We start from the raw sequence: 144,179 nt of genomic DNA on the forward strand, positions 1-144,179 counted from the left end.
CTTTGTCGGACCCCCCGAATCGGGGATCGGGACAGGACCGGGTAAGTAAATGTGCCCCAATGTCCTATCAGCAGGCAGCATGGTATAGAGCAGAGAGGCTGAATATATTGTACATAGTGTCCTATCTGTGCAACCCGGACAGAACTGGTTCAGTCCAAACTCATATGTGGTTTAACAATCCAGACAGAATGTGTGAATGCAGCCTTATAGAGCAGGAGGAGCAGATTGTACAAAATGTCCTATCTGCAAGAAACATGTTATAGAGCAGCAGGAGCTGAGCACATTGTACATAGTGTCCTATCTGCAGGCAGCATGTTATAGAGCAGGAGGGGCGGAGCAGATTGTACATGGTGTCCTATCTGAAAGAAACATGTTGTAGAGAAGGAGGAGCTGAGCAGATTGTGCATAGTGTCCTATCTGCAGTCAGTATGTTATAGAGCAGGAGGAGCTGAGCAGATTGTACATAGTGTCCTATCTGCAGGCAGCATTTTATAGAGCAGGAGGAGCTGAGCTGTACATAGTGTCCTATCTGTAGGCAGCATGTTATAGAGGAGGAGGAGCTGAGCAGATTGTACATAGTGTCCTATCTGCAGGCAGTATGTTATAGAGCAGGAGGAGCTGAGCAGATTGTACATAGTGTCCTATCTGCAGGCAGCATGTTATAGAGCAGGAGGAGCTGAGCAGATTGTACATAGTGTCCTATCTGCAGGCAGCATTTTATAGAGCAGGAGGAGCTGAGCTGTACATAGTGTCCTATCTGTAGGCAGCATGTTATAGAGGAGGAGGAGCTGAGCAGATTGTACATAGTGTCCTATCTTCAGGCAGCATGTTATAGAGCAGGAGGAGCTGAGCAGATTGTACATAGTGTCCTATCTGCAGGCAGCATGTTATAGAGCAGGAGGAGCTGAGCAGATTGTACATAGTGTCCTATCTGCAGGCAGCATGTTATAGAGCAGGAGGAGCTGAGCTGTACATAGTGTCCTATCTGTAGGCAGCATGTTATAGAGGAGGAGGAGCTGAGCAGATTATACATAGTGTCCTATCTGCAGGCAGCATGTTATAGAGCAGGAGGAGCTGAGCAGATTATACATAGCGTCCTATCTGCAGGCACTATGACATGTAGTATTCGTAGCTATAGCTTCTAGCCTTCTCGTATACCGACAGCTTCAATTTTTAGGTCACTTTCAGGAAACATTGGGGGTCATTTATTAAGGGCCCGATTCGCGTTTTCCCGACGTGTTACCCGAATATTTCCGTTTTGCGCCGCTTGTACTTAAATTGCCCCGGGATTTTGGCGCACGCGATCGGATTGTGGCGCATCGGCGCTGGCATGCGCGCGACGGAAATCGGGGGGGCGTGGCCGAGCGAAAACCCGACGTATTCGGAAAAACCGCCGCATTTAAAAACCGAAAATGTGTCGCATAAGGACCGCTTACCTTCACCTGGTCCAGCTCGGTGCATTCCGGCGCGATGAGTTTACTTTCAGCGCAGCAGCGCCACCTGGTGGACGGCGGAAGAACTACCTTATTAAATCCCGGCCGGACCCGAATCCAGAGCGGAGAAGCCGCCGCTGGAACGCGAATGGACCGGGTAAGTAAATTTGCCCCATTGGGGCAAATTTACTTACCCGGTCCATTCGCGTTCCAGCGGCGGCTTCTCCGCTCTGGATTCGGGTCCGGCCGGGATTTAATAAGGTAGTTCTTCCGCCGTCCACCAGGTGGCGCTGCTGCGCTGAAAGTAAACTCATCGCGCCGGAATGCACCGAGCTGGACCAGGTGAAGGTAAGCGGTCCTTATGCGACACATTTTCGGTTTTTAAATGCGGCGGTTTTTCCGAATACGTCGGGTTTTCGTTCGGCCACGCCCCCCGATTTCCGTCGCGCGCATGCCAGCGCCGATGCGCCACAATCCGATCGCGTGCGCCAAAATCCCGGGGCAATTTAAGTACAAGCGGCGCAAAACGGAAATATTCGGGTAACACGTCGGGAAAACGCGAATCGGGCCCTTAATAAATGACCCCCATTGTATCCCTTCCCGTAAACAGACAATCAATTAAATGCATTGACCTACAAGTAAATTGGGTTATTATCGCTTTTCTTCCTATTACGATGACTCCAGCCCTGCGTACGTGTCTTCCATCCCTGGTCACATGTCTACCCCATCCCCCCCCCACCCAAAAGGCTTCGCTTTTTTCATGTTGCGTCACCGTGTCCATGATGGTAAATTCAATAAAGCCATTGAAGATGTGAATATGGGCAAAGTGAGAATGTCATAGGCCCTGGGGCGGCGGGTCTGTTCATCCAGTCTCCAAGGAGCAGGTGCCGTTCTCCTGTGCATAATCCAATTATCTGATAGGCAGGAAAGCTGAAGAGACAGCGCCAGATCGATGAGACTGCTAGTGTATCTCTTCCCCCGAAAACTGCTAGAATCACGGAAGAGACGGGTACTAGCAATAGCCTGAGGGCACAACCCTACGCACCACCAGCAGGGCGCTGCGCCTGCAATGATACGCCGTGTTAGATGTGATATGCCCAGACACATGACTCTCATGATGAGCATTGCTAAGAGGAAGATTCTTAAAGGGCATGTCCTCCTGTTACATATGTACATATACACCTTCAACATATAGGTGACTTACTTGATCAATTGCGGTGAATCGACCCAGAAAGCAGCGCTGGAGGAGTGAAGTAGTTAGGATGAGTAACTGCAGCTCAAGTGAAGTGAATGGGAATTGCGCTGCAGTAACAAAGCTCAGCCACTACACAGAGAATGGCGCTGTTCTGCTGCCATTATTTTGAGCTTATTGGTAGGGGTCCTGATTATAGATCCCCCTACCCATCAAATATAACTGGAGAACTCATTTAAATATAATAATTAAAATTGTTGCAGAACTACAACTCCCAGCATTGCCTGATTCCCCGTTCCCTTTGCAGACTTTGCCTTGATTTGCATCTGAATTTGTCAACATCCAATATGCTCGAAACCCTTTGATTGTCCTCTATCCAATCTGCCAGGCGGCTTAAGCAAGCGGGATAAATGCTATGCAAATATCGCAGTGATGCCAGGGTAATGCAGATATCGTGTACCGAGCGCTTACCCAGCTTTGCTTGTTAGTGTCTACGTGTAGTAGGATGTACAGAGGTTTTATAGAGGATCTATTCCAGGGGTATTATATATGTACAGGAGAAAGCTGGAGGGTTAGTGTCATGGGGAGAAGAGGTTAGAGGACAATCCCTTTAAGCTTCGCACCTCCATTCTAATGATTAGGATCAGCTGCACTCCCCAGCACAACCTGCTGGGGCGCTGTGGTGCCAAACAGATATTGGTAACATGAGAGGTTCCCTTTAACAGAGACATTAGCCTTTTGATTAGTACTTACAGATTTGTTGGGTGTTTTTTTTTCCCCTCTAGAAATTGGCAGGTTGGGTTTTTAGGACAAATAGTTACTTGTGTTTGGATCACAGGAAACAGCTTGGAGCGTATGCTATACACAGAAGTCAATGGAAAGGCAGAACCCACAGTCCTTCTGTTCCGTTCACATAGGGTAACGCCAAGACATCTCACACATCTAATCCTAGATAAATAAAATGGGGTTTTCTGATTAACCGAGTCTTGACGAGTTGTTCCAGTATTGGATCCTCCCAACTGGATACTAAATGGACTGGGAAAGGTTAATAATTACATAATAAAGAGAAATTTGATAGGTATTGATTGCTGTCTTATGATTAAGCAGAGATGTTAGAGGATCGGGCATGTTGGATTTCATCAGCCCATTCCTGATAGTTATAGAATTTGGGACTATACTGTTACGATTCTGGCCATGAAGCGTGAAATCAGGGGTACATGACCTACGAGACTGATGGGGTGGACAGACATTGTGAAGATGGGCAGCGACTACAAAGACTACTACTTTTTTTCTTTGGAGGCTTCAGCGGATCATGTGTAATTTCTAATATCGCCAGAGGTGGCGCTGCAGGAACACCCGATCGGTGGTGATCCCATACCCTTATAAAGTTGGCACCCCCTGTCATATCTTGCAGTGTAGTGTTTATTCCATTTAAAGGGGCACCAAGGGCTGACGTGCCAGGGCTGGACATCAGATTTGGCAGCGCTTGTCATTCGGAGACGTAGCAGGTATTGAAAGTCTGTTAATAGCTGCATGGACAAGTCCAATTAGGGCCCATTAGTCTGTGGCAGCCAATGAGGACCACATGACCCCAGGGCACTCAGCTCAATGAGATTTGCAAGCCACTAAATGTGATTATAGACCTTTGCTGACCCAACCTGCGGAGGAGAGACGAGGTATAAAAGTCCCCATCCATGCGGCCGCCTCCTGCTCCTCACACACTGACATGGCTGCCCGGAGACCCTGCACCTTCTCCCACCTGAAGATCGCAACCGTGGTGCCCATCTACTTCACCATGATCGGCTTGGTACTGGTCTTGTCTATGGTGGCTCAACACGACACCACCCCGGTAGCCACCTTCTTCCCATACACCGTCCCCCTGGACCCCGAGGGTTCCCTCCAGCTCTCCTGGAACGTTAGCTACTCCGAAAAAGTGGTGAATTTCCAGATTCTGATCAAAAACCTAAAATTTGGAATGATATTTGGCATGTCAGATCGGGGAGAGTTCGAGGGCGCCGACATGGCTGTCCTGTGGAGCGATGGCATGAGCTCTTATTTTGGAGTAAGTAATTATGTCCCCTAAACCCGAGATGTAGGATTTTAGGATTAGTAATTAGTGGGAGATAAAGTTAAAAACTTATCTCTAGTCTACAGATGTCGCAGCAAACCTATGACAAACTCAACTCTGCTAAACGTCTGTGCGCTGTGTGACCTGCGCTTACTCCATTTTCAGGATGCCTGGAGCGACGAGAACGGACGTCTACACATTGATTCCCACCAGGACTACCAGCTACTGTCAGCACAGCAGACGCCTGAGGGGCTCTATCTTGTCTTCCGGAGGCCGTTCACTACCTGCGATCCCAATGACTACCTGATAGAGGTGCCGTACACCTGATACAAGAGCATCTGTAGTATACATGCCAGACATGTGGCTACTATGGGGTCCTAGGAGAGAGGGGGGCCACTCCTCGGTCACGTCCCCTATCTTATAACGCAGGTGATGGGAAGCTGGGTTTACGGAAGGGTTATGGAAGTGCTGTAACCTCTGTGCCCCCTGTCCTGTTTGGCTTAGGGCTACTCTTACCGACATAAGTGACCCCATTGGTTTTCACCCTTTAACCCCGGTACAAGGTTCTGGACCAGGGCACTACCTCTCAGAGTAGTCCTGGAGTAGGTAATTGCTGGGCTTAGGGTATCTCCCTGTGGCGGAAGGTTTCCTTTATAAATAGGTGTTGCCAGGGATGACATCAGGTTGCCCTTTAAATTGCGCATGTTCCATAAGGGATGATATTGAAGGAGGAAAGGACATGCACCTGACAGATGGCCAGAAACAGTAAGTAACCCAAGGTCATGTTCCGGATGGAGTCCTTGCTGCAGAGCACCTTTCTCTTATTTATACCATATACATATATGAAATCCATTATTTGGGTATGCCCTGTCATTAGGGGGCACCAGTCAGCAAGGTAATAATCTATAGGTGTAACATCCATGCTCATCCCTTCTCCCTCCAGGATGGGACAGTGCACCTGGTCTATGCTCTGCTGGAGAAGCCATTCCAGTCCTTGTCTGCTATCAATATCTCCTCCCTCCACCGAGGACTCCAGCGGGTGCAACTCCTGAAACCAGAGGTCCTCACATCCCCCCACCTCCCCAAGGATGTGATTACCATGGATGTCCGAGCCCCAGATGTTGTTATTCCGGATCAAGAGACGACTTATTGGTGTTATATCACCGAGCTGCCGGAGGACTTCCCTAAGCATCACATAGTCATGGTAAGACAAGCTTTACTATATAGTCATAGAAGATCGCTCCTGCTCTATAACATACTGTCTGCAGTAAGGACACTATAAACAATCTGCTCAGCTCCTCCTGCTCTATAACATGCTGGCTGCAGGTCGGACACTATGTACAATGTGCTCAGCTCCTCCTGCTCTATAACATGCTGCCTGTTCATAGGACTCTATACACAATCTGCTTAGCTCCTCCTGCTCTATAGCATACTGCCTGCAGATAGGACACTATGTACAATGTGATGAGCCTCTCCTGCTCTATAACATACTGCCTGCAGTTAGGACACTATGTACAATGTGCTCAGCTCCTCCTGCTCTATAACATGCTGCCGGCAGATAGGACTCTATGTACAATGTGATGAGCCCCTCCTGCTCTATAACATACTGCCTGCAGATAGGACACTATGTACAATGTGCCCAGATCCTCCTGCTCTACAACATGCTGCCTGCAGATAGGACACTATGTACAATGTGCTCAGCTCCCCCTGCTCTATAACATGCTGCCTGCAGTTAGGACACTATGTACAATCTGCTTAGCTCCTCCTGCTCTATAGCATACTGCCTGCAGATAGGACACTATGTACAATGTGATGAGCCCCTCCTGCTCTATAACATGCTGCCGGGAGATAGGACTCTATGTACAATGTGATGAGCCCCTCCTGCTCTATAACATGCTGCCGGCAGATAGGACTCTATGTACAATGTGATGAGCCCCTCCTGCTCTATAACATACTGCCTGCAGATAGGACACTATGTACAATGTGCCCAGCCCCTCCTGCTCTATAACATGCTGCCTGCAGATAGGACACTATGTACAATGTGCTCAGCGTCTCCTGCTCTATAACCTGCTGCCTGCAGATAGGACACTAAGTACAATCTCCTCAGCCCCTCCTGCTCTATAACATGCAGCTTACACGTTCAGGTTCCCTATAGTACTTAGGTAACAGCTGGGAGGGGGTAGATAATTTTTCTTTCTGCTTTTATGAAAGGGGTTTACGTTCCTGCATCCTGGAAATGCAGATGAGTTGTCGCCACCTTGTATAATCATTGCCCGTGCTGCGCCTCTAGAAATCTGCGCCTCCAATGTTATATAAAATTAGGCTTTGCCACAGGATAAATGTGACAGGCGCCGGAGCCGGAGCCCAGTCCTCTCCCAGTTCTCGCAGTTGACACTGAATTGTAATTACTCTGGTAATTATCAGGCAGAATGGGAGATGTCATCCTCCTGATTCCTGTCAAGCAGGAGCCCCATCCCGGCAGAGGAGCCCACGCCATGATGAAAGGATAGGGAAGAAAATTCCCCTCTCAGAGAATAGACACATCCTTAGGCATTTCCAGATTAGAAAATTGCACCCTGCTGGGTGACAGCCGCTTCTGTGTATTCTGCACAATGTGCAAGTATGAAAAATACCAACAGAGTCCCCCGCACCAGGGAGATACAGCATCTACCTAGTGGCACGAGACCCCCCAACAACATAAAGCCCCCTTAGATACCACATGCTAAATGGTGCAATGAGCTGCACTCCCTATTCTGCTGCTGGTGCAGTCACTGGGGCTCATTTACTAAGGGTCCGAACGCTGCACTTTCGTTGGGTTTCCCGAATATTTCCGTTTTGCGCCGAATTGCCCCGGGATTTTGGCGCACACGATCGGATTGTGGCGTATCGGCGCCGGCTTTCACACGACAGAAATCGGGGGGGCGTGGACGTCGGAGAACCCGACGGATTCGGCCAAACCACAGAATTTAAAAAAGGATTTGTGTCGCAAGATCAAGCACTTACATGCACCAGGAAGAAGAAGGTGAACTCCGGCGGACCTCAGCGCAGCAGCGACACCTGCAGGAACTTGGATGCACAATCTTAGTGAATTCTCGTCGGACAACGCGTCGCATTGACATTACATGGCATTACTTATCCTGTAGTGATCCTGAGTTACATCCTGCATTACACTCCAGAGCTGCACTCACTATTCTGCTGCTGGTGCAGTCACTGTGTACATACATGGCATTACTTATCCTGTAGTGATCCTGAGTTACATCCTGCATTACACTCCAGAGCTGCACTCACTATACTGCTGCTGGTGCAGTCACTGTGTACATACATGACATTACTTATCCTGTACTGATCCTGAGTTACATCCTGCATTACACTCCAGAGCTGCACTCACTATTCTGCTGGTGCAGTCACTGTGTACATACATGACATTACTCATCCTGCACTGATCCTGAGTTACATCCTGTATTATACTCCAGAGCTGCACTCACTATTCTGCTGCTGGTGCAGTCACTGTGTACATACATGACATTACTTATCCTGTACTGATCCTGAGTTACATCCTGTATTATACCCCAGAGCTGCACTCACTATTCTGCTGCTGGTGCAGTCACTGTGTACATACATGACATTACTTATCCTGTAGTGATCCTGAGTTACATCCTGCATTACACTCCAGAGCTGCACTCACTATACTGCTGCTGGTGCAGTTACTGTGTACATACATGACATTACTTATCCTGTACTGATCCTGAGTTACATCCTGCATTACACTCCAGAGCTGCACTCACTATTCTGCTGGTGCAGTCACTGTGTACATACATGACATTACTCATCCTGCACTGATCCTGAGTTACATCCTGTATTATACTCCAGAGCTGCACTCACTATTCTGCTGCTGGTGCAGTCACTGTGTACATACATGACATTACTTATCCTGTACTGATCCTGAGTTACATCCTGTATTATACTCCAGAGCTGCACTCACTATTCTGCTGCTGGTGCAGTCACTGTGTACATACATGACATTACTTATCCTGTACTGACCCTGAGTTACATCCTGTATTATACTCCAGAGCTGCACTCACTATTCTGCTGCTGGTGCAGTCACTGTGTACATACATGACATTACTTATCCTGTACTGACCCTGAGTTACATCCTGTATTATACCCCAGAGCTGCACTCACTATTCTGCTGCTGGTGCAGTCACTGTGTACATACATGACAATACTTATCCTGTACTGATCCTGAGTTACATCCTGTATTATACTCCAGAGCTGCACTCACTATTCTGCTGCTGGTGCAGTCACTGTGTACATACATGACATTACTCATCCTGTACTGATCCTGAGTTACATCCTGTATTATACTCCAGAGCTGCACTCACTATTCTGATGTGTAGCCCTTCTTCCCTATCTGTAGTATGAGCCGGTCATTACGAGGGGACATGAAGCTATCGTCCATCACATTGAGGTCTTCCAGTGCTCGGAGGACTATGACACCTTCCCTCATTATAGTGGTCCTTGTGACTCGAAGATGAAACCACAGAGGCTGAACTACTGCAGACACGTCCTGGCCGCCTGGGCAATGGGGGCAAAGGTGGGTATGAGAGTTTGTTATATATGTGGTGTGACTTACCTTGTGCCATAGCTAAGCTCTTCTTCTCTAGTGAGACACAAAGCTTAGGGCACAATTCTGCACATTAGTACTTCAGAGCTGCGCTCATTCCCCTGTACCATGGCTCTCTATTCCAGGCATTTTACTATCCGGATGAGGTCGGCCTCGCCTTTGGGGGTCCCAGGTCTTCTCGCTTCCTGCGACTAGAGGTTCATTACCACAATCCTCTGGAGCTAAAAGGTATTTCTATGTGTGTGAATGAAGACCTATCTCCTACTAGTCTGCAGACCATCACTTCTCTAGTCTCATATATAGTCTGCAGATCATGAAATCTCTTCTTGTCCAGGTTTGTAAAACCTGCAGACAGGGCCGGCGCAACACTGGGCATACCTGGGCAAGTGCTGGGGCCCAGAGCTGCTGGGGGGGGGGGGGCACATAAGGCTGTATATAAGGAATCCATGGAGGTGAGGGGGGCTGTATCTAATAAATTGATAGGGTGTGTGTGGGGGGGGGGGGGCTGTTTGGGATGATAAACTATGGAATATTTTAGGGAACAGGATAGAGTTTTAGTTTCTGAATTTTTAATGCTGCCACATGAGTTCACTGCAAAGGGGCCCACTGAGGCGCTGTCCCCCAGGGGCCTACTGAAACCTGGAGCCGACCCTACCTGCAGACCATTGCATCTCTGACCCCAAAGTCTCACTAATCTTATACAGATCATTTCATGTCTCATCAGTTTTTTTGAATGACAACTAATCTGCAGATCATTTTTTATATTTATCCCTCCAATCTCACATATAGCCAGAAGTATACATGATCTCTACCCCTCCACATGGCTGCAGATCATCTCATCTCTAACTTTCCAGTCTCATCACTGTGCAGATCATCTCATTTCTTTTTTTTTTTTTTTCATCACTCCCATCACCCCGAAACTTTGCAGGCCTGACATTAGGACAATAACATAGGCATAAGTTTATGAGTCCAAGGTAAGGCAATCCCCATAAATAAGTGCACACATTTATAGTAACTGATCCCCAACATAATATTTCATATTCAATAGTCAAGGGCCCAAGGTAGACAGTCGGTAGCTTAGCCTCCCTCGCAGATTACATAATTTCTCAAACTTCTTTGGACACTTCCGTTTCAAGTACAACTCCCCACTCAGGCCTAATGATGTTATGGACCTTATGGGGGGGGGCTTTGGATTCACTTACCAGCGATAGCTTTGCGAGACAGATATAGAAACTTTTGAATACACTGTTTGGTTACACTATCTACATCATCTGTTTCTATAAAACCCAACAAACATAACCTTAGGGTCCGGCTCAAGGTCAAGGGACAGGATTGTTCTGATCACCTGTAACACTTCCTTCCAAAAACTGCCCAGGCATCTACACTCCCACATCATATGTAGCAGTTTGGGATTGAGCACCGAGGGCAATTAGAAAACAGACGAATACCTGTCTTATAAAGTGATAAACTCTATGTAAAAAATTAATCTGAGGGTGAGAGTAAAGGGACAGTCTCCAAGACTTCCTCCCACTGCTCATCATATATAGCGCCCAAATCTTCCTCCCACCATCCCTTAATAGATAGCGGACGACCCTTTAAATATTCTTCTATATAGATGACTGAGATTAGATTACTCAGAGCTGCACAAAGCATGGCAAATTGGTCCATGTCCCCATGGGGCTCACAATCTAAACGACCTATCACTATGTTTTTGGAGTGTGTGAGGAAACCGGAGGACCCGGAGGAAACCCACACCAACACGGAGAGAACATACAAACTCTTTGCAGATGTTGACCTGGATGGGATTAGAACCCAGGACCCCAGCACTGCAAGGCTGTAGTGCTAACCCCCAGCCACCATGCCACCCTGATGACACCCATATTTGTGCCGTCTGCCACCACAAACTTCAGTAGATGATGTGTGGTGATGGGAGTCTTCCTCATCATTTTGTGTGATTTCAGGCCCTCTCCATCTAGTACTTGTGACAGGAACCATATCCCTTTCCTGTCCCAGGGAGAAAACCCCTCCAGCTTAAACACATCTGGGAGGTTTGGGTTACACCATAAGGGGACATAATCACTACAACCATCTATACCAAGAAGGCCTTTCATTTTAGAGCAGATCCTGGACATTAGAGTTAGTATTGGACATCGCACCCCTCCAGTTAGTCCCACGACTCCCAACTCAATTGCCGCTATATCATATCTGTCATAACAGACACAAGTTCAGGTCAGATTAGGTCCCGCTTGAATTTAGGATTTTGGCCCATTTCACCTTTACCCTCAGGTCTCCCATTATCCTGCAGATAATCTTATCTGTTAGCTGCCAGCCTCTGCAGATCATCTCATCTCTCATCCCCCCATGTGACATATAACATGCAGATCATTCTCTTACTTTCCCTCTGCAGATCATCTCATCTCTCCCCCCTTCCCAATCTCACTTATACTTTGCAGTTCGTTTCTCATCTAACCCCTAATCGCACATACCTCCTGCAGATCATCTCATCTCTCACCCCCCCACATCTGACATGTAACATGCAGATCATTCTCTTACTTTCCCTCTGCAGATCATCTCATCTCTCCCCCCCTTCCCAATCTCACTTATACTTTGCAGTTCGTTTCTCATCTGACCCCTAATTGCACGTACCTCCTGCAGATCATCTCACCTTCCTGTCATAGACACCAGGATGCTCTAAACCATTGTCAGCGCTGTTGCTTTTTTCTTTAGAATGAATGAAAATAACCAATTTTACTAATAAATACACATTGTACCCCAAAACCTCAATGAAGTGTTAGATAAGATCCTTGTGATATGATAGGATATAAATAGCTGTGCGGAGATCCCTAGCAACACTGTGCACCCCACCACACAGCGACACAGGGGGCTCCACAGTCACTCCTGCTTAGGCAGCAGGTGAGGGGTTAATGCGAGAGGGTCTCGTACCTCCCATCACTATACAATGACTGCCAACCTAATGCTAATTATCATTGCCCCCGGGCAGAACCTCATTATCAGATTGATATGGAAGGCGTCAGTGCGGTGTGTGCCATGTATGTGCCCGGCTGTCTCACTGACACATGGCGGATAATACCCAGCACATCGCTGCCCACTGCCCACTCCACACAATCTGCTCCTGGCACCGCTGCCCCCCGCGCTGTATTTATAGACCATGGTTACAGGAAAGTTCAACTTTATAGAACAAAGGCAAAGGAGCGGACTGCTGGTATCTGTCCTGTGTGCCGTACAATGCCAGGACTGGTGCCCACAGCCTGAGCAGAAGGGGCACAGATCAGCGCCAACCTGCCCCAATTACTGAACGCTAGTAATGGGTTCAGTTCTGGAGGCTCAGCGCCTGCCAATGGCTTCAGGGCATCTACAGGAGATGTATGTGGGGCATACACAGACACCTGGGGGGCAGGAAAAGGACTTTCTAACAGGGAATTTACACTTGGGGTACAGCACAATAACATTTGGTACATGGGGCAGTGACACTGGGTGTACAAGCCCAGGTGACAATTGGAGTATGGGCCAGTAATATTTGGGGTACATTACAATGATTAACATTTAGGGTACAGGGCATTGTCACGTGGTGTACGGGGCAGTAACACTCGGGGTACAGGGGATTGATATTTGTTATAGAGTGTCACTTGGGGTACAGAGCAGGGACCCTTAGGGTGCAGGGCAGTAATAATCAGGGTACAAGGCAGTAATACTTGTTGTACGGCAATATCACAGTTGGGGTACAGGGATGCAACAGTCAGGGTACAGGACATTGATACTTGGGGTACAGAGCAGTGATCCTTGTTGTACAGTAATATGACAGTTGGGGTACAGGACAGTGATAAACAGTGTATAGAACAGTGACACTAGGGGTATTGAACAGTGACACTTGGTGTACAGGGCAGTAACATTTGGTGTACAGTACAATACTTGACTTGGGGTACAGGGTAGTTATACTTGGGGTACAGGGCAGTGATACTTGGGGCACAGGGCAGTAAAACTTGGGGTACAGGGTAGTGATACTTGGGGTACAGGGTAGTGATACTTGGGGCACAGGGCAGTATAACTTGGGGTACAGGGTAGTGATACTTGGGGTACAGGGTAGTGATACTTGGGGTACAGAGCTTTAACACTCAGTGTTCAGGGTAGTGATACTTGGGGTACAGGGCAGTAACACTTGCGGTACAGAGCATTAACACTCAGTGTTCAGGGCAGTGATACTTGGGGCACAGGGCTTATGATACTTGGGGTCCAGGGATACTGATACTTGGGGTACAGTAGTATAAACCTCTTCTCTGGCTTGTCCCCAGGTCTCCGGGACTCTTCCGGTATCCGCCTCCATTACACGCCATCACTGCGGAGATATGACGCAGGGATCATGGAGCTTGGTCTGGTGTACACCCCAGTAATGGCCATCCCCCCTCATCAGAGAGAATTCACACTCAGCGGATATTGTACAGAGAAGTGCACAGACATGGTGAGTATCCTGTGGGGGAAGACAGAGGGCGCTATAGCTGGGATCACCCGGAATAAACTGGAGGTTGTGTTATATCAAGTCTGCTCCATCAATGAGGAGGCTGCACCCCACTAGGAACCCAATTATAGTTCATCTGTTTTGCACAGTACTACCCTACAGGGTACGCACAGTACTACTTCCGGTGTATGCACAGTACTACTTCTAGTGTATGCACAGTGCTACTTCCGGTGTATTCACAGTGCTACTTCCGGTGTATGCACAGTACTACTTCCGGTGTATGCACAGTACTACTTCCGGTGTATGCACAGTACTACTTCTAGTGTATGCACAGTACTACTTCCGGTGTATTCACAGTGCTACTTCCAGTGTATGCACAGTACTACTTCCAGTGTATGCACAGTACTACTTCCGGTGTATTCACAGTGTTACTTCCAGTGTATGCACAGTACTACTTCTGGTGTATTCACAGTGCTACTTCTAGTGTATGCACATTACTACTTCCGGTGTATGCACAGTACTACTTCCGGTGTATTCACAGTACTACTTCTAGTGTATGCACAGTGCTACTTCCAGTGTATGCACAGTACTACTTACGGTGTATTCACAGTGCTACTTCCAGTGTATGCACAGTACTACTTCCGGTGTATTCACAGTGCTACTTCCAGTGTATGCACAGTACTACTTCCGGTGTATTCACAGTACTACTTCTGGTGTATGCACAGTACTACTTCTAGTGTATGCACAGTACTACTTCTGGTGTATGCACAGTACTACTTCTGGTGTATGCACAGTACTACCTCTGGTGTATGCACAGTACTACTTCTAGTGTACGCACAGTACTACTTCCAGTGTATATTGTGCATACAGAGGGTTAACGGCGCCCCCTCCGCTCGCCTGGAAGTGTGGGATTGCAGGCTGTCAGGGAAGACTCGGAGGATGGCGGCTGCTCTCTTCTTGCTTCTGCTTCGCTGAGACGAAGCTTTGATCCGCACTTAATCCGGCGTCTGCTATTTGTTACTTCTGTGATAGAATTTACAGAACAGGAAAAAAATCCCTGTAACAATTAATAATGGAGACAGACAGGATATGATGCTCCACACACACCACAAGCTGCTGTCATACATACCCCCATGCTCCACACACCCCACAAGCTGCTACCATACAGGCAGTGCATTCTGAGCATCTTAGTCCCCTGCCCCCCAATTGTAGGATGAGTCTGATGAAATAATAAGATAATATTTGGGGCTCTTCCTGACGCATTGCTAAGTGTTATAGAGGACCAAGCACATCCAGGGTTAATGGAAAATGTGTAATACCCTACTTCACCTGCGGGAGTGCCATAGAGAAAAGAGCAGAGATTCCAGGCGATCACTAGAGATTAGAGATGAGCGAGCACTAAAATGCTCGGGTGCTCGTTACTCGAGCCGAACATTTCCAGATGCTCGAGTGCTCGTTTCGAGTAACGAGCCCCATTGAAGTCAATGGGAGACCCGAGCATTTTTCAAAGGGACCATGGTTCAGGAATAAAATGTGTTATTTAATTGAAAAATAATGTCTTCTGATAATTTGCAAACATCTGCGATCTATTCTTCACTGTTCCGCGCGTATATTATCTCCCGACAAGTTAGCAGATGTAAAGAACAGTGAAGAATAGAATAAAAACAGTGAACACAGTGAACACAGTGAACACAGGATCATTTAAGATAAAAACACAGTGCAGAACACAGTGCAGAATAGATTACAGATGTTCGGCACATCTGCTTACTTGTCGGGAGATACGAGCGGAACGGCGCGAACAAAATAGCATGTGAAGAACAATATATATGTGTGTGAAGAACACATTGCAGATGTTTAAATACATCTGCAATGTGTTCTTCACACATATATATTGTTCTTCACATGCTATTTTGTTCGCGCCGTTCCGCGCGTATCTCCCGACAAGTAAGCAGATGTGCCGAACATCTGTAATCTATTCTGCACTGTGTTCTGCACTGTGTTTTTATCTTAAATGATCCTGTGTTCACTGTTTTTATTCTATTCTTCATTGTTCTTCACTGTGTTTTTTTTAATTAAATGCTCGATCTCGAGCAGGGGAAATACTCGTCCGAGCAACGAGCCGTCTCGAGTACCCTAATGCTCGACCGAGCATCAAGCTCGGACGAGCATGTTCGCTCATCTCTACTAGAGATCTATCCCAGTGACAGGACACCCGGCTCTGCTGCCTGGCCCCACAGGACAATCCATCCACCGGGGACCATGATGTCTCATCTCTAGGCTGGAGGACCTGAACTTGTTGTCCTTACAGACTCTTTACAGACAATTATGTCATCCAGACATTAACTCAACACATTCCTTCAAGGTAGACTGGAGGTGTCTATGAATTATTCACATGTCATGTATCGCGGAGGGTCAGGAGGCGGACGCACTGACTCGTCACTAATGTCCTGCCAGGACCACACCTGGGGACCACCACTCATCCCGGCTACAATGGCTTCTAACTCCGGGGGCCAAGACATGGATATTGTGGCCTGCGGAGCACTGTATATACCACACTGTATACTATATATATACTGTGACACTAAAAATAACAATCTAAGACCATCCACAAGTATCCGAAGACACAACATATAAAGAAAGAAGGAAAACTGTCATTAGAAGGTTCTAAGGTAGAAAAGATTGTAGATAGATAGATATGAGATAGATAGATAGATAGATATGAGATAGATAGATAGATAGATAGATAGGAGATAGATAGATAGATATAGATATGAGATAGATAGATAGATAGATAGATATGAGATAGATAGATAGATAGATATGAGATAGATAGATAGATAGATAGATAGGAGATAGATAGATAGATATAGATATGAGATAGATAGATAGATAGATAGATAGATAGATAGATATGAGATAGATAGATAGATAGATATAGATATGAGATAGATAGATATAGATATGAGATAGATAGATAGATATAGATATGAGATAGATAGATATGACATAGATAGATGATAGATAGATAGATAGATATGAGATAGATAGATAGATAGATAGATAGATAGAAATAGATAGATAGATAGATAGATAGATAGATAGATATGAGATAGATAGATGATTTTCTGGAAGGAGAGCTCCCGTATCTTCCTTGGCCTCCCGTCCTCTCATGCAGAACAGACATTTACATGAAGCCGGGATGGATAAATTATTAAGGAGCTGCGAGAAAACAACAATTTCAAAGATAATTTTTCTTTGAATTAATGTATTATATGCAGGTGTATAGAGCCGTCATGGGGGAGGGGGAGGGGTTATGGGGTGCAGCGGTTATCAAGGGGCCCCTCAAGTTCGTGAGGAGGCCCTCTGTCTGTCCATAACTCCAAATATCTAATGATATCAGACATTGATGGGCAACTTGTCCTTGTACACTAATCCACCCCATGACCTGAATGGTCACACCTTGATGGCGATTACTTTACAGAGTTTAGTATGTATCCCGCTCTGTACTCCCTCTCCAAGGACATATCTATCAGATATATGATACCTCACTGATAACAGCTACTCCTCCCATGCCTTCCAATACTGACTTCTGTGGTACCCCACTGGTAGCTGTGACCCTGCCGCTACTGACCCAGGTATTAACCCACTGGTAACAGTAATAAATACTGACCCCTGTAGTTCCATATTGGTAACTGTCACCCATCCAATACTGGTCAAGTATTTAACCAACTGGTAACTGTGACTCCTGTGGTTCCCCATAGGTAACAGTCACTGCTCCAGTACCAACTCCTGTTTTCCGACTGGTAACTGTAACCTTTTTAAGGGCTGTTCCCTATGGTACCCCTCTGATTACTGTAACCCTCACAATACTGACCCTTGTGGTACCCCTCTGATTACTGTAACCCTTACAATACTGACCCTTGTGGTACCCCTCTGATTACTGTAACCCTCACAATACTGACCCTTGTGGTACCCCTCTGATTACTGTAACCCTTACAATACTGACCCTTGTGGTACCCCTCTGATTACTGTAACCCTTACCATACTGACCCTTGTGGTACCCCTCTGATTACTGTCACCCTCACAATACTGACCCTTGTGGTACCCCTCTGATTACTGTAACCCTTACAATACTGACCCTTGTGGTACCCCTCTGATAACTGTCACCCTTCCAATACTGACCCTTGTGGTACCCCTCTGATTACTGTAACCCTTACAATACTGACCCTTGTGGTACCCCTCTGATAACTGTCACCCTTCCAATACTGACCCTTGTGGTACCCCTCTGATTACTGTAACCCTCACAATACTGACCCTTGTGGTACCCCTCTGATTACTGTAACCCTTACAATACTGACCCTTGTGGTACCCCTCTGATTACTGTAACCCTCACAATACTGACCCTTGTGGTACCCCTCTGATTACTGTAACCCTTACAATACTGACCCTTGTGGTACCCCTCTGATTACTGTAACCCTTACCATACTGACCCTTGTGGTACCCCTCTGATTACTGTCACCCTCACAATACTGACCCTTGTGGTACCCCTCTGATTACTGTAACCCTTACAATACTGACCCTTGTGGTACCCCTCTGATAACTGTCACCCTTCCAATACTGACCCTTGTGGTACCCCTCTGATTACTGTAACCCTTACAATACTGACCCTTGTGGTACCCCTCTGATAACTGTCACCCTTCCAATACTGACCCTTGTGGTACCCCTCTGATTACTGTAACCCTCACAATACTGACCCTTGTGGTACCCCTCTGATTACTGTAACCCTTACAATACTGACCCTTGTGGTACCCCTCTGATTACTGTAACCCTCACAATACTGACCCTTGTGGTACCCCTCTGATTACTGTAACCCTTACAATACTGACCCTTGTGGTACCCCTCTGATTACTGTAACCCTCACAATACTGACCCTTGTGGTACCCCTCTGATTACTGTAACCCTTACAATACTGACCCTTGTGGTACCCCTCTGATTACTGTAACCCTTACCATACTGACCCTTGTGGTACCCCTCTGATTACTGTCACCCTCACAATACTGACCCTTGTGGTACCCCTCTGATTACTGTAACCCTTACAATACTGACCCTTGTGGTACCCCTCTGATAACTGTCACCCTTACAATACTGACCCTTGTGGTACCCCTCTGATTACTGTAACCCTTACAATACTGACCCTTGTGGTACCCCTCTGATAACTGTCACCCTTCCAATACTGACCCTTGTGGTACCCCTCTGATTACTGTAACCCTTACAATACTGACCCTTGTGGTACCCCTCTGATAACTGTCATCCTTCCAACACTGACCCTTGTGGTACCCCTCTGATTACTGTAACCCTTACAATACTGACCCTTGTGGTACCCCTCTCATAACTGTCACCCTTCCAATACTGACCCTTGTTGTAGCCCACAGGTAACTGTAACCCTTCCAACACTGACCCTTGTGGTACCCCTCTCATAACTGTCACCCTTCCAATACTGACCATTGTTGTAGCCCACAGGTACCTGTAACCCTTCCAATACTGACCCTTGTGGTAGCCCACTGAAAACTATGACCCTTCCAATACTGACCCCTGTGGTATCCCATTGGTAGCTGTGACCCCCGACAATACTTACCCCTGTGGTATCCCATTAGAATCTCCAAGAAACTCTTTGGATTTGAGGCCAGTAGTTTCCAGGTCACTTTTTGACCCCTGTTTTGGATACTGGCCCCACATTTGCTGGTACCGGTCATATATGATACATCCATGTGCTGTGTGTCGCAGGCTCTTCCATCGGAGGGGATTCACATATTTGCCTCTCAGCTGCACACACATCTGACGGGGCGGAGCGTGACCACCGTGATGGTGCGGGACGGGAAGGAGATCGCAATCGTCAATCAGGATAAACACTTCAGCCCACACTTTCAGGTGAGAAATATACAAAACTGGAGTGTCCATACAGGTAGGTGAAGCCAAATGACCCACCCAATGACCCCATCCATCGGTCACCAAGGTGAGGTGCGGCTATAGTGCAATAAAATTGTGCCACCATCTGTTGGTAGCTTTGTATCTGCATGGTGCCCCCTGCTGGTGCCGCACCTGTAGTGTATGTAATATAATGCACTGCTGTGTTGCATTATGGAAGATGCAATGTGCAGAGTGTCCATGATGAATTTTTTTGTTATTTCTGTCCACAGGAGATTCGGATGCTTAAGAAACACGTCCATGTTTTACCGGTAAGTGGATTTCAGAATTCATCTGGAAACCTGAAATAATAAAAATCACAGCGCCACTCTTGTCCACAGGCTGTAATGGTATTGCAGCACAATCTCACTTCAGGTAACTCCCCAAATTGACATCTGAGATGAGTAAATCGGACTCCTCTTTGATATCAGCAGTGGTCGGAGTTGTTCTTTAAAGTCTCGACCGACCTCAGGTCAATAACTTTGCTACTTTACTAATCCCCGATCCTTCTCCCTGTAGTCAGTCTTAATTCCGAGTGATGTTTCCTCTCATTAACCTTCAACCTCATCCACTAGTTCCAGCCGCCTGCACAGTTCAGGATCGGGGGAAGTTATTTTTTTATGAATCTATTAATCAGATTGTTCCCGGCTTTTCCAGAAGTCAATACCACTTATGCGTGGAACGCGCTCCCTCATCTCTCCATGTAATGGCCTGTGTGTGCTGCAGAACCAAGGTCACCACAGTGTAAGCGCTGGGAAAGTGCTACGTATACAGGAACCAGGATGGATGACAGATCTTTGGCCCACAGAGAGTTATGATGGCACAAATCAGCTATAATAGCTAATATTTACTGTAATATTGCTTTAAAGGAGACCTGTCTTAAAGTACAAAATGCTGGAAGATCACCCTCCCATCGAGGCCCCCCCCCCCCCCCCCCCGATCAATTTGGTGTTTGTTTTTTCTAAATCCGTCACCGTGTTCAGGAGATATGGCCTCAAGAAGTTTATATGTGAATTAGCACCTACTAGCAAAGGGGGCTGTACCCTGACACAGACACACCCTCAGAGAATATAAAGGTCACGCCTCCTTAGCTAGTAGGCATTAATTCCTATTCAAACTTCTGGGGGCGATATCTTTTGAACGGCTGGCCGAATTTTGAAAAAACTAACCCCAAATTAATAAGGAGCACAGTGGCAATCGCCGGAAGTTTACTTTTCTAGTTGGTGACAGGTCCCCTTTAAGCCATATTACATTACATAGCAGCTATAACAGCTGATTTTGTTGCCATAAGCCTTTGTAGGTCGGGTCACATGAGGTGTTATGCAGCTGTTTAATGGTGACAGGTCCAATTTTGATGAGTAGTTAAAGGGGTACTGAGTATTTTAAGAAACAGCACAACAAATGGTTACAGGTTGGATGTGGTATTGCACCTGATCTCTATTTACACTGGTTATTGGTGAGGGCATGACCTTTGAGACCCTAGTTATCAAGAAATTAGGAACCTTTGTACCCTCAAATGAATGGCTGCTCTATTCTCCTCTGTACTGTACTTCTGTCTCATAGCATGCGGGATCAGCAACTTTAATCTGTGGGGTTCAATGGACCCCATTCTCTTGATCATTGAGGATCACTGAGGATCCCAGTATTCAGATACCTGTTGTTCAGGGCTGCCATCAGGAAGGGGGGGGGGGGTTACTGTGACTGTGTTCAGGGGACCCCAAGTAGAAGTGGCCCCAAGTCACAGAAAACCCTCCTCCCCCTGTGTACATAGGGCTGGACGGCCCACAAAATTTGCCAGTCAGGGGCCCCAGACTTCCTAGTGGCGGCCCTGCCTCTGTTAGGTATCAGGTAGGTGGTATCATAGTTATAGTTGTGCCTCATGCAGAGATGTAGTGACTAACATGTTGTGTATTTGGCCTCCCAGGGGGATTTGCTGGTGACAAGATGCTCCTACAACACAGAGGACAGAACCCGAGTGACAGTGGTAAGGGCCATGTAGCGCCTCCTGTGGATCTCCCCAGGCGTTGCATTACATCTTTAGGATCCATTCACTCTGTGATCCTTTTATATGGAAGATAGGGCAACATTACGGTTGGGGATCACCGATCTATCTCTTCTTGGGTTATTCCTTATTAAAGTGGTGGGGAAAAGTGGCCATATTGTACCTACGACTGTAAAACCCACATAATACATATGTAACAGCACTATACTGTACATTGCCCATATAGTTCCTAAATAATAATGCTATACAGTTCCCTAAATATATAATACTACGATATAGTACATAAATAACAAAACACTTTACTACCCAAATAATACTGTACATAGTGTCTAATGAAATAGATAAAGGGACTGTAATACATGTATATGCTGCGTAATCTGTGTGCGCTAGATAAATTATAAGTTATTATGTTTTCCATAGGGTGGGTTCAGCATCACAGATGAGATGTGTGTGAACTATATACATTATTACCCCCGCACTGAGCTGGAACTGTGCAAGAGCCACGTCGATCCCGGATATCTAAAGAAATACTTCAACCTTGTGAACAGGTGAGCAAGATAAATGGATCTTCAGGGGCGGGGCTATGACACCAACCAATCAGATTACAGGATTGATGGCACCCGCAGAAGAGGAGCGGGTGGGGACAGTGACCAGTCCTGTACTGTGATAATAACTAAAGAGAATTGTCCCTGCAGCTGAAGCCCCAAGTCAGTCGGTACAACTGACTCTGTATCCTACAGCGCCCCCTAGACTGCAGGATATAAATAATTCAGCATAACAATTGCCAGAATCTGTTTACACTATGGTGCAATTACCCTCCCAAAAATAAGTGCCCCCCATCATACAGCTGCCTCTTATGTGAGTTTTACACTTGTGACAGGTCATGGGTCAGGCACAGCACACAGACCCTATTGTAGTAGCATACAGGACATGGCTCCCTCCAGTAACAGCTGCTCTTCCATAGGTTCAGCGGAGATGAGGTCTGCACATGTCCGCAGTCAGCTGTCACCCAACAATTCAACGAGGTGCCATGGAATTCCTTCACCAGCCAAGTCCTGGACTCCTTATATAGTTACTCTCCTATCTCCATGCATTGTAACAAATCCTCCGCTGTGAGGTTCCCGGTAAGTGTCACAGAAGAATTGGGAGCAAAAATGGTGGAATATTTTAGGATACATAGACTAAAGTATATTTACAGACCCAGACTAGGGGGGAGGCTTTGTCACAAATGACATGAGGATGTTGGGGGGCCATGTGTCCAGGGTAGGGAATAAATGTCAATTATGATAAAACCCCTTTAAGAACTAGAGAACCATAAGGCACTAACACCCATGTCCCTTTACTTCATACTTCACCCCCCCCCCCCCGTAGAGACCCCCCATATAAGAAATAGTGCAAATAATGAACATCAAAGATGAGGGCAGGGCCATAACTTTAGGGGGTGCAGAGGTTTGCGATCGCACCTGGGCCCAAGAAGTTTAGGGGGCCCTTATGGTGTCACTTTCCCATATGAGAAGACTAGTACTATAAACCATACATTATAGTCGGGGGCCTGACACAGACTTTGCACTGGGGCCCATCAGCTTCTATTTACGTCACTGGATCAGGGGGTGGGGGTGGGGGGTATCACATTCAAGTTCCAGTGCGCTTTAGTCAGTGTTTCCCCCGATTCTGCGGTGAATGCAGCGTTTCCCGGCGTCCCACACGTTTCGTGAAAAGCGCTGAAGAATACAATTACCTATAGCGGTACCGCAGGATCGGGCTGCTGAATCCCCTCATATTTCAGACCGTGAGACACGCAAACCTATAATTCCCTAATCTGAGCGCGGCGCGGTCCTATACTGCACTTTTCTGCGTTTGCCGGTGAATGCCGCTTTGTTTTCACTCCGAACGAAGGTGAAATGTTTTCCCACGGGGAAGGAACAAGTAATCTTTTTGGGATAAACACTACTAATGTGCTGCTCACCCACGCTGCTAGTGAGATGGAATAAACACGAGGCACCCCCCCACCCGCCCCCGCCGCTCCAAGGAGGGGGTGCAATCTCTCAGCGCTCTGCCGTAGAATAGAAGCGCGGTTTTATATGGGGCCTCTTTCTCTCCGCTCTGCGGGAAGGTGTTTGTAGGAAATTGAATGACAGATTTCGTGCTGGATGGAGCAGAACGAAGGAGGAAAGAAAGTCTATTGAAAATCGCTGCGGGGATTTACTGGGTGACTGACCCCAAAATAAATATAGATATCATACACGTAGTACTAGCAGTGACATAGCTAGAAGAGGGGGCCCCGTGGTGGTGGTCAGGCGGGGCCTCTGAGCAGGGTATGGATACTCCCAGTGTTACCTCTCTCCTGGCTGTGGGATGTGGACCCACTGGGGGACATGTATCTTTAGTTCTGCTAGTTAAATTGTCTCATTTTTGTGACTTTTGTTGTTTTTACGACTTTTCACTGCGACTTTTGCTGTCGTTTTTGCTGGGGTGTGACTAGGGTGCTTAAAGATGAAGCCCACTGCCCAGTGTCCTGCATATACCCTCACGTGGCTTGTGTCCCTGTGGATTTGAGACCTTTGCATCAAAAAGTCTCAAAAAGGAGCCAAAAGTTGCACCTGCCAGGATAGGAAAAACTGAACATGTATCACAAGAAAAAAAAAACATGATCATACATAAAAGTGCAGAAAAGACCTTCCAAATGTCTCAAATATACACCAATGAAAAAAATAAACCATGACACATGCTGCGCCCCCCGCAGATCGCGAAAACGAAAGGTTCGACGGGCCTAACTTGTCTTCGTGGAAAAAACCCCTGTAAGCAGGGATAAACCGCAGTTAAGGCTTGAGATTCAGGGATGGAGTCATAGAACAAGTCAGGGGTCAGGAACGCAGGAGTGTATTAGGAAGTAGGATACGTTCCCAGGATGATGGGCATCTTCAAGCTCATGCACCTTCCATTGGATGATGGGATATAACTTGAGCAGGGAGTGACCAAAGAGAGGACACTAAGCGACCATGAAAGGGATCCTTGGGGGCGGATCAATGGGTTTGCCCAATCACATCACTGGGAGGGGAGTGTGTTCATCTTAGAGGATGATATTTGTACTACTAGTCTTCTAGTCCTCCCCTATTAGTGGTCTTTGGGACTGTAACTGATGAAATGGGGACAGATTTAGGGCAGCACCTTTCATTTTGTATCATCTTTTACAGGGTGACTGGGAGAGGCAGCCATTACCAGTCATTAAACAAGCCTTGTCACCCCCCTCGCCCGGCTGCCCAGCCCAGGAGGACCCTGTATCTGCAGGACCGGCCATCGTGAGGATAAAGAACATGGGAAACTAGTGAGGAAACTAATCTGCAACATGGTCTTTCCTTCATGTATCATACGGCTGATGCCGGTCTGTAAAGTATTTTCATGACAAAAGATCTTATATTTTTGGAAAGATGAGGAGCGGATTAGGATTTGGGGAATATATAATAGATATAGAAGCATGTGACTGCATAGTATGTGATGACGTTTATAGGACATGTATCTCTTCGATTTTACCATCTGCCAAATTGTCGTCCTCTTCCCACTGTACCCGACAGGAGGTCTGACATCGCTGCCTGTCCCTCGCTTCACGAAATATCAGATTTATAAGACATTTATTGTGAACAGTACAGGATAATGTCAGTCGGAGGCAGCGCTGGCAGCAGTGGTAAGAAAATAAATTGTGATAAATAAAATTGTATTATTTTAAGTCTTTTCTTTTCTTGTGAGATGGACTAACACTGTGGAGTAGGAAGAGATGCAAGCCTGCAGATAGGACACTATGTACAATCCACTCAGCTCCTCCTGCTCTATAACATGCTGCCTGCAGATAGGACACAATATACAATCTGCTCAGCTCCTCCTGCTCTATAACTTGCTGCCTGCAGATAGGACACAATATACAATCTGCTCAGCTCCTCCTGCTCTATAACATGCTGCCTGCAGATAGGACACTATGTACAATCCACTCAGCTCCTTCTGCTCTATAACATGCTGCTTGCAGATAGGACACTATGTACAATCCACTCAGCTCCTTCTGCTCTATAACATGCTGCCTGCAGATAGGACACAATATATAATCTGCTCAGCTCTTCCTGCTCTATAACATGCTGCCTGCAGATAGGACACAATATACAATCTGCTCAGCTCCTCCTGCTCTATAACATGCTGCCTTCAGATAGGACACTATGTACAATCTACTTAGCTCATCCTGCTCTATAACATGCTGCCCGCTGATAGGACTCTATGTACAGTCTTCTCAGCTAGTCCTGCTCTATAACATGCTGCCTGAAGATAGGAAACTATGTATAATGTGCTCAGCACCTCCTGCTCTATAACATAACGCCTGAAGATAGAATACCAAGTACTATCTGCTCAGCTCTTCCTGCTTTATAACATGCTACCTGCATATAGGACATTACATATAACCTGCTCCGCTCCTGCTGCTCTATAACATGCTAACTGCAGATAGGACACTTTATTTGATGTTGTACGTTAATCAATAATTAAATGAAATTTGCCAGCAGGGGCTGTGGAGAAGCTCATTGCAGAGAGCTAAGAGCACCGCAGTGTGAGGACACTTCTATACTACATTCCTGGTGACACAGCTCTTTAGGGCCAAATCCTAACACTATGGGCTGCACAGTGTATTTCGGCATTGCCATCAGTTTACATATTAATGGGGGGAATTAGGAGATAGAGTCGGTGCTGTCTCAGAAGAAAAGGAAAACTTCAGTGAAGTCTTTATCATATCCGCCTGCAATCCGGGGAGAGAAATCTCCATATTGTTTGTAACTTTCTCTTGTACATGAATATGAAGCGGCAGCATCTGGCACTAGAGACGGGCACTGCCCTCCCGGGATTTCACTGAACGGCTAATGAGTCCTGGAAAGGTTAAACTGTGCAAATATCGGGAGCTTCCATAACGTTGCGGCCTTGGCTTGTCACTGAGTGGGCGACCAATGCCAACCACATCCCCTTCAAGGAGCTATTCCCCCCATAGACTACAGGTGCGCCTGCTGAATCTCATTAGGGCAATTGCATATTCATCTTATCATTATCATATGTGTTTTCCATCTTATCATCAAACACTGCTCATCCAGTGCCCCCTGCTTCACCAATATGACAGCAGAGTCATGGAGTGGTCCTAACTACTGTGATATATATGCAGTCAGAACTGCAGGGGATAAAAAAGGAGAATAGACTTAAAGGGGTTGTCCATCGCTGCTTTTATTCTGGAAGTAGCGCCACGCATGACTATAGGTTGTATGCGGTACTGCAGCTTAGCTCTGGTTATTTTAAGGAGATGTGATATTTGAGGCTCGGTCTTTGTGAGGTCACCTTAGAAGGCACCTACCTGCTTTAATGGCCTTTAGAAAGCTGGATGTCATCTCTGGGGTACAGGACTCCCAAATATTCTAACATCCCCTTTAATGGTGGTTATAGACATGGCCGTGGGGTGAAGCATTACTATGTCATTAGACAAAATTATCATTCAGGACGCTACAAAAGCTGAATAATGACCCCATCGGCGGCCATATTGATTATAATCCAGCTTTCCCAGAGTCAGATCATGAGGAGAATATATTTAGTCAGGTGTGAGGTAAGGTTTATCTCAGCGGCAGAGCACGGGGGGCTCATTCTCGGCTCCTTACGGATTTGGTGCTATTGTTGTTATTTTTGGCGCTCACAAAAGAGACAGCTTGACGGAGGTAACGCTCGCTCACTGTCATTATCACAGAGCAGTCACGTTTCACCAACACCCAACAACCCCCGCAGAGGGCGAACAATGTACGAAAACCCGCATTGTGTGTTCACCTACCGCAATCCTCTAAAAGAGGCATGTGCCGCCATATAGTCACCCAGAGTGTGACCGACGTCCTCCAGACAAACTTATCCCTGGGTCTCGTATGCTATTTCCTATATTTATATAGCAGACGGCGTTGGGTGGTCCCATCCAAAGACACCAGACTTTACAGTGATAGATTTAAAGGGATTGTCTAGAGTTACAAAAAAATGTCTTTCTTCCAAAAACAGCACACAGGGGTGGGTTTAGTATCAAAGCTCACCCATAAACTTCAATGGAGTGGACATTTTTTTTGGGAAAAAGCAGCCATGTTTTTCTAAATGTGTTCAATACTTTAAAGGGAACCTGTCAGCAGGTGTGACCATGCAGACTTCGGTATTGTCCCTGGAAAGATGTGTGATCATAGCTTTATGTATGTTGTCAGTAGCAGCAGGACTGTGAAATATACATTTGTAGTAACTTTTCCAAGTTCACCAGGGGGGGGGGGGGATGTCCTCACACAACTCTGGCTGCAGAGAGCGCAGCTAAGTATTGGAGAGATGTGTAATCATACTACTGTGTATTTCGTCATTAGCAGCAATTAAAGGCAACCTACCACCACGAATCTACCTATAAAGGTAGATCGGGTGGTAGGTGGATGTAAGGGACGTGAGGAGAGCTCTTTTTAGAGCTAATCCTCACGTCCCCGCTAACTTTTGGGAAACTTTATTAACCTAATATGTAAATTTAGTTATGCGGCTACTGGGGCGTGGAGTAGCCACGAGGCTACACAGCGCGGCTACTCCACGGGCCAGTAGCCACATTACTCCTCCTACCCTGTTGTGTCCGGCGCGCAGCTCCTCGTAGCTGCACGCCCTCATCTGACAAGCCGGCTACTGCGCATGCGCAGTAGCTCCAGCCTCGGAGCTGGGACTGCTCAGCCGGCGTTCTGCGCATGCGCAGAACGCCATCATATCGGACGAGGGCGCGCAGCTACGAGGAGCTGCGCGCCGGACACAACAGGGTAGGAGGAGTAATGTGGCTACTGGGGCGTGGAGTAGCCGCGCTGTGTAGCCTTGTGCCGGCTACTCCACGCCCCAGTAGCCGCATAACTAAATTTACATATTAGGTTAATAAAGTTTCCCAAAAGTTAGCGGGGACGTGAGGATTAGCTCTAAAAAGAGCTCTCCTCACGTCCCTTACATCCACCTACCACCCGATCTACCTTTATAGGTAGATTCGTGGTGGTAGGTTCTCTTTAAATATAGATTTATATTCCAGGATTGTGGCTTCTCACACTTGGGGTGTGTTGTCCTCCCAACTCTTGGGAATTGCAGTGTCTCAGTACCACAGTAAGTGACAGGTAAAATTAACCTGAAGCTTTCTACAGCTTTTACGCAGAGCAGAGGGGAGGAGCTATGTAGCAGGACAGAAAGCACAGCAGACATTACAGACAGACATAAGATAATGGGTAATGCAACGTGGCTCGTCCACCTAAATGACTGCTGTCCAGGACATCTAAGATAATGGGGCAGATTTACTTACCCGGTCCATTCGCTATCCAGCGGCGTGTTCTGTGTGGAGGATTCGTGTCTTCCGGCGATTCAGTAAGGTAGTGCGCCCGATGTCCACCAGGTGTCGCTGCTGCACTGAATTCCGTCGGGGTGCACTGAACTTCACCAAGCCGGGCCGGGTGCAGGTAAGTGCGTGTCAAGCAACACATTGGGGCAGATTTACTTACCCGCTCCATTCGCGTTCCAGCGGCGCGTTCTCTGCGGTGGATTCGGGTCCAGCCGGGATTCACTAAGGCAGTTCCTCCGACGTCCACCAGGTGGCGCTGCTGCGCTGAAGTTCCGAGGCCCGCCGGAATGCACTCAAGTTCACCGGCCTATTCCTGGTGAAGGTAAGTGCAAGTTTCGCGACACTTTTTTTTTTGTTCTAAATGTGGAGGTTTTTCCGAATTCGTCGGGTTTTCGTTCGGCCAAGCCTCCCCCCCCCCCCCCCGATTTCCGTTGCGTGCATGCCGTCGCTGATGCGCCACAATCCGATCGCGTGCGCCAAAATCCCGGGGCAATACAGGGAAATCAACGCAAATCTGAAATATTCGGGTAACACGTCGGGAAAGCGCGAATCGGGCCCTTAGTAAACAACTCCATGGGTCCAAAATCTGGTAAGTGAAGGCTGGTTCACTGGACCATACCAAGTGTGATAATGTAAAGGTGTGATAATCAGTAAAGGCTCACTACACCATTTCAGGGTCCAGCAATCTAACCTACAGGACCAGATTTGAGTCTAATGATGGACCATAACAACACTTATGTGACATCATGGAGGCGGCCATCTTGTTTCCTGTCAGGGTAAAGTCAACCTATTAACCAGTCAAAGCTCCAGATATTTCAGATATATTATTCATTCAGCTCAAACATTATGAAGGACGTCGCCTTCAGTCCCTTCCACAAGAGTACGCTTTGATAACGAAATTGATGACAATGATCTGGCAGGATGCAGTGCGGACCCTCCAGGCGGGGTCACATGATCCATGGGAAGGGGTAATAAATGGCTTCTCATGATGCGTTTGTGTCTCTTATACATTCAGTATATCCCCTTCACTCGGTTATTGTTGGGGTCAAATGGGGATTTTAGATGGGCTTCCGCAGGGTATGTCACCCCCATCCTCTCCAGGGCATAGTCCCCGCTGCGAACAAAATCCATGGTGACCTGTAGAAAGGAGATTAAAGTGGGAGACTTCACAATTTTACAAAATCTGATTAATAAGGTAAACAAGGAGACATATCCAGCTATGAGCCAAATATCTAAGCCGAAAGTCATTAAATTCTCAAATAATACCGCCATACAGTACTGAAATACATTGATAAAATAATACCGCCATACAGTACTGAAATACATTGATAAAATAATACCGCCATACAGAACTGAAATACATTGATAAAATAATACCGCCATACAGTACTGAAATACTGCCATACAACATATAATAATGCTGAAATAACAGAAATATATTGTCAAAATGATGCCGCCATATGATTTTTACACAATGTTGAAAAAATACCACCATACAGTGCCTAAATAAGCGCTTAATATGTCATACAAAACTTAAAGAATACCGCCATGCAGTACTGAAATACATTGAAAAATAATACTGCCATAAAGTACTGAAATACTATCATATGATATCTAATAATGCTGAAATACATTGATAAAATAATACTGCCATACAGTACTGAAATAACAGAAATATATTGCCAAAATTATGCCACCACATAATTCTCAAAAATGTCACCATACAGTGCTCTATACAATGCTCAAACCATACTGCCATACAAATGTTGAAATAATACCGCCATACAGTGCCTAAATTAGGCCACCATTCAATAATACTGCCATACAGTACTCAAATAATACTAGAATAATTCTACCATTCAGCGCTCAATACATGTCATACAGTGCTTAAATAATACTGCCATACAGTGCTGAAATACATTGCCAACATAATGCCACCGTCTAATTCTCAAAAAAATATCACCATACAGTACAAAAATAATACCCAAATACAATGCTCAAACGATACTGCCACACTATGTAGAAATGATACCGCCAGACTGTACCACCATACAATTATACTGCCATACAGTACTCAAATAATACCGCCATAGAAGGCTCTGTACTGGTAGAAAGCCTGTAATGGTCTAATCCAGTGATGGCTAACCTATGACACGCGTGTCAGTGCTGACACACGTAGCCATTTTCACTGACACACGGCTTCCTGAGAGTTAAAGGGAACCCGTCACCACTATTTTCACAAATACAGGTAGTGGCAGGTTCCTATAGAGCTCTAGTAACTATCTGATCTCCTGCTTGTAGCTAAAAGTAGTTTCCCTCAGATCCCCATAAAATCAGAGTTATAATCTTGCCTGGTATCTATGCAGCTTTGGAGCGAGTCCACGGGGGCGTGGCCTAATGTCATGTGACCAGGGTGACATCATCAAAGGTCCTTGAGCTACTTAATATGAAAACTTTACCCCATGTACATATCTGACCACATAAAACAATCACAGCAGCATCCATGGACTTCTACTCCTCTCCATGCAGCCTGCTATGATTTCATGTGATAAAATATGCTGTGATTTCATGACATATATGCTTAGTGTACAGTTCCTAATGCAACAAAAGCTATAGGACCTGTGATGATGTCACCCTGGTCACATGACATTATAGCAGCATACAGAGATAGGGATGGAGAGAAGCTGCTGGATTCAGCCCGAGGAGGCCACGCCCACCTGGACTCCATGTAGCCATGCTTAGTTACCAGATAAAACTATAAAGTTCAGTATATGGGAATCTCAGGGGAATATTTTTTAGCTACAAGCAGGAGGTCAGATAGTTACTAGAGCTCTATAGGAACCTGCCACTACCTGTATTTGTGAAAATAGTGGTGACAGGTTCCCTTTAAGTTTCATCCTACATGACCAGGTGCAGTAGCCGGGAGGCTGAGAGATTGCACTGAGCTTCCAGCACTCCCCCCTCCTCCTCCTCTCCCGGGCCGGCCCCTCCCCATGTGTGAGCTGTGCCTACTGTCTCCAGTCAGCACAGGTATCAGCACAGGGCACAGCAGGAGAGGTGACCCGGCCGTACACCCAGGAGGCTCCTCTGCCGCTCCTGATAGTTGTGGTGGGGGGAAGATGGCAGCACAGTCAGAGGTCACATCGCTGCTGCCTTGTGTGATGTCCCAGCAGCTGCCACCTCTACACTGACCAGCTCCAGAGCAGGGATGAGGGAGGACAACTACTCCCATCATACAGTGAGTAAGGTCAGTGCATTGTATGATGAAGACAGTCATCAGGGCTTGTGTGTCAGTTTTGTGACGTACAAGCCCTGAAATAATCGCAAGGCCTTGCAAATCGCCAGACATTGCGATTATTTTGCTCCGCACACCTTCTCCATGCCAAGAGGGCATGTGGGAGATGCAGACAGCGGCGCCTGCGCCCTCGCTATAACCTGTGAGCTTTCATGACTGAAAGTTTGCAGGTTACTAAGCAATTTCACACCTGTCTGATTGTATGGCAGTACATGGTAGGATCAATCAGACAATCCACGGTTAAAGTACCCTAGAAGTTAAATAGTATACATATTTGTTATTTAAACTATAAGTATCACAAAAATATGTTTTTTTGTCAAGGTGACACACCACCCGAGTTATGCTCGGTTTTTTGGCGAATTTTGACACACCAAGCTCAAAAGGTTGCCCATCACTGGTCTAATCTGATGTGACAGCCTCACATTACGTCTGTTACTCCATAAACGGGATTTTTCTGCTAGATTTAGGAGGAGACATTAAAGCCGCCGTACAGGTAGATGAATATCCCAGCGCACAGACCGCGTCCCCAGCGCTGAGCCCACCACCCCCGGGGGGGCGCACCAGCTGGATCTGGGCTGTAACATAGCTCGTTAGCTAATGAATGGGACGTAAAGCAGCTGCTATGGGATGAGACATGACGGTATATGGTGGAGGATTAATCCTACACGTAAGTGACAGTGTGTGACGGGTCTAGGAGATGGATCGTAATGAGGATTGTGGGTAATTGGGGAAGAGTTGTCATATTTAGAGAGGGGAAAAAAATGACTTCTCCAGGCCGATCAAGTGATCAATACTACAGACCAATTTATATGATGGACTGCGCTATTACAGTAATGGTGGGGGGGGGGGGGGTCTGCTAAACGGGCAGCAGCTCGTCATCCTGAGATCCGGGGGTCCATGTATCCTGGAAGCTTCTATGTGTCTATAATATATCTATTAAGATGGTGGGACTACTACCTCTACCCTCACCTACAGATCCAAATAACCTACGTGTAAGTTGTTAGTGGCAACAGGACTGTGAAATATGGTTTTATATTCCAGTAGGGGGTAGGGGAGATGTATCCTCACACTGCTGTGCCCTGATCGCTCTCCATCCTGCTGCGAGCAAAAGCTGGGATGCCACCACAGTTACACAGAAGGTAGGGTCTATTGAATAGGTCTATGCAGATAACCTCCAAATTTCACAGTCCTGCTGCTACTACCAACATTCACAAATGTATGATTACACAGATGTCGGGCCTGCTACCGAACACAGTCAAAACTGCTGACAGATTCCCATGAAAGGGTTGGCTATATGAGGATAGGCCGTGAATACTTATTCCTGGTCAGCTCCTTCAAATTTTACAGCAAGCTGTAAAGCAAGAAGTAGTCTAGCGTAAAGCTTCATGTGCTGACATCTAGTGGTGGACATAAAAACTGCAATATTTGATCATCTATTAAAAAAAAATGCTGATTATTTGGGTTTTTTTTGTAATTTTTTAAAGTTCCTTTCTTGGAAGGGAACCTTTCTCTCTAGAAGGATTATCTGGTAAGTGGAGCGCCTCCCTAATGACGCGTCAGGCAGCACTTAACACAGTTTATTAAACACCTGCGAAGCGCGACGCGAGGCGAGAGGAAAATGACTCAATTACAGCATATTTTTTACTCCGCTGTTACAGACGCAGCCCGGGGGACTGACATGCGATATTCAGATACTTCCGAGTCTCTCTGCTCGTGCCAATCACTACACCTGCCCCCTACCCCGGCCCAAAAATAGCCAAATAAAAGGGTAGTTTACTACGCCGCGCCATATATAGCCTGCAGCTGACGTCACGGATGGAGGATAGCACGGAGCACTCAGAGGAGCGCAAGGCTATTTATACAATTAACCCCATCAGTGGCATATACGCAGGAAAAACCTAATAAGGGGCCCCCTCTAACAGGGGCCCTATAGCTGCCACATGGTACATAGGCACATACTAAATGACTCCCACCCATTGGTCTAAATTGGCAATGGTTCGGTCACATGATACAGTACTCACCGGCCCTCCATCAGGATTTCGGATGTATCCATACGCAATGGTTTTATTGATTGCAAATCCAAAGTCAGCCCTCCGGATGTGACCGACAGCTACTCCGTTCCTCCAAACGGCTTCCAGACCAAAAAGAGGGACCTTCCTATGATTGAATTTAAAGGGGGATGTCAGAAATTAGAGAAATATGGCTGATTTCTCCCCCAAAACAGTGCCACTTCTATACACAGGCTGTAAGTGGTACTGCAGCTCTGCCTGATTTACTGGGGCTGCAATACTATTGACGGCCAACGAAGCAGAGGAAGAGGCTGTAGGTTAAAAGACAGACATACTAGCAGCACAGAGTATTTCAGGGCAGTGCAATGATCACGTGGGAGAGTAGTGTCCTCTATGATTATGTATAGACCACCACTAAAAACTGACTCACTCATCAATGGTGAACCCCACCAGACGCTTCTGGACCCCCTCCGTCTTCTGCTTCTCCAGGGCTTCCCGGCCCAGGAACGGGGTGCTGGACTTCAATTTGCAGGTGAAGCCCAGGCCGGCCTCCAGAGGGGTATCATCCGGGCGCAGGTCTGCATGCCAGTGCCTATAGCCTGCACAGAGCACAGGTAACAGCAGTGTTAGTACACAACCCCATACACATCCTATAGGATCCATATATCAGCGAATGCACTGGAGGCAGCTCCTCTATAGCCATGACTTCTCTGTGTGTGTAGCTTAATGTGGAGAGAGAAAAAAGTCCCCGCCTCCAGTGCACTTGCATAAAAATATAATTATCTCTGCATTATCTACAAGTCAAAATTATTGGTATAGGAGCCATTTCTGACCCGAAAGATTCCCACCATAAATTAAAGGGGTGTTCAAGGAATCCTAGAAAACCCCCTGAGAACTGGGGCAAGGGTGAGCTTCCCCCCCCCCCCCCCCCAAAAAAAAAGTACTTGTGGACCATACTTAAGCTTTGAGTTCCAGCGTTGCGACAGGCTTCCATTCTTCTGTGAATACTTACTGTCACTTACTGTGACATCCTGTGTGCCACTTATAGGGCTAAGCGTGCCACGTGACCCCCATACTTGGGGCCCTGTAGGGTTACTATATAGAATGTGAATTGTCTGTAAGTTTTCATTGTAAGGTGTAGTCTTTACGGTCACAATATATTTTTATTCTGCATGAGAGTCCCCCATTTATTTCGCCATCCATGACACATTGTAACGACCCCTCTGCTGTGACACAGGAGCGCCTGCGGGACCCTCATTAAATCCACACATCTGTTACATGCCAGCGACGGGTCTCCCATGTGATCTCGCATAAAAGTGTCGCTACTCCGTCGGCGGCTTCTTCTTATTATTGCAGGCGATAAAGATTCCTTCGGCTCCTTGCGTCGCAGAAATCTTAATCACTCGGAGACAATTGTCGGAGATGCGGCAATTTATCTCCATTTGCAAAATGTCAATATATTTTCATTCCTAACGAGACCTCGGCGCCCCCGTTCACTTAGCGACGGTCTGAGGAGATGAAACGTTACTTCTCTCCTTCTATTCTTGGCGACTTTTCTTCGCTACGTTTCTTACGTGTTCTATGTGAAGTTTAGAGGCGCAGTGGGGAGCGACAGTCAAGGACTGACGGTGATGGTGGAAATCAATTACTGCGGCACAAGTCAAGTGAAGGTTTCCTTACAGACAGTGTGACAACGATCCGGTGAAACAATCCTGCGCCCTCGTTTTCTGTGCGCTGCCCAATTACAGATTTAAAGGGCAATGCAGTAGACAAGCAAAATCGGCGGCAATGATGCTAAACATATGTAAAAACTCTAATCCTAGTCACCCCCCTGCTGAGAATTGCAATATGTCTGAGCTGTAGGGACCCCCACCTATTAGGAGTGGTCTGATGAGTCAGAAGTGGACCAGTCAGGGACCAGGTCCCAAAAAAAGTTGGGACAAAACCCACACAAAAACTCCCCTGTAATATGGACCAATATCGAAAAAAAATTCACGCAGCCATATTGGTTCTTGAATGCAATAAAAGGGACAAAAAACCTCAGTCTAGGTCCACAGTAATATCCCTGGTGGTCTAGGACTGTGATGTTAAAGTCCCTGGTGGGAGGCATAAAGACTAATGATAAAATCTTTGGTGTTCTAGAATCCAAACCAAATTTTATTCGGCCATGTATGTTTGTCGTGATGCCCAGAGGCTCAGGGTAAAGTGCACCGTGGTCTAGGGCAGTGAATTAGGATGACGGTGAAGTTCCTGGTGGTCTACTTGTATACAAGGCTAAATATAAGGTCCCTGGTGGTGTAGAGATGCAAAAAAAAAGCTAAACGTAAGGCCCCTATTAATCTATGATAATTTATATAAGATCACTGGTTGTCTAAGGTAATGTGGAGACTAATCATAAGGTTTCTGGCGGTGTAGGGGAACAATCATTAAGTTCCTGGTGGTCTAGGGTAATGTAGAGGCTAATCATAAGGTTCCTGGTGGTGAAGGGTGAGTAATCATTAAGTTCCTGGGTGTTTAGGGAAGTGTAGGGACTAATCATAAGGTCCCTGGTGGTCTAGGGTAATGTAGAGGCTAATCATAAGGTTCCTGGTGGTGTAGTGTGAACAGTCATTAAGTTCCTGGTGGTCTAGTGTAATGTAGAGGCTACTCATAAGGTCATTGGTGGTCTAGGGTAATGTAGAGGCTAATCATAAGGTTCCTGGTGGTTTAGGGTAGTGTAGGGGCTAATCATCAGGTCCTTGGTGGTCTTGGATAGTGTAGAGGCTGGGCATAAGGGCCTTTAAGGGCCTTGGTGGAAAGGCTATTCATTAGGTCACTGCTGGGCTAGAGGCTAGTCATAGAATCCCTGGTGGGCTAGGGTAGTGTAAAGTTTAGTTATAAGATATGTGTTAGGAGCATTAGTTATTCATGTAGTGAATGCCTGGATGTCCCATCATGCTTGCATTACAAACATACATTTTTACTTAAATTTCCTATTTTTCTCTATGGTCTTTCCATTTTAACCCTTTCAGCTTAGTACCTACCCTTCTCAATGCTAAGGGAGTCGATGGCTCTGTACCCAGCATTGCCAATCCCATGCTTGGCTCCAGCCTCCATGACGGCTCGGTATACGGGCACACAGGCCTTCCTGGGCATATGAAGTTCCCAGCCCATCTCTCCTACAAAGGATAAGCGGATGGCACGGACCTGGAAGGAGACAGGGAAGAGTTAATAAGACGGCCTGCCTCAGATTCCTCCATCAGAGCGGCGGATTGGTTTTACCAAAGGGGCAGCCTGGAGCTAAAGTGCTTTTACACAATTATAGCAAAAGCTAATGCGGCTCTGGACCCGACTCGTCACATCCCCCGTGTATCCTCCATGGCTATGGCTTCTAAGAAATCATCCCGACTCTTCTGGCTCTCTGGGTCTTAAAGGGAACCTGTCAACAGGTGTGACCACGTAGACTGCAGTCAGTGTCAGGGATTGTCCCTGGATGGTGAAATTCCTGAATTGTAACTTCTCTTTCTGTTTTCAAAACCTCTGCTTGCTGTGAATGAATGAAAACAGATGACGCTGGAGCAGAGCTTGTTACAGCATACTGCTCTGTTCTGCTTGTGCGCAGATTGATGTGTGATTGGAGCAAATCCTATGGGTCTGATGATAGAGATCTGACAGGATCCTCTCATCCGATATTCATCCAGGAGTTTTCGGATAATAATGGACCTTTTACTACACTATCCGTCATCTTTATAGGAACTTTATGGATGCCTCATATCAATAATGCAATTCCAGAAACAAGACTACATAATAAGAAAGATCATGTTTCCCCATAATGTGCGGAGAATATAAAAGGTTAAAGGGTAAGGGGCATGGACACTAGTCAAGACAAGCGGGGAGGGGCATGGACACTAGTCAAGACAAGCGGGGAGGGGCATGGACACTAGTCAAGACAAGCGGGGAGGGGCATGGACACTAGTCAAGACAAGCGGGGAGGGGCATGGACACTAGTCAAGACAAGCGGGGAGGGGCGTGGACACTAGTCAAGACAAGCGGGGAGGGGCATGGACACTAGTCAAGACAAGCGGGGAGGGGCATGGACACTAGTCAAGACAAGCGGGGAGGGGCGTGGACACTAGTCAAGACAAGCGGGGAGGGGCGTGGACACTAGTCAAGACAAGCGGGGAGGGGCATGGACACTAGTCAAGACAAGCGGGGAGGGGCGTGGACACTAGTCAAGACAAGCGGGGAGGGGCATGGACACTAGTCAAGACAAGCGGGGAGGGGCATGGACACTAGTCAAGACAAGCGGGGAGGGGCGTGGACACTAGTCAAGACAAGCGGGGAGGGGCATGGACACTAGTCAAGACAAGCGGGGAGGGGCATGGACACTAGTCAAGACAAGCGGGGAGGGGCGTGGACACTAGTCAAGACAAGCGGGGAGGGGCGTGGACACTAGTCAAGACAAGCGGGGAGGGGCATGGACACTAGTCAAGACAAGCGGGGAGGGGCATGGACACTAGTCAAGACAAGCGGGGAGGGGCATAGACAGTTAAGCTCAAAAGGGAGGGGGGGGTCGATCTTAGTCAATCGATACTAGCGAACCTAAATAAGAAGGGCTTTGACACCAGTAAAACTAAAGAGGGAAGGGGCATCAAGACCAGTGATTGTATATGGGGAAGGATTTTGATACTGGAGAAGCTACAAGAAGAGGGTTCATCAACACAAGTACAGCTGATCGGATATAGATCTAATACCAAGATAAGATTTGGGGTATGGCAAAAAGAAACTAGTGAAGCTCAAAGGGGAGGAGCTTTGACACAAATATATAATTGGGGAGGGGCATCAACATTTAAGTTAAACTCAAAGGGGTGGGGTTAGGACAAAAATGTATATAATCAGAGAGGGGCATCGACACTAGAGCAAATCTAAATGGGGAGGGGCTTTAATACTGGTGAAGTTTAAAAGGAGAGGCACTACTAAAAAGGTAAATGGGGAGGAGCTTCAATAACAATGGGGAGTGGCAGTGGCACTAATGAAGCAAAATAGGGAGGGACATTGACATGAATGATAGAGAGAAGCGGGAGGTGCATCCACACCGGTAAAACTCAATAAGTGGGCGGCCCTGACAACGCCAGCAATTACTGTAGTCAGAAAGGAAAGTGTGAGAGTCTGTGACTCTCCAAGTGACGCACACACCGTGAGGAGTTAAGGATTTCTCTCTCTTCCAGCAGAAGTTAAATGAAGTACAAAACGCAGGAGTCCTTTGCGGTGTGAGCTAGAAGCCGGCGTACATTGCAGATGATGTTCACGTAACCCCTCACTTGTCTCCCGCTCCTGCAGATTGTGTCAGGAGCGCACTTACTGAGGCTCGTGTGCACACGGGGCCGTGCGCCGGGGCCAGCCAGGAGCTCTTTTCTCCATTATACTATTAGATCAGTCAGGCAAGGAGATAGATGGAAGGATATAGCTGGGGAGGATCCGCAGAGTCTATTTGGGTTACAAAAGGGAAGCTTTTAACAAAACACAGCTGCTAGGGGGGTGCGGAGGGGGTCACTGAACAATTCCAAGCACCTGCACACCCAGAATAGTCATCTACGGGAAAAAGTAGGGTGCTAGGCGCCAACAGCGATCTACTATCAAGTTAACTGTCTGTGCCGTGTGCGTCCTCGGTGCTCCTAAGCACCAGGACAGTGGGGGGCGCCGTCTATTTTAATGGGGTATTACAGCATGAAGAGGTTAAATCCAACCTTCCTCCATTAGACCCTTATCTACTCCCCCTTAATAATATCGCATCAGACCACCATGAAAAGTGTTTGTGGAGGGGGGACCAGCCGTAAGGACCACAACTCACCCCAAGGGATGTCCAGTTGCCCGAGGGGACTACTACTGCCCTCTGCATGCAGTGAGGTTATTCTCCGACTTCTGCTTAAAACCCCTAGGATGAGGACAAGTAATACGGCAAGTGCGTCAGTGCCCCCCCAAATGCAGAAGCCAGCGTCCGCAGGATGTTTTAACACCTTCATTACGGAAATTTTCAAAAAGGATACTTTTTTCGGAATCTAGAGGTAACAAAGAGAATCTCTAGTCTGGAGGACCCATTACGTCCATACATTGCATTGATTTCAGTGTTCCTTGTGCAATGCTTCAGGGGGCAGGATTAGTAACGCGCCCTAAGGACTGTATCCAGCTCCATGGTGGCCAAGAGCCTCTTTAGATCATCACTCTCCACCATCTGACACAGTTCAGTTAATAATTATATAATTATAATTGTCCCCTATATGATGAGCAGATCCCCCTCCCCTCTCCTGCAGAACCTACTCAGCCTGTACCTTGTACCCAGCAGCTGTGACAATCTTGTGTGTGGAGAAGGGGAAAGCCTCATTACTCAGATCTTCATTGAGGACGTCTTGAAGGATGGATCGACTGAAGACAGAACACAGAAGTTTATATTGGGCTGAGGAGTTGACAATCTACTACTTAAAGGGCATCTACCACAAGGATGAAGGATTGTAAACTAAGCACACTGACAAACTGGTGTGTGCCTTCACTCACAGGATCCGCACTTCTTTTATCTTTTTAATGCTGTGGTTTTTAAGAAAAAAAGGCTTTTATAATTATGCAAAAGAGCCTAAGGAGCTCCAGGTTCCATAAGTGTTAATGGAGCCTGGAGCCCCTACGGCTCATTTGCATAATTTTAAAGCCTTTTCTTCTTAAAAACCACAGCATAAAAGGATAAAAGAAGAGTGGATCCTGCCAGAGGAGGCACACACCAGTATGTTAGTGTGCTTAGTTTACAATCCTTCATCCTGGTGGTAGATTTCCTTTAAGCATTTATTCTATATTAGGACAAATTGTGTCAATGCAACCCGACAGCGTAAGGAAATCCCTAAATCTGGACCCCCTTCAATGAGCCAGGGTAGGGATCCCTCTCTTTTTTTAAATCTTATCCATTAGGGGACAGCAGCCATAAGCGCTGCAGCGTAACTACAATTCAATGGTTGTCTGAAATTTTACCATAAGCTCCGCAGATAAAATATTCCATATATTCAGCATATGGAGGAGTGTAGCACCTCTTTACAGGGGTTACTACACCCAATACTTTCTGTAGGATGAGATCTGGGCCGTTACACTGTAGACATCCAGCCATGCTGACGGTTTCCCTGTTGCGGGCTCATGATACTCAGAGGGCCGCAGGGCTGACATAGTTGCCTGTGAATTCAGGTGAGCAGCATGAGATCAGTCGTGGACTCGGAGAGCAGCAGTAATCTGTGTTATCAGGATTTAATGTGACATCTTGGGTTCTCGCCCCGTCGCGGGCGGCTTGTTACGGGCACACACATGTGCAAGCCGCTCGCATTAAAGATTGATACAAGTTGAAAGAGACTTGGACTGCGGGGCTGCTAGGGAGGAAGCCGCTTGCTGATTTTAAGCTAACGTGGCAGGTCACACAGAACGGCCGTAAGGATGGGACATCAAATATTCTGACGATTTAACACTCAATACTTCTGTCTACGCCGTGTAGAGATACGGAAGGTGCGGTACAAAGACACATATATATAGTGTATATATACACTCAGGGTGCTGTCACACGTCGCGTTTACTGCATGCGTTTAAAAACGCATTGCTACATCTGAAGGGATATTTCCCTAATTAAACAGCTGTTAACGCTTGCGTTTACAAAACGCAAGCGTTAACACATTGTTAACGCATGCGTTAACATCGCGGTTAACGCATGCGGTTGTTAACGCATTGTTAACGCATGCGTTAACATCGCGGTTAACGCATGCGTTTTGTAAACACAAGCGTTAACAGCTGTTTAATTAGGGAAATATACCTTCAGCTGTAGCAATGCGTTTTTAAACGCATGCAGTAAACGCGACGTGTGACAGCACCCTCACCGGCCACTTTATTAGGTACACCTGTCCAACTGCTCGTTAACACTTAATTTCTAATTAGCCAATCACATGGCGGCAACTCAGTGCATTTAGGCATGTAGACATGGTCAAGACAATCTCCTGCAGTTCAAACCGAGCATCAGTATGGGGAAGAAAGGTGATTTGAGGCCTTTGAACGTGGCATAATTGTTGGTGCCAGAAGGGCTGGTCTGAGTATTTCAGAAACTGCTGATCTACTGGGATTTTCACGCACAACCATCTCTAGGGTTTACAGAGAGTGGTCCGAAAAAGAAAAAACATCCAGTGAGCGGCAGTTCTGTGGGCGGAAATGCCTTGTTGATGCCAGAGGTCAGAGGAGAATGGGCAGACTGGTTCCAGCTTATAGAAAGGCAACAGTGACTCAAATCGCCACCCGTTACAACCAAGGTAGGCAGAAGAGCATCTCTGAACGCACAGTACATCGAACTTTGAGGCAGATGGGCTACAGCAGCAGAAGACCACACCGGGTGCCACTCCTTTCAGCTGAGAACAGGAAACTGAGGCTACAATTTGCACAAGCTCATCGAAATTGGACAGTAGAAGATTGGAAAAACGTTGCCTGGTCTGATGAGTCTCGATTTCTGCTGCGACATTCGGATGGTAGGGTCAGTATTTGGCGTCAACAACATGAAAGCATGGATCCATCCTGCCTTGTATCAGCGGGTCAGGCTGGTGGTGGTGGTGTCATGGTGTGGGGAATATTTTCTTGGCACTCTTTGGGCCCCTTGGTACAATGCCACAGCCTACCTGAGTATTGTTGCTGACCATGTCCATCCCTGTATGAGCACAATGTACCCTGTAACATCTGATGGCTACTTTCAGCAGGATAATGCGCCATGTCATAAAGCTGGAAGCATCTCAGACTGGTTTCTTGAACATGACAATGAGGTCACTGGACTCAAATGGCCTCCACAGTCACCAGATCTCAATCCAATAGAGCATCTTTGGGATGTGGTGGAACGGGAGATTCGCATCATGGATGTGCAGCCGACAAATCTGCGGCAACTGTGTGATGCCATCATGTCAATATGGACCAAAATCTCTGAGGAGCTTCCAGCACCTTGTTGAATCTATGCCACGAAGAATTGAGGCAGTTCTGAAGGCAAAAGGGGGTCCAACCCGTTACTAGCATGGTGTACCTAATAAAGTGGCCGGTGAGTGTATATTATATATACTGTCCAGACTACCAGATACTTGATTAAAAGGAACCAGTCAGCAATGCTGACTATGTAGACTGTGAAAAGTGGCTTTATATTTAAGGATTGTATTGGGGGCAAGTCCTCACACTGCTGTGCTCTTAGCTCTCTGCATTCTACTGGCCCAGAGCCCCTCTCCTTTGAGTAAATGATGTAGTGGACTTCTAATTACATGCTATGAGGGTGTGTTCCAGGGCCAGCACCAGAGCCGGGCAAGTGCCGGGGCCCCAGGCTGCTGGGGGGCCCACATAGGGCTGTACATAAGGAATCTATGGGGATGAGAGGGTCTGTTTCTAATGAATCCATAAGGTGTGAGGTGGGAATTATATAAAGTACCCACGAGGGGGCTGTTTGGGATGATAAACTAGGGAATATTTAAGAGAACAGTTTTAGTTTCTGAATTTTCAATGCTGCCACGTAAGTTCACTGCAAAGGGGCCCACTGAGGCTCTGTCGCCCAGGGGCCTACTGAAACCTGGGCGACAAATTCAGTTTTTTATATTCAGTTTTAGATGTCCATACCAGGAGCAGCTTCTCTCAATGAGATGTTCCCATCCATTTTGATCCACACCTGCTTCTGGATTTGAAAACTGCATCTGAAAAACTGAACGTGTGAACACACCCCAACAGTCGCTCACAGCAGAGGGGAGTGGCAGTGGAGCAACCCAATTAAAATAGCTAAGGGCACAGCAGTGTGAGGACAAACCCCCAGGGAAGCTGGAAATACTCTCATGGATGTATTTCCGTTGAAGGATTTTCATTCTTTGTACATTTTATGTCTTTTAAATTATGTATGAAGCAGAGCCAATAACAGAATCAAAATATTCCCTATAGTGTGTGCCCTTGGTTGGTTTGATCGCTCACATAACCTCATTCACCTTAGAAGGATGTGATTAGGTAACTGGCAAGTGAAGCCAGGGGGAGATTATTGATGGGGCCAGGAACACACTCTGATAGATATCAGAGTGTGGAGGACACCATCATCAACCTCCTATATGGTCCTATATACGGACCATACATGAAGCCATACATGAACCTGGTCCTCACCGCCTACCTGGCCGGTCCCTGGATGCTTATCATCCCCAGATCTTCAGAGCAGTCAATCAGTTTGCTATTGAACTTCTTATCTTGAAGGACATTGTTGATGTGACTCCAGTTGTGTTGGGCAACAGCTCCACCGATGGCCAAATAGTAGACATCACCTATGAAGAAGACCCATTAGACAACCACAAATTTTGTTGCTCCTGTAAGGTTCTACTAGTTTAGTCGTGCTTTCTCGTGTAAGGTTATCACCTCCCGACCAATCATCATCAGGATACAAATATCTCCAAATATCTACATGTACTTCCAGGAATCCTGGTCCTGGGGCAGTCTTCATACCCTAGGTCATGTAGCACATCAACAGTTACTGCTAAATGTAGAATACCTCTAGTTTTTTGGACAAAATTCTATTCCGATTCATATTGTTAATGAAAAAAAAGTGAAGTTACAAGTAAAAACTAGGACATGTAGCAGTATAAAAAAAGCAACCATCACAGCGAGCGGCGCCTGAACTGGCTATAAATGGGGTAGACCACATCGCTAGATGTTCCTCGCAGTTGTGATGAGAGACTGAGACATCAGAACGGGAGCTTCAAAGTCAAAGACTGGAGACAGAACCGGGGATCGGAGGTCAACGGAGCCGCATGTGGGAAATGTGGTAACTAATAGGGAGCCTGCACAACCCAAGTGTATAATAGTATATCATCAGATCCGGCAGCATCGGAAATGTGACATCAATACAATTAGTCACCCAAAAAAAGTGACAAATCTGACGATGAAGGATTCACTACCATAGGGTGGAATGCGCGAGGTTTTAAGTCTAGCCTGTAGTCATCTTACATACACACCTTCAAAGTCTGGTGCAAGAACCGATGGCGAATCTTCAGGTGCGAGGACGCTGACGGTAAGATCACTCTCTGTTCCTCCTCGCTTGTTCAACATGCAGGTGTATATGGTGGAACCTATGTAAAAGGAGAGCGAGTACAATATATTCTACAGAGTATATAGCAATGGGTCGTTATACAAATATATCCCCTGGCGGTCAAGGATTGGCCTAGTATGTAACAGTGAGATGTTTGGGGTAGGGGTCAGAATAGTCCATAGGGCTGGTAGGGACTACATATTACATACTTCTGAATGCAGTGGTGGTCAAGAACCTAAAGGATTTGTAGGAGGACCATACTGTAGCGCTGTAAGAGCAGAGCTCCTCACCAGGGACTGAGGACCATCTACATTGTCCCCAAAGGATTAACCTTATAAACATCTTACAACAAGGCCACCACAGCATTATATCTTGGTCAAAGCTATACGTATAGAAGAACTCTCTAAGTAGAACCCAAATGGACTCCCTAAGTACAATGCCAATAGACTTTCAAAGAAAAACCTCAATGGACTCTTTAAGTTGAACCCCAAGAGACACTCTACGGAAAACCTTCATAGACTTCGTTCAGTAAAACCTCTAGAGACTCTCTAGGGAAAACTATAATGAACCATATGAGGGACTGAATAAGTAAAACCCCAATGGACCCTCAAAGTAAAAAAAACCTTCATGGACCATCTACATTGTCCTGAGGTTTCTTTTGGAGCTATGAGACATATATATCTTTAAAATTAAGCCACCAACATCTGGGCCTGGACCATACCTGTGTATGTCAACCCTCTCTAAGGAAAACCTTGATGGACCTGGGCCTGGACTATACCTAAGGGCTCTGTAAGTACATCTCAGGAGACTCGGAGAAAACCTCTAACTTCTTGAGTTGCCCGTTTACCTGGCTTCTTGTCAATGTTTGCAGTAAACAACCAGTTAGCAGCTTTCTTGGCATCTGACCCAACTAGGTAGAACTTTCCGAAGTAGGACATGTTGAAGACAGCCGCGGCGTTCCTGCACATAACACATTCTTTCCTGATCTAAAAATGACAGCACGTCAAAACACAACAGATGAACATTGGTGGAAGGGGGGGGGGGAAGATATTCTGAGCTTTCCACAGTTAGGAAGAAGAACTAGGAGATGGAAATAAACCATAAAATGACTCATCCAAAAGTTTCTGTCAGGTGGGTACGACATACAAAGATCTTGGGAAAGTAACCCTTTCATGAGCTTGGACCCCCCCCCCCCCAATCAGAATTGAGACGATGAAGGTCCAATATGTCTTCTGACACTATAAAAACAGAGTTCTCCTCTCCCCCCATCTCTGGGATGTGACAGTCGTAGCGAGGGGCTCGGGACCGCTAATTATAATGGAGATCTGTAAGGGGTTTGTCATCCTGTCATGGTACATGCTCTCTGCTCAACACAGCCTGTGCCTCATCTTCTCTTAGATGCCGCGAGTGGCTGCCAGGGACGCTGGCACAGAGAGGAATATGTGCATTATTAACTTATCCCATCCCTCCAGGATTCATCTCTACAGAGAGGATGGTGGCATGTCAAGCACTCCCACACAGGATCCTATACAGGTGAGGGCTTCATAGGAATCATGGAGAACACAAACCTGCTTCCAATACTATAAGCAGGGTCTGATTAAGGATGGTGGGGGCCCCTGGGCGCAAATTCTGGCGGAGGCCCCCACTGAGTGTAGCATACATACATATCCTCCTGCTCACTATACACTATCCCAACAGTCGCTCAGCTACATACAGCCGCCTCACCCCCAGTCGCTCAGCTACATACAGCCGCCTCACCCCCAGTCACTCAGCTACATACAGCCGCCTCACCCCCAGTCACTCAGCTACATACAGCCGCCTCACCCCAGTAACACAGCTACATACAGCCGCCTCACCCCCAGTCACTCAGCTACATACAGCCGCCTCACCCCCAGTCACTCAGCTACATACAGCCGCCTCACCCCCAGTCACTCAGCTACATACAGCCGCCTCACCCCCAGTCACTCAGCTACATACAGCCGCCTCACCCCCAGTCACTCAGCTACATACAGCCGCCTCACCCCCAGTCACTCAGCTACATACAGCCGCCTCACCCCCAGTCACTCAGCTACATACAGCCGCCTCACCCCCAGTCACTCAGCTACATACAGTCGCCTCACCCCCAGTCACTCAGCTACATACAGCCGCCTCACCCCCAGTCACTCAGCTACATACAGCCGCCTCACCCCCAGTCACTCAGCTACATACAGCCGCCTCACCCCCAGTCACTCAGCTACATACAGCCGCCTCACCCCCAGTCACTCAGCTACATACAGCCGCCTCACCCCAGTAACACAGCTACATACAGCCGCCTCACCCCCAGTCACTCAGCTACATACAGCCGCCTCACCCCCAGTCACTCAGCTACATACAGCCGCCTCACCCCCAGTCACTCAGCTACATACAGCCGCCTCACCCCCAGTCACTCAGCTACATACAGCCGCCTCACCCCCAGTCACTCAGCTACATACAGCCGCCTCACCCCCAGTCACTCAGCTACATACAGCCGCCTCACCCCCAGTCACTCAGCTACATACAGCCGCCTCACCCCCAGTCACTCAGCTACATACAGCCGCCTCACCCCCAGTCACTCAGCTACATACAGCCGCCTCACCCCCAGTCACTCAGCTACATACAGCCGCCTCACCCCCAGTCACTCAGCTACATACAGCCGCCTCACCCCCAGTCACTCAGCTACATACAGCCGCCTCACCCCCAGTCACTCAGCTACATACAGCCGCCTCACCCCCAGTCACTCAGCTACATACAGCCGCCTCACCCCCAGTCACTCAGCTACATACAGCCGCCTCACCCCCAGTCACTCAGCTACATACAGTCGCCTCACCCCCAGTCACTCAGCTACATACAGCCGCCTCACCCCCAGTCACTCAGCTACATACAGCCGCCTCACCCCCAGTCACTCAGCTACATACAGCCGCCTCACCCCCAGTCACTCAGCTACATACAGCCGCCTCACCCCCAGTCACTCAGCTACATACAGCCGCCTCACCCCCAGTCACTCAGCTACATACAGCCGCCTCACCCCAGTAACACAGCTACATACAGCCGCCTCACCCCCAGTCACTCAGCTACATACAGCCGCCTCACCCCCAGTCACTCAGCTACATACAGCCGCCTCACCCCCAGTCACTCAGCTACATACAGCCGCCTCACCCCCAGTCACTCAGCTACATACAGCCGCCTCACCCCCAGTCACTCAGCTACATACAGCCGCCTCACCCCCAGTCACTCAGCTACATACAGCCGCCTCACCCCCAGTCACTCAGCTACATACAGCCGCCTCACCCCCAGTCACTCAGCTACATACAGCCGCCTCACCCCCAGTCACTCAGCTACATACAGCCGCCTCACCCCCAGTCACTCAGCTACATACAGCCGCCTCACCCCCAGTCACTCAGCTACATACAGCCGCCTCACCCCCAGTCACTCAGCTACATACAGCTGCCTCGCCGATCTGGTGGTGAAGATGGTGGGGGCCCCCGGGGCTCCAGCTGTAAAGTGTCTATAATGAAGTTATTGATAATCCTTGTTCCCATGACAGCACAAATACATACAACTTACATACAAATTCAACTTCAGAACAAACCTAGAGAACCCTGTATTCAGATTTCTGCCATGGATTCACACATAAATTGCCCCCCTTGACATTTATTTGACTATACAGACTACATCTAGTGTTAGATATAAGAGCGCTCTGTGGATGTGCATTGAACTGCATGACTGCTGTAGTATCCAACCGGAAGCTGTCAACAACTTTTGCTCAGAAATGAGGGGTAAGAGCTGTGGTGCAGCTCAATGCAGAAAGACAAGAGCACAGAGGTGTTAGCAGTGCACTTGAAGATGCTACAATCCAGGAATATAGTCTTTAGTGAGAACTCCAGCCCTGCTAGAAGATCTCTACTTGATTATAATTTAAATCTAAAAATGCCTAGTTTGGGTAAAAACAGAATTATAGAACTTGATCAGCTACTGGATGGATAAGCCATCAATGAACCATTTTAAATTAAATAATTCTGCCTAACTGCAGACACTAGGGGGAGCTCTCTGCAGACTGAATATACACTGCCAACAGTAACACATCTGTATGCAGCAAGTCGTCACTAAGTCATGTGCTGAGGGTTTAGAGCTTTTTATTTAAAAAAAAAACAAAAAAAAAAAATATATATATATTTTTTTTTTTTTTTTTTTTTGCTAAAGCCAGAAAATTAAAGTTGGAGCTAAAAAGATTAAGGTATAAAAAGTAAGGAATTTTTAGAAGTTGGGCCTGTTGAGAGACATGTGGGGGTCTCTAGGTCACCCTGCCAAGGCAATTTTTTGATTTTAGCTCTCTGAAAGAAAAAAAATGTCTGGATAAAAAACACAGACCAAATGTTTTCCAATCTGTGAGCCGCATAATTCGCCCTGGCAGAGAGTGCGGAAGAGAAGAAAGAGCGAGAAATTCTGTGATTTAAATGAAAAGGGAACAGAATAATTAGAAAAGTCTATTTTTAGGGACAATGAAGACAGAAGAAGAAAAGGGAGAACATGGAGTAAAAATACATTGCTCCAGCTGGTCACCTGGAAGACGGGATAAGGCGGAGAACTCGGTATCGGGGGAATGAGACCATCAACTGACTGCCATAATATCACAATACAGTGATAGAAGTGGACTACCGTATTTTTCGGACAAAAAAAATCCTTTGATTTTCTCAGAAATCAAAGATGCGCCTTATAGTCCAGTGCGCCTTATATATGAACCGTACTTACAGACAACAGCTGCCTTGCACTGTGCACAGGTCTGCCACCTGCTGGTCATTCATCCTTATAATCAGGTGCGCCTTATAATCCGGTGCGCCTTATACATGAACCTAGACGTTTTAGCCGGCATTTATTGATGGTGCACCTTATTATCCGGTGCGCCTTATAGTCCGAAAAATACGGTAATCTGCTTAGAACCACAAGGACCCCTGGTGATCAGCTAATTATTGGGGGAGCTCCTAGAGGACGTGGGGGTTTCTAGATGAGAAAACATAACTAAAACATTAAACAGGACCCCATACTACATTGTCCAGTCATGGTGGATCAGACAAAGGCTCTTGATGACTCCAGATAAGGAATCATATCTGATTTTTGGGGTCTGCCTGTTCTTGTGATTGCTGGGGGTCTCATGTGCACCTGTTCCCTCTCCATGTATATTCATTGTCCAATGTAGTCCACCCATTCCATTAGGTAACATCATATCCAAGCTGTACCTTCTCTTATCCATCACATGTCTATGACCACCTTAAACTCATATTCCCTGTTGGATGTGAAGCCTAATTTTCCCATTATGACTTTGGGAACAAATTTCCTAATTTTCCATGTAGGGTGAGGGTCCTCAGCACAATGACTTACCACATTGTGGTGCGGGGGGAAGTCGAAGGTGTACTCTTTCTCCAGGAGTTGGCTGTAGGTGTAATCATGATGGGGTTGATGCCCGTAGGAGCCATAATAATCATAGTCCAGAACCTGCATAGAAAATAGGCACATCAGGAGGCGGACGGTGGTAAGTATTGGGTAAAGCAAAGTGATCAGAACTCACCGGAGCCGGACCTTCTGGATTAAACCACCCGGGCCGCTCCCAGCCGTGCCTCTCCTGGAATACACAGCCTTGGTGGAGGAGCTCCTGCATGGAGGACATAGTATTCACTGCTCATGCTATCAGGTCACACAGTGATTTTATTGTCAAGGTGTGTCATCACACTGCTGTGCTCTTATCTCTCTGCATAGAGCTGCTCCGCAGTCCCTCCCCTTTTCGCTCTGTATCATTTAAACAGAGCCTAATACAGTTTATACTCAGACCAGAGGTGAGGCGGGGTGAAGCACCTCAATGCAGAGAGCTAAGAGCACAGCAGTGTGAGGATACGCCCCAAACTTACACAATAAGGCATGATTACACATCTCTCCATTACCCATACCCAACAACATAGTCACATGCAGCTATGTAAACTCAGCTCTGCTACACCTGACAATCACAGCTCTGTCTATACACAATGTATATGTAATCTACACAATGCACAGCTTGTCACCAGCTATAAAAGGCATAAAAAAGCACTAAAAACACAACAATAAATGGTTATAAATATCCCAACTTATGGCTCTTAACTTTAGGCAGATGCAGCAGGAGGCTCTTGGCAGTCTTAACTATCAATCACGTAGTGCCCGAGATGCCTAGCAACCATCTTAAAATATACCAGTTACCGGGAGACCGGCTAACCCCGTTTTACTGGGAATGCAGGGATCTGGCAGATGACACCGCAGGGAAGACGCTCAATGATATGGATATTGTGTTATTAGATGCCAGAAACATCTAGAAATATCCGTCAAACTTCATGTTTACCATTTTTACATTAACGCAACCAAGGCTGAAAATTTTGCTCGGTCACATGTGACGAGGCCTCACGTGTAAATTAGGTGCCACCATAGCTTCACCTGTGGCCTGGCAATGGTGGACCCTCCCTCAAATTGTTGCCCCCTTACCTCATACAAGGGATCCTTCCGCATCCCCCGGGCGGCCAGAGGTTCATCATATGGGAAGACCACGGAGTAATTTTTGGCGTAGGACTCGTGGCTCCTCTCACGGATCCAGCGGTTGTCATTGGTTAGTGAATGGTGGAATCTCCTGTGGTAGAAAGACACATAATATCACATCTCCAGAAAACGGGAGAAGCTTATAGCATCAGCTGCTACCCCCAACATGGCCGACTAGACGACCCCACCCCCTATCGTTACGTGGACCCTCCCCCATTTGTCACAGACTCCACCTACTTTCGCCAGAAATTTTGTTTGTGATCTGGGTTTATGTGGCTGATCTGAGGTTTGTCTTAATTTGGGGCACTTGTATAGGGCCTCTATTAATTTAGGAGTTTCAATCTGGAATCTTCACTTATTTAGGGCCAGTTCCAGGTTTCTATAGGCCCCTGGGAAACAGAGCCTCAATGGGCCCATTTGCAGTGAAAGCATGTGGTGGTATTGTATACAGCCCCATCATGGGTCCATTATATTGTATGGACCTGCCCAGGTTTGGCAATTCTGCGCATCTAGTAATCCACCAGCACCCAGGCCTGCTATCTGCGGACTGCCAAGATGAGATATGGCCATGAATGGGTCCCCCCTAGCAGGTATGGGCCCCGGGACACTTGGCCGGGTATGCCGGATGCTGTCGCCGGCCCTGGCTCTTGGTTAAGAGATGAATGGAGTTGCAATACCACACACTGCACATGGTCAGGTGTGGCGCTGTTTTTGGAAGAAAGCAGCCCATATTTTCAACCCTTTTAATGTGATGCCCCTAAACTTCTCGCAGCTTCCGGTAAATGGCGCGATAACATAATCCACCAACTTCTCTTACCTGATGAGGAATAAAGCGAGCTGCTGCCTGAGTGACCCCGCTCAGCATTATACCGCCCCCACGTGTGTGATGTAATTAGCGCTTATTATCTATGGTTTTAGATCACGTTAACCTTGAGGAGAGAATGGCCGCGCTCACCCATAACTAAAAGCATCCTGAGAATGAGATAAAGTGGCGGTAATTGTCCCGGCTTTCTATCACTTCCTGGGCTTTGTCTGTTCCTCATGGAAGGACACCAGTCCCGAGCCGTCACCTCCTCCTCCGCCATATACTCCTCTCACCTCTGTTATTAGCCCGTGGCATAATTAGACGGCAGAAATAGATTTAATGACAAGTTTTGGCGCGCTGTGTGATTACCGCCTGGCGCTGTCCGGCCGCTGCAGGAGTGGCGCAGTAATGATAGGGCCGGCAGATGCGCCACAATGGAGAGAACCAGAGCCTGAGAGGGTGAAGTCACAGGGCACATCGCTGGAGGACTGGGGGGGGGGGGGGGATAATTAACTGCTGCACCCTTATAATTAATATCTGACACTCATCCAGGATGGATTTCCTATGTTAATGTGGAATGAATACGGACAAGCGAGCGATGAATGCTTTAGAATATCCTTTGTCTTACATTACCGCTTTCTGTCAATGAATGGAAGCATCACTTTTCAGATATTCATTTACCGTTTTCCAATGATCTGTCATTTTAGAGACGCTCACGTTGCATACTTATGCAAATTAGCTTCATGGTGCACTAAGGGCGGGGCTGGTCTAGGTCTGCTGGTGCACCCATTTTCCTCTCATGCTGCCGAGTGTGAAAGCTGCAGCCCTACTTTACCAAATGACTGGCAGCCAGGGGCGGACTGGCCATAAGACCCACCAGGAGAAATCCTGGTGGGCCGACTCGTTTGGGGCCGGTCCGGGCCGCTCTGACACATGTTACAAATCGCGCTGAAGGCCATAGGAATGTGAGGCCGGATGCAGCGCTGCAGGCACATCCGCCTGCTGTGTTCCTGTTCTCTTACTGGGGGCGAGGAGGCTGTATGTAGCTGTGTTACTGGGGATGAGGCGGCTGTATGTAGCTGTGTTACTGGGGATGAGGCGGCTGTATGTAGCTGTGTTACTGGGGGTGAGGCGGCTGTATGTAGCTGTGTTACTGGGGGTGAGGCGGCTGTATGTAGCTGTGTTACTGGGGGTGAGGCGGCTGTATGTAGCTGTGTTACTGGGGATGAGGCGGCTGTATGTAGCTGTGTTACTGGGGATGAGGCGGCTGTATGTAGCTGTGTTACTGGGGATGAGGCGGCTGTATGTAGCTGTGTTACTGGGGATGAGGCGGCTGTATGTAGCTGTGTTACTGGGGATGAGGCGGCTGTATGTAGCTGTGTTACTGGGGATGAGGCGGCTGTATGTAGCTGTGTTACTGGGGCGAGGCGGCCTTATACAGGGGGCAGTATTATAGTAGTTATATTCCTGTACATAGGGGGCAGTATTATAGTAGTTATAATCCTGTACATAGGGGGCAGTATTATAGTAGTTATATTCCTGTACATAGGGGCAGTATTATAGTAGTAATATTCTTGTACATAGGGGGCAGTATTATAGTAGTTATATTCTTGTACATAGGGGGCAGTATTATAGTAGTTATATTCTTGTACATAGGGGGCAGTATTATAGTAGTTATATTCTTGTACATAGGGGGCAGTATTATAGTAGTTATATTCTTGTACATAGGAGGCAGTATTATAGTAGTAATATTCTTGTACATAGGGGGCAGTATTATAGTAGTTATATTCTTGTACATAGGAGGCAGTATTATAGTAGTAATATTCTTGTACATAGGGGGCAGTATTATAGTAGTTATATTCCTGTACATAGGGGGCAGTATTATAGTAGTTATATTCTTGTACATAGGGGCAGTATTATAGTAGTTACTTTCTTGGTTATCGGAGAAGGTATTGCAGTATTAAGTTGTGTTCTCTTAAAAAAAGAAGCTTTATTCCTGTATAAGGGAGGTAGTATGAGTTTCTTTCTCTGTACTGTACATGTTGATTTAGACCTTCTATAAACAGTTTGTATGCAGTTTAGTAACTCCACCCACATCACATGGCCACGCCTACTTGTTTTGACCCCGCCCACAGAATGGGGACACATTAACAGTTTTTTCCAGGGCCACTTTAAATTCCCAGTCCGCCCCTGCTGGCAGCCCATGCAGAGGGAATATGAAGAAAGGGTAAAACTGGAGAGCCAATAAGAAGGACCCGCCCCGGGTGCACACAGAAGCTAATTTGCATTAAAAAAAAACTGAATTTTCTCTAAAATGAAGGATGACTTGAAAACAAGAAAGGAATTACTGGGAAACTTAAATAGCACTTTACAAATGGCTGATATTACTTATAGGGTAATTGGGAGGTGGTATTCCCTACCGCTCCCCTCCATCTCCATCTTTCCATTCACTACCGCTCCCTTCCATTCCTGCACCCCTCAATTCCTAGCTACTGCTCCCCTCCATCACTAGTGCTCCATTCCCTCCAACTCTCCTCCAGCCATACTCATCCATTTCCTCTCGCTTCCTCCACTTCCTTGCTACCGCTTCCTTCCATCCTTGGACCTCCATTCCCTCCGGCTAGCCACCATTCCCAGCTACCGCTCCCCTCCATCTCGTTCCCCTCCATTTCCTTCCTGCTCCCCTCTATTCCTAGCTAGCGCTCCTCTGCATCCCGCTCCCCTCCATTCATAGCTACCGCTCCCCTCCATTCATAGCTACCGCTCCCCTACATTCATAGCTACCGCTCCCCTACATTCCTTCCTGCTCCCCTCCATTGCTAACTACCACTCCCCTCCATCCCAATCCCCTTCCTGCTTCCCTTCATTCCTAGCTAGCGCTCCCCTCCATCCCGCTCCCCCCCATCCCGCTCCCCTCCATCCCGCTCCCCTCCATTCCTAGCTACCGCTCCCCTCCATCCCTAGTGCTCCATTCCTTCCCATTACATAGGCCACAATGTAATATCAATATAAGGAAGTAATACATAGAGGTAGAGGTGGAGTGTGAAGTTACGGCTATGGGGTTATATTCCCGAATCAGCGAGCGGAGATGAATCATGGATGGTCCTCGGTGAGTCTCCTCTCACCTGATGTCATAGCCGTACATGTCTTTCTCCGGGCGGCCATGAATAATCCAGTGAGCGAGCTCCTTCCCGCATCCTCCTCCCAGCATCATACCTGAGGAAACCACAGGAGCCGTCACAAGAAATACGTCTTTACATTGATTCCCAGTAATTAATCTGTGATTCAAGGTCAGCGAGACATCCTGGAAACAGACTCGCCAAGGAAGTGATGCCTGCCGCCAACATGGATGATCCCGCCAAGTTATACACTGCTGGGATCAGGATGGGAAAGACCCCTATAAATGAAGATATCTATGAGATGCCACATGGAGGGGATAGCCGACCACTGACTCTGATTGTTGCAAAACTACAACTCCCAGCATGTTCGGACATCTGTAGGTGGCCCAGGAGCTTGTACCTCTTGTGATGTCCATGGACGTGTCATGTGATCAATGGGCAGAATTTGATTATCCTCTATAGTACTGTATATATTTTATATAGGAATGATTTATTATGCTGTTATATTGTAACATACCTACTGTTCGGTGCAGTTTAGAAAATTCACATTACCTGCACTATTGAATCCGCAGCCCAGGAAGAAGCCTCGGACTTCTGGAGCCTCGCCTAAGAGCGGCTTGTGGTCTGCAGTGAAGGATTCTGGGAAGTATAGAAAAGTAGGTAAAAAGTTATTATGCTTTAGGGAAATTTTTATACTTAGGGAGATCATCCATGTATCACACAGCTAACTAACCCTAAGTATACATGTGACTTGTAACCTATGTATGTGAGGTAGACTTTGGTGGTTACGGCTTCTTCGTAGACAGACCACTACCTGGTATAGGTAGGTAGTCTTAGACCCAATGCCCCCTGGGTAAACACAAACAAAGAAGTTTTCAGAAGCATGAAAACTGTGTCTCTAGTGCCACCTATAGGTAGCACCATGGCAAAGTCAATGTCCGACCTGTCAAAAAGCCTTTAAACAAACCAAAAGGTATTTCAAAGAGGTAAAATAAACCATATGTAATAGAGGAAAGTTACAACTATTTCTTAGAAAGTGTCTGGAATTAGTATTATCTTCCCATGTCATGACCTGGGGATGTGGGAGCCAAACTGATAGTAATGCAAAAATAGGTGCAGTGGCCCTTTAAAGGGGACTATAAAATGAGCAATTTGGAGATTTTTTCGGCAGCTGCCTGCACACAATGACATGTATAATAGAGACCTGTCTGCCTCCTACACCTCCATCTGCCTGGGCCGGGGGATCTCCAATGTACTTGTCATCTTGTGTTAAGAGAAAGATGTGACCTACATATCAGTGGCCGAGGCAGAAGATGTCCCCCAAGGACACGGCAGCAGGGGCCCGTCCCTGTCCCACCAGCAGCATTGCACAAGGCAGTATGTGAATAGCGGCCAAGGAATAGGAGCCATCATTGAGATAAAGCCTTGTGTGAACTCAAGTAGAAGCCCATAAACCGTCCCTTTAAGTCATTTTGAGAGTGATGGGTGTCAACCAACATGCTGGACATCACATGCTACCGCAGGGGCTGCCACCCAGCTTTTCCACAATTTTATTCTGTAAGTCCCACTCAATAACTGGGCTGATTTGCTGTGCAGGAGTCTGAGAAAGTTGGATGACAATTATATGTAGTAGCATACACAATCACACGGAGGACATTCCTATGAGGATTTGATGTAAATTTGACTTTTTTTAAATAAAATCTGAAATTCATTGGGTAGAAGCGACACAACATAAGTGAACATGTTCCTAAATCTATAGAGGTAGAGAGGTATCTCCTATTATGTGCTGCCACCTAGTGGTAGTCTGTTGTCTTGTTCCCATTTGTTTTTCTCTTTTCTGCTCTGTTTCCTAATTGAATGAAGCGCCACCTGGCAACTTTTACATAAATTATATGACAATCCCCAAACACAGTAGGTACATCCACATCTATCAGGCGTTTGGAGTGGTAAGTGCTCACCTGGGCCGCACACAGTGGATTTAATGCCCGTAGTCTCAAGGGCAGGTACCCTGTTGATCGCCCCCTGGATATGCTGCATGAAGACGTCCCAATCCAGATCAAAGAGGCCGAATGCAAATTTATCTGAAACCTGTCAAAAGTGAAAATTGGACTTACTAACTTGTTAACTTGAATTTTTTGCTTGCGGTAAGTGAATGGTTAATGTTTTTGTTACATTTTTAAGTATCGCATGAGAGAGAACTTGTCAGCTAACTTGGAGCAGGATTTTTTGAGTAAAAATGAAGAGAAAGTCCAGACAGGACTCCTAGGAGAGGAAGGGAGAGTTCCAATTTCCCCAACCACACACAGTGATTGACAGTGAGAGTTCTCATTACTCCTCCCACACACACAGTGAGAGTTCTCATTACTCCTCCCACACACACAGTGAGAGTTCTCATTACTCCTCCCACACACGCAGTGAGAGTTCTCATTACTCCTCCCACACACGCAGTGAGAGTTCTCATTACTCCTCCCACACACGCAGTGAGAGTTCTCATTACTCCTCCCACACACGCAGTGAGAGTTCTCATTACTCCTCCCACACACGCAGTGAGAGTTCTCATTACTCCTCCCACACACGCAGTGAGAGTTCTCATTACTCCTCCCACACACGCAGTGAGAGTTCTCATTACTCCTCCCACACACGCAGTGAGAGTTCTCATTACTCCTCCCACACACGCAGTGAGAGTTCTCATTACTCCTCCCACACACGCAGTGAGAGTTCTCATTACTCCTCCCACACACGCAGTGAGAGTTCTCATTACTCCTCCCACACACGCAGTGAGAGTTCTCATTACTCCTCCCACACACGCAGTGAGAGTTCTCATTACTCCTCCCACACACGCAGTGAGAGTTCTCATTACTCCTCCCACACACGCAGTGAGAGTTCTCATTACTCCTCCCACACACGCAGTGAGAGTTCTCATTACTCCTCCCACACACGCAGTGAGAGTTCTCATTACTCCTCCCACACACGCAGTGAGAGTTCTCATTACTCCTCCCACACACGCAGTGAGAGTTCTCATTACTCCTCCCACACACGCAGTGAGAGTTCTCATTACTCCTCCCACACACGCAGTGAGAGTTCTCATTACTCCTCCCACACACGCAGTGAGAGTTCTCATTACTCCTCCCACACACGCAGTGAGAGTTCTCATTACTCCTCCCACACACGCAGTGAGAGTTCTCATTACTCCTCCCACACACACAGTGAGAGTTCTCATTACTCCTCCCACACACACAGTGAGAGTTCTCATTACTCCTCCCACACACACTGAGAGTTCTCATTACTCCTCCCACACACACTGAGAGTTCTCATTACTCCTCCCACACACACTGAGAGTTCTCATTACTCCTCCCACACACAGTGAGAGTTCTCATTACTCCTCCCACACACAGTGAGAGTTCTCATTACTCCTCCCACACACACAGTGAGAGTTCTCATTACTCCTCCCACACACACAGTGAGAGTTCTCATTACTCCTCCCACACACACTGAGAGTTCTCATTACTCCTCCCACACACACTGAGAGCTCTCATTACTCCTCCCACGCACAGTGAGAGCTCTCATTACTCCTCCCACGCACAGTGAGAGCTCTCATTACTCCTCCCACGCACAGTGATTGACAGAGAGTCCTGATTACCCTTCCAACATTTAGTAATAGTAAGGTTTCCCTTCATTAGTGTTTCTGCAAATCACTGTGTGTGGACGGAGTATTCATGGCTCTCACTGTCAATCACTGTGTGTGGGCGGAGTAATCAGGGCTCTCACTGTCAATCACTGTGTGTGGGCGGAGTAATCAGGGCTCTCACTGTCAATCACTGTGTGTGGGCGGAGTAATCAGGGCTCTCACTGTCAATCACTGTGTGTGGGCGGAGTAATCAGGGCTCTCACTGTCAATCACTGTGTGTGGGCGGAGTAATCAAGACTCTCCCAACCAATGACTGTGTGTGGGTGGAGTAATCAGGGCTCTCCCTGCCAATCACTGTTTGTGGGCAAAGTAATCAGGACTCTCACTATTTCCACTAGGAGTCCTGTCAGAATTGATACTGCTTTTTGCTTAGAAATCCACTTTTCTCCCTCGATCACACCCAGCACTCAGATGGGGAACAGAAATTATACAAGTAAAGACGCTGGTTCCCTTATAAGCCAACACATTCAGTGGGTCTCCACTTTTATTTAAACAAATGAATCTAGGAAAAATAAATAGAAGATGAATAAAACGCAAAAAAACAGAAACATCACTTTAAAACGGTAATGACCTTTAAATCCTCAATCGCTGCATTGAAATATTTCTAATCAGCGATAATGAGCGATCATTATGAGTAGGAAGCAATGTGTTAGCGTGAGGCGGGCGGCTGCCGCGGTGTGCGGAGAAGGAGCGCCCCCATCCGCCGCTGCTCATCTCCCTTTGTCTCATGTATCTGACAGCAATCAGCGTCTCACCTCTTCCCAGAATATAGGGTTTGACTCATATCCTCCCACTGACAACGCGTCCCCTTGGAGACGGAGATACACCGAAGCGTCGTGGTCCCGCACATTTGGCATGTTCTAAAAATAAAAACGCCAGAGAGAGAGAAAAAAATTTGAAGAAAAGGATTTGAGACACCTGGTAATCTGCCCACAGCTTCAGAAACCTCAAATTATGGGAAAACAGAGACAAAAAAAATAAAAAATAATAAGTAAAAAAGATCATAATACCGTAAAACCATCCATAATCATATAAATAACGCATACATTACAATAAAAATATTCACTTTACATTTGCATGACAATTACACGGCATGACAATCCTTAAAGGACATCTACCACCAGGATGAAAGACTGTATGCAAATGAGCCTAAGGAGCCTCCAGGCTCCATTATAACACCTATGGAGTATGGAGCCCCTCAGGCTCATTTGCATACATTTCTTCATCTTGTTGGTAGATGCCCTTTAACTCACTATAGATAAGCACTGAGCTGGGTCCAGACAGAACTAGGGGTCTCTGGTGCTATGTCTAGGATTGCACTCTCATTTAGTAGCCCCAAAAGTCATTAGGATTCTAAATACTGGAGACCCTTTGTTAAATCTTGTCAACTTTGCAATACCCCCTTGTTATAGTGATTGTGGGGTCCTGTTATATTTCAATGTCTGAAACCAGAAGAAATCCGTATTCCATCCCTCGGGGGTGTGAATACAAAAAAAGGCCACGCCCCTGAGGAGCTTCTTTGATCCTCAATCTCTTCTGTGATCTTTGGATTGAGGTAACAGGTTTTCACCGCCATTAAAATAAGTGAGGCCAGGGTCTAAATAGCAACTACAAGGTCAGTCTATGTAATACACCCTTGGATTTGCTTGAAGGGATTGTCCAGTATTAGTAAAATGAAGAGATTACAGTTTTTAAATGAGGACTGCGGCCTCTTCTTTACAGTGCTGCACCAGAGTCGCCAAATGACTGGAGGTTCTAGGTGTCAATTTCAATAACCTGGAATAACCTGGAATTAACTTTTAGCTGACTACATGCATGTTTAATGATGATCGAAATATAGATTTTGGTGATGTACCTCTAGTGGTCCTCCCTTTGCTATCACCAGGGGCGTCGCTAGGTCAAAAGATCCGGGCTCGTGCCCCGGATCTTTTGGCCAGTGCCCCGAATCTCCTCGTGTCAGCAGATCATCTGCCCCGCTGCCCGGGAGATTCCTTCATTCTCTCATCAAGATCTGTGTCTGAGGACACAGATCGTGATGAGAACAAGTGCAGGCGCTGCTTTCCCCTGCAAGGACCTAGCCTCCGGGAGTTCCAGAGTCTGAAGGACCTGTGATGATGTCATGATCACATGACCTGCCGGGGAAAGCAGCGCACAGAAAGAGAGAGAGAGCTGCATCTGTGAGGTGAGAAACATGATAGGGACTAGGGAAGGGGGAGAACATTGTGGGCAGTGTGGGGCACATTATTTACTGGGGGACTGTGTGGGGTACATTACTTACTGGGGGGCTGTGTGGGGCACATTATTTACTGGGGGACTGTGTGGGGTACATTACTTACTGGGGGGCTGTGTGGTCACATTACTGGGGGGCTGTGTGGGGCACATTATTTACTGGGGGACTGTGTGGGGTACATTACTTACTGGGGGGCTATGTGGGACACATTACTTACTAGGGGGCTATGTGGGGCACATTACTTACTAGGGGGCTATGTGGGGCACATTACTTACTAGGGGGCCTGTGTGGGAACATTACTTACTGGGGGGACTGTGTGGTCACATTACTTACTGGGGGGACTGTGTGGGGGACATTATTTACTGGGGGGCTGTGTGAGGACACTACTTACTGGGGGGACTGTGTGGGGCACATTATTTACTGGGGGGACTGTGTGGGGCACATTATTTACTGGGGGTACTGTGTGGTCACATTACTTACTGGGGGTTTGTGTGAGGACATTATTTACTGGGGGGACTGTGTGGTCACATTACTTACTGGGGGGGCTGTGTGGGCACATTACTTACTGGGGGGGCTGTGTGGGCACATTACTTACTGGGGGGGCTGTGTGGGCACATTACTTACTGGGGGCTGTGTGGTCAAATTACTTACTGGGGGGCTGTGTGGGGGACATTATTTACTGGGGGGCTGTGTGGTCACATTACTTACTGGGGGGACTGTGTGGGGCACATTATTTACTGGGGGGACTGTGTGGGGCACATTACTTACTGGGGGTTTGTGTGGGGCACATTATTTACTGGGGGGCTGTGTGAGGACACTACTTACTGGGGGGCTGTGTGGTCACATTACTTACTGGGGGGCTGTGTGGGGGACATTATTTACTGGGGGGCTGTGTGAGGACACTACTTACTGGGGGGCTGTGTGGTCACATTACTTACTGGGGGGCTGTGTGGGGGACATTATTTACTGGGGGGCTGTGTGGTCACATTACTTACTGGGGGGACTGTGTGGGGCACATTATTTACTGGGAGGACTGTGTGGGGCACATTATTTACTGGGGGGACTGTGTGGGGCACATTATTTACTGGGGGGACTGTGTGGGGCACATTACTTACTGGGGGGCTGTGTGAGGACATTACTTACTGGGGGGCTGTGTGGTCACATTACTTACTGTGGGGCTGTGTGGGGCACATTATTTACTGGGGGGACTGTGTGAGGCACATTACTTACTGGGGGGCTGTGTGGGGCACATTACTTACTGGGGGGCTGTGTGAGGCACATTACTTACTGGGGGGCTGTGTGAGGACATTACTTACTGTGGGGCTGTGTGGGGGACATTTCTTGGAGCGTGTTCACACATGTCACTAGGACAGGCCTCGGTTTGATCTCATTTGCGTTTCTAGTAATACACAAGTGATGGGTAACACGCACCTGGTTTTGTTTAAATGCAAGACAAACGTGTGAGCGCAGCCTTACAGTATTTGGGGGAGATTGTTAGGGGCGGCAGCAGGATAACACTGCCAGGGAACAAAGATGTAGGGACAATGAGGAACATAAGATGAGGTGATGGGGATTTCTCCTTTGTTCTCTGGAGCTGTATATACCAGAGGTAACCTTGTTATTGGCACAAGCACATGTGAGGGGGTTATGTACAGGAGGGGGCAATACACATGCATTGGGGCCCGTGCCCCGGATCTTTTACCACCCTAGCAACGCCCCTGGCTATCACACAATCTCTAGTGATTACATAGCTGTGTAATCAATGTCAGGCCCAGTGCATTGTGGGAATGACCAGTGGGTGCAGGCCGTGCCCTCCGCTAGGGATTGTGGATTATGCAGTGTCCTTAAAGGTGCAACAATATTTTATATAATAAATGTGTCTTCAGTGCAGCGGATACAGAGAACAGCGAAGATAAAATTAGTGGAAGTAACGGGACCTGGATTCCTTCTATCCGCTCAGTGACCACGTAGGCGTGGTGCATGGCTATCAGAGGGACGTCCACCCCCGCCATCTGACCAAGAGTCCGGGCCCACACACCTACAGGGGGAAGGATGGGACAAAAATGGAAAACTTATTTGTATTACAATGGAATAGGTATAGCGATAGATAGATGCGAGATAGATAGATGCGAGATAGATAGATGCGAGAGAGATATATAGGATAATTTTCCATACATTAGCCATTACCTGCACAGTTCACCACACAGGGGGTCCGCACTGTACCGTACTGCGTTTCCACAGCCACAACCCTCTTGACCCCAAAGTCATCAGTCTTCACTTGTATTCCAGTGACAGGACAGTTCTCGATGACCTATGTGGGACATGAGGAGATACATCAGTCCATTCTCATCTATCATCCCCTCCATGGGTCATATCTGGGGACCCCCAATAAGGGAACACGGGCAAATTTTCCACTATATATAAGAGGTTGGGCCTTTCAGTGTCACCACCAGAGTCAGATTCAGGCTTCAGTAGGCCCCTGGGTGATAGACCCTCAGTGGCCCCTTTGCAGTGAACTCATGAGGCGGCATTAAAAATTAAGAAACTAAAACAGTCTCTTGTTCTCTAAAATATTCCTTAGTTTATCATCCCAAACAGCCCACTCATGGTTATTTTATATAAAGCCGCCCTCACCTCTATGGATTCCTTATGTACAGTGTTATGTGGGCCCCCAGCAGCTCTGGGCCCCAGCACTTGCCCCAGTATGCCCAGTGCTGGCACTGGCCCTGGTCACCACAGTCATCCAGGATCATGAGAGCGAGCAGGCCTCAGCCTGACACTGGAAGGAGACATGGCGGCCATGTTACCTGAGCTCCCCTGGCAGTTGAAGCCCTCGCTAAGGTGGTACAAGTGCCAGCAGGGTCCATAGTACCATCCTTAGGGACATAGAGGGTGCCGTACAGGTCATCAACATTCATGAGAGGATATAAATCCTTGGTTTCAGCCGGAGACAGAACGTACGATTCAACACCATAAACTTTCCCGAGCTATGAAAACAGGAAAAGAGGCAGAATTTTTATTCGTTTGTTACAGGACTGCTTTAGAATAAAAAACAATATTATTTCCAACAAACAGCGGCTTCCATAGGCCACATGTGGTTCTACAGCTTAGTCTGATAAAAATGAATGGGGTCTCAGCGCACAGTAGTGTGAGGGCCCCGGATAAATTGCAAATGAATAACACCCCCCCTGTTCCTCAGAGTCTATTAACACTATAATGTGGACTATATAATAATTTGCAAACCCACTAAACCCGCGATCACAGCTCCGCCACCTGCAAAATCAATGTGGAAGCTATTAGCAAAGAGATTGCCGGGTGTTACACAATCTCTAGCTGCTATTTTCTTCCAGACAACAATCTCTAAGGGTGATGCCACACATGGCGTTTTGAATCCGTTTTTGGCCCGTTTTTTAAGTAAAAAGCATGCGTTTTGCTTGAAAACGGATACAAAACGGGTTCAAAACACCATGTGTGGCATCACCCTTAGAGATTTTTAATGCACCTTGTACAAAAATCAGAAGCTACGTATACAATAATTCCTCCAGTTCTTACAGACATGAGGCGCTTGTACTCATCCAGACGCTGCTTGTTGGAGGCGATGAAGAGGCCGCCATTCTCGATCCATCCCGTGTGCAGGCCCGTCTCTTGCTCCAGATCCTGGCTCACTACATTACGGGTATGAGCCAACAGCTCCACCTCCACATCGCTGGGCCGCAGCTGCCACAAAAGCCCTACAAGGAGGGATCATAACCCACATCAAGTATCTGTCACTGCTATATGTTACTAACCATATGGAGGCAAAGTTCTGCCAAATTCTAGAAACGTTTACCTCCAAATACCTAATGCTATTTGGCATCTGCTGACTCTTTACCCTTATTCCAGTAACCATACTACAGGTCCGGTTCAGCGTTGATATGTACGGACCCATGAACTATAGGCCCATATTATATCCATACATTCCATAATTTCATGTAGGACAGATAATATCTGTAATATAGTGCATAGGTAACATATACAGGGTAGCTAAAGCTCTACAGCTCCATAACATGTGACACCATATAGTGAACACAACTCAAGCAACATCCATGAGGAGCAATAGAAAAGAAGGAGTATACGGCTTCTTGAAGGCAGCTACACCAGTGAGTATTTGTGTTCTGACCCACGTTAGTCCAAGTGCAAAGAATATGGTCAGTTCTTGGTGCGGTTTTGTATGTTTACCATGTGTTTGGCTGCTTTGAATCTGCGTTTGCGCATGCGTTTTGAGTGCATTTAAAAACGGTCCAAGAATTTACCATGTGACAGCACCTTATTGTGCCAATTTTTGGAAACTGAGGAAATCTTCAGTGGGGATGTCAAATGTACCAGATCCGATATTTGCACAATCAAGCAGAATGAAAAGAGACAGGAAGTAGCCGAAAAGCACAGGTAAAGAGACAGTGGGGTATGGATTGATGTGCCACATAATTCAATAGAGAAATTGTATCATTTGGTAAATAGTCCCGGTAAAGCCTAAGGGTGATGGCACACGTGGCGTTTTGAAAACGTTTTTGGTCCGTTTTTAAGTAGTCCGTCCAAAAATGCATGCGTTATTGAAAAACGCATCCGTTTTTGACCAGTTTGAATTAAGATAATTGGTCAAACCTGTCAAAAAAAGGATGCGTTTTCAAAAACCGCATGCGTTTTTTAACGGACAGCTTAAAAACGGGTCAAAAACTCAATCAAAACGCCACGTGTGCCATCACCCTAAGATATTGGGAATGCCCTATTGTCCTCTAAATACCTCAACTCGGAGTGACAATCCTAAATAATTGCCCCCTCGACCGGAACCTGTCCCTAAATGGGCGCAGTGTCCCTAATCATCTAGGTTCCCAGAATCTGGGGTTGATGATGACAGAGATGCTGCTATATAATGTTTCAATGTGATGGAGAAATAAAGTAGAAATTAATTTTACAAAGTGCTGGATTTTTAACAATTTTTGACACATCCATGAGACCTGTGCTCTGAGTATATGAACCATGGAGACAATGTTAGCACTTTAAGAAGGTTTCCTACCTGTGACAACCTACCAGTCTTTAATTCGGAAGAAGCTTGGCACTGACAATGGTCAACCATAGAGTAAGGAGGTTCTGCTGATGCCCAATTTACCTGCCGTGTGCCACGTCGTCCCCGAGGTTAGTCGGTCTCTTTCCAGTAGCACCACGTTCTTCATGCCCATCTTGGCTAAGTGGTAAGTAGTCTGGCATCCTAAGCTGCCCCCACCGATGACCACCACATCAGCAGATTCTGGAAGGGGCTTGGTTGGACCTTTAGTAGTAGAACCATCCTCCTTTAGTGTGGTGGCATATGGCACGCTCTTCTCCGTTGTGTGCCCGCTGGCAGTGCTGAGGCCACGGAAGCCATGATGGTAGACGGCCCTGGTGGCCAAGTGGACCGTTCTGCTCAGGTATTTCATAGTCTCCTGGAATACATGGAACAAATCATCATCCTGCAATGTTCTTCACGGCCGAGCCATTGAAAGCATTGACCCTACGACTGTGAATGTGGCATCAAGCTCCTATAAGCGTAACCTCGGCCTCCGGGCACAGTCACATGAGCCTGGCACATTCCATCTGCTCGTCTCCCATCTACTATAATAACATCCAATCTGCTCCTTAACCCTTAAAGGGGATGTGTCAGCATTTTGGTGTTAGGAAATACCCCCATCCCCAGCAGGGGATCGCACCTGGGCCCAAGAGGTTTAGGGGACCCTTATGGTGTCACTTTCCCATATGAGAAGACTATTACTACAAACCATACATTATAGTCGGGGCCTGGCACAGACTTTGCACTGGGGCCCACCAGCTTCTAGTTACGCCACTGATCCCCAGTGCACTTGGAGAAGCTATAATCAGAATGTGATTGCGCACTGGAACGTCCCTTTAGGGCGCACATTGTGCAGCCCCAACACAATACTGGCAAAAATGCAACATAAATACATGTGCAAGCAGTTTTCACATGTATTTATTTATGCCCTCTACACCAGAATACTGGCGCGGAGACAATAATAAATGTGGGTCGGTGGGTGTCCAATGCTTTACACTACAGCTCCGCTTGCTCAGATCGGCTGCTGCATAACTGCACTGGATCATGTCCACCCGTGTGTAGCATGCAGGGTCACTGATCCAGGTTACTGTGTGTACATGTGCTCAGTGTTGGAAGGAGGTGTGTGGGGGGTGTGACGGGACAAGAATAACACCTCAGCAGCCGCCTCCATACAATAACATAGCAGCTGCAAAACGGACCCCCCCAAATTACAACATATGCTATACATAGGGGTTTCAGTCCTGAAGAGCTTCCTTCTTCTACCATAGTCAATGTGAACCCCCTTTCTTTACTCCATTACTCCACAGGTTAGCAAAAAAATAAGTTACATAAAGTGGCTCCCCATTATGTATCGTAATGTGGCCCCCCTCACTCAGGGTGATGCTACACGTTGCGTTTATGGACTGTTTTAAAGCATGCGTTTTCCAATGTTTACCTTGCGTTTGGCTGTTTTGAACCTGTTTATCTTAATTTGTAGAAGGGTAGGCAGCTGTGATACCAGCCAAATGCATGGTAAACATTCAAAAACGCATGCGTTTTAAAAACGGACGGAGAACACATGCTTTAAAACAGTCCAAAAACATGACGTGTGACATCACCCCAAGGTTAACAAGTGCCCCCCCCCCCTTGTTACCTACCATACAACTAATCACTACACATATACATTGCTAGAAGGTGCACACTTACACAAAGTTTGGGCATGGACACAGGACAGCGGCGCCCCCTTTATGTACAGAATTGGTCACTTATCCCTCATTGCAGCTTGCAGGGCACCCACCACCAGTATACCTTACATGTAAGGTCCCAATCTAGTGCTAATCCCTGTTAATCCCTCTGGTTTTGTCTATTATACATGCTTACGCCTCGTCCCAAGAGCTTACACTTACAAATAAATTAAAGCCTGTACCACAAGGAGCCAGCTCTGCTATGCAGCACAATGCACCCTCTATGAGATTACCCCAAATATCCCAAATCTGCAGCCTCTGATAGCACAGAACAGGCAGGATATAGTCTTACGTGTTGCACCGTCTAGGACTCAGGGGCAATGCTGCACCAGAAATGAACTTTATTTCTTAACTTTTCCAGCCCAGAGTCCCCCAGCACGAGGCGGCGATCCCAGGGAGACAGCAGCGCACACTTGGCCTGGCCCCGCTATCCCTTTAATGATCTGCTTGTGTATTCCATGTCCTCAGCCCGGGGTTCACATACCGTCTGAGCTGACAGCAGCTGGCGGCCCTGCAAACAAATGTAAAGGGAGATTTGGATGTGGTTATTATAGGTTGACGTGGGCTTCTCACCTCTCTTTTCAGTAAAGGGTTAATCTGGGTCTCCTCCCTGAACCCTCCCCATGAGAGAGTCAACAGCAGCTCAGACAGCAAAACAGCATGGCAGCCGCCTGCACAGCCTAATAATGGTACAGTCCTGTGTCTGCGTCCTTAAAGGAACTGTCCACTTCTCTGTTAACAAGACCTAATCATTAGATAACAAAGTTCTGCGACTTTTTACTTTCCGCTGCGTTACTATCACTCTCCATGTTCAAGATCTCTGCTTGCTGTCAATGGCAGGACCATTCTAGTTCACATGACCCTACTCTGATCTAATATTTATTAAAGCTGATGGTTTGTTTTCATTGTATATAAATCAGACAACAGCCTGGACTGCACATTGATACATTTACCTGCTCTGATACATTGTAATAAAGAGAGATTGGTGCTACTGTGTGCAGCTTACAGAAGATGGATACAACTGTAGCAAACGCTCAGCTGTAAGTAAGGCCGGGAGCACACATGGCGTTTTGAACCCGTTTTTGGCACGTTTTTAAGCAGTCCGTTTAAAAAATGCATCCGTTTTTAATTAAGATAATTGGTAAAACCGGTCAAAAACGCATGCGTTTTTTAACAGACTGCTTAAAAACTGCCCAAAAACTGGTTCAAAACGCCACGAGTGCCGCCGGCCTATGTGTCTGATTTTGGAAAAATCAATATACCCCTCAAAACCCATGTTTTACATTGCACCATCCTTCTGTTATTTCTACTGGATGCTGCAGGTCTTCACGTACATTAGTTAGAAGGGGGGGGGGGGGGGAATCTGTTAAATGGGTTCATTTGAGTAAATTTAGACCATGTAACAATAGACCTCAAAGATCTGATGCATCTCTAGGCGAGTTTATCTATTATGAAAGCTTCATACACAGACCGGGTTCCTCAGGGAGAATTTGGCCATGTCCATTCTATCTCACACTTGTGGCCTCTGACCTCTCTGCACACTGTGACCTGCGGTGACGCTCTCAGGATACTGATAATATACTGTACTTTACGCCACGCTGTAATGGTCATCTATAAGGTGTCTGGAATGAAGTGTTATTATTAATTCTTGTTACTGTATCCCGTAGATGCAGGAGAAGACAACCTATTTTGGAGGCTTTTTTGCTCAGGAAGGGAGGCAATTGGAGTTCATAAAATACGGTTGGCGGGGACCCTTGCGTGCAGCTGATCACATCATATTGTTTTGGGATCTGGTCCTTCTACAGGTGTTAAAGCCAAGAGCACTTTGGCCATTCCCAACAGGGTCCCAAAAATTTGCACTGTGGCTTTACTGCTCTGTGGTCCTTGAGTTGGATCCAAACAAGGGAAACATCATCATAAAGTTTTTACGCTTCCCTTCAAAATTTTGGTGGGTCTCCCCTCCTACAACCCCAAAAACTTACAGATGGGTCACTTGTCCATATTAGCCATTCCTCCCAGTAGGAGCCAGTAGTGCTGGTGGTCTGCATTACAACCCCTATAAATCAGCCGCATACTTCTCCACCGCTTCTTCCATCCTTGGAGAAATGAAGCGTCTGAGATACATGTCATATTTGAAATATTTGGCGCGGGGGTCATTGCAGGTGTGAGGAGCTGGGATGATGAGCTCACCACTTGACATTGAACATGCAGATGTTGGCTCCCGCCAGGTAGACAGCTATGGGGATTGGGCCGGGGCCATGGAGACAACAATCATTGCAGAGATACGTTCCAGCTTGGAATGGGCCTCCTGTGTCTGCTTGGATGTGTGGTCTGGGTTTTATTGTGTTATTTAAATTTATTTATTGGGAAGGGATGGACAGGATTTGCCAAGTGTTACGTCTGGAGAGGATCAGCCCAGGATTTGAGGGTCTGTCTGGATCTGGGGTCAAATGCAAGTGTCTACTATATATTAAACATACTGGAGACATCTCAGATTTCAGATGAAGGGTGAGGCCAGAATGTCATTATTTCTTTTTACTGAAATGTTATATGTATATTTATTTTGTTCAATTCGTTTCATTTACCAAAAATGAATGTTTCCTGCAGATTTTTGTGTTTACCAGTGATTGTCCTTGGTACATAAGATTCTTCAAGTTGTGAGTTCCCTTGGGTTGATGTGGTCTTGTAGAGACTAAGGTCCAGCACATCGTGTGACTGTACAGTTCCCCTATTTAGGACTCACAGTCCCCATCCATATGTTTGTATGCAAGGTCAAGAGTACAAGTATTAGGGAGGGTAACAACTTCTATACATGAGGAGACCCCAGCCGCCTTATGGTGGCCCATTACCCTTCCCTGTGAACTATATGAACCAGCCCATGACTCCTCTTCAAGGCGCCAAGAGTCTCCTTGCCCCATTCCTGGGTTTGTTTTGGGATGTGTTGGGGTGTAATAAACCATCATAACATTGGTTTTGTTTTTTCCACAAGCTCACCCAGACTTTTTCCATATCCACAGGTTCTGTCCTCTACTCTCACATCCTGGTGGACTACGGACCCTTCAGAACTATCCACACATTTGCATTCCCACATATAAACTATTGAAGACCTCTACTTGAATAAATATTAACGTCAATTCCAGAGTCCAGAGATTTGTGTTCCAGTAACTTGCAAGAATGATAGACAAAAATGACACCCAAAGGTCCCAGATTTAGCTGGACGGTTCTCAACTTCGGGTGAAGTCATGGGTGTCCCCCCTACTTGTCCAGCATATGAAAATGTGGGGTTTACACTAATCTGCAAAGAAGTGGGCAGGGGAACCAGATATTTGTGGGTGCCCCTGGACGGGTTTGGGGTGTGGCAGAACAACTTTCTTTCTTTCTATATACCATTAGGGCTCTGAGGGACCTGTATGGTCACTGCATAGACAAAATATGAGACCCCCTTAGAAAACATTACACTGTGTGACGGCTATAGGCGTGGAACCACAAGCCTGCAACCATTGCACCAAGTGCATTATTTAGTTTTTATTCCAATCCTCAAGCATTGAGCCCCTGCACCATAAAAGTTAATGTATGCTTCATGTCACTGCGCCATCTATGAGTGGGTGACTGTTATAATACCAGTCCAGGGCCACAATCAGAACTGACCCTCTTCTATATTCCTATATATACTGGTGTGTCTATCCTATCCCAGAAACAGGCTGAGCTATGAGAGCAATGAATAAATCAGGGCTGCTATTTATAACTCTATATATCAGCTGTGTTCCTATATACCAGGTATAGCCCTATATAACTGCAGTATCTGTATATTATACCAGCTGTGCCCCTATAAACCCGCTGTAACTGTATAATATAGCATTTGCATCAAATATACCTTTGCACCCACCAGGATTGCTGTGCTGCTCCGAATTTTCTGTTTCTGTATATTATACCAGCTATACCTATATTTATCAGCAGTAACTGCATAGTTTGCCAACTTTATTCCTTTTTACCAGCTGTAATGGTACATTATACCAGCAGTATTCCTATATACCAGCAGTAATGGTACATTATACCAGCAGTATTCCCATATACCTGCTGTAATGGTATATTGTACCAGCAGTATTCCTATATACCCGCAATATTCCTGTATACCAGCTGTAATGGTATATTATACCAGCAGTATTCCTATATACCCTCAGTATTCCTGTATACCAGCTGTAATGGTATATTATACCAACAGTATTCCTATATACCCTCAGTATTCCTGTATACCAGCTGTAATGGTATATTATACCAACAGTATTCCGATATACCAGCAGTATTCCTATATACCAGCTGTAATGGTATATTATACCAGCAATATTCCTATATACCAGCTGTAATGGTATATTATACCAGCAGTATTCCTATATACCAGCTGTAATGGTATATTATACCAGCAGTATTCCTATATACCAGCTGTAATGGTATATTATACCAGCAGTATTCCTATATACCAGCTGTAATGGTATATTATACTAGTTGTATTCCTATATATACCTTACACTCTCATTCTCTTCCGCAGTGTCTGGTTATACTCACTATGAGCAGCAGAGGGCGCACCCCGGCGCAGTGAAACACCCCAGCGCGCATGTCAAAGAACGCCAGCGCCACTCAACCTCCGCGCATGCGCGCACCTCTCCCCGACAGGAACCAAAATTGCTGCGGCAGTTTCAGGCCGGAGCGGATTGTGTGGCGGCTTCCGGTGTAAGCATGCTTCGTGTTCGCCTGGGAGACTGTCCATGAGCTGAGGCATGTCATATGTAAGTATGTGTGCAGCATGGAGGAGTGCGGGGGCCCTGCTACTATTATATTATATCAGCTATACAGGGTGTCAGTGGGTTCTCCTCTCCTTCACTTTGAGCTTTCATTTTTTAAAGGGGGGATGTTGAATATTGGGGGGATGAGAGTAAGTAGAGGTGGGGGGTCACATTTTTTAGGACAGGGCACATAGTCTGTCATGTAATGATGGATGTCACATGATGGCGCCTGCGCTGGTCCGGTATATTCTATCTTCCTTGTACATAGCGACGCTATAGCGCCCATTAATGGTATCTAATGTTTCCTTTTCCAGACCCATCAATGACGGATCAGCAGAGATGGCAAAGGCTGTGGAGATGAAGGGCAAAGCATCTTCAGCTGCGAAGAACAACAACCAAAGCAAGAAAAAGAAGAAGGAATTCTGGAAAAAAGCTTCTAAGAACGTTGAAAAGAAGAATGGGCCCCCTGTGCTGCCCCCCAAGATCCCCCAGGAGTTCTCATCTAACTGGAAAGCGTTACAGGCAGTAAGTGTGTATATGGTGGAGTATTGTGTACAGACCAAGGCTGATGTAGGACTACGATCACAAGCACAGAGGTCCTAGTGAGTAGTACACCCATGTCACCTCCAGCATCAGCGTCTATTGCAGTGATGGCGAACCTATGACACGCGTGTCAGCACTGACACGCGTAGTCATTTTTGCTGACACGCGGCCGCCCAGCGCCCGCTGTCCGCCCCCCTCCCTGTGTAATGTGCTGCCCCAGTGTAATGTGCTACCCCTATGTTAATGTACCGCCCCTGTCCTTGTGTTTCTGTCCCTGTGTAATGTGCTCCCCCTGTGTTAATGTCCCTGTGTAATGTGCTGCCCCTGTGTTAATGTCCCGCCCCCGTCCCTGTGTTTCTGCCCCCTGCTTACCTGTCCGGCGCCGTGTTGGTCTGCCCACCTTCTGCAACTCCTCCGGCTCCTCCAGGCTGCAATGCGCGCTGCGCGTCACGTGACTGAGGCGACCTGACGTCAGGTCACGTCAGTCACGTGACCCGAGGCGCACGGTGCAACCTGGAGGAGCCGCCATTATCGTCAGACCTGCAGTAAAGCTACAGGGAAGAAGACATCATTGGGTAAGTATGTAAGTTTATTATTATATTATATTTAAAGGGAGGCCGCTGCGGGTATTTTAGTAGTAAAGGGAGGCCGCTGCGGGTATTTTAGTAGTAAAGGGAGGCCGCTGCGGGTATTTTAGTAGTAAAGGGAGGCCGCTGCGGGTATTTTAGTAGTAAAGGGAGGCCGCTGCGGGTATTTTAGTAGTAAAGGGAGGCCGCTGCGGGTATTTTAGTAGTAAAGGGAGGCCGCTGCGGGTATTTTAGTAGTAAAGGGAGGCCGCTGCGGGTATTTTAGTAGAAAAGGGAGGCCGCTGCGGGTATTTTAGTAGAAAAGGGAGGCCGCTGCGGGTATTTTAGTAGAAAAGGGAGGCCGCTGCGGGTATTTTAGTAGAAAAGGGAGGCCGCTGCTGGGTATTTTAGTAGAAAAGGGAGGCCGCTGCTGGGTATTTTAGTAGAAAAGGGAGGCCGCTGCTGGGTATTTTAGTAGAAAAGGGAGGCCGCTGCTGGGTATTTTAGTAGAAAAGGGAGGCCGCTGCTGGGTATTTTAGTAGAAAAGGGAGGCCGCTGCTGGGTATTTTAGTAGAAAAGGGAGGCCGCTGCTGGGTATTTTAGTAGAAAAGGGAGGCCGCTGCTGGGTATTTTAGTAGAAAAGGGAGGCCGCTGCTGGGTATTTTAGTAGAAAAGGGAGGCCGCTGCTGGGTATTTTAGTAGAAAAGGGAGGCCGCTGCTGGGTATTTTAGTAGAAAAGGGAGGCCGCTGCTGGGTATTTTAGTAGAAAAGGGAGGCCGCTGCTGGGTATTTTAGTAGAAAAGGGAGGCCGCTGCTGGGTATTTTAGTAGAAAAGGGAGGCCGCTGCTGGGTATTTTAGTAGAAAAGGGAGGCCGCTGCTGGGTATTTTAGTAGAAAAGGGAGGCCGCTGCTGGGTATTTTAGTAGAAAAGGGAGGCCGCTGCTGGGTATTTTAGTAGAAAAGGGAGGCCGCTGCTGGGTATTTTAGTAGAAAAGGGAGGCCGCTGCTGGGTATTTTAGTAGAAAAGGGAGGCCGCTGCTGGGTATTTTAGTAGAAAAGGGAGGCCGCTGCTGGGTATTTTAGTAGAAAAGGGAGGCCGCTGCTGGGTATTTTAGTAGAAAAGGGAGGCCGCTGCTGGGTATTTTAGTAGAAAAGGGAGGCCGCTGCTGGGTATTTTAGTAGAAAAGGGAGGCCGCTGCTGGGTATTTTAGTAGAAAAGGGAGGCCGCTGCTGGGTATTTTAGTAGAAAAGGGAGGCCGCTGCTGGGTATTTTAGTAGAAAAGGGAGGCCGCTGCTGGGTATTTTAGTAGAAAAGGGAGGCCGCTGCTGGGTATTTTAGTAGAAAAGGGAGGCCGCTGCTGGGTATTTTAGTAGAAAAGGGAGGCCGCTGCTGGGTATTTTAGTAGAAAAGGGAGGCCGCTGCTGGGTATTTTAGTAGAAAAGGGAGGCCGCTGCTGGGTATTTTAGTAGAAAAGGGAGGCCGCTGCTGGGTATTTTAGTAGAAAAGGGAGGCCGCTGCTGGACATGTTATTACAAAATTAGGTTTTTCCTAAAGGTGACACGCCAAGCTCAAAAGGTTGCCCATCACTGGTCTATTGCTTACATGGAACTGGATCTCAGTCATTCTGATAGATGTGAATGAGATGATGGACAACCAGTGTTACACCAGGGGTCGTGATATAATGGACCACTTCCTCACACGTATAATAAAATATGAAACCTTTACATTTTTCTATTCCTGATCTAACGATTTAGGCCAAAGGTGAACAATATTTATTGGTCTAGGGCAGTGATGGCGAACCTTTTAGAGCCTGAGTGCACAAACTTCAACCAAAAGCCACTTATTTATTGTAAAGTGCCAGCACAGCAATAAAAGCAGTAATTTATTTCTCCTTGTTCTTTGACAATTTTCATTCATTCAGCCTCCTAAAGATACCAACCCAGTTGAAAGGAGGAGGGAAAATTTGTCTATCATTGTAGGAAGATTCTGTAGGTGCTGTGGTGATGCCTGGGTGCCCACAGAGAGGGCTCCGAGTGCCGCCTCTGGCACCAATGCCATAGGTTCGCCACCACTGGTCTAGGGGCTGCATTGTCATACTGCACCCAAGAATCGCCAACAATCACAGTACAGCACAAAATGATAAATTCCACAGTCCAGCAGTAAATACCACCCCAGCAACCAAATACTGCATTCACAGCATGCAGATTTTACAAATAATACTGGAAATCCCATAGCAGATAAATACTGGAAACCCCCAGGGCAAAAAACGACCAACACTGGAGACCCCTAAACCATAAAATTACTACTACAAGTGACCCCTGGAGCAGAGAGTATAAAACTTTCAATATTGGAGACCCCAAGGTAGACAAATAGTAAATAAATCTTCTCCTTTCCTGACTCCTCCGTCCTGTATCACACTGCTGCTTCTTCTTTGTCCTGTGCTGGCTGTATGCAGAATTGTGCCAGCAGTACACTACAGCTGACAAGTACTTACCACCCCTGGGTCCTCTCCTGTGGCTGCTCTGCTCGCTGTCCTCACCCTGACGCATACAACCATGGATCAGAACATAGAGTGGAGCAGCTGGAGATGGCATCTCACCTCCACTCGCTGCCATCCGTTATAGAAGTGCACAACTTATTGCTTGACATGCTGCATCTGCCGGTAGGTGTGGGTTGTGCACCCCTTTTCTTGGCATTTGATTGAGATAAGTGACTGCACTTTATATACATGCTCAGCAGTGAAGCTCCTCTGCCACAGAGGAACAAGGAAATTGAGAAGTGGGAAGTTTGGCTTACCAAATCCACAGTCCTTTCAGTATTTCAGGTACGGGGTCGTATTCCGGGGGGAAAATAGGACATGTCCTATCCTTCTCCCGGGTACGCAACGGTACCGCGCCACAAATGTGCTGTGCGCCAATTGCCGTCTATGGGAGAAGTGTATATATTGTGTATATACGTCGGCCATATATGGGTCCTGTGTACGACCATGTGAATGTAGTGTAAGTTTATCATGATGGAATTTTATGGTAGATTTTTTTTTTATTATTCATGGTTTGGTAAAAATCAATCAAAATGAATTTTCCAAAACTTTGACACACATAATATTATTCTGCCCTCTGTCTTAAGAATCCCCCCTTCCTTCTGGTTCTCCCCAGGCTGCAAAATGGTGGACCAAAGTCTCCCTCCCCTGTATGAGATGTGTATAGTGGGGTGTAATTTGTGTATGAAAGCTGCCTCCTCAGGGTACTTTTGATTAATATGTCTCTGTGTCACTCTCTTAGTTGCTGAAAGCAGAGAGCTCTCTCCCAGTCTCCGCTGCAACCAGTTCCACAAAAAAACACAAGAATGTGAAAAAAGAAGAAAAAGTAAATGGGAAGGAAACACCTGAGCCCAAACCTAAAACTGCTGGCCCGAAAATCAACGGCCATGTGAAAGAGAATCCAAAGAAAAAAACGGTAAAAGAGACTGAAACTACAAACAAACTACAGAGGAAAGAGAAAAAGAAGAGAAAATTACCTGAAGACGGTGAAAAACCTGTCGTGGACTCTAAAAAGAAGCCCAGTGAGGAAACCGTACTGGAGCCTCCAAAGTAAGTACCGTATACAGTACCTCATATAGGGTATATACCTGCTGTGTATAATCCTAAACCAGGATAGTCCTGTAATAATCTATATTTGTTTAGTATCTAGTCCTGGGAAAGGTGAGTGACAACCATTATAGTCACCACTACAGCTCACAGCTTGCTGACTGTATTAATGTCACCTATGTAGTGCAGTTTACTTGCAGGCCCCCTTCTTGTGCTCACTGGGGGCCTGGGACTGTGAATTGTTTTTACTAGGAAAGTCGTTAAGCGATTGATGTTATATGAACAACTTGATGACAGGATATTGTTAATTGTGATTTTTTTTTTTTTTTTTCCCAGAGTAGACCTCTGGTTCGATGATGTGGATCCTGATGACATTGAGTCCGCATTGGGTCCAGAAGCTGGATCAATTGCCCGGCAGATGCAGGGATTGCCTGTGAATGGGTCAGATTCTGTGGACAAAGTTCTCGTAAAGGACAAGGCGTTTGAGGGGTGAGTACGAATCCAAAATGACATGTACATGAATGATTAGGTCTGGCCTGGCACCACAGGGGGAGAGGCGCTAGGCAGTCTTGTGTTCATAAAAGTGAAAAATAAATAAAGAAATATCTGATTTAAAATAAACAAAAGAAATTTAGAAGTAGAGAGAGCTGCCTGATCGGGAACACTCGGCTATTTTCTTGAAGGAGTTGGACTTCCATAGATACTAGAGTACAGGCTCCACTACTAATAGAGATGGGTGTAGCTGCCGGGTGCCTGCCCAGTCTGCTAATCTATCAATCTAGGGACTAGAGGACCCAGCTCCAGTTAATCAGATATTTTCAGCAATGGCAGCTTTTGTGCCCAGTGTGCTGGTTCCTTTTCCCTGTCCTCTCTCAGATCAAACAGGATTGACACAGATTTTATGCTTCAGACTCACAAAGATTGTTGCCATGGATTGTGAGATGGTGGGTGTTGGACCTGAGGGAGAAGAAAGCATCTTGGCTCGAGTGTCCATTGTCAATCGATTTGGAAAGTGCGTGTACGATAAGTTTGTTAAACCCACAGAAAAAGTTACTGACTACAGGACGGCAGTGAGTGGAATCAGGCCGGAGAATATTAGGAACGGTGAGGACTGCCGGATTACACCTAGATTATTAGGACAATATTTGGATCTTAGAGGACCTGTCGCCCTCAAAAACGGCACTAGGAGCTGTTTCTAAAGTAAGCGGATCCTAGTGCTAAAACAGACGCAGCAGTGTTACACTCTCAAAGTGGTCCGGCGTATTCATGAAGGGGACGGGATTAGGGGTGGTGACTGCTGCATGGCGCACGGCAGTCAGCGCTGACCTATGGAGTGAGCGGGGGTTCTGGGGAAGAGGCAGCGCCTCGAACCGCCCCCTCATGAATACGCCGGACCAATTTGAGAATGCTCCGGCGTTTCTGTTGTACAGAGCAGCAGTGTTTGTTACCTATCATTGTAAGACTGTTGCATCTGTTTTAGCACTAGGAGCTGCTTACTTTAGTAAGCAGCTCCTCGTGCCGTTTTTAAGGGTGACAGGTCCTCTTTAAGATTTCCTCTGTTAACTATATTATGTCATTTTAGGAGAGGACTTCAAGGTTGTTCAGCATGAAGTAGCTGAGATCCTTAAAGGGCGCATCCTGGTCGGCCATGCCTTACACAATGATCTGAAGGTAGGTAGTGATCCGTGCATCTACATACGAAGATTTCTCATGGTAAATGGCTGTCAGAGAGTGCACTATTATACTGATGACTTACACTTAGGGCGCATTCACGCTGCCGTTGCCCGCCGTACAGTAGCATGGCGGGCACACAGCGGCGCCCAGGAGAGGTGGGGGTAAGCGCTGCTCACCCCCGCCCCTCTCCATAGAGGAATGGCGCAAGGCTCCATATTCCGAGAGAGGATAGGACATGTCCTATCTTTTACCGCTTCGGCAGGGTGCTGTGCGCCCATTGCCGTCTATGGGGGACGTATATCGACCATATATACGTCCCCCATTTGGCAGTGTGAATATAGCCTTAGTGTTGGTCAAATCCGTGGCGTCCAACTCGTGCCCCCTGCAAGTTAGCTTATTAAGAAGAGCTGAAAATAACACAGCTCGGTCCACAGTGTAATAGTACAGTAATGCAGATAAAGTAAAAGGGTAATCTTCTAGCAAAAGACCGACTATGGTGGAAATGATGAGTTGTGGCTTATAGTCTTGTCTCTTTTTAGATTTTGTTCTTGGATCATCCCAAGAAGGCAATAAGAGATACTCAGAAGTACAAATTCTTCAGACAGAAGGTCAAGGTAAGATCACATATAACTTGTTGGAGCTGAAATCTGAATGCTCAAATCCCAGTCTGTGCGCCTAATTCTGCTCTCCGTGTCATAGGGTGGACATGTCACATGATCAGACACGTGTAAAAGCAAACTAAAGGATAAGTTTTATGGTCACCACTTCTGACATGTCACACTGACTTTTCAATATAGTTTCAGACATTTTCATGCAGCCACCACTGGGACCTGCACATGTCTCTAGGATGTCACTTGTGATTCCACAGCTGATGCATTGTTATTTTAGCATGGTTTCCCTTTGACAAAACTGAATGTATAAGCTAAAAAACTTGTGCTTTCTCTCTGCAGGGCGGACGTCCATCCCTGAAGCTGCTGTGTGAAAGTATCCTCCATGTGAAAGTACAGACGGGTGAACATAGCTCGGTAGGTACCAAGTCCCCATTGCCCAGGGGGAACACTGTGTGGCCTTATTATATGCCATATTACCTGCAATGGTCATCCTCACTGCCTCCCTGATATAACATAGCCAGTGTCCCTATCCATCTGTAACCTGAATAAGTAGAGTTCTCCTTCAAGGACAAATGTCCAGCTTTGTTAGTTAACCATTGAATGTTGATGTGACTGCTCTTTACTCTCGTAGGTCCAGGATGCTCAGGCTGCCATGAGGTTATACACCATGGAGAAAAAGAATTGGGAAGCTGCCATCAAAGAAAAATATAGCCGTGATAAGAAGGAACCCCCAAAAGGAAAGCAGCTACCACCATCATCCTCAAAAACTGCCTCCGTGGGCAGGTTCATGCTGTGATGACTGTGCCTTACTTTCTAACCAAACAAACTGTAGAGGAGCGGAGTCCTACCGCAACTAGGCCACTTCTCATACATCTTGTGACCTATAAGGTCATTGTGTTGACCTCCGCTTGGTGTCAGTGGTGTATCGCCTTCGTACGAAGGAGCAGAGCACTTTTCATTCATCATCAGATCTGTCGGGGGAGAATACAAGGAGAGGGAAACTGCTTGATCCTTAAAGGAACCCTCCAGTCACAGCTGGTGCATTGAATTATACCTTGTGCAGGGCCTGACGGCCGGAGCATGACCCTAGGTTCTAGGAATACAATGTATAATTCAATGAATTGGCTTTGACTGGAGTGTTCCTTTTAACAAATGAGATTTTGAGAAATCCTCCTCTACCACATCTAAGAGCCTGCCCATCCTAGTTGTCTTCTTGTTCTCCTCTCTCATTAGGCTCGACATTCACATGCACTATGGCATAGTCACTTTCGGTCTATCACTGGTGTCAGTGTCACATCTGAATACATGACACTTGACCTCTGATGCCAATTCTATCCTCAGCCGTCATATGTACAGAATACATGACTTCATCATTCTTTCTCTCTGCAAAATTCCCCCTGGGCCCTCCCCCAATAAGTGTGTTCTCCAAAAATCTGAAAATTTCTGTAATGCATTTGCTGTTCAGCTTTTGTAGTCATTGCCACCAGGGATCGGTGTGCCTGTTACCCTGCGGTAAATTGCAGCAGGTTGGTTACCCTATACTTACCTGACACTAACCTGCTGCAATCTAGTGGAGATTTATACAAATCTTATGGTTATAGTATTGCTACAAAGCTATGGGTGATAACACTGTGCCCCCTAGTGGCAGCTGCTGTGACTACAATATATTTTGTAATACTAAGTCATACTTTTTATTGGTTTGGTAGGGGGACAAACATGCCAGCTTCTATGAAATTTTAAAATGACTGTATAAAAAAAAAAACTTGCTTATTTTTAAGCAGAAGAGGTGTTATTTTTAGTAGGAGATGGTATATAAGAATATTTATGTGTGCAAGTGTCACTATGGGAACATTTGTGTTCTTCCACAATATACCTTACTTAAAGGGGTATTCCAGCAAATGTCATTTTAGGCACATCAAAAGGATATCTATCCCTTTATTATTGCTGGGAAGTTTCAATGGTGGAACGGATGGAAGAGTCACATAACTAATGAAATGTAATGGGCCCTTTCATGGATTTCCTGCACAGCCGGGTCCTGTGTACACAGTAAAGTAGCCGCTGTAACAAGTCCTCCTTATGATTGGTATAGATCCAGTTTTTAGGATTTCTACCGATTATGAGAATAAAGTGATGACATTTCCCACCAGTGTGAGATCGCCTTCAATGGATCCACAACTTTGTGGCTCATGATGGTGGCACCCAGAGCTGGGACCCCTTTGACATTATTGAGGTGCTTGCTTCAGGACTCATCAGATGAATTTTACTTGCAAAGAAAGAACATGTCTCCATCTTTAAGGTTCTAATAAAAGAATAAACTTGTGGAAGTTGCTCGTCTTATTACGTTAACTGTTCAGTCTTGTAAGTACAGCATCTGCCAGGGTTGTGATCTCCTGAAATGAGAAGCAGATTGATCAGGGTGTGGGGGGGGACTGGACCTAGAATGACCTTGACCCTAACCTCAGAATAATCAAGCAGGTGCTCCTAGCCCTCCCATAGAAGTGTTGAATGTTTGCCCAGCTTTAACATTAGACGGAGCTAGATTTTCTCAAGTCGCATCTAAAGCTGCATTTGGCGTGAGAGCTCCGGTGTCTGTTTACCATTTGAAGCTTGAGATGTGATTGGAGAAAACCACACTAAATCATCATAATTTAAGACTAATCAGGCGTTAAATCGTCACCACTGAAAAGTTGGAGAACAGGCTCAGGTTATGCCCCTTTATACCTCCAGGGAGTCGTAGCGCTCTTTGATGTCGGACATCAGCTGATCGATGTGTTGTAATAACAGTTCTGGACGTGCGCTGCCTGTGGAGAAACATGGAATAGATAATCACATAGGGGGGACGTGTATCACTCCTATTGCTTCCTTTTTCTTTTTTTTTTTTGTGTGTGATTTTTAGCAGTTTACGACATTGTAGGCGCAGAATCAAGCAGCGTATCAAAGTGAGCTACCTCCAGGATTTGGTGCAGTGGCCGGATTTATCTTTGCAGCCCAGATGTTTGTGTGACTTCTGGGCTTGGAATTGTCCCATTCTTGCGCCTAATAAATCGCAAAAACAAAGCACGCTAGACCCAGACTTACGTTTGGTAAGCTTCTATTTGGGACTAAAAAGTTCCAAAAGTGAGATTAAACGGGTAACTCAGCAGGGAAAAACTTAGGATACATTGGAATGATTAAGTAGACAACTTCAGGAAACTTGGAAAAGTGGCAGCTGAAAAACTATCAAACATGTGCCCAATATAATCATAATATGCACTAAATGGGATTTCTGGGGTTATAAAAAAACATGGCTGCTGTGTTACATAAACGGCTCCACAGCTGACTATGGGTAGTGTGTGGTATTACAACTAAACTCCGTTAATTTCTATACAACTGGACTGCAATACCGGCACAAACCATGCCCAGGCGAGGCACTCTTTGGTAGAAAGCAGCCATACAGTCTCTGGATAACCCCCATGTCTTATTTTCCAAGACTGATCACAGTGCATAGTCCCAATGTGACTTGTGCTAGAAACTTCTAGCTGAGTCACCTAACAATCTCGGTATTAGGAAACTTTCAAAAGTTGCTAATGGAGAGACTGACTACTCTTAAAGTGAACAGCCCAAAAAAATTGATGATGTCCTCAATGAATGGAAGGAAAGGCAACGGAAACAGCAGCTGTGCCATCAGTAGAGAATGAATGGAGCGCTAAGGCTCACGCTCTAGTGATGGCAGAGCTGCTGTACTCCGCTATTCCCTTTACTATCAATAGAGCAATGCATATACGCAAAAACAAAACTGATGTCTAAATGTGGCCGTGTGCTGTCATCGGAATGCAACTATAAAATGGTACTAATAAAGGGATTGATTATTGCTTTAAAAAGGCCAGAACTTTATGATGACTGCAGGTCCCACCGATCCTGACAGTAAAGGGCATTCAGCCCTAATAACTTCTATGGAGATGTGTTGTAAGTCCTGTGATCAGGGGTGTTACTGCAGTGAACCTGAACTGTATGCTGCATTTTAAGATATTAGATCCCTACTGATCTAAAAGTGATGTCCTATCTGTCCTTCCATAAAGAAATCCATCATGCTAAACCAGGGACAGTTCCTCATAGATCCAGGCACCAAGAGTGTGCTAATCTTCTTATATTTGTTATAAATGGCCTTTTATATTATGCTAATGAGCCTGATGGGCTCCTGGGGTTGTTGTTACCAAATCCAAGCTTGTAGCATCTAGTGATGGGAATTCCGGCTCTTCTTACTGAGCTGGCTCATTAGGCTCCACTCACTAGGAGGAGCCGACTCTTCTGGCTCCTGAATGGCTCCATATTAAATATATTGGGGCAATTGTGCAGTGAGCAGGAAGAGGGAGGGGGAAGACAGTGTAGCAGCCAGTAAAGCCAGATCACAGAGGAGCTAGGGTAACCCCTCAGGCTCGTTACCATAATTATAAAAGTAGATATTAGAAGGAAGGAGGCCATGGATAACAAATATAAGAAGATTATCACACTTACGATGACTGGATCTATGAGTAAGTGTCCCTGGATTATCATGATGGATTTTGATGGTAGATTCCCTTTAATTATCTCCAGGATTCAAAGGAATAAGCTGAATGTAATCTGCAGATTCTCCTTGTGTAGGAGTGGGATTCTAGACACCCCTCTCTCCCCCGTGATCACCAGAACAGGCACCTGCTTTCCCCTGCGGCGGCCCTACAACTCTGAGTTAAATGCAGTGCAACACGAGACTATTCTCAGATCTCCCAGGCATCTGGTTGGATATTACAGCAGTCGCTCAAAGCAGAGGGGAGGGCTGCAGAGCGCTTTACCACATAGAGATAAGAGCACAGCAGGGTAAGGACACACCCCAATGCACCTAGAGAAGCTACAATCCTGGAATATAAATCCATATTTCACAGTCCTGCTGCTACTAACAACATACACAGCAGTATGTAATCATACACATCGCTCTGCAGTCGGCATGGACTCACTGCTGACAGGTTCCCTTTAAATATACAGCATTGATTTCCTCTGCCCTTTAAGGACAAGCTGAGAGGGGTTTAGTAATGTTTACATCCCTGGGGCGGCAGTGTCAGGGTGGCGCTATATCAGATGACTTGTTAATCCCCTTATACATTTATCCGCTCTTCCTCCTCACCATATTGAGCCATCTCACTGAGCAGCAGGCACAGGTTCTCCACAATTTCGGGGTCATCTGCGTGTAATCGGTAAAGTTCTTTAATTAGAGAGAGGCCGCTGATCCCCGTCACAGGCACAAGCACACGACAAGCAGCCAACTCTGAAAAAGGAACAAGATCAGTCAAAAGCAAAAAAATCCCTGCTGGCACTTGTGGGTATATGATACCTGGCTGCTTATTTTCAGTAACAGCGCCACATCTTGTCTGAAGGTTGTGTGTGGTACTGCAGCTGCATTAATGTAAATGATAAAGAGTTGCACTGCCAGTCACAGCCATTGGACATCAGTGGCGCTGTTTCTCATAGAAAACTTTTCTAATCACATGAAGTTTTTTTTTTTTAGTGAAAGTGTGATATACCTGAATTTACCACCAAGCCAGTCAGTGCTGAGCATATATTCTTAGACAGAAGGGGGCGCTGTGCATGTGCCTGTAAGGCCTCCATGAGGAGCAATGTTACAGCTTCGGTCTGTTCTGCTGCTATGTGGCCTGAAAATACAGAACATAGAGATGAGTATGTGGGACGGTGGTATTTCCTATACAATCACTGAACATCACAGTATTTCTAGGTGACTGTTTTGTTAGGAGGCACTAAAGGGCATCTACCACCAGGATGAATGACTGTATGCAAATGAGCCTGAGGGGCTCCATGCTCCATATGTGTTAATGCCCTTTTAAGGGGTTATAGTGTCTAGAATTGCATGTAAAGCATCATAAAACATAACCACTTGTCTGATATAATATTTGTATCCCCACCTTTCATCCCGAGTATCCAGAGGGAAGTGCAGGTCGATTCCACCAGCCCTCCGTCAGCGGGGTATTTCTTGAGCAGATCGCAGATGACTGACACAGCGTTGTTCAGGCACCGCGCTTCTGTCTGGTTCTCTGTGACAGCCATAAAATAAAGGGGTTAGACAGGTGTGGGGTCACAACCCTCATATTGTCCTAGGAGAGACGGAGTCACGGTCCGCCTATAAGCCCCTCCTACCAATACGTTTTCTCCAGACTATTCCTTTAAGTAATAAGGTCTGATCTAGAACACTAACTACAGGTTATCTAATGCCCTTGTAGGTGCACAGTTTGCAGACAAAATGCACCCGCGACAAATGTGGCGCAAATGCTTCATGACTACATATGCAAGCTCCAAAGACACAATGACATATCTGGGCCAGAGAGTCCATGCTGGATCGGCAGGGATAGGAGAGCGAGTGTTGGTGATTCTATTACTTTGTGAAATCCGCAGCGGGTTTCATTTTTTCCCCCAAATGTTGAATGATCCCTTTAAATGAGAAGTTGTGGGTTTCTCTGCATGTTATGTACCTGTCCTGTGTTTCCTGTGCGGTCACTGCTGCGGCCTCTCCTCTGCTTCCTGCACTCGCTCCCATGTGTCAGTGACATTACTTGTATATGTTCTCTCTGCCTGTCTCATATGAGAGGGGCGCAGGCCGAGGGTGTGTAGTGTAATAGTCCTTGTGTTATATCTAAATTTATATATACAGGTGGTCCCGACTTAAGGACACCCGACTTACAGACAACCCCTAGTTACAGACGGACCTCTCTTCCTGCTCTGGATGCTTTACTTTAGTCCCAGGCTGCAATGATCAGCTGTAAGGTGTCTGTAATAAAGCTTTTTTTGATAATCCTTGTTCCCACAAAATTTTGAAAATCCAATTGTCACAGGAGTTACCATTGCCCAATTTACATACAAATTCACCTCAAATACAAACCCAAAGAACCTATCAGGTACATAACCCGGGGACCACCTGTAATGTGTATGCCACCTACCAGTCATAGCCAAGGACCATATCAGGGCGCAGCAGGACTGACACATGTCTCTGCTCTCCAGAGATCTCTCCAGGACTCTGACCAGATCCCAGAGGAATCCTGATCTCCTCAACGTCTCTGCTGCCGCCTCTTGGAAAGATGGATATAACATATATATAAGATATAAGATAAATAGATATAAGATAGATATGAAATATATAGATCTTACCACTAACAGAAATCATCATCATCACACTGAGGATTACTGCTATTAGTTCTTCTCTTTGGGGATAGCCCCTCGCTGCCTCCACCAGGGTCAAGACCAGATCTTCCCGGGATAAGTTCTCCTCATTATCATCTTTTTCCAGTGCTGAAAATAAAGACAGGACATTCACCTGTGGATAACAGAGAGCCAGACCCCCAGGTATCTGTTACATCCCCCAGAACTTCGGCAGGGTATAATGGTGCGTCCTCTCCAGCCCTCGGAGGGTTTGCATAACCCAGCATCTCCATGAGATTACTTACACACAGTATTATTATTAGAATGTATAGAAATGTTACTGTATGGCGGTATTATATGGACAATGCAGCGGTAGGACCGCATGAAGCTCCATTTCTATTCTTCGAATGAAAAGCATTAGACACCGTGGATCTTTATGTGACATCTAATGGACGCAGATGTAGGCCAGAGATTACCGGATCCACTTACCTTGTGATATAAGGCTGTGCAGTACTCGGCCGCCCTCACATTGTATCTTGAAGGAGTCTTTGTGTGTCCTCATAGCAAGGGAGACGAGCTGTATGGTGTCTCCTATGTCCAAAAGCCCTGTGCCAGGAAAGACCTTGATAGTTTTACTAAAATATTAGAGGAGCCTGGGACCCCAGAAAGCGGCGCCATATGGTCCATAGTCACTGGAATGATTGCAGCTGTACATACATCACAGATATATCTACACTCCTCTCCATTGTGGAATTTGAGATGCTTCTAACTGCTTAATTTTCAGACCCCCCTCCCCCCCCCCCCCCAATAGAGGAGACCCCCATAATTTACCATCTCTGTCAGGATCATAGTTATTCAGGTGCTTCAGTGCCAATAACTGCGCGTCCTCAAATTCTGTGTAACTCTTCATGATTTCTGCAAAATGATACAAGGTCAATCTCAATTTATAAGATCATTAAAAGGGGTTTTCAATTCATTTTTGTCAGGAGATACAGGAGATAAAGGTGTCCCCTCTGGGAGCCCCAAGACCATGTGCCATGGATTCCCATATCTATTACATTTATATGGGACACTTAGGGGTAGTTGTTGTTCCCAATTCTTTTAACCATCATTATACTCCAATGATTTTTATCCTAAGGAAGATACCGGTAAGTGCCTCTAAAAAAAACTCCTTCACCCCCAGATGAAGGCTTGACAGCTGAAACGTGCGTCGGGGTCAGCGTGGGGCTTATTCGCACTATGGGTGAGGACAATTTGATGCATGTATGCACTTTATGAGTACTTTATAATTCATGCCCTTATGTATCCATTGTCTATTTATTTACTTCTATTTATAATTGCCACTGTGTAAAATATTATATACGGCTTCAGGCCACGTTGTCTAGTGCTGGGGTGGACTCCGCCTGGGCACAGTAGTCCATCTTTTTGTATGTATATACATGCTGTTTTTAGATTTTCTTTACAATAAAATTTATCTACTTTTGAATACTTTTTTGGAACTTTTTCTGGTTGGTTTGAGTGTTGTTCTCATGTTCCATGGTGAATACATGTATTTGGATTTATACTAATAACACAGCAAGTGCATCATGGGTGGGGCTTCCTCAGCAAGTGCCCCATCTCACCTCAAGAAGGGAATTGATACCCCATCCTTCTTACCGATTATGTTATCTATACTGCTATCGTTACACTCCTCCAAGACACCAGGGGGCAGCGTCTTCTTCAAGCCTGATAGGGGTGAACCAATCAAAGCCAAGCACTTCAGGACATAAGGCTCACGGAGCAAGTCACTATTGGGGAGAAAATGGAATAGTGATGCAAATGTTTGGGACGCCAGCAAAACAGTGCCATGCTGAGTGCAGGGCATGAGGGGGCAGATCAGACATCATGCTCTTCCTGGACACCACAAAGTATCCCAGTTGTACCTGGAGTGTTCCCTTAGCATTACTGTATGATGCACTCCCACATATTCTCATACAGACACCCACCTAGTAGAGGGTCTCTCCTTAGGATGAATCTTTAGCATCCATGGCAGCAGCTGGTATAGCTCCTCCGAGTAACCAACTTTGTCCTGAATTTCCTCTAAAGTCCTTTGTAAGCACAATGGGTCCCCCTTAACGTTCTCCAGGATCCCGGTGATCTGAGTGTCCTACACAGGGATGCAAGTCATCATTACAATAACTTATAGATATTGGACTATAGTCAGAGATCTGCCATAACTTACCGTCTTCATGGATGTGGTCATCATGTCCAGTACCATGCACCCAACAGACCAGATGTCTGACTTGTCCGAATACAGAAGTTCCTGGGATTCTGGTGCCATGAATATTTTTCTTTCTGCGGGTCATGCAGAATTAATAGATTTTTCACTGTGGCTTCACATGTGCCTCTGTTTTATATGCAGAATTTTTATTTATTAAATTATTTTATACTGTTCCCTATTATACCAGCTCTAATTTCTCTTGTGTCACCCCCTCATCTTCATTGACTGGTAGCTCTTGTGTCACCCCCTCATCCTCATAGACTGTAAGCTCTTGTGTCACCCCCTCATCCTCATAGAATGTAAGCTCTTGTGTCACCCCCTCATCCTCATAGACTGTAAGCTCTTGTGTCACCACCTCCTCCTCATAGACTGTAAGCTCTTGTGTCACCCCCTCATCCTCATAGACTGTAAGCTCTTGTGTCACCCCTCATCCTCATAGACTGTAAGCTCTTGTGTCACCCCCTCATCCTCATAGACTGTAAGCTCTTGTGTCACCCCCTCATCCTCATAGACTGTAAGCTCTTGTGTCACCACCTCCTCCTCATAGACTGTAAGCTCTTGTGTCACCCCCTCATCCTCATAGACTGTAAGCTCTTGTGTCACCCCCTCATCCTCATAGACTGTAAGCTCTTGTGTCACCCCCTCATCCTCATAGACTGTAAGCTCTTGTGTCACCCCCTCATCCTCATAGACTGTAAGCTCTTGTGTCACCTCCTCATAGACTGTAAGCTCTTGTGTCACCCCCTCATCCTCATAGACTGTAAGCTCTTGTGTCACCCCCTCATCCTCATAGACTGTAAGCTCTTGTGTCACCCCCTCATCCTCATAGACTGTCAGCTCTTGTGTCACCACCTCCTCCTCATAGACTGTAAGCTCTTGTGTCACCTCCTCATAGACTGTAAGCTCTTGTGTCACCCCCTCATCCTCATAGACTGTAAGCTCTTGTGTCACCCCCTCATCCTCATAGACTGTCAGCTCTTGTGTCACCACCTCCTCCTCATAGACTGTAAGCTCTTGTGTCACCCCCTCATCCTCATAGACTGTAAGCTCTTGTGTCACCCCCTCATCCTCATAGACTGTAAGCTCTTGTGTCACCTCCTCATAGACTGTAAGCTCTTGTGTCACCCCCTCATCCTCATAGACTGCAAGCTCTTGTGTCACCCCCTCATCCTCATAGACTGTAAGCTCTTGTGTCACCCCCTCATCCTCATAGACTGTAAGCTCTTGTGTCACCCCCTCATCCTCATAGACTGTAAGCTCTTGTGTCACCCCCTCATCCTCATAGACTGTAAGCTCTTGTGTCACCCCCTCATCCTCATAGACTGTAAGCTCTTGTGTCACCCCCTCATCCTCATAGACTGTAAGCTCTTGTGTCACCCCCTCATCCTCATATACTGTAAGCTCTTGTGTCACCCCCTCATCCTCATAGACTGTAAGCTCTTGTGTCACCCCCTCATCCTCATAGACTGTAAGCTCTTGTGTCACCCCCTCATCCTCATAGACTGTAAGCTCTTGTGTCACCTCCTCATAGACTGTAAGCTCTTGTGTCACCCCCTCATCCTCATAGACTGTAAGCTCTTGTGTCACCCCCTCATCCTCATAGACTGTAAGCTCTTGTGTCACTCCCCTCATCCTCATAGACTGTAAGCTCTTGTGTCACCCCCTCATCCTCATAGACTGTAAGCTCTTGTGTCCCCCCCTCATCCTCATAGACTGTAAGCTCTTGTGTCCCCCCCTCATCCTCATAGACTGTAAGCTCTTGTGTCACCCCCTCATCCTCATAGACTGTAAGCTCTTGTGTCACCCCCTCATCCTCATAGACTGTAAGCTCTTGTGTCACCCCCTCATCCTCATAGACTGTAAGCTCTTGTGTCACCCCTCATCCTCATAGACCAGTGATGGCGAACCTTTTAGAGCCTGAGTGCCCAAACTTCAACCAAAAGCCACTTATTTATTGCAAAGTGCCAACACAGCAATTAAAGCAGTAATTTATTTCCCCTTTTTCTTTGACAACTTTAAATCGTTCAGCCTTCTAAAGGCACCAACACAGTTGATAGGAGGAGGGCACATTTGCCTATCATTGTAGGAAGATTCTTTGAGTCCTGTCTGCTGAACTTCATTCTGGGGTGATGGCCTGGGTGCCCACAGAGAGGGCTCCGAGTGCCGCCTCTGGCACCAGTGCCATAGGTTCGCCACCACTGTCATAGACTGTAAGCTCTTGTGTCACCCCCTCATCCTCATAGACTGTAAGCTCTTGTGTCACCTCCTCATCCTCATAGACTGTAAGCTCTTGTGTCACCCCCTCATCCTCATAGACTGTAAGCTCCTGTGTCACCCCCTCATCCTCATAGACTGTAAACTCTTGTGTCACCCCCTCATCCTCATAGACTGTAAACTCTTGTGTCCCCCCCTCATCCTCATAGACTGTAAGCTCTTGTGTCCCCCCCTCATCCTCATAGACTGTAAGCTCTTGTGTCACCCCCTCATCCTCATAGACTGTAAGCTCTTGTGTCACCCCCTCATCCTCATAGACTGTAAGCTCTTGTGTCACCCCCTCATCCTCATAGACTGTAAGCTCTTGTGTCACCCCCTCATCCTCATAGACTGTAAGCTCTTGTGTCACCCCTCATCCTCATAGACTGTAAGCTCTTGTGTCACCCCCTCATCCTCATAGTCTGTAAGCTCTTGTGTCACCCCCTCATCCTCATAGACAGTAAGCTCTTGTGTCACCCCCTCATCCTCATAGACTGTAAGCTCTTGTGTCACCCCATCATCCTCATAGACTGTAAGCTCTTGTGTCACCCCATCATCCTTATAGACCGTAAGCTCTTGTGATCAGGGCCCTCCCTCCTATAGTTCCATATGACTGTACTCTGTAATGTAATATATTTGTACGTGTCCCCTATGATTTGTAAAGTTACAGAATATGATGGCGCTATATCATAAAGAATAAATAACATTTCTTGGACATCACTGGCACAATACACCGGATAGAGCTTTCAGAAAAGCATCCAGCACTCATAGGGTCCAATCGATATGCAGCTTTATTCCATTAAAATCCATAGAACATACATTGGTGCAGAGATAACAGTCAAACTTTATTTAATGGAATAAAGCTGCATATCCATTGGACCCTATGAGTGCTGGATGCTTTTCTGAAAGATTTGTGTGGACTGGAGGTTCTCGGAATATGGCTCCTTTGCACCAGGATCAGAGGGAGGTGAGCTGGACTTTTTACGTTGTAAACTGGATAGAGCTGCATACAAAAGTTACAGGGCCCCAGAAACCCCCTTTAAGGCCGGCCATGTGCATTAGATAGCTGTTAGTTTTAAACTTCTTTGGCCAAAATCTATTTCTCATGACCCCCATACATGTGCGTGCTCAGCACAGTCAAATAATAAAGTGTTCTATATTTGGATACTAGAATAGACCCCTCTATTGCATGTTACAATCCTACTGACTATAAATAGCTTGAATGAAAATAAACTGCAGTAACCCTGCACGACCTCTACACAGTGAGTGGCGCTGAGCTTCTAGCTGCTACACTGTAAAACAACTATTTGGTTAGTAGGGTGGGGGGGCTCCTAACATCTGTTATTGATGACCTAGTCTAAAGATAGATCACCAATAGAAATTGTCTGCCCAGGAGAAGAGCCTGGGGCGGTGGGAGCCATGTTTTTGTAGCCTTGTTACCGGGGTCCACCCTTATCTTCATCTTCATTTCATCTGTTGCCAGTGTCTGAGGAAGAAAGTCACTGATCAGAAAGAAATCTCCATCCCGTTTCCAGAGGACGTTACTTGGCTTGAGGTTTCTATGACAAAAGAAAACATATTTACATAAACCACTGGAGACAGAGACCCCCCTATATGACGTCTGTGTACCCCAAAAAGATATGACGAAGGGTGAGGTCACATTATGTGTATATGTAGGACCCACGAGAGTCCATTCTCACCACTTACATGGTCATTCTCCGCGGTCATGATCCTCTGACACAGGTGGAGGACCCGTTACAGGGTGTAGAGAATCCAATTATAGAACCTGTTATTAGGCAACAACTTCTCATAATGTACAGTATATGCAGAAAATCTAGTAAAGAAGATCTCACGTGACAGGTGATAAGTGTAAGATTGCTGGGGGTCTCATTTCTGGGATTCAGGATCTATGAGATCTCAGTCCCTTTGTTTGCTGATATGTGGGCGTCCCCGGAGTTGGCCCCTTAGCAATCTGACACGTCACTTCTATGGGGATGTAAATCATCACCGTCCTGGCAGCTCCACAGAAGTGAATAGAGAACTGTTGCCCAATTTTGATGATACTGTTCCGAACCCTTTTATCTCAATGGCAGGGGTACCTAGTAATCAGACCCCCTGTGGTCTGTAATCTATTCCTAAGGGTGATGCCACGCATGGAGTTTTGGACCCATTTTTGGTCCGTTTTTAAGCATTTTTTGGTCCGTTTTTTGAAAGCGCACATGTTTTTTGAAAACGCATCCATTTTTTGACCAGTTTCAATTAAGGTAATTGGTTAAACCTGTCAAAAACGGATGCGTTTTCAGATGGACTGCTTAAAAAACGGCCCGAAAACATGTTCAAAACGCCATGTGTGGCATCAACCTTATCCTGCAAATGGGGGAGAAGTGTCTATTATGGGATAACCCCATGTCAGAATAGGTGACAGGTGTTCCTTAAAGCAGCATATAATCCATTTATAGGGTGGAGGTGATCCCTCAGGACTCATGGTGTACTGAAACACTGAACAAAAGATTCAGGCCGTACCTGTGGGAGATGCTCTTTTTGTGGATATAATTTAAAGCATCGATAATCTGACCAAGAAATCTCTGAATGATCTGTCATAGAAAAATAAAGCAAAGTTTGTATGACAATACATTGGTCACATATAGAACATAAAGTCAGTAATAGCGTTCTACCAAGTTTGGGTGAGACGCAGGGGCGTAACTACAGTGGTAGCAACCATAGCAGCTGTTATGGGGCCCCATCATCCTACCTGACACACTAAAGAATGGAGGATGTGCACCTTTATAAAAATATTATGCTGCACATTGTACAGATTAATATGTATATAATATATATGTTATGTATATATGCCGTATCTTTGATGTATATACTGTATGTGTGTATATATGCTGTGCCTTAGTATATGGCACTGTATGAATAATAAATGTGTGATTGTAACTCGTATAAAAAAACGAGTATACAAATATGTATATTTCTTTTAAGCGGGAAGGGGGCCCCAATCAGAAGCCTGTTATGGGGCCCTGCCTCTCTATGTTACGCCCCTGGTGAGACGTGTCTGACCGATAGATGATACATGAGACCCATACTGTTCACAAGAACATGCTCCCCTATCACCCTGGAGGAATGTAACAGTGTTCCAGTATTTATCTCTGTGGGACTGCCACATTACAATGTTCAGCTCCTCCAGTGGAACCAGTCAGGATCTCACATCTTATATTATATCCGATTTTACCTTTTCATTTATAATCGTCCCCTGTTGTCGGTTTTCCTGCACCATCCGCTCCAGGTTCCCCCCGTCACAGTAATCCATCACCAGGCAGAAGAAGAGTGATGAGATCTAAAATGAGAATCATCATCATGTGTCATGTTCTGGTTATCCCTCATGATGTGCATTGGTTACCAATAGACTATGGATAGTGTTTTCCATGGGGTAAACCCAAATGTTAACAGCAATGTAATTAGGTAAATCTCCGCTCCTCAGATGTTGTATTGCATTTCAAAACGCAATGTAAACGCCACGTGTGAACAAATAAGGCGAATTAAACAGATAATGGTTGCAGAATCCAGGTGTTGGACCTGCAATGTTGTGATATTGATGGCCAGTTGTAAGGATAGGTCACCCGTAAGAGAAATTCTTAGTAGCCCCTTTCGTTTATTACATAGTGGAGCGAATTATCAGAGTGACATATACAATACATTTACATACCTTGTTATCCCAGACCATGAAGAACTCCTTATACTGACATATATGGGGGTGCTGCAGCTCCAGCAATGACATAGCCTGTACCATAGGATGAGATAAAATTATACACTTAATATTAAAGTAAGGGCTATCCAACACCTGAAAATCTGATTCAAAGCAAAATTTACAGACATGATAGAGTTTTTTTTGGTTTTCACTTGACCAATTTCCACGGAAATTGTGAAATCCATGATGGAAATCATGAAATTGAAAAGCAACGCATCATTTTAAAAGGGAAGAAGGAAAGGTGATTGGATTTTGAAAGGTGTGTGAAAAAAGAGTGTTAATGGGACAAAAAGGGGAATTAGCAATTTATTTTATTAATCAGACTCCAGTACAGGCAGTCCCCGGATTACGTACATGATAGGTTCTGTAGGTGTGTTCTTAAGTTGAATTTGTATGCAAGTCGGAATTGTATATTTTATAATTGTAACCCCAGCCAAATTTTTCAGTACTTTTTTCGGTCTCTGTGACAAATGGATTTTTAAAAATGTCGGGTTGTCATAAGAACCAGGATTAACAATAAATCTTAACTACAGACACCATTGATAACAGTCATAGCTGTTTGTTGTAACCAAAATCTAAAGGTCCGTTTGTAACTAGGGGTCGGATGTTCTTAAGTAGGGGACCGCCTGTACAGTCAGTGATCCTATAGCGGGTCTTCATGGATTTGCATATGTTTTGTAGATCCTCCTTGGTGCACTTTATAGTTAAGAAGAGTGAATTATATGTTAGATTGCTGTTAGACTATTGTTAAAGGACATCTATGACCAGGATGAAGGATTGTAAATTGTAAATGTTCCCCCTACACACCAGTTCGTCAGAGTGCTTGGTTTACAATCCTTCATCCTGGTGGTAGATGTCCTTTAAATTACTGTGGTGATAAATGACGATGTCCTCATGGTCCTTGTATAATTACCTCCTCCAGGGTGAGATTTCCCTCTCGTTCGTCCATACACTCCACCTATAAACACAAATCCTATTGATTACTCAGGTAACAAGGCGTCACTGTCACGTAGAGGTATTCACAGTATTATCACTAGTATAAAGCCACCATCTACAGCTTAGATCTCCCCTGATACTGCCAAACTACAACTACCAGCATGTCCTTATAGACTGCATCTATCAAGCCATGCTGGGAGTTGGAGTTCTGCAGTAACTGGCAAGCCACCGGTTATAAATCACAATTGCCATTCTCCATTCTTACCTTTTTCACAGCAAACTTCCTTCCCCCTCCTGACTCTTCCACAAGATAGGTCACCCCAAAAGCTCCAGCACCCCATTCCTCCAAGACCTGCAAGCACAGACCACGTAATATTCAGGAAATAGATGATCTATATACATAGAAGCCATTATTTACACGCAACAGGTCTCCTCTCCCGACATATTATAGAAACTGATTGTTACCTTGTATTTATTCATCTTACGCCTTAAGCTTGAGCCCTCCCGGCTCCCGTCCGTTCAAGCGTCCACCCGTTACTATGGAGACGGGCCGAGGCGCCAAAAGCCACAGACGACATCAGCCACGCCCCCTCACAAAATGATTGGACGGCACTGCTTCCACGAAGTTGCATAACGCTCGATGTGACATTTTGGGATGTGTGTTGTTCGGTGTACGGGGGTCATGGAGGGACAATCCACAAACAAGGCGGAACACTGGCCTCTCACAGTCACATGTATGCCAGATGCACGGAGTATTTTAACGACTTTGGGACATTTTTATCACAGTTCTATAAATTTAAAGTAAATCTTCTAGAGAGGAAGTCACCCTCCAAAATATGGGGGAGAGGTTTCTCTGTGTCCTGTATCACTGCCCCATAGGTCATTGTACTGTTATTATTATTAACATACCCTTATGCGTCACTACTGCCCAATTTGTAATCCCTCTCTCCTGTACTACGACCCCCTCTATCTCCCCTCTCCTGCAGTATTGTCCCCTCTATATCCCCCTCTCCTGCAGCACTTCCCCCCTCCTGCAGTATTGTCCTCTCTATCTCCCCCTCTCCTGCAGTATTGCCCCTCTACCCCTCTCCTGCAATATTGCCCCCTCTATCTCCCCTCTCCTGCAGTATTGCCCCTCTACCCCTCTCCTGCAATATTACCCCCTCTATCTCCCCTCTCCTGCAGTATTACCCCCTCTATCACCCCTCTCCTGCAGTATTACCCCCGCTACCTCCCCTCTCCTGCAGTATTACCCCCTCTATCTCCCCTCTCCTGCAGTATTGCCCCCTCTACCCCTCTCCTGCAGTATTACCCCCCTCTATCACCCCTCTCCTGCAGTATTACCCCCGCTACCTCCCCTCTCCTGCAGTATTACCCCCTCTATCTCCCCTCTCCTGCAGTATTGCCCCCTCTACCCCTCTCCTGCAGTATTACCCCCCTCTATCACCCCTCTCCTGCAGTATTACCCCCTCTACCTCCCCTCTCCTGCAGTATTACCCCCCTCTACCTCCCCTCTCCTGCAGTATTACCCCCCTCTACCTCCCCTCTCCTGCAGTATTACCCCCTCTACCTCCCCTCTCCTTCAGTATTACCCCCTCTATCTCCCCTCTCCTGCAGTATTACCCCCTCTATCTCCCCTCTCCTGCAGTATTACCCCCTCTATCTCCCCTCTCCTGCAGTATTACCCCCTCTATCTCCCCATCTCCTGCAGTATTACCCCCTCTATCTCCCCATCTCCTGCAGTATTACCCCCTCTACCTCCCCTCTCCTGCAGTATTACCCCCTCTATCTCCCCTCTCCTGCAGTATTACCCCCTCTATCTCCCCTCTCCTGCAGTATTACCCCCTCTTTCTCCCCCTCTCCTGCAGCACTTCCCCCCTCCTGCAGTATTGTCCTCTCTATCTCCCCCTCTCCTGCAGTATTGCCCCTCTACCCCTCTCCTGCAATATTGCCCCCTCTATCTCCCCTCTCCTGCAGTATTACCCCCTCTATCTCCCCTCTCCTGCAATATTACCCCCCTCTATCACCCCTCTACTGCAGTATTACCCCCTCTACCTCCCCTGTCCTGCAGTATTACCCCCCTCTACCTCCCCTCTCCTGCAGTATTACCCCCTCTTCCTCCCCTCTCCTGCAGTATTACCCCCTCTACCTCCCCTCTCCTTCAGTATTACCCCCTCTATCTCCCCTCTCCTGCAGTATTACCCCCTCTATCTCCCCATCTCCTGCAGTATTACCCCCTCTATCTCCCCTCTCCTTCAGTATTACCCCCTCTATCTCCCCTCTCCTGCAGTATTGCCCCCTCTACCCCTCTCCTGCAGTATTACCCCCCTCTATCACCCCTCTCCTGCAGTATTACCCCCTCTACCTCCCCTCTCCTGCAGTATTACCCCCTCTACCTCCCCTCTCCTGCAGTATTACCCCCATCTACCTCCCCTCTCCTGCAGTATTACCCCCTCTACCTCCCCTCTCCTGCAGTATTACCCCCTCTACCTCCCCTCTCCTGCAGTATTACCCCCTCTACCTCCCCTCTCCTTCAGTATTACCCCCTCTATCTCCCCTCTCCTGCAGTATTACCCCCTCTATCTCCCCTGTCCTGCAGTATTACCCCCTCTATCTCCCCTGTCCTGCAGTATTACCCCCTCTATCTCCCCTCTCCTGCAGTATTACCCCCTCTATCTCCCCATCTCCTGCAGTATTACCCCCTCTATCTCCCCATCTCCTGCAGTATTACCCCCTCTACCTCCCCTCTCCTGCAGTATTACCCCCTCTATCTCCCCTCTCCTGCAGTATTACCCCCTCTATCTCCCCTCTCCTGCAGTATTACCCCCTCTATCTCCCCCTCTCCTGCAGCACTTCCCCCCTCCTGCAGTATTGTCCTCTCTATCTCCCCCTCTCCTGCAGTATTGCCCCTCTACCCCTCTCCTGCAATATTGCCCCCTCTATCTCCCCTCTCCTGCAATATTGCCCCCTCTATCTCCCCTCTCCCGCAGTATTACCCCCCCTCTCCTGCAATATTACCCCCCTCTACTGCAGAATTACCCCCTCTACCTCCCCTGTCCTGCAGTATTACCCCCCTCTACCTCCCCTCTCCTGCAGTATTACCCCCTCTTCCTCCCCTCTCTTGCAGTATTACCCCCTCTACCCCCCCTCTCCTTCAGAATTACCCCCTCTACCTCCCCTCTCCTTCAGTATTACCCCCTCTATCTCCCCTCTCCTGCAGTATTACCCCCTCTATCTCCCCATCTCCTGCAGTATTACCCCCTCTTATCTCCCCTCTCCTGCAGTATTGCCCCCTCTACCTCCCCTCTCCTGCAGTATTACCCCATCTATCTCCCCTCTCCTGCAGTATTACCCCCTCTTCCTCCCCTCTCTTGCAGTATTACCCCCTCTACCCCCCCTCTCCTTCAGAATTACCCCCTCTACCTCCCCTCTCCTTCAGTATTACCCCCTCTATCTCCCCTCTCCTGCAGTATTACCCCCTCTATCTCCCCATCTCCTGCAGTATTACCCCCTCTTATCTCCCCTCTCCTGCAGTATTGCCCCCTCTACCTCCCCTCTCCTGCAGTATTACCCCATCTATCTCCCCTCTCCTGCAGTATTACCCCCTCTCCTGTAGTATTACCCCCTCTACCTCCCCTGCAGTATTACCCCCTCTACCTCCCCTCTCCTGCAGTATTACCCCCTCTCCTGTAGTATTACCCCCTCTACCTCCCCTCTCCTGCAGTATTACCCCCTCTACCTCCCCTCTCCTGCAGTATTACCCCCTCTATCTCCCCTCTCCTGCAGTATTACCCCCCTCTTTCTCCCCTCTCCTGCAGTATTACCCCCTCTACCTCCCCTCTCCTGTAGTATTACCCCCTCTACCTCCCCTCTCCTGCAGTATTACCCCCTCTATCTCCCCTCTCCTGCAGTATTACCCCCTCTATCTCCCCTCTCCTGCAGTATTACCCCCTCTATCTCCTGCAGTATTACCCCCTCTATCTCCCCTCTCCTGCAGTATTACCCCCTCTCCTGTAGTATTACCCCCTCTACCTCCCCTCTCCTGCAGTATTACCCCCTCTACCTCCCCTCTCCTGCAGTATTACCCCCTCTATCTCCCCTCTCCTGCAGTATTACCCCCGCTACCTCCCCTCTCCTGCAGTATTACCCCCTCTATCTCCCCTCTCCTGCAGTATTACCCCCTCTCCTGTAGTATTACCCCCTCTACCTCCCCTCTCCTGCAGTATTACCCCCTCTACCTCCCCTCTCCTGCAGTATTACCCCCTCTATCTCCCCTCTCCTGCAGTATTACCCCCTCTCCTGTAGTATTACCCCTATATATACAGCAATAGCGCTCCACAGTCTCCCCTCTCCTGGCTCCGCCCCTCGCCCCTCCCCTCGGTATCCCCGCCCCCCTGTGCTCGGCCCTTTAAGGCTTGGCCTACGTGGCAGGCCGGGGAGTAGCAGCTGCTGTGCGGGGAGAAGGGGCGAGGCTCAGCCAGGCACTGGCTCTGATCATGGGCAACAACGACATGATGGGCGCCGCCGAGGACTTCGCGGATCAGGTGAGACCCCGCCGCCGCGTCCCGACCACCCGGGGCCGGAGTCTGTGTGTGCCGGGGGCCACAGGGGGCGCTGCCCGGGGACAGCACACGGAGCGGTCCGGCGCGGGGCAGACACATGTAGCGGGGCCCTGGCAGAGGGGACGGGCCCCGGTGTGTGACACGTTGGCTTATGGCACTGCCCAGGGAGAGGTTACCACCTGCAGGGCGCCCCCTACATGTCATCCCGGGCACTGCTGTATAGATGGGGTGCAGGGAGACTGGAAGACATATCAATGAGGGTACACAGGCTGGCACCCTGGGCAACAGGACAGCGAGGGTGGCACCCGATATAGTGACTGGGCGACGGGACGAGGAGGCTGGCACCCGTTATAGTGACTGGGCGACGGGACGGGGAGGCTGGCACCCGCTATAGTGACTGGGCGACGGGACGGGGAGGCTGGCACCCGCTATAGTGACTGGGCGACGGGACGGGGAGGCTGGCACCCGCTATAGTGACTGGGCGACGGGACGGGGAGGCTGGCACCCGCTATAGTGACTGGGCGACGGGACGGGGAGGCTGGCACCCGCTATAGTGACTGGGCGACGGGACGGGGAGGCTGGCACCCGCTATAGTGACTGGGCGACGGGACGGGGAGGCTGGCACCCGCTATAGTGACTGGGCGACGGGACGGGGAGGCTGGCACCCGCGGACGGGACGGGGATAGTGATGGTATAGAGCGACTGGTGCCCAATATAGTACCCTCCCCACGATGGTATAGAAGGACTGGAGCACATAGAAACTGGCATACTATGCTGGGCACCCAGTGTAATGACCGGCAGAGAAGAGATTTGGGTTTCCATTGTAGTTATTAGGTACATGGAGACTGGCATCTACTGGGAGAAAGTTTTTCAGCTGCCACTTGTTATAAGATGATGACTGGCATCTTGTAGTGAAAGACAACCAATAACTGCCAGCCATGCCCGTGTATTGCCAGGTTTATATCGGCTGCCACTTTTGCTGAATAAATTTGAATTGGTGGCGCCTGTGCTTAATTTTCACTGCTGATGTTACTCAGATCTCAGACATGATTGATGGGCACTCGGAGGTTGGCATAAGTTGCTGGATACTGAGAGCGGGCACTTGGAGGTCACCAGTAGCTCTCGGGCCACCGTCATGTAATAATTGTCAGGCATTTATCACCTATCACATCGTTCACACATTGACTTTAAGTTGGCAGCACTTTGCAAGTGATGCCTAATATGACCCTTCTCTTAGCCCATGCCAACCACTCGTCTTCCTTTCGAGCAAGGTAGCGTACTTGCCTAGAAGAGTGCCAGCTTATGGGACAAGAAATGGGTGATGTGAGGTGTAGATGACGATGCCAGTTTGTCTGCCCATCTATGAGCAGTCATTGTAACCAGTACATTCAGTGTCTCAGCTGGGCATCACTGGGTGTTGTATGGTCTGTACTACAAGTGTGTGTGGTGCCAGGGCATCAGTGTTCTTACATGACTGGTACAGCTGAATAGTGCTATGGGCGCTGGAGGCATATGTGTGGGTATAGCATTGGGCAGCACTATGTATACCAGCTAGTCGCATGTGTATAGAAACTGGCATAACTGGGTAGTGGGTATGAGTAGTGCCCTGAATATGTGGGTAGTACTGAAGTATCTCTGTAAGATTAGTTGTAGTATTAGTTGGGCATAGATGGTTATATGGGCAAATACTATTCCTCTATCATGATTCTTGCACTGGTTCCAGTCAAGATCCTCTGCGCCATCCAAACCCCCGCAGTATGCCCAGTCTAACGGTAGGTCTGGGATCCTCCTTGGCATAGAGTGTAACGGATAGTGCCCGCCCTGTGTGTCCAGTATGGCTAGCCGGCATTTCAGAAGGCAACACGCTTTCCCCCATTCAGTAGTGGCACACACCACAGCGGGCATCCTATGCCACGCTGGGTCCTCACACTTGTCTGTACCTGTCATGTGTGATCCTTCCTCATAGTCAGGTGTGTATTTATCCCGTGTCTTGTGGATTTACTTAATTAACCCTTTGCAAATGTTTGCAGTAATTGTACGTGTGGGCAGGATCCCAGCTGCTCCTTATCGCTGCCATTCTGGAGATGGCATGGAGCCGGGCGGTGGGTATGGAGTCATTACACACCAGGGATTTGAGTGTCTGGCCACTAATGACTGCTCAGTGGCCCCCGATGCAGTGTCTCACAAGTGCTCAGGTTCCCCACAGCGCCTCCGCAGGGGAAGTGTAGTATTACATGATGATATAAAGTCTCAGACTTGCTGGTCCTTTGTAGTAATGACAACCCAGAGCCTAGAAGTCTTGTAGGGTTAACTGGTGCGCGGCTGAATATTTATCTGTGATCAGTGCTGACGCGCGGCAGATGTTCATCTTGACGGTTTCCCGGAAACCCACTGACTCACCCCATTGTACGCTCCATCAGGGAGACGCTTTCTCTTATTTTGTGCTTATTGTCATAAAATTTAAGTGACCGTATGGCGGGTTGTGTTTACCTGACCCCCGGTAATGGCTCATCTAGGGGTCCGGAGCGGAACATGTGACGGCAGGTGCCATATGGCGTTATAGGACTGACACCGTGTGATATAGTGATAAGGGTTAAGCTGATATCCTATCTCTGGCGCCGCTTATCTCTGGTGGTGCCATATGGCGTTATAGGACTGACACCGTGTGATATAGTGATAAGGGTTAAGCTGATATCCTATCTCTGGCGCCGCTTATCTCTGGTGGTGAAAAATCACTCTTTGACCCGTGTGACGTCCACAAGTGGGGATCAGGGATGCAAGTTCAGGACCCAACTTCTAGACAATACAGAGAATCCTTATACCCACTGTGGTGCCCGGACTGAACCCCCTCCATATGTACCTGAAGGCGCCCGCTTCCTATTTCAGTCCTGCCCCCCTTCCCCTATTGTCTGGTATTGTAAGTGTCCTGCAAAGTTTCTCCCAAACTTTCACATCTACAGTAGTGACCTCACATGAAGGAACCAGAAGGCTCTGGATGAACAAAGTGTTCCTTCCTGGTCCATAAAAGCTGTCTGGCATTGCAGCAGAATTTACTGAGATATGCATGAATCAGGGGGCGCAGGATGAGCGCTCCCTCCCCTTCATCCTGTCTGGAGCCTGCGTTGTCACGTTGTCCTTCTCTTGCAGGCGGCAGCGGTTAGTGTTAGAGGCGGCGGAGGGCTAAGTATTGCTGCATGCCGAGTGTGTCTTGTGTCCTAGACAACATGGATGAAAATAGCCCCGGCCATGACCCGGCCCCAGCCTTGAAGTGGAGCTGATAGTATGACCGGACTACCCTCCCTCTCCACTAGGGGGCGTGGTCCCGGCTGTCTGTATACAGTATATGCATATAACTCTATATATTCACTTAGTGGGGACCACTCCAAGCTACAAGTGCACTGTACTGAGTGGCGCCCCTTGTTGGTGAGGAGGGGGTATCGCACCGGCATCTGTAGTTTGTTTGTCAGTGTAAAGTGATCTGTGTAGTCTTTGGACTACGTAACCCGAATCTCTGCTCTCACGGGATCACCGGGTACCGTGAAGCCGAAGCTGCTTAACCCTGTGTAGTGCAGTTGCTTGCTGTGAGTGTGACCCTTGTGCATGCTTCACACACAGTCCATTAACAGGTGCAGGTTACTCCAGCGCCCCCCTTGCCTGTGTGGGTGGTGTCTGGTATTGCATCCCCCGTGTTCACCCCCTTATAAACTTTTACCATATACTTTATACCACTATGTGCAGACTGTGTAAAGGTCGGTTCTGGAATAGCGAGCCCTCTTGGTGGTGTTGTAGGGACTTGGGATTGGGGGGGACCCCTACTGCCCACGGCCCCCTAGCTTCAGAGACATCAGTTTTTTTTTGCACTGTATATACAAATAACGCATGTAACATGAGGCTGTATGACGTTTGCATGTGTCTATAGTCAGGACTAACCCTATTTTCGTTGCAGTTCCTGCGGGTCACCAAGCAGTACCTACCGCACATCGCTCGCCTCTGTCTCATCAGCACGTTCCTGGAGGATGGTATCCGCATGTGGTTCCAGTGGAGCGAGCAGAGGGATTACATAGAGGCCACGTGGGGCTGCGGCTACTTCTTGGCCACCATCTTTGTCCTCATTAACTTGATAGGACAGCTGGGTGAGTCCGAGGACCCTACAAAGGTCCATGATGAGGACACAAGTGACATTCTATGTAGATGGGTTATGGGATGTCACGATTATGGACCATCCTAGAGGGATGTGAAGGGTTTGTTGCAATGTCCTGCATCATACATCACAGGCTATAATAATAATCTTTATTTATATAACGCCATCCTATTCCGTAGCGCTTTACAAATCATAGGGGACACATACAAATACTGTATTCTGCTGATGTGTTATCAGGGCAGTGGCGGAGATTATATTATATGTATTTCATCTGAATATTCAGGTGTAGGGTCAGATCTGGGGTTATGGGGTTGTGAGGTCCATGTCTCCTGTCTTCTTGTACTGATGATGTTCTCCTTCCGTATCTGTCTCTTCCAGGTGGCTGCATACTGGTCCTGAGCCGGAACTTTGTACAATACGCCTGCTTTGGTTTGTTTGGGATCATAGCCATGCAGGTGAGGGGGATCTCATTCACACAATCGCAACGTGTCCATAATAAGGCTGTAAATCCTAAACTGTCTGCAAACTTGCAGTAATCCTGTAGGATCCTGGAATTGGCATCCATCATACGGATACATGATACAGCTATGTTATTGTTACACCTCCATTGTGAGGACTCAATTGTCTGGATGGACCAGATGTGAAAACTGCATTGATGTGCACTCTGCTTCACTTAAAGGGCATCTAGCATCAGGATGATGGACTGTATGCAAATGAGCCTGGGGGGCTCCTGGCTTCATAGACGTTAATGGAGTCTGGAGCCCCTCGGGCTCATTTGCATATAGTCTTTTCTCATGGTGGTACATGTCCTTTAAAACATGAGCTGAGCTGCAGTTGCCCAGTCTGGCCACTATATTGGGAATGGAGCTGTGTTTTCAGTTCTATTTTCTATATGGTGATTGTTGTATAAGAGGTCGATGCTGATGATTCATCCTATAGATCATCGGTCACCAGGACCTTTAAATACCCCTTTAGTGTTTGGGTTTTCTGCTACCTTCTGCTATCCGCACACTTGGCATCCTTGTATAAGGAATAAACAGCTGCTTGGTGAGGGTCTTGCTGCTGGGACCCCAATAATCATAAGAATCGGGTCCTGAGCAATCCAGAGAGCATAGGTCCAAGCAGTTGGACCCTCACCATCAGCTTTTACCAACTTTGCAAGTTAAAGGGGTGTTTCAGGAATAAGCATAATTCATATACAAATGGGTCATTAAAATATATAAGCTAATATGTAATCAGTTATTTAAAATGTTGCTCCCTCTTAGCAGAAAAATGTTCCGGACATACACATAGGACCAGTAGCATATTAATTCTCCATTTATAATAAGTCCTGTGACTTTGTCCCTGTAGAGGAGACGCAGGACAGAAGATGCTGCAGGTCACATGTCCACATGCCTTGTCCTGCACCTGTCTGGGCAGGTCATGTGATCACCACTATTGCTTGGGTGTAGCGGGTTGGTTGCAGTGCATCCAGTGTGGTGAGAGTGATGTGCAGTGATGGCAGATACACATCATTACTATGGCAAGAGAGCAAGATCTTCACTTTAAGCAGAGCATAAGAGGGAGATGTTACTAAGAACTGAGAGATCATGGGAATTGTAGTTGTAGATGGTGGCCATCTTGGAGATAACTCTGTCTACTTTAGAAAGCCCATAATATTTTGTGAATCATAAAATCAATCTATTAAAGCTCCACTTTGTGATAGACATCGAGTTTTGTTGTACTTTATAGCATTATGGGTTTTTGTACCAGATGTTCATATTCCCGGAACACCGTAGGATTCTAGCAGTAATACCCGCCTCCTTACCCGATCTTTCCTCATATTGTATATGTATTACTGTGACTATCATCTTTGAGTAATATTTTTTTCTTCTCCATCAGACTATTGCGTACAGTATCTTGTGGGATCTGAAGTTTTTAATGAGGTAAGTGCCTCCAGTTTTTGATACACCAAACCCCTGTATATCCTCCACCTGTTCTTGTACAGTCGTCTCTCCACTTTCCATTTCATTATGGCAACTTAGCTGCATTATCTGTTTCTTGGAAAGCTGGGTTATAACCCCTAACAGTGGTTCTTAATGGCAGGTGTGCCTCTTAAAAGATGACGATATTAACCCCTTAATTACGTATTACTAAGTCACCTTTGCAGCAAGTGTTTGGAGAGGGCTCACAGGTGTGGGCGCCGCCATATTGGCTTAGATGTCGCTCCCTGTGACGTCGTCGGGAAGTGATCTGTTAAAATGACAGCTTCGGGTCATACAAAGACTTGAGGCTGTCTGATTTTGTCAAAATGAAGTATTTGTATTGTAAAGTGCATCTCATCCAACAAATAAAATCCCAATCGGAGTTGCCAAAAAATAAAGATTTTATAATCTGTACAATGTGACAATGCAAACCTGCTATGAAAGGTGCTTCTTCCCTGCAGTGCCCTGCCATGTGCCCATGAAGCTGTTTACCCCCACATTTTGGGTTTTTGCACTCAGGAGAAATTGGGTATAAAACTTTGCAGTTCATTTGCGGCATCGTATTGATTGGGAATGTGTAAAATCTTTGAAAACCAATTCATTTAGCCAAAGAAATGGAGTGTTATGCAGGACCAAAAAAAAAAAAAAAATGGAGGAGCGATTTAGAAATTGTAAAGAGTTAACTACCCAGACGTTGTTTGACATTGAAGGCTGTAGATTCCATAATAGGATAATTTATGGTGTTTAACTATTAAGGGCCTATAAAACCCACCTGCAAGCTGAGCAGGTCCCTCAAAATGTGAGTCTTGCAGATTTTCGTTAAAAAACGTGAAAAATTGCACCTAAAGTTCTAAGCCTCATAACATTCTAAAAAGAAACAGGGACACCCAGAAAACCTTGCAAATGTTGGTTATGACTATCAGAAAAGCAAATTTGAGAATTTGAGACTTTTTGGCAAATTTCAATCGCCCCCCTCCCCCCCAATAAATAAATGCAAAACTTATCAACCAACTTTTTCAACTAAAATGAAGTTTACTCTCAAAATCGCCTGGATAGGTTACAGCATTCCAAAGTTGTCACCAAATAAAGTGAGTGGTTTGAAAAAAAAAAAAACGTGTCAGGAATATGCATAATGGATAAAGTCATCATCCAACTTTTTCCGTAAAAAGAGTTCCCTCCGTTCCCGTACTGCAGGTCTGGTCCCATAGCTTCATCTCCCCATTAGGACAGAATTGATGACATCATCGTAGGTCATGTGACTTAACTGGTGATTTTGAATCATAAAACTGATGTCATCACTTCAAGCCCAAAAAGGACAGGAAGCCATGGTGTCCCATTGATAAGTAAAGATAATAATTATTATTATTATTTTGTTTAAACTTGTCACACAGTGGAGGAGCCCGTTCTACAGTTTTGTGCTCAGATTCTGGTTATATTACATAATTTAGAGTTCCTGTACGTCCTGATCCCTGTGTACTGTGATCCTGTCCATCATGGGAGGACTCCAGAGTCCAATCTCCATTTATAGAAGGGTCATTCATGAATATTTTTCATGATTTGGAGGCTTTAGATTTCTGTCCACAGAACTTTTACAGCATTGAATCTACTCTGATCCATGTTCTTGTCTTCTCACTAGGAATCTGGCTCTGGGAGGAGGACTCTTATTACTTTTGGCCGAGTCTCGGTCAGAAGGGAAAAGCATGTTTGCCGGAGTGCCCACCATGGGCGAGAGTTCCCCGAAGCAGTACATGCAACTCGGGGGGCGCGTGCTGCTCGTCCTCATGTTCATGACCCTGCTGCACTTTGATGCAAGCTTCTTCTCTGTAAGTCCTAAAGTGTGACTTTTCTTCTTACACCCCCGCCATGAGGATAATCCCATAGCGCCCTCCCCCCTTGGTCAGACTGTATACTATGACTAATCCTGAGCCATTGTGGGTCTGATAGTAAAAGTAAGCATTTACTTATTGCTCTCTTCTTCTCCGCTTCAGATTCTTCAGAACATCGTGGGCACAGCCTTAATCATCCTGGTGGCAATCGGGTTCAAGACCAAGTTAGCGGCCCTGACTTTGGTGGTTTGGCTCTTCGCCATCAACGTCTATTTCAACGCCTTCTGGAGCATCCCCGCCTACAAGCCCATGCACGACTTCCTAAAATACGACTTCTTTCAGACCATGTCTGTCATTGGCGGACTTCTCCTAGTGGTGGCCTTGGGACCTGGTGGGGTCTCTATGGACGAAAAGAAGAAAGAGTGGTAGTACGTGGCCATACTTCACGTGGAATCTCGTAGAATGTTCTGGATAAAGCAGAGTCCTGCTACAACATCTCCCCCTCCCCTCACTCCTCAGTCTTATTTTCATGTATTTTTTTTTTTCCCCCATACCTTTGTATCCCACCACAGGAGTCCTATGGTGCGCCATACCACAGACATGCTCGGTAGGGGCTGATGGCACCAGCTGGTTGGACCTCTGTAGAGTCACCTGGTTCAGAACATGTTACGAGCTGTATGCAGTATAGTGATTTCCAGAAAGCGTTTCTTCCGCTTTCTACTTGTCAGTTTTATTTTCTCATGTGAATTTCTGAGCCAGTAGCCGGCAACCCCCATGTATGGCTTGGTCTCTGGTGCTGCAGCTACCGGGTGCCCTCCATATCGGGCTTGCCTCCTGGTGACCTCCATGTATGGCTTGGTCTCTGATGCTGCAGCTACCCAGAGCCCTTCATATGTGGTTCGACATCTGGTGCCCTCCATGTATGGCTTGGTCCCTGGCGCTGCAGCTACCCGGTGCCCTCCATATGTGGCTTAGCCTCTAAGTCCTGTAGCTGCCCTGTGGTCTCCTTCCCCAGCCTGGCCTCCGGCTCTGAAGTCCCCATGACATCGTTTAAGGGCCAGCCTCTGAAGCCCACGAGGCATCGGTGTAAGGTCCGGCCTCTGGCTCTGAAGCCCCAACGACCTTCGTGTTAGGTCCGGCCTCTGGCTCTGAAGCAGTCTTCTAGAGATTTCCTATCCCCCTGGACAAGGGACTGTGCAGTACTGGGCAGAGACCTCTTGTAGACCTCCCTGTTTTGGAGTGAGACTCTGGTTAATTATTTAATACTGTATCTGCCGGGTCTTGGCGCTGTGTAATTTTTAAAAACAAAACTTTTTTCCCTCCCTCCCTGGACACTGCATGACCCCCATCTCTGTGCTGTTAAAGGGTCTGGTCAATTGAAGCCAATGTGTGCTGTGATGTCACATGTACTTAAAGGGACGCTGTAGTCTGCCTTCATCCCCCATTTGCTGTGCAGTTGAATGCAATCTACTGTTTGTTGTTGGCCGCTTCTTCTTATCGAGTTAAACGTTGGTCTTCTTGAAGAAGATTCTCTGCCACCTTACTGCATATTTTTATAGGGTTTTTATTAATATCAGGTTACTGGCCCTTTAAGGGTACTAGATGTTACACAAAGATGGACATGGGCTTCACCCTGTGCGACAGTCGTCCCCCTGCAAGTAGATGCAATTTAGGGGCTGAGATGGGGCTGACCTGCACCTCGCTCAGCCGAGCCATCACATTGCATCCCCTTCATGTGAGCTCGCTGTTGGCTGGTTCTTATCCGTCTGTGAAATGTGGACCATGTCGGCTATTTTGGCCAGACTCATCGCTGTGTGTGCGGTTCTAGACTCCTCACCACCCGAACATGGCCGCCTGAAAGCAACCAAACACTGACCATAAATCTAGCTACACAGCCCGTGTGGACATCCCCTTTAAGCCCTACATCATCTCCTACTTACAAGCACCTTTACTTAGCTGGCAGTGGTCAGACCTCCCCTTTAAATAAAAATGATGAAAAGTCTGGCCACTTAACCATTTGTTGCCAAAGCCAATTTTTTTAAAAAACATTTTTTTGCCTAGCAGTGTCTAGCTCACACTTGATACACGATTCATGATCTTCATCTTATTGTACCTGTTGTTCTTGAAATTTTGGCCAAATATGAAACTAGTTTTCTCTGTCTTCATTCATTTACCTTTTAGGTGCCCCCCACCCTTGTGTCCGCAGGACGCCCATCTCATCCAGAGTCATTACTGAGCCAGTGTCTGGGTTTTATAAGTGTACCCTCATTAGATATTTAATACTTGGAGGGGTTAATCTGGAGCAGGGGGCTGCTATGAGGACCCCCTATCTTAGCTGCTGTTTACACTGATGGGTTTTTTGGGGAGGATTTGCGTTATATTATGGGGGTTCCCTTTAGTAATAGAGGCACAGGATTGGGATATTATGTCTCCTCTCTATCACCAGTGTTAGTTCTAGATAAATGTGATTAGTGCCTGTGATCTAAGGAGAAGTCATTGAATTTCGAGAAACATGCGGCTCCAATAAACAAAAAAAATATATATATACAAAAAGCGATGTATTGATCTTGGTTTGTGCTCCATTCAGAGTTTATAAATTAATGCTTCAAATCTATTTCTGTGTGAGCCTAAACCTAATTTGTGACTGATCAATCTTATATTTGAAGAAATCATCTGTCCTGTCTGCCAAAGAAGAAACTGGCTGAGCTGCGAATGCAGCTTTGGTAATAACTAGAGTAGGTGTGACCATGTAGGTTGCAGCTAGTGTGTGGTTTGGTCCGTGTAGAGATGTGTAACTTTTGTGTATAGAGTTATGTAGCAGCAGGACTGTGGAATTTATATTCCAGTATTGCACGTGCTCCAATTGCGCGTAGGGTTTGTCCTCACACTTCTGTTCTCTTGGTTCCCTGTATAAAACGGCTCCTGGTAACTTATTAAAGTAGAATTAGTAGTAGTATTAAAACTGCTCAATACAGAGAGCTGAGAGCACAGCAGTGCAAGTTCAAACAACCTGAAAAATAAATCCATATTTCACAGTCCTGCTGCTACTAACAACAAACACAAAGGTGTTATGATTACACATTTCTCCAGGGACAATGCCAAACACTGGCTGCAGTACTGTTGACAGATTCCCTTTAAATGGTATTGGAATGGAGAGGGAAACGCTGTTATCTACAAAAGACTTTAGAGGTTTCATAGTTTATATGGTTGAAAAAAGACACTTGTCCATCAAGTTCAACCAAGGAAGGGAAGGGATTGGATGAGGAAGGGATTTACGGGAAACAATTCTATAAAACATAACCATCAATGTTATTTAGGTGTAAAAAGGCATCTAGACCCTTCTTGAAGCTCTCTGCTGTCCCTGCTGTGACCAGCGCCTGAGGCAGGCTATTCCACAGATTGAGAGTACTCATAGTAAAAAATCCCTGTCGTCCCCGGTGATTAAACCTTGTTTTCTCCAGGTGGAGACAGTGCCCCCTCGTCTTTTGATTTGATTTAATCTGAAACAACTTACCACCGTATTTTTTGTATGGACCATTCATATATTTGTATGAATTAATCATGTCCCCTCGTAGTCGTCTCTTTTCCAGACTAAATAAATCTAGTTGTTTTAATCTTTCCTCATAACTAAGACCCTCCATACCCCTTATCATTTTTGTGGCTCTTCGTTGAACCCTCTCCAGTTCCAGGGCATCCTTTTTATGGACCGGTGCCCAGAACTGGACAGCATATTCCAGGTGTGGCCGAACCAGTGCCTTGTACAGGGGTAATATTACATCCCTATCACGAGAGTCCAGAACACTTTTGATACATGACAAGATCCTACTAGCTTTAGAGGCAGCTGCTTGACATTGCATGCTGTTACTCAATTTATGATCTACTAGTACCCCCAGGTCCTTCTCAACAAGGGACTCTCCCAGATTTACTCCCCCAAGTACATATTTTGCCTTTGGATATGCACCACCCGTGTACATGGTAGTACCACTGTGAGAGTGTAGTATAAAATGCCTACTCTGAAATTCTGCCCCCTTCCCCTCTATCGATTTTATTCACAAGCAGCCCCTGCCTTTAAATTTTTTCTATAAGGTTGTGAGAAGCTAAAATTGTTCAGCATTGTAATGTATTTCATTAAAAAAGAGGCCTGTTTAGTGAGAGTCGTGTGTCTGCTTCTCCTCTGTTGTGGCCTGTGTTGTATCGCTAGGGGACCGCTCGTAATATGGACTATTAGGCCGCTTTCACATGCTGCATTTTGGCCTGCGTTTACATTAACATTTGTTTACCAAACACATTGGTAACACATGTGTTAGCAAATGTAATGTAATTAGGCAAATCAACTCTCCTCAGCTGTTGTATTGCATTTCAAACATGTGAACATGCCCTTAGGTATAGTTTATTTTCTGAGTGGAGGGTCCCTTTTAGTGAAAATTCCTTTGTACTGTCCATTTTAAAAATTATTTTTAAGGTTTGAATGGGGGGGGGGGGGGGGGGGCCTTATCTTTCAATGTTGTCTATGTCTGTGTTCACATTGCGTCATGGCTTCTATTACTGACTGAATTACTGAGGTTATATTGGATCCATCATCCATCTATCAATTTTAAAGGAACCCTCAAGTCACAGATGACTCATTGAAATATACAGGGGGTCCCCTACTTAAGGACACATGACTTACAAACAACCCATAGTTACAGACAGACCCCTCTGACCTCCGGTGAAGCTCTCTGGATACTTTACTATAGTGCCAGATTGCAATAATCAGCTGTAAAGTGGCTTTATTGATAATCCTTGGGCATAATTACAGGAAAAAAATGTTTAAACTCCAATTTTTTTTTTTTTGTCTGGATCTACAATTATAAAATATACAGTTTCAACTTGCATACAAATTCAACTTAAGAACAAACCTCCGGACCATATCTTGTACGTAACCCTGGGACTGCCTGTACCTTGTACAGGGCCTGAAGGGAGGAGCAGGACTCCATGTTCAAGGAACACAATGAAAGTTTATCGTACTCCTCCCTTCAGGCCCTGCACCAGGCATTATATCATTAAATAGCTTTAACTGGAGTGACCCTTTAATGGGATGAGTTCTCTAGATTTTGATACAAACCTATTTGGGATTCATTTACGCCAATATCTGAGGCCCTACAGGTGATTGTTTCCAACTACTGCTAATGTGGTCGTACCCTGTACTAGGCCTCAACCACCAGTTACCCTTGGCAACCCGTTCGAATTCAGCTTGGAAACAGGGTTCCTGTGTATATATTGACCACATTCTGTTTAGGGATCTTATTTTAGTTAGTTTTGGGGGCACCATATTGATAAAGAAGATGTCCCCTAACATAAAGCACCACAAACCATGAAAGGGTAATATGGAGTCCATACAGGGAGGTCTCCCTCAGAAACCATCCACATCTATGAAATGTGAACACTACGACATTAGAGAAAACGCAATAGAAAAAGGTCATTTCACGTCATATGTCCTCCTTCAGTGTGAACGGTGCCCTAAATCCGTAAATAGCTGTGCCTACTTCAGTGTAGGAATAGCAGGAAAAATACGATAGATGATCCAGCACTTGTAGTATAAAAAATGGTATCCTTTATTTCATCAAAAAAAATTACATTTGGTTAAAGTGCATGAAACAAGCCTGTATATTTTTATTTTTTTAAAGAGAAACCCTGGAATGACCTATACGTTTCGGATAATAAATTTTTTTTTCCATCACTTTTTCCATAGCCAGGATTACAATAACGTGCTTAATAATATCAAGATACTTACCAGTTTTGACAGCCGACAATATAGTACATGATATTCTTCGTAAAGGATGTCTCTTTGTAGCACGAAGATTGCAAACTTTTGGCAATATGGCGTCTCCATCTCTGTTTTCTAGTAAAGTAGAGATGCAAAAATCTACATGGCTTTCGGTTAAAGGCTCATACCCTTGTGGAGGACCTAGATCTTCCACTTGTAAATATATGTTTAAGGGTGAACCTGTTTTTGGTCCGTTTTTAAGCAGTCCATTAAAAATGCATCTGTTTTTGACAGGTTTTACCAATTATCTTAGGCCGCGGTCACACGTACCGCTAGACGTCCGTTCATAACGCGCCGCTAGCGCACAGGGGGAGTTCCTCGGCACGTACGCACATGCGTTTCCAGAGAAACGCATGCGATTGGCTTAACAATCGCATGCGTTTCCCTAGAAACGCATGTGCGTTCAGGCCGAGGGCCTCCCCCTGTGCGCTAGCGTCGCGTTATGACAGACGCCTAGCGGTACGTGTGACCGCGGCCTTAATTAAAACTGGTAAAAAAACTGATGCGTTTTTTTTAACGGACTGCTTAAAAACGGACCAAAAAAAGGGTTCAAAACGCCATGTGTGGCTTCACCCTAAGACTGTTCTTTAATGTAGTAATGATTGTACTTTTCAGATTTCAGGAATGATTAATTGTAATAGCCTCCCCCCCCCCCTTTTTTTAATTTATTATACAAAATCTACAATACAAAAATATACATAATCGCTTTCACTTCTCATTTTTCTTTCTTTCAGTAATTAACCGTAGAGGAAGGATTATATCAGATAATACCTTTACCCCACCCTCCACCAATAACTTCCCGCTAATCTAAACTCATATCACTCTACAAAGGCCTTCGCTTTACAACCCCCCCCCCCCCCCCCCAAAAAAAAAAAAACAGACTGATCTCTCTCCCATGCCTCAACCCCCGCTAACCAAATTTTGCTGAGTTACCCCAGTAACCTTTTTTCTTTTGGTGAGAAAAACATTTCCAGCCATTTGGACCATAACTTAAAATATACCTGTTTTAATTTGGGACCCATTCAAACATATCATCCCTCTCCAAATATTTCCTAACTTTTAACCCCTTAACGCCAAAGCCACTTTTCACCTTCCTGACCCAGCCCTTTTTTTCAAATCTGCCCTGTGTCACTATAAGTGGTTATAACTTCTGAACGCTTTGACATATCCAAGTGATTTTGAAATTGTTTTCTTGTGACACTTTGTACTTCATGTTAAATTTCATAAAAAACACAAAATCATGCTTTTGCTGGACCTGCTTCTTCAAGCTCTTCTTCTAACACAGTGTAATACACATATGCTGTGCATGCTCAGTATGTCACAGCTGGGTCCTGCCAGAAGGCAGGACCTGGCTCCAGGAAGAAGCCGTGTATCCCCGGGGCATTGACAGACCCGGGGATGATGGCGGAGGATCGGAACCACGTGTAAGGGGTTAATGCCCGTTTAGTAGCCGGTGCCAGAAACATGACGTAATAATACTGCAAAATGCGGGAACACACCTCCCACCATGCAGTATTGTTACGTCAAATGTCGGGAAGGGGTTAACCATGGTGATGTTTCTAGTCTACGGGTTGTAACGATGGAAAGGGTAACTCCCCCTGAAAGGGGAGGGGATAGAACCCGGAAACTATGCAAATGAGAGATCTATTGGATCTTACAATTGGACACTAGAAGGCAGAAGCACAGCGGCTCATCATCATCCTCTTCCACACCTTGCAATCCGTGTCTGAAGAAGGTCTATAGTAAAGACCGAAACATTACATGAATTTGGATAGTCAGACTTTGTACACAAGTAGAATTCTGTGTTTTTGCATCATCAAATGGATTGCCAAGTGTTTTTTTTTCTATTATTATACTTAACGGACTGGTATCCTACTTGAGCACCCTCTTGCACACCCAGTGGAGTGACGTGCAGTCCTTTACTACTAAGGGATTTGAGAACCACACTGACACTATGTATTTATATTGAAACTGTTGTTTTTCTACACTCCACAACATACAATACCTTTTATTTTACATATTGGTGAACTTAATGTCCTCCACGCATACGTGGGTAGGTTTCCTTTCTAAGTGGTAATTAGTATACACTCACCGGCCACTTTATTAGGTACACCATGCTAGTAACGGGTTGGACCCCCTTTTGCCTTCAGAACTGCCTCAATTCTTCGTGGCATAGATTCAACAAGGTGCTGGAAGCTCCTCAGAGATTTTGGTCCATATTGACTTGATGGCATCACACAGTTGCCGCAGATTTGTCGGCTGCACATCCATGATGCAAATCTCCCGTTCCACCACATCCCAAAGATGCTCTATTGGATTGATATCTGGTGACTGTGGAGGCCATTTGAGTCCAGTGACCTCATTGTCATGTTCAAGAAAGCAGTCTGAGATGATTCCAGCTTTATGACATGGCGCATTATCCTGCTGAAAGTAGCCATCAGATGTTACAGGGTACATTGTGGTCATAAAGGGATGGACATGGTCAGCAACAATACTCAGGTAGGCTGTGGCGTTGTACCAAGGGGCCCAAAGAGTGCCAAGAAAATATTCCCCACACCATGACACCACCACCACCAGCCTGAACCGGTGATACAAGGCAGGATGGATCCATGCTTTCATGTTGTTGACGCCAAATTCTGACCCTACCATCCGAATGTCGCAGCAGAAATCGAGACTCATCAGACCAGGCAACGTTTTTCCAATCTTCTACTGTCCAATTTCGATGAGCTTGTGCAAAGTGTAGCCTCAGTTTCCTGTTCTTAGCTGAAAGGAGTGGCACCCGGTGTGGTCTTCTGCTGCTGTAGCCCATCTGCCTCAAAGTTGGACGTACTGTGCGTTCAGAGATGCTCCTTCTGCCTACCTTGGTTGTAACGGGTGGCGATTTGAGTCACTGTTGCCTTTCTATCAGCTCGAACCAGTCTGCCCATTCTCCTCTGACCTCTGGCATCAACAAGGCATTTCCGCCCACAGAACTGCCGCTCACTAGATGTTTTTTTTTTTTCGGACCATTCTCTGTAAACCCTAGAGATGGTTGTGCGTGAAAATCCCAGTAGATCAGCAGTTTCTGAAATACTCAGACCAGCCCTTCTGGCACCAACAACCATGCCACGTTCAAAGGCCTCAAATCACTTTTTTTCCCCATACTGATCCTCGGTTTGAACTGCAGGAGATTGTCTTGACCATGTCTACATGCCTAAATGCACTTGGTTGCCGCCATGTGATTGGCTGATCAGAAATTAAGTGTTAACGAGCAGTTGGACAGGTGTACCTAATAAAGTGGCCGGTGAGTGTATGTGAGCTACACAACTAGGAATGTTAGGTCATGAGTAAGGACATGAATTCTATTGTCCGAAAACCAGAGGTCATTCTAGTGTTTCTCTTTATTAAAAAAAAACAAAAAAAAAAAACAACAACATACAGGGTCGTATCATGCACTTTAATCTGATGTAATGTTTTTTAAATTTTTTAATGAAATAAAGGATTCCATTTTTTATACTACGAGTGCTGGATCATCCATCATATTTTTCCTACTAGGACATTATACAGATCTTTCCGTTCCTGGCATACATGTGCACATTACATTTACATTTTCTGAAGATTTAAAAGAGAGAAGAAGAACGAGAGAGAGCCAAGGGGCGCTCAATGTGCAGATTACCTTTTTTCCAATTGTTCAGATATATAAGGAATGTGGGCTATTATGCTCACCTTGTTGAGTTGTGCTGATGGCACAACTCATATAAATGCATAGAAGAATATACGTCGTAGCGCTGCCTCTAGGGAGTGTATTCTTCGGTGCGGACACCGACCAAAAGTAGTAGTAGACAGATGCACTTTTCCTGAAGTTTCTTGAAAAGTGAAGATGACACTCTCCCGTGGGTACAACAGAAGATGGACCCGGCGAGTTACATGAGAAGATTTATTTGGTATATAAAACAATAAAAGCAAAACGCGTTTCGGACCCGGAGCGGATCCTTCATCAGTTGCATACATCAGTTGACATACATGCGGCTTTTTAAAGAGGCAGTTTTGGCGCGGTATGATCGCCGCTTATGGAGACCGGGCAGACCAATTAATGGATAGCAGTAATGATCGATAAAATTTACAAATATTTACACAAATACAATAAATAAATAAATAATAAAATATACAACTTATTCATATGATCTATATACAATGGTACCTTTATATTGCAACCTAAATGTAATTGATTTATGATGCGATGACAGAATAAATAGCTGGACGATAGGGACCGGGATATGGAGAAATCCTCGTCCGTAGAGACTGGCGGTGGATTGAAGAAAAACTACAAAGATGGCCGACTTTGCCAAACATAACTACAACTACGGATGCTGGCAGGGGACAAAAAAGCGTTGAATTGTTACGATGTCTGACTACAAATGTTAATGAGGCGGGGGTATTGCCTGGCTGGAGGAAATAGGAAAGTATTCCGGTATGACCTGATACCGATGTAAGGAAATAAAGACACAGGCAAGTGAGTGGCTTATAGATTCTATATCAGTCTGGGTTGCAATGGTGGGATATATTTAAAAGTATGGTGGTAAATTTGTCTTCATATTAAAATCGTCTCTGTGACTTCATTGAGACCTTGCGGTTTAAGTGTTTTAAGTTTGTACATCCAGAAGATCTCTTTTCTTTTCAAGATCTCAAATCTATTCGGGATACCCTCGTTCACATGGTCTATTGGTATAATATTATATTACCTATGTTGATTCCGTCTACAGTGAAGTGGTTGCGTAGTGCGTCCTACATATTGTAGTCCGCATTGGCAATCTATGAGGTAGATGACAAACCGTGATTGGCAGGACATATTTGTTTTAATACTGAATGATTCTTTTGTTTGGTGGGAGTGAAATGAGTTCTGATTATGTTTGATGAAATTGCAGCATAAACAGCTTTTCCTGTTGCATTTAAGCACTTTTGGGTTGGTATTATCGTTACCTATTGTTTTTTGTTTTTTGTGTTGCTTAGGTACACTTGGAGCCAGAATCAACATAGGTTCAACATAAGTCATGGTAATAAGAATCATAGTCTCTCCAGACATATGGAATTAAAACATAAAGATGACTTCAAATATAATATTATACCAATAGACCATGTGAACGAGGGTATCCCGAATAGATTTGAGATCTTGAAAAGAAAAGAGATCTTCTGGATGTACAAACTTAAAACACTTAAACCGCAAGGTCTCAATAAAGTCTCAAATATGAAGACAAATTTACCACCATACTTTTAAATATATCCCACCATTGCAACCCAGACTGATATAGAATCTATAAGCCACTCACTTGCCTGTGTCTTTATTTCCTTACATCGGTATCAGGTCATACCGGAATACTTTCCTATTTCCTCCAGCCAGGCAATACCCCCGCCTCATTAACATTTGTAGCCATCTTTGTAGTTTTTCTTCAATCCACCGCCAGTCTCTACGGACGAGGATTTCTCCATATCCCGGTCCCTATCGTCCAGCTATTTATTCTGTCATCGCATCATAAATCAATTACATTTAGGTTGCAATATAAAGGTACCATTGTATATAGATCATATGAATAAGTTGTGTATTTTATTATTTATTTATTTATTGTATTTGTGTAAATATTTGTAAATTTTATCGATCATCACTGCTATCCATTAATTGGTCTGCCCGGTCTCCATAAGCGGCGATCATACCGCGCCAAAACTGCCTCTTTAAAAAGCCGCATGTATGTCAACTGATGTATGCAACTGATGAAGGATCCGCTCCGGGTCCGAAACGCGTTTTGCTTTTATTGTTTTATATACCAAATAAATCTTCTAATGTAACTCGCCGGGTCCATCTTCTGTTGTACCCACGGGAGAGTGTCATCTTCACTTTTCAAGAAACTTCAGGAAAAGTGCATCTGTCTACTACTATTTTCTGAAGATTGCAACAGTCACCAATCAGTAGGAAGTGCACAGGCCTTTGATTTAGATTACTACAGCATCAGCCACAGGACGTCACTTGTCTCCTACAGGGCACATTTCATGGTTTCAATGTTTCCTGTTTCAAGGAACTACTTTACCAGTTTTGCTGTGTGACAGGGGGCATTGTCCTCCGTGAAAATTGCTGGCTAAGTGAAGAACACAAGGAAGTAACCACATGTTGCTGAAGAAGGTTCTGATACACAGTTACATTCACTCTGCCATGTAGCTGTATAAGAGGTCCTACTCCAGCTGCAGAAAACATTCCCCAAACCATGACACTTCCTCCACCACCTTTCACTGACTTCTTTACACACTTTGGGTTCAGTCTTTTCCCTGTTTGTTGAAAAACATAATCATTTAAACTTGCTTTTATCATTAAAATGAACTGTGGGCCACTTCTCCTCTGTCCATACATCATGCTTCTCAGCAAAGGTGAGTCTAGCCATTTGATTCTTTCTGCTAATGAGAGGTTTGGTCACTGCAGAGTGGATTTTAATCCAAATGCTCTTAAACGATGAAACACTGTATGACGAGACTGATCCTTAGGGTGCTGCCATATGTCGCGTTCTTTGACCGTTTTTAAACGGATGTGATTTTGGAAGCTGATTTTGATGGTTTTAATCTGTCTGCCTACATTTCAAGAACTGAAGATAAACAGGTTTAAAGCAGCCAAAAGCATGGTAAACATTCAAAAATGCATGTGTTTTAATCACCCTTATTGGCAGCACCCTTACTCTGTTCAGTGCTGAATGAGCAATTCCAGCTGCAGTGTTGAAACGATTACCCGTGGAGATTCTCTGCATTATCCTATCCTCTCTCTGTTTCTAGGGCGACCAGCTTCTTTTGGGGACTTCAATGTGTATGTGATGCTTTAAATATGCAATATTGGAGAATTCACATACTTGGAACCAGGAGAACGTTGAGAATGCTCAAGGAGGTGGAACAGCAGAGGCTATTGGGGTAATAATAATAATAATTACATTATTTATACAGCGTACACAGATTACGCAGAGGTGCCAGATCAGTTCCTGTCCCCAATGGGGCTCACAATCTAAACAACCTAACAGTATGTTTTGAAGCATGGGAGGAAACCGGAGTACCCGGAGGAAACCCACGCAAGCACGGAGAGAACATACAAACTCTTTGCAGATGTTGACCTGGGTGGGATTCGAACGAATAAAGCGTTCAGAGCTTAGCACGTTAGGAGGAACCGACCATCGGATCTACATTCACAGGTAGATTCCTGATAGTAGGTTTCCTTCAAAACACTGCTGTTTTACACATGTAAAATTACACTTATACTCTACACAATACACACAATGACCCTAAAATTTAGGATATTGTGCGTTGTTCTCTAATTTTGATCTCCAGTGTGTGGCAGCCCTAAAAGAGGAATCGGAGATGTGTTATCATGGCATACACAAAACCATCACCATATCGTGGTGCAATTTGCCCCAAAGTGTTGCCAGGACCTTGAGTGCCTGTGTATTACATCTGCATTGCCCCTGAAGAGGAGAAATATAGGCTCCTTTAGGACATGTATTGGGTTATGTTCACATTGGAGGTTATATTAATAGCCCCCATACCCAGAAATCTTGAAAATGAGAGAAAATAAATAAAAATTGATATTTGAGCATAGCTGGAAATGTTTACAATGGTTTCCGATGTAGATTGGCCCAGTGGTCAGCCACTTAATGTAAATATCAGATTCAGACTTTGAATTGCATTGTTTTGTGCGTTTGTCCATCTTTGCATTTGTCTTTTGCTTATACTGTACTCTTTGGCAGATTTTTGCTGTGTAATACTCTTTTATCGCCTCAAGATGGCAGCAGCCTCTCACAATCCGTTCACCACAGCGCACAGCATCACATCAGGGCACAGATTATGGCTACGTTCACACCCCCAAATCAGACCTATACAGGTGGTCCCCTACTAAAGAACACTCGACTTACATACGACCCCTAGTTACAAACGGACCACTGGATATTGGTAATTTATTGTACTTTAGCCTTAGGCTACAATAATCAGCTGTAACAGTTATCAAATGTGTCTGTAATGAAGCTTTATTGTTAATTCCGATTCTTATGACAACCCAACATTTTTAAAATCCAATTGTCACAGAGACCAAAAAAGTTCTGGCTGGGGTTACAATGATAAAATATACAGTTCCAACTTACATACAAATTCAACTTAAAAACAAACCTACAGACCCTATCTTGTATGTAACCCGGGGACTGCCTGTACAAACACTCAAACCAAACAGAAAAGACCATGCAGTAATACATGAATAAGTCCAGTGACAGTACTGTGTACCAGAAAAACCCAAAGAAAACCTCTTGAAAATCAGAGACTACCAAAAAGAGAAAAAAGAAGAAGAAATGAACAAATGAAATGATACAAGAAGTACTAATCTTTATTAATTACAATAATAAAATAGATGCATAAAAGGAATGCATCTCAGGAAAGGATACATAAAGCACGCCAGGTAATAGGTCCAAACAAAGCAGAATATATGGAAAAGTAATACAAAAAAATAATAAAATAAAAATAGTGACGGCACATATAGGTATAATGTGACCAAACACTGTAAGGATAAAACCACAGTGTAGAAGAAGAAAATGGCAGAGTAGGAATTGTAAGTGGCTTAGGCCGCGGTCACACGTACAGCTAGGCGTCCGTTCATAACGCGACGCAAGCGCACAGGGGGAGGTCCTCGGCCCGAACGCACATGCGTTTCCAGAGAAACGCATGCGATTGGCTTATCAATCGCATGTGTTTCCCTGGAAACGCATGTCCGTTCGGGCCGAGGACCTCCCTCTGTGCGCTAGCGTCGCGTTATGAATGGACGCCTAGCGGTACGTGTGACCGCGGCCTTACACAAAAACCATAATGGGAGCTAGAGTCACAGAAGCAAAAACACAACCAGTGGTGAAACTATGAACACACCGCTAAGGGTGATGCCACACATGGCGTTTTGAAACCGTTTTTGGTCCTTTTTTAACAGTCCGTTAAAAAACGCCTGCGTTTTTTGAAAACGCCTGCGTTTTTGTCCATTTTTAATTGCGCAAATTTGGAAAACCTGTCAAAAACGGCTGCGTTTTCAGAAAACGCATCCTTTTTTAAAAAACGGAAGTGTTTTTATCGCATGCGTTTTTTAAAGGTCTGCTTAAAAACGGACCAAAAACGGTTTCAAAACGCCATGTGTGGCATCACCCTAAGGCGAACATTAGGCTAATGTGCCATGAAGGACGACAGGCTATTACCTGGCGTGCACCCTGGCGCACGTTTAACCCCAGCAGGTCTTTGTCAAAGGATCCCTTATTATTTGTTTGTATTACTTTTCCATATATTCTGCTTTGTTTGGACCTATTACCCGGCGCACGTTTATGTATCCCTTCCTGAGATGCATTCCATTTTATATCTATTTTATTGTTGTAATTAGTAAAGATTAGTACTTCTTGTATCTTTGTTGAAGCCTTGGTTTTCATTTCCTCTTTTTGGTAGTCTCTATACAAACATTTATCCGAGCGTATACAGAAAGTGATACTTGAACAAAGCCTTAGATAATATCGGCGCAATGTTTTTTGCACCACTTTCACATATTATATGTTGCAGTCAGAGGATAAGGTAGAACGATCTTAGAACAGTGTAATTCTCCATTTCTCCTGTGGGGGCACTGCACACAAACTATGTTCCTCCAAGACTGATGACAGGGGGTTCTAGCAGTGGGTCACCCCATGATCCTCTTATATTGGGGGATCTCTTCTTACATCTCCATCTAACATCCCTTTTATAGGAGAAGCCCACATAAATTCAGTGTCTTATAGTCTGATGCTGACATTGGATGTGTTGTCGGATAATTCCCAGGATGTGGTGGTGTCATGTTATGAAACTTCTTTCATAATACAGGCGGTCCCCTACTTAAGGACACCCGACTTACAGACAACCCATAGTTACAGACAGACCCCTCTGCCCACTGTGACCTCTGGTGAAGCTCTCTGGATGCTTTAAAATAGTCCCAGACTGCAATAATCAGCTTAAAATTGTCTGCAATGAAGCTTTATTGATAATTCTTGGTCCTATTACAGCAAAAAAATTTGAAACTCCAATTGTCACTGGGGCAAAAAAAAAAATTGTCGAGAACTACAATGATAAAATATACAGTTTCGACTTACATACAAATTCAACTTAAGAACAAACCTACAGTCCCTATCTTGTATGTAACCCGGGGACTGCCTGTAGTTGGTTATCGCTGTTGGAAGTTGTCTGTAAGTTTGTGGCTAATAGCGTGACACCCCATGTAGGACCGCCAGGCTCTTTAATAGGGCAAATGTAATCAGACTACTAACATGTCACACCATGGACAGCAGAAGGGGGCCCTATTGTAAGGGGGCAGCAGAAGGGGGCCCTATTGTAAGGGGGCAGCAGAAGGGGGCCCTATTGCAAGGGGACAGCAGAAGTGCGCCCTATTGTAAGGGGGCAGCAGAAGGGGGCCCTATTGTAAGGGGGCAGCAGAAGGGGGCCCTATTGCAAGGGGACAGCAGAAGTGCGCCCTATTGTAAGGGGGCAGCAGAAGGGGGCCCTATTGTAAGGGGGCAGCAGAAGGGGGCCCTATTGTAAGGGGGCAGCAGAAGGGGGCCCTATTGCAAGGGGACAGCAGAAGTGCGCCCTATTGTAAGGGGGCAGCAGAAGGGGGCCCTATTGCAAGGGGGCAGCAGAAGGGGGCCCTATTGTAAGGGGGCAGCAGAAGGGGGCCCTATTGTAAGGGGGCAGCAGAAGGGGGCCCTATTGCAAGGCGGCCGACTATACTATGTACCATACTACATAGATGAGGGGGCAGAGATGCCTCATTGTTCTCATGAAGATCAAATTCCCATAGTCTCATACACAAAGTAGATGGGGTCTGTAGAAGAGACAAAGTCTACATAAGGGACCCCATATTTTTGGTGGGCTATAAATTCTGGACAGAATTCTTTAGAGATGGTTATCAATGCGAGATTGCAACAGTCTTGCGGCACTCCAGAATAGGCACAGCTTCTTAAAGGGGGTTATCCAGAAAGGGGAACTACCTTGGTTCCAGACCCGTTGCACAACCGACACCTTCATCCCCAGCCTCTTCCTCTTATGTCCTTGCAAAGAACCGGCCAGTTACTCCATACAGTAGTCCAGACAGGATGCCAATCCAGAACCAATGTATCCCCCACTCCCCTTTAAGTTTTGATAGACATAGCAGAAACTAAAGGGATTTCCATGGACTGTGCCTTAGGGCGTGTTCACACGTTGCGTCTTGGTCGCGTTTTCATTGCGTTTGAAACGCATATACAACAGCTAATGAGAGGTGATTTGCCTAATTACATTACCGTTTACGTATGTAGACGCAATGTTAACTCATGCGTTAACGATGCGTTTTGTAAACGGAAATGTTAACAGTGATGTAATTAGGCAAATCACCCCTCCTCAGCTGTTGTATATGCGTTTCAAACGCAATGAAAACTCCGGTCAAAACACAACGTGTGAACGCGCCCTTAGGGTGCATTCACACGATGCGTTGCGTCGCGTTGTGCGTTGCGTTTTTGATGCATTCCACTGGCTTCAAGAGGACCTGTCACCCCATTTATCGGCACTAGGAGCTGCTTACTAAAGTAAGCAGCTCTTAGTGCTTGATCAAACGCCGCAGTGTTAGAAGGATAGTGTTACTGGAAACCTTCGGTAACGCTATCTAACACTGCGGCGGGGTACAGTGTAATCATCGGACAGCTTGCAAAGGCGCTGCCTCTTCCCCGGACCGCCCCGCTCGCTCCATAGGCCGGCACTAGGCGGCAGTCACCACCCCTAGCCACGCCCCAACCCCGCCCCCTCATGAATACGTCGGACAGCTTTGCCAACTGTCCGACAATTACATTGTACCCCGCCGCAGTGTTTGATAGCGTTTCCGGTAACGCTATCACTCTAACACTGCGGCGTTTGTTCAAGCACTAGGTGCTGCTTACTTTAGTAAGCAGCTCCTAGTGCCGATAAATGGGGTGACAGGTCCTCTTTCAGCCTTGATTACATGCTAAGGTTACATTGTGTTTCCACTGCATCTGCTAAAACACATTGTAACCTTATGATGTAATCAAGGCTGAAGCAAGTGGAATGCGTGAAAAACGTGACGCATCATGTGAATGCGCTCTTAGGATGAGCCAATAATATTATATAGTTGGGGGGGGTCTGCGCTTCATTGTTTACCAAGCACAGCGCCATAGATTCTGTAGTGCTGGTGCCTGGTACTACAGCTCAGCCCCATCAATCTGAACAGGAACCAGCCGCAGTCTACACAATGAATATTGGGTACAGAAAAATACAGCATGGATCAAGGAACCCCCCTGTATACACATGGCACCTAATCACTAGCGGGACTGTGTGTGTGAAAGGGTTAATCCCCGGCCTTGCTATTTCAAGGTCTTGCTTAATTGAATTTTCTGTAGACGCTGGGTCTGGCCGGCCTGTGCCCATCATTAATATTAATGTATGTATCTATGCCATGTCAGACCAAGACACGATGACAGCACGGTTAAAGGGGTGGTCCAGCTGATCTCATCCTCTGACATGTCATGGAGACGAATCAGTATGTGATATCCTTGAGCTCAGGTCTCCATAGACCAGCAATAATGGGGGTCACAGTGCAAAACGACATGCTAATTACATCACCACATGCCATTGATTTTTTTGTAGACCTTTCCTTTAAAGGGTTTGCTTGCCGTAGAAATTCCTTTTTTTGGGGATGCAGTTTTTGATGTCCAAACCAGGAGTGGAGTGAGAAGAAAACGCAAAGTAGCATCTCGTATTTTAAGTTCTCATGACACCTGCTCCAGGGAACCCCAGTAATCATCAACCTGAATGCAAGTATTCGATTTCCCTGCAGCGCCCCCACAGGCAAAACAGGGCATTGCATGGTTCTCATTCTAATGCATGGTCAAAATAAATAACCTGATTTTTCCTTATTTGTGTGGAAGAGAACTAATGGCCCATTGTCCGTTTTCAGGCTTTAAGTCTTATTTTCATTCGCCGGTTCAGCCGTGTTTATCTGTGTTTATCGGTTCCGTCTGTCTTATGTTTGGATCCGCAAAATATACGGATGGTTAATGATGTTCCCTCACGTGATCAGAAATTGACTTGCAACAAAATGCTAAATTTGGCAGCAAATGTCTAAGAACAGAAGCCAACGGAGAATGAATCGTGGGATTCACTTCGTCAAAGATTTGAAAAGGAAGGTCAAAGATGCAAAAAAACGGGCAAGAATAGGGAACGCCCAGAGATTTTTCTTGTGCATCCTGTAAATACGTTAGGGTGATGCCACACATGAACCCGTTTTTGATCCGTTTTTAAGCCGTCCAAAAACGCATGCGTTAAAAAAACTGTTTTAATTAAGATAATTGGTAAAACCTGTCAAAAACGCATGCGTTTTTGGGCGGACTTTTTAAAAACGGACCAAAAACGGGTTCAAAACGCCATGTGTGGCATCATCCTTATTATGTGCGGGGTCTTAGGCTTCACATAGGAGTTGTCAGTCATGATATATGGACCTGGATGAAATTCAAGACTTATTGAACACTTACGATCGCGTAGCGCGTATTCTGCATTAATTACTGACAAATATGTAGTTCGTCCAAAATGCATGTGTTTACGTGTAAATACATCCGTGATTGGGAGAAACTCCACGCCGCTGCGCTTGAGCTGTGTTTCTAAACGCAATTCAAACGCAGTGTTGAACATGGGCTTAGACATGTTGGTGAACAATACTTGAGAGAAAATGGGCTTTGGCGTACAAGGAAAAGTTGGGACACAAATATACCAGTCCAGTATACATTACATCCCATGTGTCCATCAATCATATAGCCTATGTCCCAGCTGTCAGTCCTAAATTATACATCATACACCCTGCATCGCTATGGTATGACATGTGCCTGCGTCCAGGAGGTTCTGCAGCAGCTGCGGCCCCCGCCCCCTCCTCCCGGGGCGGGGTCTCCAGCCCCTCCTCCCCCGCCCGGCAGCAGGTCCCGGAGTGTCTGGACCCGGAGTGTCTGGTCCCGGGTGAGGAGCAGCGGGCGCTGAGGCTACAGGATCTCCCCCGGATCCTTCGTGTGTGACCCGGGAAGAGCCCCCGACCCAGGTGAGTTCCGCAGCACAGGGGATGGGGGCTGCACAGAGGAACAATGGGGGGAAGTGACCAGACGTGGGGGTCCTGCAAGGATCTGTAGTTATATATAGTTATATACATAGTCCTGGTGCTGTATACTACAGTATCTGTGTATAGTCCTGGTGATGTATACTACAGTATCTGTGTATAGTCCTGGTGATGTATACTACAGTATCTGTGTATAGTCCTGGTGCTGTATACTACAGTATCTGTGTATAGTCCTGGTGCTGTATACTACAGTATCTGTGTATAGTCCTGGTGATGTATACTACAGTATCTGTGTATAGTCCTGGTGCTGTATACTACAGTATCTGTGTATAGTCCTGGTGATGTATACTACAGTATCTGTGTATAGTCCTGGTGATGTATACTACAGTATCTGTGTATAGTCCTGGTGCTGTATACTACAGTATCTGTGTATAGTCCTGGTGATGTATACTACAGTATCTGTGTATAGTCCTGGTGATGTATACTACAGTATCTGTGTATAGTCCTGGTGATGTATACTACAGTATCTGTGTATAGTCCTAGTGATGTATACTACAGTATCTGTGTATAGTCCTGGTGATGTTTACTACAGTATCTGTGTATAGTCCTGGTGCTGTATATTACAGTATCTGTGTATAGTCCTGGTGATGTATACTACAGTATCTGTGTATAGTCCTGGTGATGTATACTACAGTATCTGTGTATAGTCCTGGTGATGTATACTACAGTATCTGTGTATAGTCCTAGTGATGTATACTACAGTATCTGTGTATAGTCCTGGTGCTGTATACTACAGTATCTGTGTATAGTCCTGGTGATGTATACTACAGTATCTGTGTATAGTCCTGGTGATGTATACTACAGTATCTGTGTATAGTCCTGGTGATGTATACTACAGTATCTGTGTATAGTCCTGGTGATGTATACTACAGTATCTGTGTATAGTCCTGGTGCTGTATACTACAGTGTCTGTGTATAGTTCTGGTGCTGTATACTACAGTATCTGTGTATAGTTCTGGTGCTGTATACTACAGTATCTGTGTATAGTCCTGGTGATGTATACTACAGTATCTGTGTATAGTCCTGGTGATGTATACTACAGTATCTGTGTATAGTCCTGGTGATGTATACTACAGTATCTGTGTATAGTCCTGGTGATGTATACTACAGTATCTGTGTATAGTCCTGGTGATGTATACTACAGTATCTGTGTATAGTCCTGGTGATGTATACTACAGTATCTGTGTATAGTCCTGGTGCTGTATACTACAGTATCTGTGTATAGTCCTGGTGATGTATACTACAGTATCTGTGTATAGTCCTGGTGATGTATACTACAGTATCTGTGTATAGTCCTGGTGCTGTATACTACAGTATCTGTGTATAGTCCTGGTGCTGTATACTACAGTATCTGTGTATAGTCCTGGTGCTGTATACTACAGTATCTGTGTATAGTCCTGGTGATGTATACTACAGTATCTGTGTATAGTCCTGGTGATGTATACTACAGTATCTGTGTATAGTCCTGGTGATGTATACTACAGTATCTGTGTATAGTCCTGGTGATGTATACTACAGTATCTGTGTATAGTCCTGGTGCTGTATACTACAGTATCTGTGTATAGTCCTGGTGCTGTATACTACAGTATCTGTGTATAGTCCTGGTGCTGTATACTACAGTATCTGTGTATAGTCCTGGTGCTGTATACTACAGTATCTGTGTATAGTCCTGGTGCTGTAGTTATAGTACAGTCTCTATGTATAGTTCTGGTGCTGTATACTACAGTATCTGTGTATAGTCCTGGTCCTGTATACTACAGTATCTGTGTATAGTCCTGGTGCTGTAGTTATAGTACAGTCTCTATGTATAGTTCTGGTGCTGTATACTACAGTATCTGTGTATAGTTCTGGTGCTGTATACTACAGTATCTGTGTATAGTCCTGGTGCTGTATACTACAGTATCTGTGTATAGTCCTGGTGCTGTAGTTATAGTACAGTCTCTATGTATAGTTCTGGTGCTGTATACTACAGTATCTGTGTATAGTCCTGGTGCTGTATACTACAGTGTCTGTGTATAGTTCTGGTGCTGTATACTACAGTATCTGTGTATGGTCCCGGTGCTGTATACTACAGTATCTGTGTATAGTCCTGGTGCTGTATACTACAGTGTCTGTGTATAGTTCTGGTGCTGTATACTACAGTGTCTGTCTATAGTTCTGGTGCTGTAGTTACAGTACAGTGTATGTGTATAGTTCTGGTGCTGTAGTTACAGTACAGTGTATGTGTATAGTTCTGGTGCTGTAGTTACAGTACAGTGTATGTGTATAGTTCTGGTGCTGTAGTTACAGTACAGTCTCTGTGTATAGTTCTGGTGCTGTAGTTACAGTACAGTCATCTCTCTGTAGTCCTGGAGATGTATATTTTTGTGGTATGTTTTTGGGCACTGAGCGCCCGCGGTTGTCTCTGGCAGAGTTGCGTCTTCTGGGAATAGCTTGTGGCGTCTTATTCTTGGATCCCGGGGGTGACCTCAGCTTGTGCTGCGCTTCTTGGACTTTCAATCTTCATTTCTTTCCTCTTTATTTTCCAAATGTACAACATACAGTGGAAAATATATAGCATCAGAGCCCTCAGAGCTCCCACAACATCTGTTGTTTAAGGCCAGGTTAAAGGGATGGTCCATCTCTGGAAATACATCTTTATAGTAGATTTTTTATTGATAGTCCTGCATCCAGAGATGTCACTCACCAGATCTCCTGAAGTCTGATACATCATGTCAATCACAGAGGAGGAGGCGGTCAGAGCCCCCCACCCCCACCCCACCTTGACTTCAGTGTTGAACTCTCCTCCTCCTTGACTTTATACAACCAATTTACAGCTCATTTCAAAGATGATTTCCAGGATGATGTCACCGCACAGGACCATGAAGGAAACTAGAAGGGGTTACACTGCCTGACAATATGCTGTTAGGGGTTTATTCTGTCAATTGCTGATGACAGGTTCCCTTTAAGTAGTCTGATGGTGTAATATTAGCACCCATCCTGGTATTTCATGTGTATTAGTGGGATCTGGAGAGATGGCTGATCCCAGGTATCTCACATGTATGGGGGCATTGATAGAGACAAAAGATGGAAGGTATTTGACGTGTATACTTAGTTAACAACCCCAGTGGGGTAACTAGAAGCTGATGGGCCCCAGTGCAAAGTCTGTGTCGGGCCCCCGACTATAATGTATGGTTTATAGTAATAGTCTTCTCATATGGGAAAGTGACACCATAAGGGCCCCCTAAACCTCTTGGGCCCAGGTGCCATCACAACCTCTGCACCCCCTCAAGTTACCCCCCCCCCCCCCCCCCCTGACAAACCACAGACCGCACTATGGGACTACTTTATTAGTAGCCAGGGGATTATCGGCGCCCCAGATGTCTGGCCTCCATCACTTTTACTACCGTCTACAATCCTACTAACCTTCCAGAGAAGTTCCTAAAACTTCTGTTTCTGCTGATTCTCACTTTTATTTCCTACTTGCTTTTAGGGTGACAAAATGGCAAATAAACCATAACTCACCCCCGCAGGTTCCCGAATTGTGTTAGCGCCTCCACTCCTGTGGCCTCCTGCCAGTCTCCTCTATACTCATGGCGCCCATCCATCACTTACACGGTCTGGGATGGTTGTCGGACCATATTTGACATTAATCGGGTCTGAGCAGCAGGTAATTATTACAAAGCCCAAAATTTTTGGGAAATTTTTTGGGTTGATATTATTGGGGCAGTGGTTATAATTTATAGGGATTATCCCCATAGTGGGTGCACATGGCAGACCCTGACGGACATAGTGACTGCTTTCATTACCTTGAGAGCGCTGAGTGCCCCCCCCATTCAATTTGGGTGAGGGGTGTTTGAAAACTCATTTAAAGGGGGTTTCCTCTAAAAGGGGTTCCTCTGACAAATCTGTGACTACTAGGATCAGGGCGGTCCCCAAATACAGCAGTGGCCCGACGTGCATTCACATGGGACTTGGACACCTGTTGTTGTAATTCCTGTTGTGTTCAGGGACAACCCCTTTAAGAAACCATGGTAAAGGTAACCTCCATATAGGGTGTTAGCCAAACTAGAGTTGTCACCCGTAAAAGCCAATCAGGTGTCTAGTTTTGTAATGTGAAATAAACATATTTTTCGGTCCCTTAAGGTAAATCTACCACCAGGATGAAAGACTGTATGAGGGGCTCCAGGCTCCTTTAACACCCATGGAGCCTGGAGCCCATCAGGCTCATTTGCATACAGTCCTTTAGCCTGGTGGTGGATGCCCTTTAAGGGTGGCGTCCACGAGGCTCACATCTGTTCAGAGCTGAGGTGTTGCTACTGTTTCTGGCAGTGGTATCTACAGGCGGTCCTCTACTTAAGGACACCCGACTTACAGACGACCCCTAGTTACAGTTAACCCCTGTGACTTCTTGTGAAGCTCTCTGGATGTTACTATAGCCCCAGGCTGCACTGATCAGCAGTAAGGTGTCTGTAATGAAGATTTATTCATAATCCTTGGTCCCACTACAGCAAAGAAAAAATTTAAATCCAATTGTCACTGAGCCCAAAAATTTTTTTTGTCTGGATCTACAATTATAAAATACACAGTTCTGACTGTCAGAAGTGGACATGCCCTTTAATTTGAAGCTTATTTATAGAAACGCATATTTAGAGGAGAAGTGACACATAATATCCTCAGCCTTAATAATAATAATCTTTTATATTATATAGCGCCATCATATTCTGTAGCTTTACATATCATAGGGGACATATAGAAATATAATATTATATTACAGAGAACAAACAGTCATATGGAACAATAGGAGAGAGGGCCCTGATCACAAGAACTTACAGTCTATGAGGATGAGGGGGTGACACAAGAGCTTACAGTCTATGAGGATGAGGGGGACACAAGAGCTTACAGTCTATGAGGATGAGGGGGACACAAGAACTTACAGTCTATGAGGATGAGGGGGTGACACAAGAGCTTACAGTCTATGAGGATGAGGGGGTGACACAAGAGCTTACAGTCTATGAGGATGAGGGGGTGACACAAGAGCTTACAGTCTATGAGGATGAAGGGGTGACACAAGAGCTTACAGTCTATGAGGATGAGGGGGACACAAGAACTTACAGTCTATGAGGATGAGGGGGTGACACAAGAGCTTACAGTCTATGAGGATGAGGGGGTGACACAAGAGCTTACAGTCTATGAGGATGAGGGGGTGACACAAGAGCTTACAGTCTATGAGGATGAAGGGGTGACACAAGAGCTTACAGTCTATGAGGATGAGGGGAGACAAGAGCTTACAGTCTATGAGGATGAGGGAGTGACACAAGAGCTTACAGTCTATGAGGATGAGGGGGTGACACAAGAGCTTACAGTCTATGAGGATGAGGGGGTGACACAAGAGCTTACAGTCTATGAGGATGAGGGGGTGACACAAGAGCTTACAGTCTATGAGGATGAGGGGGTGACACAAGAGCTTACAGTCTATGAGGATGAGGGGGTGACACAAGAGCTTACAGTCTATGAGGATGAAGGGGTGACACAAGAGCTTACAGTCTATGAGGATGAGGGGAGACAAGAGCTTACAGTCTATGAGGATGAGGGAGTGACACAAGAGCTTACAGTCTATGAGGATGAGGGGGTGACACAAGAGCTTACAGTCTATGAGGATGAAGGGGTGACACAAGAGCTTACAGTCTATGAGGATGAGGGGAGACAAGAGCTTACAGTCTATGAGGATGAGGGAGTGACACAAGAGCTTACAGTCTATGAGGATGAGGGGGTGACACAAGAGCTTACAGTCTATGAGGATGAGGGGGTGACACAAGAGCTTACAGTCTATGAGGATGAGGGGGTGACACAAGAGCTTACAGTCTATGAGGATGAGGGGGTGACACAAGAGCTTACAGTCTATGAGGATGAGGGGGTGACACAAGAGCTTACAGTCTATGAGGATGAGGGCCCTGATCACAAGAACTTACAGTCTATGAGGATGAGGGGGTGACACAAGAGCTTACAGTCTATGAGGATGAGGGGGTGACACAAGAGCTTACAGTCTATGAGGATGAGGGGGTGACACAAGAGCTTACAGTCTATGAGGATGAGGGGGTGACACAAGAGCTTACAGTCTATGAGGATGAGGGGGTGACACAAGAGCTTACAGTCTATGAGGATGAGGGGGTGACACAAGAGCTTACAGTCTATGAGGATGAGGGGAGACACAAGAGCTTACAGTCTATGAGGATGAGGGCCCTGATCACAAGAACTTACAGTCTATGAGGATGAGGGGGTGACACAAGAGCTTACAGTCTATGAGGATGAGGGGGTGACACAAGAGCTTACAGTCTATGAGGATGAGGGGGTGACACAAGAGCTTACAGTCTATGAGAATGAGGGGGTGACACAAGAGCTTACAGTCTATGAGGATGAGGGGGAGACACTAGAGCTTACAGTCTATGAGGATGAGGGGGAGACACAAGAGATTACAGTCTATGAGGATGAGGGGGTGACACAAGAGCTTACAGTCTATGAGGATGAGGGGGAGACACAAGAGATTACAGTCTATGAGGATGAGGAGGTGACACAGGAGCTTACAATCTATGAGGATGAGGGGGAGACACAAGAGATTACAGTCTATGAGGATGAGGGGGTGACACGAGCTTACAGTCTATGAGGATGAGAGGGTGACACAAGAGCTTACAGTCTATGAGGATGAGGGGGTGACACAAGAGCTTACAGTCTATGAGGATGAGGGGGTGACACAAGAGCTTACAGTCTATGAGGATGAGGGGGTGACACAAGAGCTTACAGTCTATGAGGATGAGGGGAGACACAAGAGCTTACAGTCTATGAGGATGAGGGCCCTGATCACAAGAACTTACAGTCTATGAGGATGAGGGGGTGACACAAGAGCTTACAGTCTATGAGGATGAGGGGGTGACACAAGAGCTTACAGTCTATGAGGATGAGGGGGTGACACAAGAGCTTACAGTCTATGAGAATGAGGGGGTGACACAAGAGCTTACAGTCTATGAGGATGAGGGGGAGACACTAGAGCTTACAGTCTATGAGGATGAGGGGGAGACACAAGAGATTACAGTCTATGAGGATGAGGGGGTGACACAAGAGCTTACAGTCTATGAGGATGAGGGGGAGACACAAGAGATTACAGTCTATGAGGATGAGGAGGTGACACAGGAGCTTACAATCTATGAGGATGAGGGGGTGACACGAGCTTACAGTCTATGAGGATGAGGGGGTGACACGAGCTTACAGTCTATGAGGATGAGAGGGTGACACAAGAGCTTACAGTCTATGAGGATGAGGGGGTGACACAAGAGCTTACAGTCTATAAGGATGAGGAGGTGACACAAGAGCTTACAGTCTATGAGGATGAGGGGGTGACACAAGAGCTTACAGTCTATGAGGATGAGGGGGAGACACTAGAGCTTACAGTCTATGAGGATGAGGGGGTGACACAAGAGCTTACAGTCTATGAGGATGAGGGGGTGACACGAGCTTACAGTCTATGAGGATGAGAGGGTGACACAAGAGCTTACAGTCTATAAGGATGAGGGGGTGACACAAGAGCTTACAGTCTATGAGGATGAGGGGGTGACACAAGAGCTTACAGTCTATGAGGATGAGGGGGTGACACAAGAGCTTACAGACTATGAGGAGGAGGGGGTGACACAAGAGCTTACAGTCTATGAGGATGAGTGCGGTGACACAAGCTTACAGCCTATGAGGATGAGGGGGTGACACAAGAGCTTACAGTCTATGAGGATGAGGGGGTGACACAAGAGCTTACAGTCTATGAGGATGAGGGGGTGACACAAGAGCTTACAGTCTATGAGGATGAGGAGGTGACACAGGAGCTTACAATCTATGAGGATGAGGGGGAGACACAAGAGATTACAGTCTATGAGGATGAGGGGGTGACACAAGAGCTTACAATCTATGAGGATGAGGGGGACACAAGAGCTTACAGTCTATGAGGATGAGGGGGTGACACGAGCTTACAGTCTATGAGGATGAGAGGGTGACACAAGAGCTTACAGTCTATGAGGATGAGGGGGTGACACAAGAGCTTACAGTCTATGAGGATGAGGGGGTGACACAAGAGCTTACAGTCTATGAGGATGAGGGGGAGACACAAGAGCTTACAGTCTATGAGGATGAGGGGGAGACACTAGAGCTTACAGTCTATGAGGATGAGGGGGAGACGCAAGAGATTACAGTCTATGAGGATGAGGGGGTGACACAAGAGCTTACAGTCTATGAGGATGAGGGGGTGACACGAGCTTACAGTCTATGAGGAGGAGGGGGTGACACAAGAGCTTACAGTCTATGAGGATGAGGAGGTGACACAGGAGCTTACAATCTATGAGGATGAGGGGGAGACACAAGAGCTTAGAGTCTATGAGGATGAGGGGGTGACACAAGAGCTTAGAGTCTATGAGGATGAGGGGGTGACACAAGAGCTTAGAGTCTATGAGGATGAGGGGGTGACACAAGAGCTTAGAGTCTATGAGGATGAGGGGGTGACACAAGAGCTTACAATCTATGAGGATGAGGGGGTGACACAAGAGCTTACAGTCTATGAGGATGAGGGGGTGACACAAGAGCTTACAGTCTATGAGGATGAGGAGGTGACACAAGAGCTTACAATCTATGAGGATGAGGGGGAGACACAAGAGCTTACAGTCTATGAGGATGAGGGGGTGACACAAGAGCTTACAGTCTATGAGGATGAGGGGGTGACACAAGAGCTTACAGTCTATGAGGATGACGGGTGACACAAGAGCTTACAGTCTATGAGGATGACGGGTGACACAAGAGCTTACAGTCTATGAGGATGAGGGGGTGACACAAGAGCTTACAGTCTATGAGGATGAGGGGGGGACACAATAGGTAAAATAGATTGTATGATGGTCCAGCCATTCTTTATAAGGGAACAATATAAAATAACTTATTCAATAATTTAATAAATACAAATTCTTTGTCTTGCACCAGTCATCAGCCGCATCTTATATACAAGGTCCAAGGTGATAGTGACAGCGGAGAAGCCGGGAGCCTCGTACCTATCTGGTGTTTGCCGGAGACAGTTACCTTGTCAGGCGGACCGCGACTTCCTGAATGTGTCGTAAAGAAACAATAATTTGTCCAAGGAAGTGGAAAGTTATAATCGCGGTGAATATTATAAACAACATTTTGGCAAATCCTGCAGCAATGGAAAAATAACAATGTCCGAGCCAAATCCTCATACGTTTCGGGGTCCCCAGAGTGTCCTGTGAACATCATGTATGACCACCGCCACGTACACAACTGTGGGACTGGCGGAGATAGTACAGTGAATAGGGACCCTCTGTTAAAGGGTCATCTCAAACACAACCCTTAGGAATGGATGTTGTTAAAGGGGTGTTCCAATGACGTATACTTATCCATTATCTACAGGACAGGGAAAAAGTAGTGGGCATGCTCATTTATCACTCCATTTCTACGGGACTGTGGGGGGCTAGCCTGTAGTCCGTGTTATTCCAGGATTGTAGCTTCTCCTAGTGCACTGGGGGGTTTACTCACACTGCTGTGCTCTTATCTCTCTGCAGTGAGTGTTTTCCCTGAAGATCTGTGTAATCACAGTAGCAGCAGGACTGTGAAATCTGAATTCATAATCCAAGATTGTAGCTTTTCCAATATCCTCTGCTGTTCTGTTATCTCTCTGCAGCTGGTGTATTTTCCCTGGAGATCTGTGTAAGCATACTTTCTTTATGTAGTTAGTAGCAGCAGGACTGTAAAATCTGAGTTTGTATTCCAGGATTGTAGCTTCTCCAATTCTCAGGGGGGTATCCTCACACTGCTGTGCTGTTATCTCTCTGCAGCTAGTGTTAAGCATGTTCCCTGGAAATCTGTGTATTATCATACTTTGTTTATGTAGTTAGTAGCAGCAAACACTGTAAAATCTGAGTTTGTATTCCAGGATTATAGCTTCTGCAATGCTCTGGTGGGTATCCTCACACTGCTGCTGTTATCTCTCTGCAGCTAGTGTTAAGTATGTTCCCTGGAGATTTGTGTAATCATACTTTGTTTATGTAGTTAGTAGCAGCAGGATTGTGAAATATGGACTATATCCCAGGATTGTAGTGTGTCTTCTCACTGCTGTGCTCTTAGCTCTGTTTATTGTGGTTCTCCACAGCCCCCCCGCCCCCCCTGCTCTGTGTATCGGTTGACTACTACTGCAGTCACTCAAAACAGAGGGGAGAGGCTTTGGAACAGCTCAGTGCAGAGAGTCCAGAGCACAGCAGTGTGAGGACACACTGTCTTCCAAACTCTTTCATGAGGTCCCTGTCATCTCCTCCTGTGTACGGAGCCATAATACAAGCTCATATCTTGTCCTACATGTACCCTATAGTGGAGTTCAGGGTCATATGGCCCCCACTTGTTTTCCCATTGATTTCTGGTGTCCTTCACGGCTGCACTCCCCTCGTCTGTAATGATCTGTGACTTATCTGGGTCACGGCACATTAACCCTCGGTTCAGGAACATTAATGTGTACTTTATGTGCATGGATGTAATTGTACATGGTGTGTGCTAATACTACATACCTGACCCCTGAACGAAACCCAACTTTTACTGCTGCGGAGGAATTCTCTAATGGATCTCTATGGCCGGTCTTGTCCGGAATATCAGATTTTCCTTAATAATACTTCTTGTACTGTTCAGGTTTTTAAGTAGCGGTGCTTATATTCAGACCACCCACCCTTCTACTGATTCCCTTAGTTTCAAGGTGCCTTGCCTGAGACCCCAATGCCCTTTATAGGGCATTAGGATCCCTCACATGGGCATAGCCTTATATGATATATCATTTTTTAGGTTTGTCTCTTTTTTTTCATAACAATTCCCAAGTCCGTCGTTGGGGTGGCACAAAAGTCACGATCACACCCTTGCAGTACGGGAAACGTGGGAGTTAATCCAGCTAGGACATGTGTACATTGATTATTTCCTCCACTAGAGCCAAAACATATTGATCTGTACATGAAGGGTCTCTCTGAACCCTCTGCACCGCGATTGTGGTGCCAGGGTTACATTTCCAGCTTCATTCATGGACATGGTTAGAGAATACATTGAGGGAACCTGTCAGCAGGTGGGACCATGTAGACTGCAGCTGATGTTAAGTATTGTCCCTGGAGAGGTGTGTAATCAGACCTTTGTGTACGTTAGCAGAAGGACTGTGCAATATGGATTTATATTCCAGGATTGTAGCCTCTCCAAACACACTGGGGGCGTATCCTCACACTGCTGTGCTCTTAGCTCTGTGTCCTGGGACTGCTTTGATCTCTAGATTGAACTGTTTCACACTTTGTCGCCTTCTGAAGAAGCTTAGTAGGTGGTCTCCACCTCTTGGTATTGTGATAAATATACGGTTCCAGCATTGTTCAGTACTTGGAAAAGCTGGGTCGTTGAGGGTGAAGAAGGATCTAGGAGTTTGCAGTCGTGGTCACGCGACAATGGCTGCTGACGCCTTAAACCTGTTATATGGCAAACACAAGGTCCACAAGATCCCTGCTCATCAATCACAGTCACACAGGTCTCCGGGTGGCCCCGGAGAACAAAACCGGGCGCGTGGGTAGGCTCCAGGGTCGCATGGAGACATTTGTGACTGTAACGTATGTGTTTACCATCTAACAGACACAGGACACCCCCGGCCGAGGTGTGACCACCTCTGTGCTCATGCTCCTCCTGGGTCTCCATTCATCCGAGCTTTACCAAGTGCTGGACACTGCAGGAAGAAGACGTACGATCTGACTTGTGTATGCAGTACCACAACCCACCAGCACCATTGAAGAGGCGCCATCCGAAAGGTTAGTTTTTAACCTTTGTGTGTGCATGTCTGGGAAAGGGATTGATGATAATATCTGTACAATGCTGTGGTAAATGTTGGCGCTATACAAGGAAAACTAGATAATAATGGGTTGTACTGGCACTATGTTGTCAAAGCCATTCGTGCCTCACGTGCAGCGCCATGGACATGCATGCATTTCACATTCGATGCCCCCACCACGAAAAGCTCTCAGCGAGGCACTCCTTGAGCTGACGGCTAGTCCTTCCTACCACTCTGTACACATGCACCCAAGGATAAAACCTCCATCCCATGACTTTTCTCTTTCTGGGGGAATCTGGAAGCCCCTATCCATAAAACCTATCTATAAATAGAGTTTCTACATTTTTATGGGGCCTTAAAGGGGTAAACTGGTAATTCACCTAGCTATGGGTTTGCACAGGGTCAGAGTATAACATGCTTCATGCTTAGGACGGCATGGTGGCTGAGTGGGTAGCACTTCTGCCTTGTAGCGCTGGGGTCCTGGGTTCAAATCCCACCCAGGTCAACGTCTGCAAAGAGTTTGTATGTTCTCTCCATGTTTGCGGGGGTTTCCTCGGGGTCCTCCAGTTTCCTCCCACACTCCAAAACATACTGGTAGGTTGATTAGATTGTGATCCCCATGGGGACAGAGACCAATTTGACATGTTTTGTGCAGCGCTGCGTAATCTGTGTGCGCTATATAAAGAATTATTATTATGCATCATGGGGTACAGGGGACCCCCGATCTTGTGTTAATGATGGGGGGCATTGATCACACCCCATCTATCAGCTAGTAATACCCTATCCTGTCAATATTGGGTATTTTGGAATATCCCTTTAAATGTCCCACTATTGATGTGACGCCTCCTGTTTCCTGTTACCTGAAGGGGTTAAGCCCTGTTCCTGTCCTCTATAGCCAGGGGGTCATTATCTGGTCTGTGTGAGGTTTGGGGGCTGGGGATAGTCAGGGGTCTTTGTGCCTGAAGCAATTTTCCTTCCTCTCCTTTAAGTGAGATCTTTTTTTCCTTTCACCTACGACTGAGAAGTTTTGTTTTTTTCGGTGGTTTTGCCAGGAAAAAGAGTGTACAACCCACACCGTTCTGGAATCCTGGATTTTGGGATGAAAGGGACTGCTGTAGACACTTCTGTGGGGAGGGGGTGCACATCTTTTGCCTCCGTGTGCAGAGTTGTAGGTTGTGGATACTGTCAGTGAGGAGCCGCATAGCATAGCAGCGGAGGACATGCTTGTACATGTAGTGCACCCATCTAGTACTGAATGGTGGCAATGCTTCCAATCATAACTCGAATCTAATTCGAATCTCTGTCTAATTTCAAAATATTCAAATTTCAAATATGTCAAAATAGAGTTAAAGGGGTTGTCCGGCGATTCAGAAACGTGTCAATTTTCTTCCACAAACAGCGCCACACCTGACCATGGTTTGCGCCTGGTATTGCAGCTCAGCTGTACAGAAGTGAATGGAGCTTAGTTGCAATAATGATCACTATATGGTCAGGAGAGGGCAACCATATTTTTCAACTTCCAGACAACCCCTTTAATAGAGGTAAGTGGTGCTATGTTTAGGACTCTATAAGGTAGTAAAGGTATGTAATAGATACAGAGGGTCCCTCTTGCTCTGTTGGTTCTGTTCCATCTGTTTATTACAAGGTCATCCCATTGTGTAATACCTCATTATCCCTGTGGGGGTGCTATAGTAAAATTGAATACTTGTTTTTTTGACATTGAATCATTAAGAGCCATTTATCATACATGTGGGGGTGTCAGCTGACTCTTTGGACATTAGATGGTATATGGTACCAGTATCTGCTGGGGGTTTCTGTATGTGACCCACAAAAATCACCTTATTTACAATGTTTGGGTCTGGCGGTGGCAAGTTCCAGAATCTGTCTAGTTTTTGGACCTGGTTCAGAAATTGAGGCTTAAAAGACATAGGGAAAGCGTCCAGACCCTATTGTCCTCCTGTGTTATCCGTGTTGTGTGATCAAAGCCCTGAGCTTTCCAGAAATCAGTGCCCGGGTCATCCGAATCCTAAACCCATGAAATAAATAATAAATCTCTACGGATTAATGATCTGCTGATAATATTTTTGTCTTGTGCGGGTTTTACGGGGTGATGAGTACATTTTCTGTCTCGCACAAAGACAAAGCAAAACCACAAGAAGAAGTTTCAGGGTTTTTTATTTTGTTTTTTTAGGAATTTTTATAGCTGAATACAAGGGACTTTTATGACTGGTCAGTCAGACACCATAAAAGTGGTGGGGGTCCGGCAGCTGAGACTCCCACCGATCCCAAGAATTGGGGAAGAACTCTGCTAAGACATGGCCACCTCTTTACCATGGAATGGGGTCCTCAACACTCAGAGGTTGGACCTCCACCACTTGTACGTTTATGACTTGTCCTTCAAGTTCGTTGGTGGTCATGGTGGTCACATTCCTACACGTTGTAGCCATGTATATACACTAGGTGTAACCTATACAGAAGCTATGAGGTCCATAAAAAGAAGGGGAACTTGCTCATTGGGACTACTCTGTCCCCATTAATGAACCTGGAAAAGACTCCCCGATTCCAGAAAATCCATGAGTCTAGAACTTGGGTCTCAAAAAGATAAAGTTGAGTTCTTCCTGTCTCTGGTGTGGAGAAGTGAAGTAAAAGTGATATCTCACCACCTTCACCCACTCCCACTTTTTACCTCCTCTGAAAGGCACCGCTCCACTGATTTCGGCATAGTTGGAATTTTTTCTCTAGCCCCAACTGTTCCCGAGTAATCAATGTTGTTTCAGCCGCCAATATGCTAATTAGGCTCTCTACTGTCAGGTGGGCGGTGCTGGCATGCATGACCTCCCACCTGACAATATAGGGGCTCATATAACGGCCTTGATTGCTCGAGAACGGTATGGGCTATTGAAAAAATTCCAACTGCACCAGAATCAGCGGAGTGAAGTCTATTAAATGGTCCGAAGAACCTGCAGAACACTAGTGTCCAATGTATGAA

The 144,179-nt window shown here is 46.2% G+C and overlaps 6 protein-coding genes across 12 annotated transcripts in view; 4 read left to right on the top strand and 2 right to left on the bottom strand.

The window, feature by feature from the left end:
• Positions 1–4,351: 4,351 nt before the first annotated feature.
• Positions 4,352–25,481, top strand: DBH (dopamine beta-hydroxylase). The gene is made up of 12 exons (XM_072124685.1): positions 4,352–4,687; positions 4,859–5,005; positions 5,637–5,897; positions 9,111–9,287; positions 9,443–9,545; positions 13,628–13,794; positions 19,576–19,719; positions 19,989–20,027; positions 21,680–21,739; positions 22,178–22,305; positions 22,722–22,881; positions 24,952–25,481. Exons 1-12 carry the CDS (start codon positions 4,352–4,354, stop codon positions 25,081–25,083), a joined length of 1,854 nt encoding a protein of 617 aa, XP_071980786.1. The 3' UTR covers positions 25,084–25,481.
• Positions 25,482–29,943: 4,462 nt separating this feature from the next.
• SARDH (sarcosine dehydrogenase) lies at positions 29,944–69,404 on the bottom strand. 4 transcript variants are annotated; one of them, XM_072124697.1, is made up of 21 exons: positions 69,306–69,404; positions 67,072–67,384; positions 65,478–65,656; positions 64,733–64,912; positions 64,113–64,236; positions 63,863–63,963; positions 60,451–60,555; positions 57,966–58,095; positions 56,560–56,646; positions 56,014–56,104; positions 52,033–52,174; positions 51,095–51,178; positions 50,908–51,021; positions 46,361–46,499; positions 45,440–45,553; positions 44,605–44,752; positions 40,751–40,844; positions 37,466–37,628; positions 34,873–35,041; positions 34,455–34,590; positions 29,944–30,275 (listed from the first exon to the last, which is right to left on the bottom strand). In XM_072124697.1, exons 2-21 carry the CDS (start codon positions 67,376–67,378, stop codon positions 30,150–30,152), a joined length of 2,733 nt encoding a protein of 910 aa, XP_071980798.1. In that variant the 5' UTR covers positions 67,379–67,384; positions 69,306–69,404; the 3' UTR covers positions 29,944–30,149. The 4 variants fall into 4 exon arrangements, with proteins under 4 accessions (XP_071980798.1, XP_071980796.1, XP_071980799.1 ...); XM_072124695.1 differs by lacking the exon at positions 69,306–69,404 and adding an exon at positions 69,217–69,299; XM_072124698.1 differs by lacking the exon at positions 69,306–69,404 and adding an exon at positions 69,086–69,223.
• A 2,390-nt stretch (positions 69,405–71,794) lies between these two features.
• Positions 71,795–82,818, top strand: REXO4 (REX4 homolog, 3'-5' exonuclease). 2 transcript variants are annotated; one of them, XM_072124701.1, is made up of 10 exons: positions 71,795–71,966; positions 73,279–73,516; positions 73,828–74,038; positions 77,905–78,212; positions 78,546–78,698; positions 79,120–79,313; positions 79,792–79,880; positions 80,423–80,497; positions 80,834–80,908; positions 81,126–82,818. In XM_072124701.1, the coding sequence occupies exons 3-10, from the start codon at positions 73,853–73,855 to the stop codon at positions 81,288–81,290; spliced, it is 1,245 nt and encodes a 414-aa protein (XP_071980802.1). In that variant the 5' UTR covers positions 71,795–71,966; positions 73,279–73,516; positions 73,828–73,852; the 3' UTR covers positions 81,291–82,818. The 2 variants fall into 2 exon arrangements, with proteins under 2 accessions (XP_071980802.1, XP_071980803.1); XM_072124702.1 differs by lacking the exons at positions 71,795–71,966; positions 73,279–73,516 and adding an exon at positions 73,644–73,662.
• On the bottom strand, positions 82,771–97,818 carry STKLD1 (serine/threonine kinase like domain containing 1). Of its 2 annotated transcripts, XM_072124699.1 has the most exons (19): positions 97,318–97,817; positions 97,118–97,204; positions 96,830–96,874; positions 95,875–95,949; positions 95,401–95,505; positions 94,689–94,759; positions 93,606–93,724; positions 89,874–89,986; positions 89,638–89,798; positions 89,309–89,439; positions 88,484–88,567; positions 88,142–88,258; positions 87,662–87,802; positions 87,454–87,582; positions 86,425–86,553; positions 86,029–86,157; positions 85,632–85,772; positions 83,216–83,295; positions 82,771–82,884 (listed from the first exon to the last, which is right to left on the bottom strand). In XM_072124699.1, exons 1-19 carry the CDS (start codon positions 97,330–97,332, stop codon positions 82,837–82,839), a joined length of 1,920 nt encoding a protein of 639 aa, XP_071980800.1. In that variant the 5' UTR covers positions 97,333–97,817; the 3' UTR covers positions 82,771–82,836. The 2 variants fall into 2 exon arrangements, with proteins under 2 accessions (XP_071980800.1, XP_071980801.1); XM_072124700.1 differs by lacking the exon at positions 86,029–86,157 and having other exon boundaries at positions 97,318–97,818.
• A 3,417-nt stretch (positions 97,819–101,235) lies between these two features.
• On the top strand, positions 101,236–113,499 carry SURF4 (surfeit 4). Its single transcript, XM_072124709.1, has 6 exons — positions 101,236–101,396; positions 105,361–105,547; positions 105,934–106,010; positions 107,437–107,480; positions 109,156–109,342; positions 109,508–113,499. The coding sequence occupies exons 1-6, from the start codon at positions 101,349–101,351 to the stop codon at positions 109,772–109,774; spliced, it is 810 nt and encodes a 269-aa protein (XP_071980810.1). The 5' UTR covers positions 101,236–101,348; the 3' UTR covers positions 109,775–113,499.
• Positions 113,500–129,082: 15,583 nt separating this feature from the next.
• The window catches only part of LOC140077486 (uncharacterized), a 25,653-nt gene continuing 10,556 nt past the window's right edge, over positions 129,083–144,179 (top strand). The window contains exons 1-2 of one of the 2 annotated variants that reach the window (XM_072124725.1): positions 129,083–129,264; positions 140,998–141,170. The gene's annotated coding sequence lies outside the window, so the exon portion shown is untranslated. The remainder of the gene's footprint in view (positions 129,265–140,997; positions 141,171–144,179) is intronic. The other variant, XM_072124724.1, reaches the window with a different exon arrangement.

This window comes from Engystomops pustulosus, chromosome 9, assembly GCF_040894005.1.
Source record: "Engystomops pustulosus chromosome 9, aEngPut4.maternal, whole genome shotgun sequence".
NCBI lineage: Eukaryota > Metazoa > Chordata > Amphibia > Anura > Leptodactylidae > Engystomops > Engystomops pustulosus.

Coding starts and splice junctions, on each gene's coding strand:
- DBH (XM_072124685.1), top strand. CDS start 4,352: ATGGCTGCCCGGAGACCCTGCACCTTCTCCCACCTGAAGATCGCAACC. Junction 9,288..9,442: donor CCTGGGCAATGGGGGCAAAG/GTGGGTATGAGA, acceptor TCTCTATTCCAG/GCATTTTACTATCCGGATGA. Junction 9,546..13,627: donor CAATCCTCTGGAGCTAAAAG/GTATTTCTATGT, acceptor GCTTGTCCCCAG/GTCTCCGGGACTCTTCCGGT.
- SARDH (XM_072124697.1), bottom strand. CDS start 67,378: ATGAAATACCTGAGCAGAACGGTCCACTTGGCCACCAGGGCCGTCTAC. Junction 52,175..56,013: donor ATGTACGGCTATGACATCAG/GTGAGAGGAGAC, acceptor TTTCTACCACAG/GAGATTCCACCATTCACTAA. Junction 35,042..37,465: donor CTCCCTTAGCATTGAGAAGG/GTAGGTACTAAG, acceptor TGCTCTGTGCAG/GCTATAGGCACTGGCATGCA.
- REXO4 (XM_072124701.1), top strand. CDS start 73,853: ATGGCAAAGGCTGTGGAGATGAAGGGCAAAGCATCTTCAGCTGCGAAG. Junction 78,213..78,545: donor ACCGTACTGGAGCCTCCAAA/GTAAGTACCGTA, acceptor TTTTTTTCCCAG/AGTAGACCTCTGGTTCGATG. Junction 78,699..79,119: donor AAGGACAAGGCGTTTGAGGG/GTGAGTACGAAT, acceptor TTTATGCTTCAG/ACTCACAAAGATTGTTGCCA.
- STKLD1 (XM_072124699.1), bottom strand. Junction 95,506..95,874: donor TCATGGTCTGGGATAACAAG/GTATGTAAATGT, acceptor TTCTCATTTTAG/ATCTCATCACTCTTCTTCTG. Junction 87,803..88,141: donor GCACAGCCTTATATCACAAG/GTAAGTGGATCC, acceptor CTTTATTTTCAG/CACTGGAAAAAGATGATAAT.
- SURF4 (XM_072124709.1), top strand. CDS start 101,349: ATGGGCAACAACGACATGATGGGCGCCGCCGAGGACTTCGCGGATCAG. Junction 101,397..105,360: donor CCGAGGACTTCGCGGATCAG/GTGAGACCCCGC, acceptor TTTTCGTTGCAG/TTCCTGCGGGTCACCAAGCA. Junction 105,548..105,933: donor TAACTTGATAGGACAGCTGG/GTGAGTCCGAGG, acceptor TGTCTCTTCCAG/GTGGCTGCATACTGGTCCTG.